This window comes from Lampetra planeri, chromosome 16 (genome assembly GCF_965212315.1).
Source record: "Lampetra planeri chromosome 16, kcLamPlan1.2.h2, whole genome shotgun sequence".
In the NCBI taxonomy this organism is placed as follows: Eukaryota; Metazoa; Chordata; class Hyperoartia; order Petromyzontiformes; family Petromyzontidae; genus Lampetra; species Lampetra planeri.
Window position 1 is genome coordinate 8,958,109 of NC_136122.1, and position 144,179 is coordinate 9,102,287.

The following is a 144,179-nucleotide window of genomic DNA, read 5'->3' on the forward strand; positions in this document are numbered from 1 at the left end:
TGTGTTGATCAGTGCGTCAGTTTTATCAACTTCAGTCTTACTGCTCAAACGAACAGTGGAGGCGGCGTTCGCCTCAATTGGTGGCCAAAGCCAATGGTGACAATTCCACGTTACCATGGCGGGGGCTAGTCTATTCACCACTTTTGAAATCCAACTGATGTCATGATCGTGTCTTGGTTATTCCATTGCTGGGTGAAGGCCTCTTCCAAACTGCTGCCATTTCTCACGAGCTTACCATATCGCAGTGATGGGCAACCTAAACAAAGATCCCCCGTATAGTCTTAACAGATGGTTGGGGCAAGTGTTGTTAGCGAGCACCTATGAAGGCCAGAACAGGGGTGAGTGGCCAGCAACCACGCACGAACGCCTCTCTCCCCCCCGGTGGCGACATTTACACACCACACCAAGTACTCATTTGAGGCCGAGTCAACCTTGGGGAGGCCCACGACCAGTTCAGATATTCGTCGGTGAACTCGGATCGCCGGATCAGTAGCACAGCACGTTAACCACTACACCACCGCTCCCACAGGCCATAGGTTTCCCATCACTGCCATATAGTCGATGTATCATGCACTCGACATTAATGAAAAAATGCATGTACACTAAAAGATTGGAACAAAAAAAACCTTTAGATTTTTTCCAATATTTCAAAAATTAGATTTTTGTTTACGTTTTCTTCTTCCAGGCAAGAGCATTGTAAATATAAATCTGAACTTCTATTATCAAATTAAATAGCAAAAGAATAATAAAACTGCTGAAGGCTGTCGTTGTAAGGCTCATGCTCAAAGTAAACTTAGGTTTCTTTCCAGATGTATTGTAAATAAGAATGATGAATTAGATAGAAGACAATGCCTTAAGGCTGTCGTTGAACGGTCAGCAGTCTGCCAACAGCACTGATGTCTACTTTCCAGAATATTCACTTTCAACCTATCTCCTTTATACAGGGTGGTCCGAAAAGTCTGGACACAAATGGATATTTCCTTTATTTAAACACTGGCATTAAACACTTTCATTGTTTACTCTTTAAGTCAAAATTGTATCTATTATCATAAAACTTTTTTCTTATTCCTTTTCAGATTAAAATTAACAATGGAAATAGAACTGCCAACAAACAAACGAGTTAATTTTTTTTCTATGCTAAAAAAGGCAAGCCGGAAGCTTTACAAAAAATGTCCTAAAATAATTTCAAAAGATAATTCATGCATGCATTAATGTAAATGGAAGTTTAGTTTCAACACTTGTTAAAATAAATGAAATCACCCTTTGTGTCATTTGTAAATTTAAATATAAGTTAGCTGACATTTGGGCCACACTGTATGCACCGGTCACCTACGTTTGGGACCAGTGAGTTTTCTTTTACTGGTAGGAACCTCCTGGTTACACCAGCCCACAGGGGATTATTGTGTCCGTCCGTCCGTCGTGCAGGGAGGGTGGGGCTGGGTGGAGAGAGGCTGGGTGGGGGGTGGGAGGGGTGGGGCTGGGTGGGGAGGGGCTGGTCACCCCGTGGTGCCCTTATAAAACTCAACGTTTAACCTACTCACGCCAGCTTGTGCCCGCCCTCAGTCGGGCATATTTGCGGAATACACCACGCCGCCGTTGACCCTGGCCATTGACTGAGCAACCCAAAGTTTCTACCAGCTCCCTCCACAGGAATGTGTTTTCATTATTTTTTTATTTTCGGCATGAAAAACAAAACATCAAAAGGAAAACACATGTTCCAATGTTGTCAGAGAGGGATCAACGTGCACGTCAAAACATCGATATATCAGAACCGAAACATCGACGTCAACGATTAGAGACGTTTTTTGCACATCTATATAACGAGCTCATATAATCACTCTATCTCCTCGGTACAAGTATTCTTTTATTGATGCATTCCATTCCTTGGTTGCCAATCCCATCATTATTCCTCACCATCTGCAGTGATCCCTTCGAGGGGACATGTCCCGAACAAACCCACTTCCTTTCCTAAACAGCATGAACTCATCTTTAGTTCTTTCGGTAAAGTCACATAGAAAGAAAATAAATTAAATAATAGAATACGACGTTTCGATTGCAACACAAGCAACCGTCATCAGGTAACTTGACTTCAACCTGCGTTCGAATACCAATTGCACCGGGGCACCCAACTCTCTCCACGCAGGCGAAAAAACGCAAACACGACAAGTCAACGCATCGGTCATGTATAACGAAATTTATTTCACGTACAAACATAATGGCACAAATAATATGAACACAACAAATACGGCATTTGTATATATTCAGTTTGAGAAGGCAGTGGGTAAGGACAGCGTAAGAAAGACATGTTAATGTTGAGACAAGCTTTTGGCCTTGATAATAGGACCAATCAATTGCACTGGTCTGTCATGGATGTACACGATTAACTGGATCTCGCAAGAGAGAATTCAATTAGAGTAACAGCACTGTTAGGGTACATTTTTTTGTGTTTTTTTTTTTGAAAGGTTTTTCGTGTGTGTGTGTGTTTTAGTCTCCAGCATTACTGGCTATATACCACGCCACCATATGTAACAAGATACCATACATGGAGCATACTTTTGAAAAAACCAACACCAAACAGCAATACAGACAACCCTTTCCCACACCATTATGGACAACAGAATAGTTTAAACAAGTTACCAAATTAGGTATGGATACATATATATAATTTTTGGTTACCCTTGTGATAAACTTTTTAAATGATCAAAACATTAAAAAAAAAAGAAAATTTCTGCAAGTTTCAGTTATAAACCAAATAATTTATATTACATATTTATATCATCAACCAGGAGTAAAAACTTGTCATCTACCTTTCATAAAACGCACATACATGAAACTCATTCATTGCCAAACGTGTCATCACTGCATTGTTTTCAGAGTATATAATAATGGTAGTGAATACTGCCCCCTGCTGAGCAGTTGTATCATACAGGGTACTGCACTAGGACTCATTAACAATGCAAGGCTTTCTTTCATATTAATCATATTTTGCAAGCCTCCAAACCCAAAGGAATTCAGCACGGCATAAACATTCAACGAGAAAGGTTGAACCCGACATAGAAGTTGGGAAAATAATTCCCTGGCCATAGGGGCGTGTGTATGTGTTCGTGATATATGTAGGAGGGATGTTGCTCCCAACTTTTAAATAAACCGTAAAAAAAAAAGAATCAGAGAATCAGAAAATCAGGCCGAGATACAAAATTTGGCTGATCCGTGGGAATAATAAAACAAAAAATCGGATTTATGCAAAAGTATAACTTTGTGGGAAACGTCACAATGCCACTTCTGCAATTTTTCAAGTGGCTTCAAGTGTGGTAACGTCACTTTTGTTCAATAACCCGATCGTGTAAATGCTCTGAAAATCAGAACATCTGAAATTATCCTCACAAATCTCCCCCAAGAATAGTATATATATATTTTAATCCTAAACTCATCCCTAATATGTACTGTTTGCTACACTTTTGGGTACAACTTTGATTCACAACACACGAGTATGAGAGACAGTACACACACACATACAATGCGCCGTGTGTTCAATACAAAACGCGTCACTGACAGCAACAGGTGGCGTGCGTGGCTAGTCGCTCCCAGGATTTAGAAAGGGCACCGCTAACTTTCGTGAAAGTTGCCACAAAAAGGGGCCATCGCTTATATAGAGAGAGAGAACGTGCCCCCCCCCATCCACTGGCAGAACCCGTGTGTGGGACGCGGGCCAATTGCAACCATTCATTTCATCACGGGTTGTTGTGTGTGTGGCGGGGGGGTACTAAAACAATGTTTCCAAGTGTCACAAAGATCATAGTGTATCCCTTTTTTTCAAGTTCAATTACCAAAATAAAAGCCAGATGCCAGCACACAAAACAAATTGGCACACGAGGGTTTAGTGGAGGGGGCGCGGCCAGATGAACGAAGTGAATGTTACGACCAAATTGGAGCGTACCAATTTGTTATGCAGCCCGAAAAGTGCCAGTTAAAAAAGAAAACGTCTTGTGTTTATTATACATTAATAAACGTGAGCGAGTTTCAGTGTTCTACCAATTCATTTACTTGAATGGATCGCGAGGACCTGATTTAATGTGAACCACAACAAAGACCCAACTACAAAATACCTTGAGGGGTGGGGGAGGGGGGGTCCCTAAAACCCATTCTATCCACAAGTGTACAAACATGTACATACTGACAAGTAAGGGTTTGGGTTACACATCGTGTGAAGCCTTTTTAAATCCTTTATATTAAGTTCGCTTCCTTGCTTGCGTGCTTGCTTGCTTGCTTACGACCGTGCAAATCTTTCGGTCGTTTTTTAACACACTTCCCGTGATCCAATCGAGCTGATATTTTCTACACAGACTCGTTGTGCGTGACAATTAATTTTCGTGAAAAAATTTTTCCAAAAATTTCCACTTTTTAGGAATTTTTTTTTTCATATTTAACTTCAAATACCAATGTGATAAAAATGAAACTCTTACTCAAGAAAAACAGAAATGAATAATAAAATAAAACCGATGCCACGCATATAAAGGATTTATAGTGAAACACTTTGTTTTTACGGGTTAATTTTTTTCTCTCAAAGAAAAATTCAAGGGCAAAAAACAAGTCATGTCGAGATGAACATTGCATACGACGTGTGTGAATATACAGATAGACAATCACACATGCCCTGCGAGGGTTTGAATATTTTACGTTGTCATTCCACCGTCTTCTACAAGAACCCCGACATAATAATTGGGCTCAGAGGAATCTACAGAGTGTAAATAATGACTATTTACCATTGCAGTGACAATGCAGTGTGTTGATCGTGAAACAAAAAAACAACAAAAACACAAATTTCGAGTCTGTTAAGTTAAAGCAAGTCTAGGCAGCCAAAGGGTGGGCCTTATGGTGGGGGAAAGCGCAGCGCTGGGACAACCGTCACGCACAATTATTGTTTTGTCTCAAGCACTGTAATTCAACACGAAAAAAAAAATGTATGTACACAAACCTGCATAAGAATGAGGTAATGTTCCTTACTCATATTTTATATGATACTGAAGTGTACACTCTAAACATACAAAAAGAACACTTTTAGAAAGCCAGAAACCTTTGTATAAATTTCCATTGAGGCACGTGATGTATGATTTTTAGCCACCTCCAAATTTTAAGCCTTTTTTTTTCTTTCATATATTTTTTTTTACTCGCTATTCTTAAAAAAAAAAAATTCTCCCACGTCACTAAGTGTAAGCTCAGTTTTTTTAACCGACGTGTTATTTTAAGATCACTATACAGTAGCTCAGAACCCACCACCAACGAAGCAAGTCACGCGGAGCCGACGGACTTAAACTGACCAAAACTTTAAACCACATGACACTTTTAGTACCGTCCGTGTAAATAAATGTACCTGTTAATTTCAAATCACAGTAACGCGTAAGACGGCACAGAGTGCTTTCTTTCCCCTTTACAGAATCACATTCCACAGACCGACACAACAGTCTTGATTATAGAAACACTTTGCTGGCTGCTGAACTGCACTTGTAAAATGACTAAAAGGCATTTCCCGGTGAACTGTCGTAAACACACATAAATGCAGCCTTTGGATGGATATTTAAATGCTCTGTGTTTTTTTTATATATATAATCTTTCAGTATTATTTTCCCATTTTTTGTTTCTGTTTTCTCCTAGGAATACCCTTGTTTTTGAGTTACAAACCACTTGATATTTTGTACGGACTACAGCATAGGCACCCAATATTAATTTCCAAAAAGAAGGCAGGACACAGTATCAATACACAGTCAAAGTTAATCCAAGGCCCCTGGGAATCTTTGCAATGTTATTGCATCAATTGCAACGTCTAGTAAAATGCAAAGGTGACTTCTTTTTTTAAACAAATAACCACCCTCTTTTACATCAGCGCATCCAAACGGAACTCGTTCCTTGTACCGTGAATAAAATCTTTAAGCACAAGCGTGTGAGGTTCAGTTATGACAAACGGGATATCTAAAACGTATAGATAAATGGGTGGGGGAATTGAGGGCAGAAATAGTTTCGTTAATGTTGTTCAGACCGATTAAATTCCAAATGCCTTCACTTTCACGATGAGCGACACAAAGTGATTTCTTTCACAAAGACAAAAAAAATGTGCAACTAGACTATGTGCAGATATGACGCGATGGTTGACTGAACAACGAGGGGAAAAAAATATGAACTTTCTAAATAAGCCGGAAATGTGAATAAAGCATCGTAGGGGTGCGGGCATATGAGGGGAGGAAGGGGGTTGTTAAATTAAAATGAAACGACGACAAGTACCGATTGGTTTCCTACGACAGCAAAAATATCCAGTCTCTTCTACAAAATACTTTCCAAAAAATATACACTGTTTATAGAAATAAATCTAAGGTGTACCCCAATAGCCACTCTTTTGCAGTATAATAAAATACAAGATGCTTCAACATCTACAATTGTTCTGTATTTTTTTACGACTAAATCACCCATCCCTTAAGCCACCCTTACTTAAGCAGTACCAAACATACCTTAGTAATCCTCTAACCTGTTACTAGAGTGTTGTTGTCACAAGGCTCAAACATGTTTTTAGACGATATCCCAAACAGGGTCTGAGGCACTGGTACTTTACAAGTGATTTTTGTTTTGAAGTTTGTTAATCGATTGTACAGGTTGGCATGGGGCTTAGTCTTTAACCAGCTTGTAGATGTGATGCTGTGCACCGTGCTCACTTGTGGACACCTCAAACACGTACGCCACACACAGCAGCGTCTCCTGCGTATCTCGGTTGGTTACAACCTGCAGTGCGGTCAGAGACGAGGAGAAGAAGAAAAAAAAACACACGCAGAGTTAGAGCATCTGGTCAAAACACAAAACCCTCTTCCCATTGCGATGACGTACGTGTACAAATTTCGATTTAAAGCTTTCGTGACTGCAGGGATTCATCTTCTTGTAAAGTCACGTAGAAGGGAAGTAATATTTTATTAAAGTCACGTAGAAGGGAAGTAATATTTTATTACTTCCCTTCTACGTGACTTTACCGAAAGAACCAAGAAGATGACGTACGTGTACGTTTTTCTTTCTATAAACAGTGTCAATAACTTTATTAGTACCGAGGATCCCACAAAGGACGCACGCGTCGGTGAGCTTGCGGAAGTTTTCCGCCAGCTATCATGGAGCGCTGGTCGTGTCGCTACAGTTCTTTGCGATGAGTATAATGTCTTTAAAAACAATGACCCTATGCCTCTCTAAGTAAAATAATTTTTATAAAATTATTTAGAGAGGCATAGGCGTTCAGAGATCGAATTCAACCGGCAACCGCGAGATTGCAGGCCCGGTGATGCAATTGCAGGATCACAGCATGTGCTCGCTGACCAAACGTATTATAAACATAATTTGCTGATCATAAACTACGTGGCAATGAGTTTGAATGAAAAGTTAGCTAAGCCAGGATTGGTAAAATAAAATAATAGAGCCTCATGTTGAAACAAAGAAGCCCGCGCAGTTGGCAAGTTTTGGGGGCATGGATTATTTATTACGAACAAAATTCGCATTTCAATTAAATGTATAATATATTTAAAAACAATTAGTAAGCCAAAAAAAGCTTGGTTTGAAATTAGCTTTTTGGCACAAATAGACGGAATTACTCGTGTAAAAGCTTTTGGAGAGTCAACAGAGTGAATAGAAAAATACATACTCTTTAGCAAATGTACTGCTCACAAACCAACACACGTTAAAATGTCCATATGTTTTTAATAAATGAACATAGAATGCAGAGAAATGTCTTTTCATTCGTGTAGGTCAGGGGTCGGCAACCAAAATAACAAGAAGAGCCATTTCTTTCCAATTCGGTACAAAATTCAGTATTTCAAGAGCCGCAATGCATCTGAGCACATACTGTACATACGTACATATCGTCAAGAAGCAGCCCGCAAAGAGCCGCATGCGGCTCCGGAGCCGTAGGTTGCCGACCCCTGGTGTAGGTGAAGCAATTTCGTCCACCTCTTCTCAGTACCCCACAGCTCGAAACAATACTTCTTTTTTCTTGCAAAGGATTACCAAGAGCACTACATAAAATTAGTCTAATTTGGAGCCACATTAAAGCATAAACTGAGTTGTAAATAATCGATTCAAGGAGTGGAGAAGCACAACTGCCAAGACTCTGTGTACTCCCGCGGCTCGTAACTCTTAAGGCATCACTTCAAAGCGATGTCTGTGAGAGTGTGTGTGGAATCAAGCGCCGGTGACCAGCACAAATGTTTTATTCCTTTTCGTCCAAGCTGACGATAAAAGGGACTTTTTAAAACCGTGTGGAACGAAGGGCATGGGTTTTAGGCTCTAACCTGAAGCACTGGCTTTGACCGGACCTTCACCTAACCCAGTGGGGTTCTTAACCTGGGGAGCACACACCCACTGGGGGTGCAAGATGCCCTCTCTGGCGGTGCGAGACATGGCCAGATTGTTTTAGAAGGTAAATCATCAAAACACAAATTAAGCACAGGCACGCAAGTACCACTACTTTGTTTCAGCAAACCTTTGTATTAATTAACATTATAAAAAAATTACGATTGAGAACCAAAGGGGTGTAAAGGCTGCAGTAAAAGTTAAGAACCACTGATCTAAGCGATAAGATGTATGGAATATTACTTATCAATAATTTTTGTGCCTGCATGAGACAAATAATTCTTCATTACAATGCACATGTTTTTAACCACGTGATGTACGGTGATGATCTGGTAATTGATGCTCATTTTGAGCAGGAGTTGGACTACTGCTGAACCTGGAGCGTGCCACCAAGAGGTGGCGCATACACAGAGCAGGGCTAGTGTCGGGGCTAGTGAAAGACTCAACGCTGAAGATACCCGAGTTTGATCTTCCACCAAGCGCATGGTACACCCTAAACCGCATCCACTACACAAACCATGGCAGATGCGGATTTACCTGATGCACAAACGAAATATTTTAAACTGTCTAGTGGTGTGCGACTGCGGTCATCCAGGACAGACCGTACAACATAATAACGACGCAATACCCCGATCCACAAATACGAAGGTAGACATTAGAGCGAAACACTCCGCTGTTCCCGACACGGTTGTCTGGCCTCACCACCTGAATGTGAAATTGCAGTCGTTGCTCTGCATCTACATCAGCCACACGAAAGAAGAAGGCGAGTGGTAAGAGAATCGGTATGGCCGTCAGGAAGCGCACCTGCAGGATGGTGAAGTTCTCCAGCACGCTGTTCATCATGTACTTCTCGGGCAGCTGCTTGAGCTTGTGGATGAAGTTGATCATGTACTCGCACATCGGGGAACGGTGGATGCGGTAGACGAAGCGGCCGTTCTCAAACCTCGCGTACTCCGTCTGTGGGGGGGGGGGGGGGGGTGGAGCAGAGCGCTTTCGTGAGGCGAGGCGTCACGTGACCCATGGTAGGATTTTAGCCTTCATTTCATTGTTGTTATGGGCTCATCCACATTGGTAACATTAACAATACATTTAAATCGACTGAACGAAATTTTCACAATGGAGGTTTTTTCTACAGGTGTACTATATGAAGCAATCTACAAAAATAAAACCAGGCATTTACAATCAACAATATAACGGTACATCTCATATGAGTGGAGGGGTGGCACAGTGGTTAGCATGCTGCGCGATGAAATTGATACCGAGTTTGATTCCTGGCCATGGCTAACATCGGTGCCAAGGAGGTATAAAAATCCCACAATTAACTAAAGTGGGTCAGATAACTCGTGGGATAAGACAGTATGATGAACCGTTACTGGACAGAGGTCACATTTTTTACATTAAGCTATCTGATTTTCAGCTTTTCCGAGATTGGCAATGTCACACCCTTTCAAATACATTCTCCAATTATTTAATACGGCTGACCTTTTGACGATGACAATTATTGATTATGACAAAGAAATATGATCACGGATCAAAAAGCTGGCGATACACACCCTGAAGCCGTAAGAAAATATCCGAACGACAGTGCGAGGCCTGGACATAAAAGGACGGTGCTTTTAAATGTGAATGAGTGACGCGTCTGTAAACGACGCGTGCCAGGGCTGCTCTGCACGGAACAGTGATGGGACTGATGCTCAACACCACCCCCCCTCCTGGTTTATTGACTCTCAATCCATGGTACGTGACCCACTCATGACCCGCCTATAGCCAAAGACAATCAAATATTTTAGAGGCACAATTCAGAGCAGCAAGCATTGTCACTGATGCACAGCCTTCTTTGAGCGACTGTGCAGCTGCGGACAGAGTGTTTAATATTCTTAGGTTTTTTCGGTAAAGTCACGTAGCTAAAAAATTAATAAAAGTAACAAAAAAAACCTCACAAAAATAATATTCAGAGCCTACCTTGGCTCCTCCCACCCTCAACCAGTATATATACAAATACTGTTTCTTGCAATTTCTCTCACTTGATACAGCTATCGTGCTGTGATGGTTCCACCTGAAGACGGAAGCTTTTGTTGCCTCCGAAACGTCGTGATTTTTTTACTTTTATTAATTTTAATTTTTTACCTACGTGACTTTACCAAAAAAACCTAAAAATATGAATCCTTGCAGTCACGAAAGCTTCAAATCTAGAGTGTTTAATGTCAAGATTTCAAATATATATATCTGTTTGGGACTGCCCAGTGGTGGGCATGGTTTCAAGTTGGCACTCTATAGAGAGATCGTGGTTCATTTGTCACCATAAGACAACCCGCGTATTTCTTCAGGGCGTTACCAAAGCGCAGTGGCCTACTGTATATCAGACATTTATGGCACCACGACATCAGGTCCAAGTGTGTCCCTGAGTCACACATCTGATCCCCAATTAGCAAAGTACAAGCAGGCTGAACAACACTGTCATAATAACAACACAAAAATAGGCTGATACTACGAGAGTTGCTGTGATTTTTTTTACACAAAATGTAATTTCACTATATTAACAAGATAGCAATATCAGTTTCTCACATGTTAGTAAATGAATTTAAATATCTATTGTTTTTATTGTGATTTGCTGTACTTCTAAAATTATAAAGACCATTCTCAAGTTCTTTAACTGCGGTTCACACAACATAATCCTACCATGAGTATTCTAACAAAACGAACTTTACAATCTGCAATGCTCATAACCCACATGCTGCCAGTTGTGAAAAAATAATAACAAACGACTAAATTGCTCCAACAAACATCTTGCTAAGCACCAATCAAGCAAAGTATTACAACTTTATCTACTCAGTAAATTACGTCATAAATATCGTGTCCGGAATTAAAATATTCACCGAAGGAAAATGAGCAACGACAAGTTGGATAGAACGATATTTAGAAAATGTACGACACGATTATCGTGCATATCGTATCGTACGATGTACAAATCATCGCAGCATCGCCACATCGTGACAACCCGAGCTGTTCTCGTCATTACAGAAAGTGGTGTAGGATTCGAACCCAACATCGTGTTCCTAAGATAAAAGAAGAAAAAAAATTAACCCCTAAAAACAAAGTTTTTCACTATAAATCCTTCATATGCGTGGCATCGGTTTTATTTTATTATTCATTTCTGTTTTTCTTGAGTAAGAATTTCATTTTTATCACATTGGTATTTTAAATTAAATATGACATTTTTTTTTCCTAAAAAGTGGAAAATTTTGGAAAAAAATTTTCATGAAAATAAATTGTCACGCACAACGAGTCTGTGTGCAAAATGTCAGCTCGATTGGATCACGGGAAGTGGGTTAAAAAACGACCGAAAGATTTGCACGGTCGTAAGCGCGCAAGCAAGCAAGCAAGTGAACTTAATATAAAGGATTTAAAAAAAAACATCTCACCTCCACTTTCTCCACGACTTGCTTCCCAAACGAGCACACTTTTGTGGAACACGTGATGGTCATGTTTTCCGCACTCTCGTACTGGCTCGTCACACCGTAGAACGCCCCGGCTTCTTCTTGGATGTTCGTGTTCAAGTCCGCCTGCGCGACCGCAAAAAAAATACACGCACGGGCCAAACGCGCAAGGCCCAGCGGCCAAAGTGAGGCGGCGTTGAATCGATGATTTTTACTGACCATTTCGGCTCCAGCCGACGCGTGAACAAAATAAATCACTTAAAATATTCTCTTTGTACAAACCGAAGGTAACGGACTCTCGCGCGCGATTCGATGCATTTGCGGCAAGTGTCAAAAGAGAACGATAGAAGAATCGATGCATCGCTGCACACCCGATGATTTGCATTTGTCCAAATGAACATTCTGGCACGCACTACTGACATGTATGGATATATTAAAGTCTGGTTAAAAAGCCCTATGTTTCATACCATAAAGCGCTAAACAGTAAAGTAAAAAACAAAGTAAACAAAAATATGTAGATTTTTTTTTACAGTTTCTTACATCCTAACTGACAACTTACGGCAATGTACACACCAAGGGAACCGACGTGAGTTAATCTTTGACGTGTGAATTCAAGAAAGAAACATTTGCGCGCTTATACACATCATCAGTGCAATTGAGCGTGACACATTGACTTCAAGAGAGAAATTTGGGAGCAATTAGGAATGTGAATGCCCGTATCAGCTTTCACTCGGGATTCTCCATTCACATCAAGGTCTTAGCAGGATATTTAATTTGAAGGAAAACTAAAAAATAAAAGTGGTTCATGTTTTCTTGCAGACGAATATCCAATTTCTTCCCAAGATCGTGTGACTTTACATCGGGAGAACGTGGATTTGGGATAAGATGTGGTGCTATTCCCTTATTTTGTGACAAGCCAGTCCATGGAAACTCTTGACAGGTTAAATATTAACACACAAACCAAAACCTCCAACAGGACTATTACTATGACGACTATGTTTGCTTACCTAGGAAAGCCTCCCCTCATCTATAGTTCAGGAAGGTCCTGACAAAGTTTTCACAGTAGGGGGTTGATGGTGCTGTGTGTAATCCCAATTTAGTAATTAGCAGTTAATGTTTCACTATTGGGATGTTTGGCCTATACCAGGGGTTGGCAACCAAAATGACAAGAGCCATTTTTTTCGAATTCGGTAATATAAAAAAACTCAAAATTTCAAGAGCCGCAATGCATGTGGTGAAAACGAGACTGTGGTACTTAATAAAGAACGTCACGAAGCAGTGCTTAAAGAGCCGCACGAGGCTCCGGAGTAGCATGCTGCCAACCCCTGGCCTACACCAACACGTGTGTTTTAATGAGCTCTGCGAGGAAACCAGACAACCCAGAGGAAAACCACACAGTACAGGGGGGGAAGAGAACATACAGACGTAATGCAAAAATGCACTTCAGTCGGTATATCGGGGCCTTCTTGTTATGAGGCACAAGTGCTACCATGTCGCCCATTAAAGCACAAAACCTAAACAACAAAAGCTCACGGCGGCGCGCTACTCAATTTAATTGCGGGCTCCATAACCCCATTTTACCTACCGTAGTTGAAATACAACACAGCAAACATTTGTCGTGAAAAATGTATCAGAACCTGAAACCTAGATCAACAATTAAGACAACTGCAATACAGTATCTGTCAACAGGCTATTTCATCCCCCCAATCTTTCCTCTAAACATGTAAGATTTATTTTTGAAAAGCCACAGCTTACTTTTAAAGCCGAGTCATCTCATTGACAAAAAAACAACCGATACCTCTGTGGCCCGAACATCACTGAAGTGACATTTGCAAACCATTTCATGTAGCGAGCATTTATCTGTGCACCCTTTCGATTACCCTTCTTAATCCTCAAGCCTTTAAAACAGTCTCTCATGTTTCCTTTGACAATTTCACGGTGGAAAGCTCCCTCAGGATGAGCCAACTTTGCCTCTGAAACGCGGCCCAATGTCACCCACTTAGGTCAAACGTCACGCACGAGGCTTTCCAAAACGGGGCTTAAAGCAGATGGCACGACTGCCGTGGCTCCGCCAGCAGGCTCTGGTGTCGCTGCATCATACACTGGGTCTAGTTTAGATAAAGGTGCAGCCCCCGAACTACAAGCTCGTGCCACTGCTGCCAGACGAGCCTTCGGCTAGAGGGGAATCTAGAGAGCCCATCTAGGGGGTATATTGGCCTATTCGCCCATGCCGGCTAGACTATTAGAGAAGGGCTCGGGATGCCGTTGTAGGGTAATGGCTGAGAGACTGGACTTGCAACCTAGAGGTCATCGATTCGATTCGATCTCCCGGCACAGCAGTTGAAACAATGGGCAATGTTCCTGAAATCCATTCCTCTCCTCTGTGCACCGAGCGGTATAAATGGGTTCACCACAGTTGTTCAATCAGCTCGAGATTGTTCCTTTTACAGGTTTTTTTTTATCTCTCTCTTCCACGTTGTCCAGACATCATGGAGAAGAGGTGGGGACAGCCCACACTTCACTGCACCTTCACACACAATCTGCTGCTCTACTAACTGTAGTGGACCCCTTTTATATTCCTGGGCAAGAGAGAGGTAGGGGTTGGGTTGGGGGGGGGGATTTAATAAACTTGCGCCTGATTTTAACCGCCACGTTGTCGAGAGATTGAAGCGGCGAACACAAATCCAGTGCGCTAAACATTACAGCACAGCAGAATTCCCTTCACTGACAAATAGCTTAAGGGATGTGCGTTCTATCACAAGCACAGTTGCGCTGCGTTTGCTCCTCGTATGGCCAATACGTTGATGTGCGCTCAAGTGTCTCGGCCTTTTCGCCAGGCTAGTCTTGCGCTTTTACCATTTTGAGGCCCACTCGTGAGCCCGGTCATTCAAGCAAGTTTACTTAATTCTTTGAAGATGTCCAGCCACATAACTTAAACACCAGCGTGAAAGCATACACCACATCTACTTTCAAAAGGCTGATGCAAAAAAAAGCCCTTCCCCATGACTTTTCTTTATTGACTTTAGAGATAAACATCAAACGGGAGGATGGAGATGTATGTATTAAATGTCGGTTTTACATTTCTTAGGCCAACAGCTCTCAAACGCCATTCCGTTTAAAACAAGCCTGTTCAACAATTTAAACAGATGTTTAAATATACTACATAAGCATAACATAGGCTCTTAACAACCGCAATGCTTCTCCTAGACTATCACTTTTACAAATATGGGCAATACGTACACATTCACAGAGGTAAAAAAATATCAAATTGTACGGCAAATTATGAGTACTGTAGCTTCACCGTGCAAAATGCATGCTGTACCTGAAATATTTTTGGGAAATGAATATAACATGGTTCGAGAAAATAATACAATCTATTATACAAAAAGAAAATGACAAAATCACAATGCTGGTTAACACCACACATACAGCAGAGGTGTAACGATCAATTTATACTAATTAATGTAGATTCTTAAGGTTCATGATAGATGTGCAGAGTTACACGGGAAAGAATCGAAGCTTCTTAATTTATAATCAATTATGTGCTAATGATATGGCAGAAGGTAGAAAGCATTGGCAAGATCTGGCGCCATTACAGGCTCTGGTTACGATGACATATTTATCTTTATCCAAACAATTATACGATTGTGTTGTTTACACTTAAAATGACACGCTTGATTATTATTTAATCGGATCACATCCCTCAATTGTGATAACGCAACACACCTCTGGGAGTGGAATCCAGTGTCCCTGACATGCATCATATTGTGGAAAAGAAGCCAACATGAAACTGCATACAAAATATCATGGGATGTTTTTTTACCAGTATCAAAATATGAAAAATAAGATTAGGTTTCACCCTTTATGGCAATAAAACATGTGTTAAGATGTTCAAACACCAAATAGATATCTTTTGCATGGAATCAAGCATGCATGCAGACCACAAGTACGTGCGTGAGGTTAACGCAGACTTCATTCCGTGCATACAAAACGTTTAAACTTTTTGTCTACCAGCAGATGGCGACATTCGATGTGAATGTAGACCATGCAAGCCTGCCCATTGCAAAGGCAGGAAGGACTGTCCATCATACTCCTATTGAACATTTCATAGCGACGCCAGCTGGCACTGTCAGTTTCTTGCCACGGAAGGCAATCTTCATACAAACTGCAAAAACAAAGATCCCCCATATAGCCCGAATAAACTGTCCCATATAGGCCGAGTAAACTGTTGGGGCAAGTGCTGTTAGCGAGCACCTATTAAAGCCGCGAATGCACACGAGGGGGTTGGGTGGCCAACACCACGCCCGGCCGCCTTTGTCTCCCCAGTGACGATGTTTACACACGGCACTAGATACTCATTTGAGGCCGAGTCGACCTAGGGGAGGCCCAGGACAGGTTCAGATAATTGTCACCGATGTTGGCCGTGAGCATGAATCGAACTCGAGCCGCCGGGTTCGTAGCGCAGCGCGCTGACTGCTACACGACGGCTCCCCACACACACACGTTGTTTGTTAGCCCTGAATGTGAAAATGTTACATTTATATTTTTCGCAATTTTTTGACAATTCAAAACTTTCCGCGTCATATATGAACCAATTGACTTGGAACATTTCGAACAACATATCCACATCCTTGACTACCCTAAACATATACACACAAGGACAAATATCTTTCGCATAGCCATAAAAGCTGTTGAGGGGAGTGCTATAAGCGAGCACCTATTAGGCATGGCACATGAGCAGGATCTGTGATCGGTCTTGGCTTTTCCGAATGCTGGCGTTTACACACGGCACCAGGTACTCATTTAAGGCTGAGTCGACCTAAGGATATCGCTTGCCACCAATGTCAGCCATGGCCAGGAAACCCAGGGACACAGATCGACGCTGGGTTTCCAGCACAGCGAGATAGCCACCGCACGCAGATTCATGTTAAGGCCGGGCTGATGGACAGACAAGGAGGTCCTCCTTTGTGTTCTTGACACTTTTCTTCACAGTAGAAACCAGTCTGTGAGGTATTTCCCAACGTGTGGTAGTAGTTGTGATGATACTAAGGCCAAGCATTTTGGAATAATTTAATCAGCTTCCATTCCATACTTTCACAAAAAAATGTATTCTATTCTATCAGTCGTATGCCTTTTCAGATGTATTTTTAAACGGCAGCATTTGTTTAAACGTGAAAATCCTGAGTTTCCCCGTTTGGGACTCATCAGCAGCCAAGACTTACTATGAAAATACTTCCCATGTTGCCTGCTACAACATGGGAAAAACACCAGTCCGGAGTTTGAGTGTTTTAAATTCATACTGCTAGTTAACATAATACTGGAAGGCCAATAGGGCAGATCACTGGTTAGAGCACATGCGCTTCCCTATAAGCACGGAGTGTAAAGTATTAACCTCTCAGAAAAAAAAAACACAAACTGGCTGTCAGCCCTGTATGGGGAGAAAAATACCTTGCAAGATACACATTAACACTCACCATTCACATCGTACACAACAACTACCAGAAGAGAACAGAGTAACACACAGGTGGTGCAGCAAAGGAAACAAACAGTTAATGAATAGATTTCTAAATTATACGATTTCCTGTGTTTCATAGCAACGGGTGAGACAAACAGTCTGAAGCAATGCTTTGTGGGTGCTGCTAATCTGCACTATTATCCATTTCCTTTGCACTGGGAATGTGTTTATTGTTTATTGTTGGTTTCTGAGAGAGGGGGGGGGGGTGACGCAGGAGAGAGAAAGAGAGGGGGGCATGAGGAGCTGAGAGGGCCTTCCTATCGGCTCGAGGCAGCTGTCAACCAGACTCGCTCAATATTGACTCAAGCCGGGACAAAGAGCAAGGTACAGCAGTGGAGAGGGAGAGTGGTGACCCCCGTTAATTATTCAGGGTTCAGAAGGCAGACCACGAAGCTGCCGCGCTGTAATGGTTAGCACACTGGATTCCTAATCCAGAGGTCGCCGGTTCAACTTTATCTCAGGGCACGGCGGTTGAAGTAATGGGGCGTGCATCTTAAAAATCTCCCCCACCACCACCACCACCTCTGTCCACACCAGCAGTATTTGTAGATCAGTTAGTTGATCAGCAGATCGTGCACGGTGGGGTAAAGTGTGGGTACTCCCACTTCTTTACGCCAAGAGGTCTGGCCGGCATGGAAGAGGACAAAAAAAACCCTAAGGCGCGATCTCTAGAGTTCCCTCTCGTGGAGGCACAGCAGTGCTGTGAGCAAGCAATTGCAGTGCTGCAGCTGAAAACGTGTGGCTGTGTAAGTATGCAATGGGTAATGCAGTAGGCTTGCATGCATTATGAGGTGGTATAAGGACAGGTTAAATGAGGCATAAGGCATTCTTATTATCATGAAAGTCATCTTAAAGTAGAGCAGAGGTGGTGCTGTGTTTGCAAAGGATTTTACAAAGGAAATGCTGAGATTAAACTAACATTTGCAAGCCAGCTAAAACGCGATTGCTCAACTAACCCCGGCCAAAACCCAGTTGGGGCTTTCTGTGCTCGATACAAAATCCCTTACACGTATCTCTCCAAGTAACAATTTTGCAGGACATTATATATCCGCACAATAAAAATAAAATCTTCGAAAAAATAAAAAATAAATCTCGATTTAATAAGATTGTTTTTTGTTGCCCTTTCTGCTGTGAAGGCCAGCGGCTGCCCGAAACATTAGGCGATTATATTCCGTACTTCTCTAGTGCTGAATAGGGCAGCGTTCGTGATGATAGCAGTTTGAGGTTTACTTTTTCTCCCCATACCCTCTTAGAGCCGAGTCGAGACAGTCCACAAATGTTGTAACGAGACAATGCATCCGTGGGGCACCGTAGCTCACGGTAGGCGACGCTGCCAAAGTGCAGTCACAACCACCTCACGTCAACGAATGCTCTGAGCGAACGCCCGTTGGGTTCGTTATGCCTCTACGTTGAACTTCTTTTGCACCGTATGTAGCCAACCGTGCTAATCAGAGGTGCGTTATCGATATTTCTCCAAAAGCGTTTCAGCTGGGCATGCAACTGATTCAGTCCACCACGGGGTTAACAAATGATCACAATCCAGGGTCGCGATTTAATTTAAAAAAGAAATATTTATTTGCTCTTGGTAACGCTTCCTTTGTATTTGTTACTTGTTTTTCTGTATGTCCTGTACAGTTGTGTTCACTCAATCAGTATAAACGAAATAGCGTATTACTTGCATATAATGTGTACATTATATGTCATTCATTCTCGCACACACAAAATTCAAATTGTGTATTGCGAGCGTAACAATCGATTTCAAAGATTGCGGTTTGAAATTTCGGTCTTGGCCAAACAAGGTTTCAAGTAACTTGTGTGCATCAACAAGAGACTTTACCCACCACGGGGATGTGGTTTAGCCAATGGTGTCTTTGTGGGAACGAAATAACCTGTTTTTGCGATGAGCTTGCGGAAACAAATAAGAGCCCGCAGTGAGATGCGGCCAATACAACGTGTGGAAATTATCGCGGTTGGTTGGGTTTACCGTTCACGTGAGCCTATCACGTAGAACATACACAAATCACAAAAAAATATCAATCCTTGCAGGCAAGACTACGCATGCATCATCATCATCGAAAAGAATGAAACGATGGATCGACACGTCGTTAGCCACATGGTCTTAACTGGCCCGTGAATTTTGAGTTGGTGTCCTATCGTGCGAGTGATTGTGCCCGTGGGTAATTGTTAGCGCACTCTGCTACGAACCTGGCGACCTAATTTCGATTCCCACTCGCGGACAGCATCAGTGGCGTATATGTGATTCGGTCATGGACTCAGCATTAAATTAGTATATGATGCAGTGTGTAAACATCAGCACTGAGGTGTTAAGGTTGGCCATGTGTGGTGCTAGCCACACCACCCCCTCATGTGCCGTGCCAGCCTTCAAAGGTGTTCGGTAAAAGCACTTGTCCAAAGCTTCTGTTAAAAGCTACACGAGGGATCTCTGCCTTTGTTGTGTGCGAGCGTCAATAATGAGCGGAGAGCCAGGCGGCTTAAACATAGCAAACTGGCACAGTAGGCAGCACAGGTGGTTCATATGCCAGTCATCTCTTATCAAGCAGTGAAACCATTAACACCTGGGTCTATCCCGTGACCGCCAGTCCGTTTCCATTTGGCAATCCGCGTGGTCTCAACATGCACCTAGCTTGGCACCGGAGTCTGCCCCGTGATCTATGTCCCGCACGACCTCCTGCCAGGGACACCTTTGATACTTCAAGTGGCTTCAATGGGCCTCTAGCTTAGCATCTGCTTTTGTCCAGTGACCTCTGTCTGGCAACTTTCTGCCACCGGAGACCTTCGACAACTCACGTGGCCTGAAAGTGCACCTGGCCTGGCACCTGAGTCCATCTAGTGACCTGCCAGCGAGGACCTTCCATAATACACGTGGCTTCAACGTGGCACCTAGTCTGGCACGAGGCCCTGCGGTGGACGCCACGTCACCCTAATTGGCGAATGGCGGCTCTGGTTGCTTACGCTCGTGCATGTGCGCGCGGCTCACCCAGAACTTTACGAGGAAGAACGCCTCCTGTGGGCCCTTGTCGTACAGCTCTTTGAGGCCACCCTTCTTCTCGGGGAACTTGTCGTAGATCTGGCGAATGTCCACTGCCTCCAGCAGTGGGTCGCTGTACGCTGGGTTCGACTGGCCAATGTGGACAAACAGGTGCTTGTTGAACTGCACGGGCGGAGGGGGGAGGGGGCGGAGGGAGCGATAAGGAATCAACCGTTTAGTGTCGTCCTCACTGTTACATTGCTATAGTCGTATATTATTCCACTGATAGTGTATAGACAGGTGAGAGCTCACATTCATTCAAGGGAGACCTGGGATTAAACATCAAGCAATATACAGCACTGTAAACAATAATATTCCTGCAGTGAAAATAAAGATTCTGATTCTGAATAATATTAATGTACATTTTTAACACGTACACTTTCCGTTCACCATCAAGAGAGAGAGATGATGCAGAGGAGTGGGAAAACACGGATAGGCAGAAAGGCAGCCAACACCGGCACCAACAACTACACACGTGCAATGCCGTGCTATTTTGAAATTGATTTGGCCACCAAGAATAAAGGCGGCTCAAGACAAGTAACCGGTGCAACGTAATAATTCAATAATCTTAGATTAAACTATTTAAAATCAAAACCACTCAAATGGTCAAAGCTTGCACAGCAGTCCGGCCCATTTGCAGAGAAGTGAATTCCGGGTAGGTAGGCAGGGGTTAAAGTTGCTTAGAAAAAAAATTATGCAATGAACTACTCATGTCTGTAAAAAAAACTTATTTTTTTCTAAATACACACGCGATTTAGATTAAAACCCACAAGTAGAATATTTTTATTTTGACCATCAACAAAAAATAACAAAAAATATTTTTTTTCAAGTGTATTTTGCACTTAAATTCTACAAAGCAAAGTGGTGACTGTATATTCCAGGAATATTCTTTACGGGAGGTGAAAAGAGAAAATGAAACACATTAAAGCAGAGTAACAGTACAACATCAATGAACTCTTGCAAAGTATTCATTGCAGGATATAGACTTTCAGTCTTTGCGATTTCTAATGCAGAATTCACAAAAGGCTGAGTGAGCTGCATACATTCCAGCGAGAAAACATGAACTTTGGGTGACCTGTAGCAACAAGCTGCCAACTTTCCCGTTATTTCAAGCTTACGTGACTGCTGTAATGAAGCCCGTGGCATTCTCTTGTCAGGTTCTAAAGTTAGGTGATGAGACAGTGTATATTGAATGCCACCTAATAACAGCCGAAAGTTTTATTACTTTGTGAACAAGGATGCTCATTTTGTGTCGAGCTACTCGGCTAAGAGAGAGGCTGTTACGCAGAGTTCCAACTTTATTGATTCACTGTCTACAAAATGGAAATAACTTTAAGGTTGTTTGTTTAATGTGCCCAGACCTAACTCTGGAGGATTCAACTTTAAAGACCGAGCATCCTAAATAAACACGGTTATGTTTAGCAGTGTATTAGGCAGCGGCCACCTGCTCAGATGAATTGATTTGTCACCTTTTCCTACAGGGCATCTGGCTAAAGTTACAGATCTCGCAGCTTTGTGAAGGCCACTTAATACACACGGTACATGCTGGCCTGTGCCAAGCACATGACTGGAGCAGCTGTGATTTCTAAAGCTGCTTGCATTGCATTGGAAACTGTCAAAGGAGGAATGAATGTGCACGCATACATGTGTAAATATACACAGCATATACACATATGTTATCAAGTATTAGAATCCATCAAATAATGCCCTTTATACATCCATCAAAGACTCCCCCCCTGAGTCTTAAGACTCAGTTTCACGAGGGATTTGCTTTGGGGTTGTTTGAGCAATTCCTTTAACGCGTGGCTTGTGGGAGTAAACTAGAACACCCATAGAAAACACATGCTCACAAGAGCACAACACTGAAATTCTCCACACAGAGATTTTGCCGTAATGCTACCTTGCTGGGCAACTCGCAGCCAAAGCCTACATTAATTCCTGGTAATGCCAGCCGGTAGTATCCCCATCCAATTGCTAACATGACTCAACCCTGCTTAGCTATCGAGCTCTGATGAGGCCGGGCACATTCAGGGTGACTGTAATCATGGGCAATATCATTTGACCCTGTATTATAATAATTTGCAAGAGATGGGCACTTTTCTCCATTCAGGCAAAATCCCACATTGGAAAATTCACACCTAAATTCTAACAAAAAAAGCAAACCTTATGTATGTAGCTATGGTCATCCTGGCCTCTCTCACAACCACAAAAACAATGTCATATAAGTCAGTATACCAAAATTCAGAAAATTTCATCAAACCTCACAAGCTAAGCAAGGATGAGCCTGGATATGTCTAGATGAATGACCACCATGCATAATAAAGCAATTGCAGGTCTACAATGTAGTCAAGAGTGCAGCACAAAACAGTACTTGTTGGACTGTACACTTATGCTCCTCTCCTTCGTCGCCCACAATGACCATCGTGGAAAAGCATGGTCAAATGACCCCCGCAACCCACGATACATGGGGAGGCCCTCATCCAGCAGTGGATTGACAGAAAGGGCTGCACATGTACATGGTTAAATAAAGGACATAATTTAACCTATGCATCGTAGTATTTAGCCTTAACTGTGTGTGACCCATATGATAGAGGTAACCACAGCTTACATGCTGGTGCATGGAAAGGCCATGGCGCAACCCATCCCAAGTGGACCAGCGTCGCTCCTCTATCACGGAACATCCTGCACCATTGTGAGGATTTGGGGACTGGGAATTAGGGGGGGGGGTACGCATGTTGAACTTCTTTCGCACAAAAGGTACCCAACCGTGCTAATCGGAGGTGTGGGGGTGGAAGGACAAGAAACTAAACGCAAAAGCCAGAGCTAAAGAAATGAGTTTGTCAATCTGGATTATTTAAACGTGCAAAGCTCCAGTGGCTTCATAATATCGGAAGGAAGAGCGTTCCAGACGGCCGCGGAAGCGCATCTGAAAGCGCGCAATGCGGTGACCGTCTTTGTTCGATGGCCAGCCATCGCATCTGAGAGTGTGCGGTGGTGGTGATGGGTGGGAGGGAGGTCACTCACCGTGTCTGGGTCTCGCGCCTGCTCCAGGAAGGCGGAGAATTCCACGAGGCGGAGTTTTGACGTCCCGATGGCACGGCCTTGCCACGCGGGGCCCGCACCAGGAGGAGGGTTAAGACCGGCCGCGCTCTCGTATCCTGACAAAGACAGAGATCCACCGTGTGTGTGCGTGGTCTTGAACAGACTGTTGGGGACACAACGGTAACGCCGCTCGACTTTGGATTGCCTCGCGTCATCTCTTTTCTCACGTTGTTATAATCTTGCTCAAGACAAAACAAATACAATTATAAACTCTTTTCTATTGTACCATCAATGTGCTGTTTTTTTCTGGCCATTTGCCATTATTGGCCTTTGGACATGTGTTCTGCATCTGCAGTAAGGCTGGCACAGCCCACAAGGAGGTGGTGGAGTTAGCACCACAGCCAGCCAGTTGCCTTTGTCTCCCCAGTGATGATGTTCACACGTTATACCGGATACTCATATCAAGGCTGAGTTGACATAGGGGAGGTCCAGGACATCGTTTTTTGTGATGTGGAGACACAGAATGGAGTTCTGCATATGTATGTTTTCACCCAAAATGTTTCAAACAATGTAAGAGTTTGTATACATCATTGCTTTTTGCGTTGAAAAGGGCCCCATCGTTTAGATGGAGTGCTCTTTACAATAACATTTGACATCCCAGCTGAACTACAACCCAGAAATCTCATCCTTAAAGAGGACCAATAGGCTGAACTACAAATATAAATGCTTCTTTAAATGTATATATGGAGACAAATAACAAGAGTTATGCTTCTGTGTATATATCGACAGCTTACTAATCTTTACTAAGCAAAGAAATCAGTCAAAACTGACCAGAAAAATTACAGATCACATGCAAAACTATTCATTAAGATCACATACAACTGAATAGTGGTCAATGTAGAGACCACCAAACCACCGATTATGGATAGGATGGTTCTACCATTTACCAAATTCCATCAATCAGATTACAGAAAAGACAAATGAATATCCAATACCATTGTGCCTGGCTTTTGCAAGCTATGAGTGCATTGGGAAACTAATGCACTCATAAGAGCTCTCACATATTAGGCTTTCATAACAATGTTTAAAAAAATATCAAAATAATTTGAGCTTTTGGAACAAACAGCTGTATTGAGATGACATTAAGTATGTCATATACACATCAGCAAAGAGGTTGAAGCAAGGACAGCACTATCCCCAAGGTTATTTCGCAGCCACACGAGAAAATATTTTCGAAATAAAGGATTGGAGATAAATGGTGACAATATTAACCCTCTCAGAATTGCTGATGACATTTATAATAAAAACCAATGGGAATGTGGTAATTAACTACAGGAAATGATTGAAGAACTTAATTTTAAAAGTTTGATGATCAATTGTGCTATTTTCCACCATTCTAGCCTAACTATAAAAGTATTTGATTTTACATTGTCGACTCAGTCAAATTCATATATGCCTGTTACAAGTTAACGATTTCAAATGTCAGCATATTAGCATCATCATCATCCACGATTAATACACGATGTGTTAGTCTTTGGTTATTAACATATTCATACTCTTAGTTCTTTCGGTAAAGTCACGTAGGTAAAATTAATAAAAATAAAACAATAAAAATCACGACGTTTCGGAGGCAACACAAGCTTCCGTTTTCTGGAATCTGAATTTTACCTACGTGACTTTACCGAAAGAACTAAGAGTATGAATCCTTGCAGTCACGAAAGCTTCAAATCTGGAATTATTAACACATGTTCATCTTTGATTATTAATCAATGAAATCTCTTTTCAGCAGTTGCCCAATAAACTAATATTCGACATTGTTTTTTAAATTTCAGCATTTCTTACGTACGCAAAATAAACTGCTACGTGTAGAGAAAACCCACACGCGCAAGACGAAGATGGACAAGATAGCCTAAGTAACCTACCCTCAGTACTGCCTCCTACAAGCATCTGGCTGCATATGCCTATGGGCATCACACAAGCAATCTTTTCATTACACACCAACCATGTTTGGTTGCTTCATTACATACACACACCCACAACCTCAGGAGGTCAACGATGCATCGAATTAACACCGATCACCACGGATTAACGTCACCATTATCACCATCATTTGCCGTGAGCAATCCACTGCCAGATGAAGGCATCCCCAGATCATCACCGTCGCTCGGCAACAGGCGAGACAAAATGTGCTCATTCACTACACCGCTCTAACCAGCACAGTAGAGAATGCTCAAACAAGTTCCAAATAATCAACGGCACACCTACATCATTAATGCACGACCCCTTGCTGCTTATTATTTATACAAACACAGGGAGAGAGAACAAATACATGATTCTTGTTTTTTAAATCCCACAATGATGGCACTGACAACCAGCAAAAGGTGTTGTTTAAACACTGGCTTTATTCCAACGATTGCGGATGGGTGTTTGTAGTCTGCCTCATGATGTGAATCAGGGCTTAGCAGACTTATGTAAACACAATGCCAATTTCATTATCCTATTATTATATTTTGGTAATGGCAAAGGAGGTCTAATGATGTAGATGCTCACCCCGAGCCCTCATTACTTTGATAGTGCATTGTCTTTGAGCTGTACGCCTTTTGGCGTCCTCTGGTCGAGCACCAATTGGGTCGAGGCTCAAAAGAAAGCTGTCCCTGGTGTGGACCAATGAGTTTCAAGGACAATGCATATATTATCAGTGTATTTTTTTGTTGACATTTTGACTGCAAGTAATTGTGGTTAATGCAGACATGATTCCTCGTAAAAAGGTTTCAGTTTTTCTGCCAAAAAAAATGGGAAAAACCCTATTATTACAATGCCAATTACTGTACTTGGTGGACTATAGAGGTTTTTTTTAAAACAAATACATTGACAACAACAACATAACAGCATTATCTTCGATTTATAAGTAGTCGATGGAGTTTGTCCCACTTTGCTGTAAACCCAGCGCAAATATCTATGAAAAGCACATAAGCCCAATGGTCGCTCAAAGAGCTACACCTCAATGCTAAACGAAACAAATTATTTGGTGATACTGCATCGGCAGTGGTGCTCAAGCACAGTCAAAAAAATTAACTCAACAACACCGTCGGTGGCCTTAAAAAGATAAGAAAGAGAAGAAAGTGAATAGGTGAACGTTTCAGGAAACAGCCCTTCCTTCACGGCACATGGCGAGGCTGGAGGGGTAGACTCAATTCTGCAATGTTTCAATGTCATGCAAAGTGGCATGCCACGTGACAATCTGATTTTGGAAACGAAACAGGAGCCCATGCAATGGAATAATACCCATCTATAGTAAAGGCTCCAGTTGTATTTTTGGAACATCAGGTTATGTATTATACTATATAAAAGCAAGAAGGCTGGGGATTTTAATGTCGCAGTGACTAGTCTAAAGTAAGTCGTCTTGTTTTCTTAAAAACGATTAGATTTTTTTTCTATATAACTGGAATCAGCCAGGATCAACTCATCAATGTAATCATGTGGAAATGAACTGGGCAAGTGTTTTGAGTAATTCAAGTACACCTCAAGAATGCTTGCAACCGAAGGAGTGTGGAAGCGCAGGTTGAAAATATGTATTTACCACCGTAACTCATTCATAAGCAAAGCCTCTTGACTGAAGAATATATCCAACGTTCGTGAGAGAAAAAGAAGGGACCGTTCCAGAATTTCGATTTAAAGCTTTCGTGACTGCAGGGATTCATCTTCTTGGTTCTTTCGGTAAAGTCACGTAGAAGGGAAATAAGAAAATGAGAAGAAAAAAATATTATTTTATTATTTTTCTTCTTATTATTTTATTATTTCCCTTCTACGTGACTTTACCGAAAGAACCAAGAATACGTTCCAGAATTGTCAACGTGGTCATGTTTTCCATGATAAGACCATGTACGTTAATGACAGCGACAAGTTTAGTTTCAGCTTGTGTTTGGAGTCATTGTTGACGTTAAGCAGGACAAAAGGGGCATTTGAGATAGCGTCTGACTTTCACACTCTGTTTCTCGTCACACTGCAGAGGCATCTTCTCTCCCCAAATAGTGCCACTTCGGTACACACTCTAAAGCTCAACTGCTCAGGGGAGCCTTTCAGTGCGATTGGTAGCTTAGACTGATTAAATAATTGATTGCTAATGCCTGAGATGAAATGGACATTTGTGGTTCCACAGATGCACATAACTACACGGGCGGGGTTGTATTGTAGCGAGGTCTCCATTGTAAAAAAAAAATTAAATGGAATATGATAGAAACATGATATCCTGAATTATCAGAATCCATTTGAGTATTAAGGGTTTTTTGTTTTCTTTCACAGTGATACACCGTACTGATTGAACATAACCAATAGGTATGCAGTGGTGGACATACAGGAAAGCGTACAGTTGTTTTTGACATGAACACGGGTTGGAACTGAACCCCAAGCTTGGCAAGGCAGTCTTTGTAAATAAATGTTTTTTTAAACAAGTTTGTTAAAAGGAAGTAACCGGCTCTGTCGATTTCTCTGTAAGCCCTGCTGGACAGTTGAGCGCTGAGAGAAGGTTTACATTCGTCTGCTCAAGGTAAGACTCGCACTAAGCCTGAAGGCACTTTCAAAATACCAACCCAACTCGTGCAGTCACGCAACCTCTGAAGCTGTGCACACAAAAAAGCCAATAACCTGCCAAAACGCTATGACTAAGTGCAACAACATGCAAAAAAAACCCCATCTCATACACCAAAACATGACAAACTCGAATACATCAATATTTCTTTACTAAACTGAAACATTTATCAGACATATAAAAAACAAACTAGACAACGGTCCCATTTAAAGCTAGCCCTTATGAAACATTCGACCATATGAGTACTATGTATAGAAATAAAACCAATAAAAGCGTAGACATGTTCTGTCGAAAGACTCGTGTATGTTTCAAGTCGGTGCCTTTTATTCTCTTTATAGTCCATCAGATGCAAAGAATCAAACGTCTCTTTTTTCTCAAGGTGCACATTCCCTGGCAGCCACTCAAAACAATTGTAACGATCCAAACCTCTTGTGTGTGGGGGGGAGAAGTTTTAATGCCACAGAGACAGAGGTACAAGAAACAGTATTCCAGAATTATTAAAATTGTCCAATGTGTATGTTTTTAAGCATTGTATTCCAGAAATTCAAAGAAGTAATTGAATGCCATTTTTGTTCCCAAAATGCGCTTGAACCAAAGCCACATTGTGATGTCAAGTGCAACACTTATGCCGAGAAAAAAAAACGATTACCGGCCACGTGGCCCAGTGAACGAGACGCAAAAGGAGAGTTGTGAGTTCAAATCCTAGACGGGGATTGACTTGGGCCATCATCCCTCCCCCTCTGCGGTCGATAAAATGAATACCACTTTGTGGTGAAATCAACGGTGGTTGTCCCTTGTATAGATTTTCCCCCGCCATAGGAATGTGGAATTTCTGACACTGTCTCAAAGCTGTAAAAACAGGAGATGACCAGCGCATCAATGCTCATTTGAGCAGGAAGTAACTTTGGCTGTTGCCTGTATGACACCAACTGAGTCTACCCAGCCCGGATTTCAGCTCCCCCATGACAAACACGGCGCATGTGTAACACACCTGGAATGGCGGCGACTGCCTGCAGAGGATACGGCTGCTGCACGAAGGGCTTGATGCTGCAAAAGGCGATAAAAGTGCACAATTCATCTTCTTGGTTCTTTCGGTAAAGTCACGTAGAAGGGAAGTAATAAAATAATAAAAATAAAACATATTATGTTTTATTTTTATTATTTTAATAAAACATATTATGTTTTATTTTTATTATTTTATTACTTCCCTTCTACGTGACTTTACCGAAAGAACCAAGAAGATGAATCCCTGCAGTGCACAATTGTTTACAACAGTGCTTCAGTATTTCCACACATCGAAAAGGGCAAAAGGATATTTATATATATAAATATATACACACTGAAAATCCCCGAATTGCATAAGGTACCTTCGGGGCAAGTGCTGCTGGTGAGTAGCTATTAAGGCCTGGATTGGCACATTAGGAGAGTGGGGTGTGTCCGACACCACGCCCAGCCACCTTTGTCTCCCCAGTGTTGATGTTCACACACAGCAGCATCGAGTGCTCGTTTCAAGGCCATAATCGGTTCATGTATCTCACTCGCCACTGCTGTTAGCTGTGGCCAGGAACTTAACTTGGGCTGTTGGTTTTGTAGCGCGAAACATGAACCATTTCGTCATCGCTCCATGCTATATCTAAAAAAAAGACAATTATCCCCCGTATAGCCTTTAAAGACTGTTGGGGCAAGTGCTGTTAGCGAGCACCTATGAAAGCCGGCACGGCACTTGAGGGGGTGGGTGGCCAGCACCAGGCGCCCCCACGTAGTGCAGCGCGCTAACCGCTAGACTACCGCTCCCCATATATATACATACACACACTCGCATACAGTATACACAGACTTTGTAAAAGGTGTATGTGTATATAACGGCATGCTTGAATGCATCTTAGCCATGTGCTGAAAGCTGCATGACCTTATGCTCTTTTGGTTTTTCTTTGTTTGAATGGAATCTTGCTCTGATGCTAACCAATGACAAAAGAGCCAGCCTCGAATGGTACTGCAAGCAGTCGGAATTGTGCACGTCATCAACTCAAGACTTGTCAACAGATGTTGGGGCGAAACACACAAGTCCTACGATATTATACAATTTTGATAAAAGTTTAGCCTCTTAAACTCGCATCTACACTCCCCACCCACCCACCCCCTCAACATTTTAAATGGCAAACAAATCAAAGAATGACATTTATATACTTCTGACATTTTTGAAAATGTCAGCCCGAGCAGATTTTTTTTTACTGTCTTTTTTATTGTTATTTATAATTTAAACAGGTGGAGCGAGTTGTAACAAGCCTCGGGCACCCCTGATAAGTATCAAGTGACCAGAAAATCTGGCTTTTCGGCATTCAGAAGTGAGGATTATTACTTACTCTTGTGAGGAGCCCGGCTGCCCTGGCAGAGCACCTGGCCAGAACTACAAGAAGAGAGAGGAGGAGGAGGGGGGGGGGTTTCAGAGGCTTACGTTAATAACACCAACATCGGCAAAACAAAAAACACACAAAACAAGCGGTATGTACACCAAACGCAAGGGACGTTTGGGGCGTGCATACCTTTCTCATAACGCAAACGCTCAACTTGCCTCTTCACAGGTGCATTGGCGAACAGGTTTGATATTTTTAATGGGAATACAAACACCCCCCCCAGCCCCGTCCAACCAACCAATCAGGCTTTTAGAATAACAAGAGCAACTGCATCAGTAATTTCCATTATTTATCGTTTCGAAATACGTCATATGCCTTAGTGAAGCGTCATTGGTGTGGTGGTGGTTGTTTCTACTATTCTGTACGTTGCAGCAACTTTCAGGAGATCTCCATGATGTTTGTTTCTGGTCGACCCTCGTTGTATTTTGGAGAGATGAGTTTCAGATGTAAAAATACAAGTATTTTTGGAGTTTAGCACAATTTCAGACGTACGTATAACTTCTTTTGCACCGTACGTAGCCAGTCGTGCTATTCGGAGATCTCGTCAGATTTCTGGATTTTCTAGATAGTTTACATGAATGGAATAATTTAACGCCTCTCCACATCACCCAATGCCACGTGACACCACTTTTGGCGGGACAAACAGGGAGTGACAGTTTGCGATGTCATTTCCAATTACAAAAAAATCAGCCCGTTCATAAGAAATATCTTCCCATAATTTTCAGATTTTCCTAGATTAACCCAATCATCAGGAGCACATCTCTCGGAGAATGGCATGGCTCACATTCCATCTCTACCAACCAAACTGAAAAAATAAATTCCATATATCAAGGCCAGGGCCAACAAAAATAGTAAACTATAATCAATTTTTACTTTACCAGGTAAGGCCCACTGAGCTATATAGCTCTTTCTCAGAAGAGATCTGGCCACAAATGATAGCTCAACAAAGTGGCTTATCGCGTGGAAATTGATAGCAGCCAAATACTCTAAAAGCACGTTCCTAAATTCGGAGGGAAAAACCAGAGGACCCAGAGAAAAATCCAAGCGACCACGGGGAGAACATGCAAACTCCAAATAGAGGGTCGGGGGTTGAACCCACGACTTCCTGTATACCAGGAAAGGGAATGAACATCTAGCCACCAGCACTTACTGTAAACTGTACCAGCAAAGTACAGTTTATCTTTGTCATTTAAAAACAATATTTTTATTTCAAGTAATCAATGTTTGTTTTTCTCAACAACAAAATAAACTCCAGCAACACTGACAATTAAAGTATCACGTTCAACTGATGAGGAGCGTCTTTCATTGCTTATAACGAGTTTATTTTGAGTACTTGAAATAAATATCCCTTGTGGATTACATGATCATGAGTGGGTATTAACTTGCGTATGGCAACCCGCGTACAAATGTAACGCAATCTTGCTTTTGACACCGCGCAGTAACGCAACGTTGGTCACTGAAAAACGTGAATGTAACAAAGCCCGACAAAATATTTGTTGTAACTATTAAGTGATTGGCTTTAAAATTACTTACATTTCAATTTTTTATGTGCGGACCACGTTATTTGTTTTTATCAGAATTTGTATCGGTGCATATCTACTAAAGTGTATGTCTAAAACCTCCATAAATACGGCACATCTCACCTATCAGATTCAGCTTTAGCCCTCACCAGAATGTGAAATATGAATACATTTGGATGCAATATTTATGTTTAGACATGTAGCTTAATGCTTTTTCGTGTATATATGATTAAGATTTGAACAATATTTCAAATTTTAACTACATATGAGAGGTAGTGTTGCATTAATTTACATTGCTAACCTCCCAATACATGCATCAAATCGTCTAAGAATGTGCGTTTCTCTTATTAGTAAACGTTATATGAAATGGGTTTGTGACAGCACTAAGAGGCAGCTCCATCAATTCCCTAATCAAGCTGCTACCCTGAATAACAATCCATTGAATCACAGCAGGGGTGGGAGAATCATTACACAACTCGGATCTCACAAAAGCTTCGTAAACTTTACTACAATACAATTTGAATTTACAAAGCTGTCTTTCTATCATGCGGGGCGTGGTTTAGGGGCCGTTGTGGCGTGGTCGCCATCAGGAATGACCTGCAGGGCATGGGTTTTAACTTAAAGGACAGCCACGTCAACTTTACTCTAGAGACGAGTAGGGGGGGGGGGGGACGACCCTTAATTGAGAATTCAGAAAATTATGAGGCGAGCGGAGTTCTGTGTCGACGGCGCTGGGTGGCTTAAGGAGCGGCGAAGCTCATATGCAATTATTCCTCTGCGGGCACAAGGTAATTTTCGGCTCGTGGATAACGAATGTACGTGTGCCGAGTGTTTCTCACCCCGGTTGCTGTCGGGTAGGAAGGCTGCGGCAGAGCCGTGAGCCCCATCACCTTGTTGTGGATTGCGGTGGCTGACACGATCTGTGCCGATGACATGTTGGCAATGCTCTGCATCGCTTTTTCCTTCGTCGTCTGATCCTGGGAATGTCACAAACGCAGGCGTCACTCCACCGTGCCACCTTCAGCGCCTACCGCCGGATAAATTAAGCCTGACACAGGTGCAATGCATTTGGCTGGCTGGCTGGCTGACGGTCAGTTATAGCCTAGTCTCATTACGGCAAAAAACTGGTTGCTTTGTTTGGGTGCAACTTTTTGCAGTCTCTTTGCCATCTACAAAAAGCGCAGGTTTAAATTGGCGATGTCTAAGACTTGGGCACGACACCTTGGACCCGAGGCACGTGCTAGGGCCCACTTGTTGATAGGGTCACTTGTGTCAGCACCAATGTCTGTGAGCGTTCACAGCAGTGGGACGCCGATGGCAGTGGATCACACACAGACAAGCCCGGGCTTGTCACACAGCCGATTGTCAGGCCATTGTACAATGTTGTAATCCATTTCCCCACTATTAATAAAAAAACATGTAATACATAAATCAAGAGATATTCAAATTCCCTGCATTTCCTCGTATCATGCAAAATTCTCCCATTCCACTGCAGACAGTAAAATCCATTATATATCGTGAATGTGGAACAAATGTTGTTATTTATTTATTTAGCGGGGTGAAATCCCGATGTGCTGTAAAGCTCCAGAGTCGTGACATTTTAGGTTCGTAGGCCCGCTGCTTTAACGAGGCCTCCACTGTATGAGCACGGAACTGTTGATATGTTTACACTTCAGAGGAGGCACAAGGACGAAAAGACTATTGAGGGAAAGGCAGAGCAATAGGGGCAACATTTCTGAGATTGTGTTTTCATATTCAGAAAATGTATATCTGAAATTCAAACGACATCAGGATTTCAACTACACGTTTTTTTGTTTACCAGGTAAAGCCCACTGAGCTATGTAGCACTCTTTCAGATGCGACCTGGCTATCACAAATGATAGCTCAACAAAGTGGCTCACGTGGAAATGTTATAGCAGTCAAACTCTCAAAGATTTGGTGACGATCTTTTCAAGTGATAAAGTGACACTTAAGATCCTGTCGCTTGTGTAAACATTTTATAAACACTAAACCTTTTGTCCACATCTTACGTGGACTTTTATGCACACATGTACAGTACTCGTTAGGATGCATTTATTTAGTGAATAAACAGTTCTTATATCATGAAGTTAAACGAGGCAATGGACAAAGATAACACATTTTCATTGAACATTTTTGGTTACGTTAACAAACGGTGCATTCAAGAAAAAAACCACACACCACACGTGAGAAACATATTGACCAATCATAACTCTGACATCCAAAATTATTAAACGCATCACTTATCAGTTGTCATGGCAAACAAAAAAATGAATCAAAAAAATGAATCAAAACATTTGAAAAGTCATATCAGATAATAAGAAAAAAATAACAGCACAAAGCATGGATTACGCAACGACAACAACTTCCACCACAATCACAAACTGGCTCGTCTGCATTCACCTGCAGTCAGGGTCATTCTCACACTGTACATTTGGGCTCAAAACAGGGTCACCGGTTCACACTAAGTGCCAATTTGGCCATTCCCTCATTAGGTTAAACAGATTCAGTGGACCAGAAAGCCAGATAATGCCAATAGGATTAAATGCTTCTGTAAATCTGAAGGCTTGCCCCGGGCATTAGCAGGAATTACGTTAAACATTATTACATTTTACAGTCCAACAATTTTGATCAAGAAAAAAAAAACTGGGAGACAAGGCACGGCCTTAATTGTTTAACACAAAACAAGTTGTGCCACAAAGTGCCTGTGTGCTCGGAGGAGCGCCTTCTGAACTTTAACGGGCGGCACTGTCCCGGGGCCCTTAACAAACCTCCGTTTCAGAGGTTCCACGGGGCACAAAATCAGCATTCACGGGCGGCCACAAAATGATGGAAGCCACCGATTTCTCGCAGTTTGGTGCGAACTGCCACTAAGCAGCTAATATAGTGCGTGTGTGTGCCAGGCGAAGTGAGGGGGGGGTAGGAGGAGCGGCCCTCCTTACAGCCTGACGCTAAGAGGCACGGACAGGGCGGTTTGTGTAACCCCCCCCCCACCCACGGGAGGTCACTGGGGGGCAGTCACATGACATTAAGCGGCTTTAATCAGTAGGCAAAGGTCAGCGTGCCCGTTTGCACTGCCGCCTCCAACTTTGGTAGCGCTAACGGGGCACAAGCGTACGCACTTCATCTTGAACTACTTCGCGTAAAACATCTGCATCGTAACAACAATCGGCAACGGCAAGGAATATTAAAACATGACGGGCTGAAAGTGCAACAGGCAAAATGCAATAGAACCCACGTTAATATTGCCGTATTCGTAATTATACGTTGTGAAGTGTTGTCTTGGAATAGTTTGGCCCACTGGGAGACCTCCCCGCTCGGCACGGGGAGGTTCAGCCACGAGGCATTCAGGAATTCAAGAGGGGGGGGGGGCAATATGGTAATTTTCTACATGTGGTCAAGCTGGATCGCTGTGTTAAATAATTTAATAATGAGTGATTTGCCGAGTATAACCCAATTCTCACCGTCACCACGTGGTCAGCTTGTTAACAGGTTTTCACGACCCAAAGCAAGGCTACTGGAATACAAACCGGCATTCTCTGCCTTCCTGTAATCTCATTTTCACTCGCGTGTATTTTGGCGGCATACGTGTGCGTGCAGCACAAAACCCGCGCGAGGGCAGTTTATTTACTTTGCTATTGCCACGTCACCGTTCAAGAATTTGGGTTGAAATGCCATCCAAGTGACGCGCTTGGCTGTACGTGTGTGGGTTGGAGTTTTTTTTTAATCGTCAAAGCTGGCACAACATTTCACGAGGGTTCCACCACAATGCATTATTGCACAATGGCATTAGCGAGATGTTGGGCATGGCGATACATAAACTTACCATGTTCATTCCCTGGGCACAACAACAGAAGACGTGTTAATGTATCCATCCAGAAGAAGTGAAAAAAAAGAGGAGGATAAAGCCTTTTTATTTCCATCCCTTCACTTACAAAACAATTTCCTGCTACAGGCAAACATTTAGCGACTGCAATTCACAATTAATACTAATAATGAGAAGATGCAAAATACCCATTGTTGTGATAACCAAGAGGAATAAATTAGCTTAGAATATGCGTAATCATTGCTCAATTGCAGGCATGCAGTAGGCTTTTGTCTCGACAACATTGTACATTTAAGAAAACTGAAATGGCTGCTCTTGTTTTAAATACAGCATTGTGTTCACAAGACTGGAGATCTCAGCTTCGTGGGATTATTTTCCCCTAATTAAATATATCACGACTTGATTATCGGTAAGCATGCATAACATTTGAAAAGAAACATAAAAAAAGATCATAAGACAAACAGCAATTATTATACGATAAAAGTTATATGTGTACGTTTGAAATGTTTTAGGAGGCAAAAAAGACGATTTTTTTTTTACTTTATAACTGTACAAGATTGACAAAAAAATGTGTTTTTAGAGTTTAGAAATTGAAAGGAATGAGGATGGTGTCACGGTAAGAGTGAGCTAAGAGTGAGCGGTAAATAGGTCAATTGAAGCTGTTGGTTAATGAAACAGCCAAAGGAAGATTTTAAAAGCCTGCTGCACATACTAGCAGCCAATCAGCCAATCACCCAATGCATGCCATAGCGACCAGCAACTGATTGAATTTAATAAACAAAACATTACCTAGAGCTGCAACAATCACCGTCTTGACTCATTACCAAAGTTATCACTTATCCGCTTTGAATAGTATTGCATCTCCGTGGGATGGTTTTCGTCTCGTACTTACAATCAACCAAATAATATTTGTTTTCAATATTATTACGTTCAAGAAATGTTTTGTAAGTGATCGACAAACCAGTGTCATTTCCTCCCCCTCCCACCCCCTTTTGTTTCGGGAAAGAAATGCAAGACTCCAAAAAAAAGTTGTGTGGGAATGCCCTCGTTTCACGAGGTAAACCATCTCTCTGCGTGGAAGGATCTGACGAGTTTGCTGCTCTCTCTCCCTCCCTCTCTATCTATTTCGCCTCTACAGGGTTAATCAAACAAGCGGCCAAGTCTGCGTTGTTTAGTCTGTAGCCTGAACATGCAAAGCAAATTCATGCCAAAGAAACAGAAGCAGAGATGAACCTCGTGTCTAGCAAAAAGTCTTTGTATCGTGAAAAAATGTCCAGTGAACACTTGGAATTTAGAAGAACACGTTTAAAGCAAATCGCTAAAATAAAAGTTATTATTGCCATATGCTTTTTCATATACATGCATACAATAAACTTGCTTTATGAGCCACAGAACAAAACGGATTGCGTGAGGACCTTCACCAATGTCGGTGAATTAGACGCCGTTTGCACGCCGCTGCCATCAGAGAACAATATAACAGCCCACGCGTACAGATATTACCAACACACACGGGGCTTTACATTAACCAAACGTCCGTGGGCATCAGCTAATAGCGCTGACGTTAAGGAAACAGAAAATCAGTCTCGTGGTAGGAACAGACACACACAACGCGCCTCGCCCCTCCCCCCCTGCTTGGGAAAGGAATGCACCATGTGTTTTTGTTCCAGTTGTTTTGTTTACAGGTTGCCCTCCCGGGTGCAGGTTGTCCTGCAAGGTGTCCAATCTCGCGAGCCAGGCCATAAGAAACTTGCAACCCCTGAGCAGAAGCCCTGCGCCATGCAGCGAGCAGGTGAAGCCAGGCGCAGTTCCAGGGAGAGGTCGGGGACGGGGCAAGGGTAGGGGGGCAAGGAAGTGGCGGAGGAGGGTAGAGGGAAATCCCGAGCAGCCACCAGCAGCGCATACCTTCAGCTTGGCCTGAAACTCGCGAGATTTCCGCCGGGCCAGAACCTGTATGTGACTAGACACCTGCCGGAGAGATGGAGGGAGAGCAGGAAAGAGACAGGACCCTGGAGGTGAGTGCAACCCTGGAATTGCTTAGTGCCGAAAAGACCGAACGCACGTACCTTGATGGAAGTCTGAAACTCGCGCATTTTCTTCCTGGCTAACACTTGTATGTGACTAGATACCTGCAGTGGTAACATGGTGAAAAACAAAGAAACATCCAGCATTTTCTGTCACACACACATGCTCGCGCAGGGCTACATTTCAGGCCTGCCAAAGGGCGAGGTTATTGAACTTTAAAAACAAGTGCACAGATATATTAATTAATTAATTAATTAAGAAAAACACAAACATTGTTATTCACGGGCAAATATAAAACTAGATCTTTATGGCACGTCAGATTTATTAAGCACCACGGTTGAGTTAGGGCAGGGGTCGGCAACCAAAATAACAAGAAGAGCCATTTCTTTCCAATTCGGTACAAAATTCAGTATTTCAAGAGCCGCAATGCATCTGAGTACATACTGTACATACGTACATATTGTCAAGAAGCAGCCCGTAAAGAGCCGCATGCGGCTCCGGAGCCGTAGGTTGCCGACCCCTGAGTTAGGGGCATTTATCCAAAACATAAAGTAAGCAAAATGGCACGTCATGATACAGTCGCTCTCAGCCACGTCCTTAAGTCGTGGGAAGAAATGACATATGCTTTGAGTGTGCTCAAGCTTAAAAAAATATATATGATAAAAAAATGCAATGCAACACCATCAATTTGGAATTCAGCCATTTATCATTTCATTTATCTGTAGAAAGAACAATGCTACCAAATTACATTCTCGATTTGGAACTTTTAATTTGCAGGATCGATCGTTTGAAGGTAAAATGGCCCTTTCAGTCAACTGTTGTGTCCTATGGAATTCTACAAAACAAAAAGCATGACATTTCTAGCAAAAGCATTCATTACAGAGTTTGTTTTTCATCATACTTGAAAAGTCTAATAAGGTGTTGTGTTTATATTCTTTGGGTTTTTCGATAAAGTCACATAGATAGAAAAAATAATAACAATAAAATAATAAAAATGAAAATAAAGTGAATAAAAAACAATAAAAATATCACGACGTTTCGCTCGCAACACAAGCAATCGTCATCTACGTGGCTTTACTGAAAGACCCAAAGAATATGAATTCCTGCAGTCACGAAAGCTTTAAGTCAAGATTTAATGTGTTATGTTGTTCACTATCCCACCGATTAAACTGCAATTCAACGAGGCTTTAATGAACTGAAAACAAAGGCACAAATAAAGGGAAGCCTTCACATCGAAGCAAAAAATTGAAAAAGTGGCATGTCAGGGTACAACAATTCTCATATATAAAGGCAGCGTGGAGGAGTGGAGTGGTTAGTGCGCTCGCCGTGATATCAACCCGACAACTGACTTCGACTTCCAGCCACAGCTAAAACCACTGGCATGTAAGATTCCAACCAACCTGCACTGACCAGCGTGGCGAAATACGGTCGAACAACCCACACAGCGTGGGGAAGTCATTATCCAGCAGTCGACTGATGTAGGGTTGTATATCACTTTGCATAAGAGTGATCACCTCACCCAGAACGCACCGGTCTCAGCAGGGTTGAGCCTGGATAGTGCTTGGATGGGTGAACACTCTTCATAAAAAAACATGTTTATCCGGGCCACTTCAGGGCTAGCGCAGGGCGGTGCAGCAAAACCCATTGTTGCACTATATCTCTATGTGCCCCACTTTCACCAACCCACACTGACCAGGGTGGTGACATATGGTCAAATAAACACTCCCCAAATGTGCACGTTGAGGGGATGCCTTTAACTGGCGGTGGGCTGAAAGTGGGCTCTAATGGTATCTGTATACATTCGGTGATATCCCAATCACTCGTGGCTATTTGGCATGCAGCTTTCACATATTGTCACGGTGGCCAAACCTGACACTGGATCAAGGCACAATGGCTCATTTCCAACTTTGCGCCAAAAAGCTGCTGGTCCCTAACCCAACATACCTGTTTCCTGGTACGAGTCTTTCCCGTGCGCAACTTAATGTAGCGTGCAATCAATTCATTCCGCCCTGCAAGACAAAAAAAAACGACGACAAATGCGTGAGCCACCATAATCACGAGAGAACAAGTTGCTCCATTTCTGTAACATTTCGATTTAAAAACAGAAACCGCCCCCCTCTGCCTCTGTCCTCGTTCACCCGGCAGAATGAATGAGCACTCTGTAATTAGTCGATCGTAGGATCGCGTGTGGTGGTGGTGGTATAAAGTGTCAATGGTCCCATAACCCCTTTTTCCAAGACCTCTGGGTCAGCGTGGAAGAGTCGAACCAAACAACCCTCCCCTCCAGAGGGGCCTCTCTAAAGCTGTCTCCAGTGGAGGCCTTTCTGTCAGTAGTAGCGTGACCAAGCGATAACAGGGCTGCTGCGCCTTTCTTTTCAACTTTTGTCTTTTGGTTTTCTGCGGGAGACTGAAATACTTGATTAAGAATCAGTTCCTGGATCCAGTGGCGACTACAACAAATATTGTGTTTTATCATGGCAGGTGTGGCAAGGTTTTGCTGTAAATTTGGAATTCATCTCTTTGCCAAGGGTACCATATTGGTAACGTCACTCGGGTTATACCGCGTGTGGTCCCACAGTAACATCCGAAGACATTCAGATACCTGAAGAATCTCCCAGGGCACGGAGCGAAACGTCAAGACATCGTGCCAAAGGACGCACGGTACCAGCTCAAAAACACATTGGAAGCTACACAGCACATCCGCGAAAGCCTACACAGTCGTGTGTGTCAATAACGTGCCAAATACATGCAAGCACGTATAATAATGCCATGATTAATCATGGGTCTCAGGATACATTCGACAGCTCAGTTACTGTGAATTAGATTCTACGTTAAGACCGTACATATGCACCACTCGTAATGACACAACAGCAAGTTAACCACTACACAACTATTGCACGAAGCTAAGCAACGTGGACATTGCCATGAACCCTTTTTAAAATTACGACAATGAAAAAGAAAACACCTCCACAATGTTGGTCATACGTTTGATCAAATGCTATATTTCAATTTCAGAGCGACCTTGATATGACAATGAATAATATATGCAGGTCTACGACACAGTAATGCGCTGGAAATATAAAACCTCTCAAATTAATGCTTTACATACCCTATTCACAAAAAAGAACGGGGCTAATGCTTTATTTCATAACGGTGTTCTGTCAGCATTTTGCAAGTCAGTTATATTTAATGACGCTTATTATAGCCGAATGCTGCCATGGTGTAGCGGTTTGCACGCTGGATTTGCAGTCCAGAGTTTTCCCAGTTCGATCGATCTCTGAGCGCAGCAAGTTAAAACAATGGTGGCAGTTTATTAAATACAGGCAGTCCTCTACTTACGATGGAGATGCGTTACGACGACCGCATCGTAAGTCAAAAATATCGTAAGTCCAAGATGGCCTAGCCTACCCAGGAGTCTTAAAGAATGGTGATAATTTAGCAAAACAGAGCAATTTACAGTACCGTACTGTATAAACGATATACTGTATGTATTTATTAATTACAATACTGTATTGCACAGTAAAATGTAAAGTAAAAAAAATAAGGTCAATTCTTAGCCTACCTATATGAACTGCAATTTAATAGAAAGTTTTTTCAGGAAACAATCCTATCTGCTATAAAAACTTTTAACATGCATTGAACTTATCGTATCGTGGTAACCCTAAAATGAAATCGCTAAAGCTACGTATCATACATGCATTGAGCGTATCGTAACGTATCATATTGTGATGTACTCACCGAGATTCGTACGCTGCTGCGTTTGCCTGCCGCGCGAAATTTAAAATATTTAACAATTTTGTCGTATCGCTATCGCCATCGTAAGATCGAAATATCGTAAGTCAGACCATCGTAACTCTGAGACTACCTGTACCCCCCCCACCACAACACCACCTCTGCCCACCCAGCAGCAGACATGGCTACATCAGAGTTAGTCAATCGGCAGATCGTGTGTGGTGGGGGGTATGGTGTGGGTACTCCCATCCCTTCCGATGCATTTGGATAGCGTGGAAGAGTAGACCAATGACCCCCGATTGGGGGGGGGCCTCTCTAGAGCTCCCTCTAGTGGAGGCCCTTTCGCCAGCAGTGGAGTGAGCAAGCAATTTCAGGGCTGCACCTTTACCTTTTGACCGTATTATATCCCAAAACCAAGGAACACGTTTGCATTTGACGATAAATATTTTCGACTCTCCGTAAACATTTCCAAAACGGTACGGACGTGAATGCGGATCCTCAAAATTGCTCCAGTCTTCTGTCATTTCAAAGTAAGTTACTTGTAAAAAAAAAAACACACGGGAGCTTGCATCAAATGGCACTCTCTATCTTGACAGGTGGGCAGTTTTTATTGGAATTATCGTGCCTTTTTTATCCTGACAAATCCCAGAGCAGCAATTTGCCGGCCCTTATCTGAAAGCTCAAGCAAGAGACAGCCATGGCAACCCTTGTGCTAAAAAAAATTGTTCTGGAAGCAATCAGACCGTTATTAAATATATAAAAAGCAACAACGGCAAAAAGAAAAGCCCAACTCGATCAACATTAAGAAAGCGCGCGGCCGATTTAATTCCACAATTGTGCCGGTTGCCTCGCTGAGGACACCCATACAAGGAACTCACTCAGCTGGGTTAAAGTAAGCTGTACACAGTGTTGGTGTGTGTGCACAGCAGACGTATCCATTGAACCCAGTGAGAAAATTAAAGTTGGCACACTTACCGTGCTATACGTTTTGTCCCCGGGACATCTGGCACCTGCCATATTTTAATAGATTATTTAAACAAAGGCACACACCACCGCTACACAATGAACTTCTGTCACTCGCACAGTACTATAGATTTCGGTCCCGGTTTGATATTTGGTGCCTGAAGTATGAAACTATACATTTTACATTGTAAATATTAGGAGTAAAATACAGCCTATCATTTTACTGAGCCAATCCACTGTCGAATCGGCCACGTGGCTTGTGTAACCATACTTCACTCTGCTGGTCAGTGCGGGTTGGTAAATGCAGGGGGGCCAGGACCGGTTGAGATATCAAATCGCCACCAGTGTAAGCCATGGCCAGGATTTGAACTCGGCTAGCTGGGTTCATGGTTCGGAAAGCTAACCAGCTACCCGAATGCTTCATCAATTCGCATTCTAAACATGCGAGCGTGTTGTATTTGCCTTGCAACGGCATAGAGTTTCAGCAGGTAACCTTGAGGCATAACTTATAGAACTTACAGAGAAAGGGCGCTTTCAGTGAGCGCGAGCAAACAACACGGACCACTTTGAAGCTGAAAATGATTCCTTCGGCACACACACACGTGCCTGCCATGATACAGGTGCAAAAAGTCGCCATGGCTACAAGTTTCCTGTGGACTACAATTAGATGTGTGAAAGGCAAGGATCTCGGTCACTTAGAGGCGCTTTGCTACAGCCCGCATCAATCATCACTCTGCCACCACGAGTTTATTACATTTCTCTGAAGCTAACCCTCGGCGATCGATATCGCAATTCCCTTCCCATGGTCTCGGGATGTCGTCTATCGCTTGGCTTGGCCAACGAGACAGATGGGAGGGGAAAGGGAGACAATAATGAGCCCTTTCAGACAAAAGAAGCGTAACGGGGAAAAATGAAGGGAATCCTGCTGTACTAGTAAAAAAAAGCTATGAAGGACATCCATAACTCTCAAGTCGGACTGGATAGTTGTAAGAGGGGTGGGTGACCAAATATACAAAAAAAAAGAATGGATATAAAATCACGTAGCTAAAAATGACATTGCGCTTTAATAAACGCACGCGTACTTTTAAATTTCAGGGCATGGCGTTCCATTAAACTGGGGGGCAGCATTAGCCCAGTGGTTAGCTAAGAATCCGCTAACCCCAATTTGTTTCCTGGCCACGGCTAACGTCGTACACATACCCCGACCTGCATTGCCCAGCGCGGTGATGTATGGACAAACAACCCCGATTATCACCCACGGCATGGTGAGGGCTTTAATCCAGCATTGGATTGACCCAAGGCCGATTAAATCATTAAAGGCCGATTTGTGTCCGACTGCCGCTGCACACCATCGATGACTGGTCAGATGGGGATGGTTTAGTTTTATTTGTATGTGTTTGGACGATTTGTTTATCTATCTTGTACTCTGCACGCCGATCGTGTTTTTGTATTGTTTGTTGTTGTAAAGTTCTTATCAGCCCTGACTGGACATTTGTGAAAAAAGAGCATTATAGCGCATCGGATTCCTCCAGTATAAATAAACATTCTGATTCTGAAAATACAGTCTGGTAGCAGTGTGTAGGAAAGTGCATCCCCGCCGGGACTGTGATTTTCAGAAGTAGCTCTGTGAAAGTCTCTTGGGTAGCCAATCTCCGACACGTGGGGGTCCGCGCTGCTCCATGATATTCCCGAATGTATTTGTTGTCTCCCGACGCGGATGCCAATACGCGGGCCGGAAATGTAATCAGGAACAGGACCAAAAAAATACATATCACAATTTGACTTGAGGTCTTGCAATCCCAACGGATGGTTCTACTTGTGTTTATGTTCAGGTATTGGCCCATTCATGCACATTTGCCAACGAAAAAAAATATTCAGATTCTGAGACCAAGTGAAAACGGACAGTTCTGCAAATCCGTGCTCACGCCAATGCTGACAGAAGAGAAGGGCCTCCGATTGGACGGTGGCAGTGAGCTCTTCGAAGATAATATTTTGGCCGACCCCTCCACGCTGGCCACACACCATTGGAAGAAGTGCGAGCTACGGTAACTTCACTCCGCCACTATTTACAATTTTTTTTTTACCAGGGTAAGGCCCAATTGAGCTGTATAGGTCTTTTTTCAGGAGCGACCTGGCCACAAATGATAATATCCACAAAGTGGCTGATCATGTGGAAATTTATAGCAGCCGAAATGTTTCTAAAATGTGGAGGGAAAAACCGGAGGGCCCGGAGAAAAATCCACACAACCACGGGTTGAACATGCAAACTCCAAATATACAGCAGCAGGCATCAGGGTGGGGATCAAACCCACGTCCTCCTGTATACCAGGCGAGGTTTGTTAACAACTCGCAACCGTGGCTCACCACAAGTGACCCCGCCGATCTGCTACAAGCTGTGGGTTGCACCCGTTCAAACTGCCGTGTTGGACAGAGGAGCAAGGGGAGAGCCTAAGAAATGTGCGTCATTGCTTTAACCTCCTGCATCACAAGATCGAACCAAAACGAACTGGTTGCCCTCCGGATTGTGAGTCCGACGCACTAACCCTTCCACCCACGGCAGCATCCCCACGCGACCGACAAGCGCGCTGGCTATTAATACAGCGCCTGCTAGTTATTAAAAAAAAACCCTCCTTGTGTAGGGACGACACTGGGTTGGAGGGCGGGCGGGCAGGCTAGCGATGGATGGATGGCGTGTCCAGCGCAAGCTCTTGGCATGCGCCGGCGTGCCATTCCTGGCCGATGATCCGCGCGTCTAAAATACGAGAGCACGGACCCGGCTGGCGTGCACGCTGCAGGATCGGAGTGCCGCGCATTCCACGCCCAAACGGGATGCGGCAGCGGCACAGGCAGCGGCAGCAGCAGCAACAACCGCTTGGGTCATCCCCCGATTCAGGCCATTACCACACACCCACGTGCGCCTGCTCCCCTTTTGGAAGAGGGGGGAGCGCGGGGAAAGGCGGCCGGGCAGACAGGGATACACGCTGGGGCAGGAGCTAAACATGTTTTTGTGTTGGTGTCCTCTCGCTTAAAGCCGCTTCTGTGCGTGCGGATAGAAGTCTAAAATACTAAATATGTATCGGGTAGATATGGGCCCGATGCAAAAAACCTTGGCGCACCTCCGCAGCAATCCGTGTGGTTTACATGCAATGGACGAAGATACAGTGCAGCGGTGTTTATTTGAACAATTTCTTGGTAACTAAATACTGTAGCAGCGTTAAAAACTACGCGCCCGTGATCACATCGCACTGATGCAGTTTAACATTTAAAGCATTACATAAATGCTATCAGATTACCACAGGCAACGATTTGAAGAAGAAATCAAACTGGTTTGTGCCCATCACTTGCCAAATCTGTTATGTCTAATGCTCAGACGTTACCATGGCGTTACCGACGTGTACACACATACGAACGCACGTGCATGACATTACAAGGAAATTGCCAGCAATGCTGTAATAAAAAATAACAATTAACATTCAATGTGTTACTCGAAGATTATGTAAAGCAACCCCGTTCCCATCCACGCCACGCGCAACGCAAAAAATCTCGGGGCGGAACAGTTGTGCAATAAACGCTGCTGCGGCAAGCTGCTTGTTGAATGAACAAAGGCCTTCCCCCTGCTTACCACCTGGCTTAAACTTGTTTTTCTCTCCCCTCTTTCCCCCCTCCCTTGCAAGCAAAACCACCAAACTCCCAACTCTTATCCTCCTCCCCACCACCACCACCCCACCCTCCCAATTCTGGCCCCACAGATACAGCAGCCCTGAGCTACACCCCCCCCACTGCCCAACCCCTTCCCAAACCCTTGGTTATTTGGCAGGATCAGAATTTGCCAGCACGTTAAACATTAACCCTGCTGGCTAAGACAGCCAGCCAGCCAGCTGTCACACAGATCAGCCGACGGACGGACCTGGCAGAAACACCCACGTGATTTCATCACTTCCTTGTGTGTGCTCCCCCCCCGACACTTTGGCCACGGGGAGGGCTTGTGTTGGGTGCGGGAGGTGGCGAGTTGGGGCCGGGCGGGCAGGGTGGTGGAGAGTGGCGCGATTTTGGGTGTTGGCAGCGTGGGCGAAAACAAATAAATTACTTGTTACAGCCCTTCATCAAGTTGCTCTTGATTAAGTGCTGTAACAGCAGCAGCAACAACAACAACAACCACCACCACAAAGGGAACTTGCTGATATTAAAATAATAAGAAATTACAATCAAAGGATGATTAAAGTCGAAAATGTTGGCAAATGTCCCCGCGCGGAAATAGAGCGTTTGCCGAATTGTCATGTGTTTTTCTTCAGCCCACTCGGGATTGCTTTTCATTACGGAGCGGAACTGTAACCCAACTTGACCGTAAAAAAAAAGGCGCATTTTTTTTTGGGGTCTTTGTTTCTCGACGTTTCGGGTTTTTGGCCAGCAAGCTTAGATTTCACCCACGTTACATACGAGAATCGAAGTGGTTTTCTTGTCACACGAGCACTGAAGTGGTTTGCTACAAACTCCCGTCCGACGGTGGAAATTCCCCACTTCTGTGGCCTGGGCGAGGCCTCTCCACGGGGCGACAACCACTGCTGCCTTCCCCGCAGAGTGGTATTCACTTTAGCGGCCCAGGAGAAATGATGGGATGAGTCAACCTTTCAACTGGGATTAGAACTCGTAACCTTCCACTTGCTCGCCGCTCGCTCTACTGCCGAGCCACCTGGTTCCGTTTAGCATACCAGCCAGTAAATTCTCCATTATAGATGCTGTACGCATACAGTATCGTGATAACATGAAGCACTGTCCCGCATGATGTGCTATAAATTATTTTCACAAAATCCGAAAATTTCAATAAGGAACAACACTCAATTTCATACCACAATAACCCGCGCGTCAGCTACAAATAAGCGTCAGATTGCAGGCGGCCATCTGCTAATTGGCCCGCGTGTTAAAATTGAGGCCTGCCGTTTATTCCTTATGCGGGGGGGCTATCTGAGCCTAGCAACGACACAAGGAAACAACTGTGGCTGGGAATCATGTGACCTGGTCTGAACAAACAACGCTTTGACTGGCGGAGTCTCTGCCAAGCCATGAAGAGAAGGGCGAGGTAGTAGCCTCCACCGGGGCAAAATCCAGCGCCTGTTTCTCCTTCCCGTCGCAGGAAACGCGGTGCGCAGGTCCACGACTATCCGCATTGCATGCGCAAGCGGTTTGCTAAGTGCCCGCACTATGTTTCTGTTATTTTTTGTTTTGCCACAATGCAAACTTGGTGGGTTGTGTTGCAAGCCTCTCTCTCTCTGCGCTTTACAGTGCAAAGCTGGCTAAACCCGTCACCCACATGGAATTTAAAAAATGGACGGCATTCAAAGTCAACATTTAAAAAAAAAGTTGCTTACCCAAAGTGTCACATGCCGAGAGGTCATTTTTGTGCGCCGTGTGACAATAATCCACGGGGCAGCAAGCTTTGGTGATTTCAAGAGATTGACACACTGCTACATTGCACTGTTCGCTGTACGGTAATTTATTTGGCTAACTCTCGCCGGTCGTGTATAGGGGACCTACGTCCAAATTACACACGAGTCGTGCAGCCTAACACATCGTATTCTTCACATATTAACACAATAATTGCAAAAAATTAACCCATAAAAACAAAGTTTTTCACTATAAATCCTTTATATGCGTGGCATCGGTTTTATTTTATTGTTCATTTCTATTTTTCTTGAGTAAGAGTTTCATTTTTATCACATTGGTATTTTAAATTAAATATGAATTTTTTTTTTTCCTAAAAATGGAAAATTTTGGGAAAAAATTTTCACGAGAATAAATTGTCACGCACAACGAGTCTGTGTGCAAAATGTCAGCTCGATTAGATCACGGGAAGTGGGTTAAAAAACGACCGAAAGATTTGCACGGTCGTAAGCGCGCAAGCAAGCAAGCAAGTGAACTTAATATAAAGGATTTAAAAAAGTTAAAGACACGGCTACAAATGTGGCCCGGGCATTGCAGTAACTTTCGTACGAGACCGCGTGCAGAAAATTCGGGAAGTTCTCAAAAAAGCATTTTTGTTCGAGGGTAATCACCGATCCTCCTGCCGCCTCGACTTGCCGACGATGTAGAATGGGAATGTGACAGCAAATGAAAATCACCAATTCAAATTGTTATTTTGTTATGGTGACTGACATAAGCACGCCCGCTGAAAATTCCTTGATAACATTGTCCCCGCCACACATGTAATTATTTCGGTGGAGACATTCCGAATGCGTGTCGTGTGCGCCCATTTGTAATCGGGTGCCCCCGTAGGGACCAAATGAAAAACAATAACGGAGGGCAGCGCTGCAAAGCACCTTTTCAAAGAAACACATGTTGTTTAATTACGCAAGTGAATAGGCGCAAATGTTCCTTCACTTTTATCTCGCCTGCTGCTGCTGCTGAAAAAAATACGCAGCCTTGCTTTCATCATTTGTATCCACAGCAACAAAGCAAACCTGCCAGAACACGGAAGGCAACGAGCTGCTTTAAAATCAGAGACTTTAAGCCACTTATAATGCTTTTCTGCCGTTACATAAAAATGGCTCTTCAAATCTACCCCATTTTAAAGTGCAAAGTAATCGGATCACGATCCTTTATATATTATACCGGTAATCCCAATGGCATATTTGGTTTGATAATGCCTGGGGGTTGTATAATACCAATATTAAACAGAATCCATCAACACGTTTGAGTTGCTTAGAACATCACTATGCAACAATTACCACTCAATCCCCGAAATCTAATGAGGTACTTGAAAACAAGACCTAGTGGAAGCAATTTAATACGTAGAACAAAACATGCACAACATCAAATGCTGCATAATCCAGTGTGCATTTTCCCAATGCTTAGAACACAGAATTGAGCTTCAAAAGGAACGCATCGATTGGCCGTCCAGCTCAGGATGCGTCCACTCAACATGAAAAGCCACGGCACAACAGATTCCATTCAAGATGGACAGGTCACTGCGAGGGGCGTTTGCGTTTTGTTTTCAACAAAAAAAATGTATTTGTTAAAAATGTGTGCGGCGGAATTGATGCTCGGACATACACAATAACACACACACACGTGCTTGGTTCACCATGGCCAAAAAAATGTTAGGAATGTATACCCCACAGCAAACACGTATATACCCGTGCTGTGAAGATTAAATAATAAAAATAATAATACACATCATTTACAGACTCCAGTCAATCTACTGCTGGATGAAGGCCTGCCCCTATGCTGTGTGTATGGGGAGCCACGGGGGGGGGGGGGGGGTTGTCCTCCCCCATACTTCACCATGGTGGCCAGTGCAGCGGGTTGATGAGGAAGCGGGGAGGGGGAGAGGTGGGGGACCAGGAGTGGTACAGACATCACGTGGCACTGATGTTAGCCGTGGTCGGAAATCAAACTCGCGTCGCTGGGTTTATCGCGTGGTCGGCTAACCACCGTAAACCCACCGTTCCACATATATTATTTTAGTGTACTGCTTGTGAAACAAAACCTCAATGCGAGTAATGGCGCAGCAACAGCTTTCGAGGGAAGTATGAAAGAGCACCCAAGGTTTTATGATGGTTGGCTTATTCATTCATTTGCTTCACGACATCAAATAATCCCTCCACAGCCCCCTGCAATAGGTTGCCAGATGCTGGTAGAGAGTCTTAAAGTGATGGACCAAGTGCGGCAAACACTGGGCAGACGAAGCTCTTTTAACAAGTCTTGCCGAGTGATAGGATTCAAGCACGGCCAGCCATTCAGACGGAACAAAACAGAGGAATCCGATAGAACTTCTGAGAAAGCTAAAGCCACACAGAGATGACACACTGCCTGGCCAGAAAAGTTGATCGGTGATAAAAAAAAATGGCCAATATTCGCACGCTGACATAAATGTGTTATATGATTTGGAGGAGTGCATTTTCATCATCTCGTACCGAACAAGGAATGTCTTCGCCGCCCTAGCAGCACTCGCAGTGGTATTGAGTACATGTTTGAGCAACTCAACGCCAATGCTGATGATCTGTTAAACGATCATATCGACGCGCGCTTTCTGCGTGTCTCGAAATGCCGACAGATGTGCAATATACGTCGACAGACGACGAAGTTATGCCAGCTCAGTGCTTTAGGAGCAATCAAGGCGCGCGACTGCTAGCATCTGCATACCTGGCGCATTCTGGCACACGGAGGGACTCATGCCCGCACACGATTATGCTTTTCAGGTAAACCTGTAACCAGCCTCGGCAACGCCGCAATAGAAAGTTTAATTGGAGGACTCAAGCCCCGTGGTTTGCATTCGCGTTCTTTTCCATGAAGATTACGACAACAATAAAATATATCCCAGCATGCCTTATTGGAAAGGTGCATTGCATTGGTTGCAAGCAGAGCAAAGTGCACTACCGGTTGGTGTGCAAATTTTTTTTTTAAGAGCGACATTTTCAAAAGATAAAACCAACAGCTTTAAGCGCAGCATAGCTATTGTTGCGGCAGTCAGTGAGGCTTTTAACGCTCCACAATGGGCTACTAATTTACTTTTTACTCGCAGTGCAATATTCCATCTTTGCACAATGAATTAAGCTGCACAATCTTTTTCTGTTTGTTTTTTCTGGGCAAAGGAAAAAAGCGCGCATGGGTACGGACCCGCTTTTGTGCTGTAATGCTACCTGCAGAGGTTTCTATAGCAATCCCACCCGGTCTGTTAGCAGCCTGCACGCCGCAGTCATGCAAAATAGAGCACGCGGTGGCTGTGAAGGCTCTGCCTTTCATGAACATGACTTCTTGTGCGCCTATTAAGCAGCCAAAGGCGTATCCATCACTTGCAAATTGCCTTTGACAATGTATTTCACATATGAATAGCCAAGTCGAAATTTGCCGTTAATTTATTTTTCTCTTTCTCACCCCACCCCGCCCGCCCGCCCACTTCCGAAGATACATCTGTAAGGCGATGTTAAATGATGTAGAGTCGCTAAACGACTTGTTGAAAGGAAAGTTTATTTTGAAGGGAAAAATAATATCCCCGGCCCTAATATTTTTTCTATTTTATTTGATTTCTTCCCTCTGCACAAGGGCGGGCGGGAGGGCGGGCGGACGGCCTAAGAAAAAAACAACTCCACACACAAGAAAAAAATCCTCCGTGTCTCTCGTAACGCTGCTGGCATGGGTTGCCGACGATCAATAGCAAGTCGATGCAGGACAATAATCACCTGGCATTGATGTGATAAACGCGTCCGTAGGGAGTCACCGAGCTGCCGCACCTGAGACCAATTAAGATTCACAAACCTGGAGCACCCAATGCGTCTACATGCAGAGACAGCTAATCACTGCCTTCATGTGCATTCATTGATTTAGTCCAAGGCCAGGGGACACGCTGCACGCCTCAATAGAAAAAAATATATTCTCGACAAACCGAGAAGGGGGGGGGGTGAAATTTACTGTCGCTTCAATTACACCATGTAGGTCTCTTGTGGCGAGCAAACTTTTTTCTTGTTTACAATTTAACTAAAAATATGGCTCTGCGCGTCTTATGCACTGCATCCATCCCTCCCCGCCTTTCCTACTCTCCGGCCTCTCCAAAGCGCTATTGTCTATGTTATGCCTTTTAAATGTAATGCATCATGAATGTACTTTTTAAATCCTTTATATTAAGTTTGCGTGCTTGCTTGCGTGCTTGCTTGCTTGCTTAGGACCGTGCAAATCTTTCAGTCGTTTTTTAACCCACTTCCCGTGATCCAATCGAGCTGACATTTTCCACAGACTCGTTGTGCGTGACAATTACTTTTTGTGAAATTTTTTTTCCAAAATTTTACACTGTTTAGGGAAAATGTTTTCAATATTTAATTACCAGTTGCTTAATGCTGGCAGACAATCATCTGACCCATAGGTGGCAGCCATCTCAAGCCAGAGGACGAGAGGACTCGAGCTGCCACGCATATAAAGGATTTAGAGTGAAAAACTTTGTTTTTACGGGTTAAATTTTTTTTAATGCTTGGGCAAGTAGCCCAGAAAAAAGTGAGCAAAATTATTTTTTTAAAGAAAAATTGGTTGTCCAGAAACGGCTCAGATTTCCCAGACTTGGGACAAAAATAAATGAAATGTTGAATCGCTGTAAATATTGCCCATTATTTAATTTCCGCTGCTTTAAAAAAATGCTTTCGTGATTTTTTCGATGTTTAAACTTGCAGTGCAAAGGCCTTTGAAATGCAACAGCGGCTGAAACTGGTAATGTCCCAAGTTCTCCTCTTAAAACGACTTTGGCAGCTTTTGTTTGGACTGTTTAAACATTAAGGTCGGTTGTGTTCAGACTGAAATATAATTTGTCATCTTTCATAACCTTATCTGCAGTGTGCCACCATCTTCACCACACTGCAAACATTACTTACATCTTGGCATCCACCACGTTTCATAAGCACTATTTATATAATAACTGCAGCCAAATGTACACACAGCACATCATTTCTCATCACCATTGTTCATTCATGTCGCCTATGCCAATACATGTCAGTCGTGACCTTGATTCCAAGCTATATCTTTACAACTTAACTAAACATGTAAAACAAGTGCACAATCAGAAACTTAAACCAGACCAAAGGCCAACAAGATTAAGGACACGCAAGCTTTGAATGTTTCAGACACTACTGACACTAATTATCACTTGTGCTTGCGGTCAGCAAAATAAAAAAAATACCAACAAAAAAACTAAATGTTAAAACCCATTTTAGATGCACCTTGAAAAGTTTAACCTATGCCGGTGGTGTGCTTACTCCTTAAACCCGGGTGCCCACGTGTGTGTGTGTTGTGTACATGTGTGTTAGTGTTCCTATGGGACTGGGGAATTTGTGAAGGGGGAGGAAGTAAGAGTGCTTTGCCGCTAATGCCACAGCTCGTGCCACAGCACAGATATTAACGGGGAAGGAGGTGGGAGGGGGGGGGCGTGGAAAGCACCTGCCCTTTGCAAAGATGTCATGCGTGTTGCGGCACAACCTGCGAAGAGACACATTGCGCACGAGCACAGGAAACGTGTAAATGGGTGCAACGCGGGGAATTGGGTGACGGAATCGAAGGCGGAATCAGACCGCGAACAGAGGACACTGGAAACGATCAGACAACACAGGAATACCACGCCTGAAAACGATCAAACGCAACGGGTGCTCATTTTTAAATTGCTTCTGCACTTTATTTGGCGAATAATCCAGCAAAGGCAATTATAAGTATTTGGTTTGCCTGTAAAGCTACGAAAATTATGGGAAAGCGCTGCCCCCCCCCCCCTACTGCCAGACCAGAGATCAGTTGAAGGGGGTCTTTCTGTGGTAATTCTGTGAAATCTACTTCCATGGAAGGGTAGCACTACTCTGCGAGTTCGAAATGGAGTCTGCCTCACGACATATCACAATGGGTGGGAGGGAAAAAGCAACTGTACTGTGAAACTATGTATGTAGAACTGCTTTCGCACAGTACATAGCCAACCGTGCTAATCGGAGATATGGGGAATATAGTGCAAGAGAGTAAAATGGGATGGAGTGGTGGCGCAGTTATTAGTGCACTGCGCTACAAGCCTGGAGACCAGTTTGATTCTCAGCAAGAGATACAATTAGTGGCGAGAGAGATACGGACGAATCCATTCCCCCGTTCACCAACCTGCACTCACCAGCATAGCAAAGTATGGTCAACCAACCACAGAGTCATTGCCAGAGGCTGAGAATAATTATTATGAAGATAATAAAATAATATAGTACGCCTTTTGGCATCCTCTGGTCTAACACCGTTTGAGACTAGGGCTCCAAAGAAAGCTGTCTCTGGTGTGGACCAATCAGTTTCAAAGACAATGGATATGCTATCAGAGTATGTTTTTGTTTGCATTCTGACCACAAGTATTGTGGTTAATGCAGACATGATTCCTTGTAAAAGGTTTCAGTTTGGTGTTTTAACATTTTAACACCTATTCTTGATTCTTTCGGTAAAGTCACGTAGAAGGGAAACAATAAAATAATAAAAATATAAAACAATAAAATTCTCACGACGTTTCGACTGCAACAGAAGCAATCATCATCACACCTGATGATGACTGCAACACAAGCAATCGTCATCAGGTGTGATATTTTATTGTTTTATATTTTTAGTATTTTATTGTTTCCCTTCTACGTGACTTTACAGAAAGAACCAAGAATATGAATCCCTGCAGTCACGAAAGCTTTAAATAAAAATCTTAACACCTGTTTTGTTACCAGAAAAAAGGGGAAAACATATTCTCAATCCAGTATTCCTTACTTAAAGCTACCTAGTCACTGTGTAAAATGTACAAACCTAAAAGTGCATTCCTATATTACTTCAAAAGAAATACTATAATAAGAATAGCAGTTTTATCGACAGCACTAACTTTAAATCCACGTAATTATTTTTTATCAGGCAGAATTCAGGAGATGAACGTCTAGCCAGACCTTAACATTTGAGATCATATCAAGTAATATGTTACACCATATCAAATAGAATATAGACATTTTTAGGTTACGTGACCACCGGCAAAAAAGTGTGGCAGGTCTTACAAAATACGGTACTAATAAAGTATGTTCGCCCTATTTTGCAAGAAATAGTATTAATATGGAGTGGACAGGCATTGTTCCAATCGCACATTCACCATCTGTTGCAAGTGGTCAGCTTTGTAATTTATCACTCGTCTTTTAGTCTTGGCAGATTTTCAAAATAACACATACAGCAAAAAAACAGACTAAACCATTCGAAATCAACGCAAAATTGAAAACATCTGGCAACAACAGTTCTGGAACAGGACCCAACATGCCGTGACATGTATCGACAGACGCAGACTCCGCAAAGTGCCACAGAGCATAGGCAATGGCGATAAAACACAAAACAATTCTGGGTTGATGCAGCGTCTAAATGTGACCACATCCCGAGACAATGTCGGAAAAACAGAGGGCGATCAATGTCTGATTCATGGCATGCAGCCAGCACCGTCAATCCAGCGAATTTCGCTGCATTGCCCCACTCATCAGCAGCCTATAACGACCTGCTTAAATGCGCGTTGGTCGCACATTCCAAACACCGCAACAGGCCCAAAGCTCGCTTAGCTTCCCGAGACCCGACGAACTCGGGCGAGCTGCCGGGCGATTTGTTCGGACGTCGATTCATAACGCGCGCGGCACACGGAAAACAACCGCCACGTCGCACACGTGGCAGCAGCCCGGCGACAAAGAGCGCGATGATATTGTGCACAGCGCTCGCATCCGTGGCTGGCGGCCTGACACCCGACGCCACTGCCGCACACGTTAGCCACCCACGCGCTTAGTTGGCAAAAATCAAAAGCCGCGGTTATTTTCAAAGGCGATCCCACGTCGGAAGAAAACGCGTGAGAAAACGGCGCGTGCGCGCGTGCGTTCAGGGAGTGTGCGCAAAAATATGAGTCTGAAGATCTGCGAGACATTGAATGGCTCCTTTAGTGCTTAACCCCGTTTCTCTGGCCAGAGTTCTCGCCCAGATCTGGTTACTGCCTCTAGGGCTGGTATTACCAGCCATCCAGGCTTTACCAAGCCGCCCTCCACCCGCCCGCCCGCTCTCTTCCTCCTCTCAGATCTGCCCCTGGTGCCTGCAAAGCATTGGCTCCTGGCGGTTCTAAAATCAGCCCAAGTGATCTGCACTAATCTGGTTGTATACTCCGCTCAAAAGCAGAGCCATACAAAGCAGACGCGTTCAATCCCCAGATGCGGGAGTTAAAACAAATTGAAATGAAAGGGGATGGGGGAGCGGGAGGGGGGGGGACGAGGGAAAAATGATGGTGGAGAGGGGATGGGTAGTGGGGGAACGTGGGGGGGTAAACACGATCTACACCTGCACTTCCATTAAAAGCACTCCGGTGACCTTGTCATTTATAAACATAGTACTTATGAAAATATGGCATTTTGATTATTGTAAGCACACATGCTTTTAAAATACGTTTTGATTCAGAGTAACTGCAAACACCACGCTCTAAAAGCCACTTCGATATTCCATACTTTGCAATAGCACAAAGCAATTGGAATGTAAATTAATTTTAAATACTGAATATGGAAATAAAAACACATCACTACTTGGAAATGTAAAGTGCGGACAACATTCTTGAAATTCTTGCAAAAACTATTCCGTGAATGTTCAATCTTTATTTTCAATAAAAATGTATTACTTATACAGATAAAATAAAAAACAACAAAAGCCCTACTGCTACAATTGTTTTAACGTTAGTCAAGAAGTGGCGGCACAGCGGCGGACGAGAGTTTCCATTCTCAGCCACGGGCAACATCGGAACCAGTTCTGGCCTTCTTCAAACAGCATGATGAAGTATGGCCAAACAACCCCCAAGACCGATAGGCCATGGAGAGGCTTTATATCCAGCAGTGCATTGACATAAAGCTGTAAATCATGATAATTGCAACAACGAAGAGGCTCAAGGTTCCTTAATATAAATGCCGAATAGGTGCAAAGACACCAAGAGTGCTAATATGAATGCATTGTACATCATAAATCTGAAGCCAACTACCGTAACCCTAGCCCCCCTCCACCGTGTCATGTGGTCAGCGTAGCGGCATGTGGCACGCATTTTCTGTTGCCTGGGCGCTAGCCGCTGCCGTCACGTCCACCTGTGGGCAGCGAGATCGCTCCACGGATTTAGAAAGATTATGCCATTCATCATCCATCACCTTTGCCCTCGGTCAATCCACTGCTGGATCAAGGTCTACCCCCCCCCAACATCCTTCGCAATCCTGCGATGGAGAAATCCACCCAGCTCTGCACGTGAGCTGGTTTAATCGCTCAACCTCCTTGGTGAACCACCATTTAGATGTGCTCCTGTGCCTTGGCTGCCACTCCCTCATTATTCTTGACCATCGGTCACCATACTTTCCAGGCGACGTGTCCTGCCCAAGCCCACTTTACTTTTATTTTCATAGTTTTAATAATATCATTAACCTGCTTACTTTCTCTCACCCATGTGATGCCTCTGTCACTCAATACAATTCCAAGCATGCATCTCTCCATGCTTCGTCTGTGCACTTTTCAGTTTTTGTTCCATTTTTTTTTACATGTGCCAAATTAATTTCCCATGGGACATCTACTGTATTTCCACGCAAGGGCCCTTAGCACTGAACGTCATCAAGGCGTGCCCGGTAAAACCGAGCTGGTTTGTTTCAAGACATCCTTCCCACATTTGGGTTGTGTTGGAACCAAAAACGAGGATTTGGGTCTCCTCTTGTGCACACAGTCAATAAATCAGGGACGCATTCAACACGAAGGCAATGTACAGGAAGCATTGTGAAGCAGTGAAAGGGAACAGGTGAGAGACCTTGCAAAAGCACGCGTGTCATATAATTCACCGTGAGAAGTCGACCGTACATTAGTCACATAAAACGGCAAACTTTAATGGAAAAGAACTCCCCTGCTGAAAATGACATGGAGTCACTTTCGTTTGTTTGTTTTGTACAGCATGCCTTTAAGGCATGCACACTCCTCCCATGCCACATTCATGAACCAACAAAAATTGTACAATACTCCACGAGCATTGGAGAAAAAGAACATGCTGAGAAAAGAACAAAAGCACGCGTTTTTTTTTGTTCCTACCAATGGGTCCGATAAAAGTGGTGATTTGGCATTTATGTTTCGCACAGTCAAAAAAAACCACTGGTTTAGCTCTCCGTTGCGTTTTTGGGTTGGACCACCATGCGTTGTTTCGGCATCACGTCCGACATTTCACTCTGCGTGCCAGGAGCTTCTCCAGGATATGAAACGTTGAGCACGGTGTTTAACGGCGCGTGATATGACCCGAAAACACATTGGAGAGCTGTAACAGCATCGCCGAAAAGAAACAAAAACCTACGCGAGAGTACAAACACTGGTTTTCGTATGTGAAAGTTTAAAATCAAAATTTTGGGCATATTTTGGCAAAGAGTCTCCAAACAATACGGTCTTGGCAGACTGGACAGGTTTAACTTTGCACAAGCACACATGTATATGCATATGATTATATATATGCTTATAAATAATTAACGTGGATTTGTGCATTTTTCTATCCGATGGAACTTTGCCATTGCTGTATTTCAAATTGCTCCAGTCTCAAATTGGCTTCATATTTGAATACAAAACACACGAGATTTAGCACTTTTTTCTTACACTCAGATCATTTCTGGAGTTCAAATTGAACTGTACATTGTTTAATCGGGATTAATAGCAGCCATAATAGCGTTGCTCCAAGAATAGTGACCAAGAGAAGGCGAGGAATGGAACAACATCCAACAATGCCTCTAACCAAGAAGACGGAACGATGAAATCGGCACATGCGTAAGCAGGCGCTCGGCGCACCGGTGTATCCCGTGAACATGACAGACGGCGACGGGCTTGGAAAAACCTTCATCCGCGCAGTAGATTGATCAAGGCTGACGATGACGGTAAGGTCCGCCAAAAACTTTTCGCGTTTTGCGGGGAAGAAAAAAAAATCGCCCGCACCTGCAGAGGGGGGGGGGTCGTCTCAACGCGTTCGACGTGGCGGCATCACGGAGCGTGGCTAAGAGAAAAAAAAGGAGGCCACGCTCAAGCGCCGCTAGCCATTCGACAGGTGTAGAAGCACGCCAAGTTTACGCAACAGCGTGCCCCCATCATCGCAGGCACAGCCCACGGACCGTGGGGACAGCTGCGTGCGACTGTTTTAGCTAATCTGGGCCCTATCCTCTTACAGAAGGCGGGTGTAACCCAACGCTGCCCGCTTCCAATAGAGTGCTTCCAGCTGCTTTTAGCTACCGGCACTGCCCAAACCGCGTGCAAGATGGATGGCTGTATTTTTACAGCAAGATTTTTTTTTTAAACCACTACCCCGCAAGCCCCCCTCTCTCTCCCATACCCCATCATCCTCTACCCTCCTCCTGGCTCTTTCTTTCCATCGTATGATTCACCAAGTTGACTGACAAAACTAATTTATTACATTGTTACCTTCCTCCATTCATTTGTGAGCTGGCAGACGGCGAGGCAGTCCAAGGACGTTTTCATAGACGGCGAAATGTATTTGTACGCTCGTTTATTGTCATCTTTGAATGCAATTATTTCTTTATTTCAACAAGTTATACAATTGTGGCCAAGAAGCTAAATTATAAAATGTTCATGAGGTGGGGGGGGGGGCAAGCCCCCATCAAAAAAATCTGTCCTGAACTTAAAAATCCAGACACATGCATATAATATATTTAAAATATTCTTGGTTCTTTCGGTAAAGTCATGTAGATAGAAAATGAAACTAAAATAAAAAAAGAAATGTTTATTTGCTTTTCTAATAAAATGCTTTTTTTTTTATTAAAATTGAATTTTATAGCTAGGTGAATTTACCGAAATAACCAAGAAACTTGATTCCTGCAGTCACGAAAGTTTTAAATCGAAATGTAATTTATAAAAGTAAAGGAATTGTTTCTTTTAAAAAAAATATCCCACAAAAATCACGTGTTATAAACGCATTTTTTTTTGTTTACAACGCAGCTTCATTCATATTCTCCCCTAAAAATGTAGTTAGTTGCGGAGAACGCAAACAGTCCATGAGAACGCGGTGCACATTAATTTAGTATAATTCAATCAATCCACTGCGGATCACGAAGCCATGCGCTTAAGTACAATGAGCACAAAGCCAGGTCTTCCGTGTTGAAGGACACAAGCCACACATACGCACAAACATGTTTCAATTGACCCAAACACAACAAAAGATTCTATAATCAATGGAACAATTCAAATATGTGACAGTGACGGCCTTAAGCGGGAGGCCACTGGAAACAGGGCCTCAAAAAAAAGCACGCTCCAGATTCTTCCCCGGCTGTCGTACCCAGGTGCATTCCGGCCCATAATAATCACCACAATGAGTTTTGTTTTTCCAGGCCTGGCCAACTCCGCCTCGGATGACTCCGGCCGAAACCAGATGCTTTATATGTAGTGGGGCTCCTGGGCAGTGATGTCACGCAGCGTCACCGGCATTATCCTGAGAATTAAAATTTCCATTGCAGAGGAGGCTCGGTGACGAACTCGACACCCGACGGTTATCCGGCGGAGACAATGTTGACTACGTAATTGCACCCGAAGTGAAGTAACGCAGGGTACGTAGTTATTTGTAAGGACCCAGGGACATTGTGACACAGTCGGCGGCTGACACTATGCATCCTTATTTGCTGGAAGGCGGTGTGGGGGGAGGGAAAAATCAAGTTTAACTTAATAAGTTCCATCCAAAAACGTGTGCGAGTGTGTGGAAGTGGAGCAAGGCGACGTTTAACCCGCACACGATCCCACACCCCTGCTGCAGCCTCCACAACTAAAAGTTTCTGGTTGTTAAAGCCAGTTGGTGGTGTTGTACGGTGGACGAGAAAACAAAAAACAAATATAAAAGGGAGAAGAAAAAAAAGCTTGCACACACAGGTGTTATGTAAACAAGTTTCTTAATTTATAGACAACACTGGCAGCAACTTAAGAAGGGGACGATTTTTTTTGTTTAGGAGGAAAAGCAGCCACAAAAGATGTGGGAGGGGGGGGGAGTGCAAAAAACAGAGCCATGGGGGGGGGGGCGTGGTCTCGCGGCTTTAAAGCAAAACCAAAATCCCCTTTAGGGTGCACTGACCCTTGGCGCTCCCAACGCTCTCAGCCTGCCTTTGTTATCTCCCAAACGCCCTGTTTCCCAGGCAACACAACACCGAGCGTCAGCACACAAGGTGCAGCAGCAGTGCTTGGGGTGGACGAGGGAGGGTGCTTGCTGGTGGTGGTGGTGAGGAACAGGGGGTGTGGGGGATGGTAGGGACGGCAGAGTCGGGAGGGGGGGTGATGGTGGGGTGGGGGCCCTGGCAAATGGAAGGAGCCAGACAGAAATAAATGAGGCCTGAAGCGGGCATTGTTCGACCTCAGACGGATCCCCCTGGTAACGCCCATTAATCTGCTGTGTTGCACTCACTCCTGCCTCTCTCCCTCCCCTCTCAACTCCCCGAACCCCACAACCACCTTCCACAAAATCCACAACTCAACAGCCTCTCCCAACCGAGCTCCACCCACCCCTTCTTCCCTCACTGCCCCCCTCCCTCCCATCCCCAAAGCCCCCCCCCCTGCCAGCCAGCCCATCGCTTCCTTCCCTTTGAGTCAATGAATGAGGAAGGGGGGGGGGTCCCTCCCTCCCATCCCTCCCATCCCACAACCCAACACCCCCCCCCCTTCACAACAGACGCCTCCAGCTGCCATGGGTGGCTATTCACAAGCCACCACCACTGCTCGCAGCCTCAATGCTGCCCGAGATGCCTCTCATACCTGGCGTGCATTCGCCTTCTGTCGTGGGCTGCTGCGAGGGAGGGTTTTCCTTTTTTTCCTGGACTCTCTTCCCCCCCCCACCACCACTCCTCTCTTCTGGGTCCCACCCTACGAACCGGGAGGCCCCGGCTCCTCATCTCTTGCTCCCCCCACCACCACCACCGCCTCCGCTCCCCAACATCCAAAGAGAGCGACTCAACAGGCTCAAAAGATATCACGTGGACCAGCGGAATGCACAATACAAAGGCTCGCACGCACGTACAATCACTATAGCTACAGCGGGGCTCAGTTGCCTGGGTTATAATTTACTTATTTATTTATCGGCGTGCCTTTTTTTCTCTCTCTCGCTTCCTTTCTGTGTTTTTTTTCTCCCCTTTCCGACGGGAGGTGGACTGGCTAACACTTCCTCGGTGTTCATTAGCAGACGCCACCCCAACTGTGGCAGAAACAAAAGCCGTGGCTCCGCTTCTCGCCTCTTGTTTCCATTCAGCGATGCTCAAGGCAACCTCAAAACCGCAAGCTGTTAACAGTCCATATGCCCTCCTGTGGCAACAAAGCCTTGCAGATGGCAAGCCAGGGTCACAATCCCCTACTTCGCTTTTTGTGTCCTTCTACTAACGTCTCTGGCCATAGCGGTGGAAATGCGTAAGACGGGATATATATATGCGTAAATATGCGTAAATATGCACCGAGACAAAGTTGAATATGTAACACAATGGGAGGGTCGGAGCGAGGTGCCATCTGGGTGGCGGCTATGGAGTTGCTGCGGGGAGGGAGGGGGGCATACATTAAGGTGGGCATGGCATCTCTAAGAAACACCGTGCTTCTTAGAAATGGTAAATGACACACATTCTAAAGATGCCATTATCGAGGGAGGATTAAAACATACAGTATAACATTCTGGTGAAAATATCAAAACACAAACTTCTGAATTAAAAAAAAACACAATGGGAGTTCAAGATTTTTACCTATAAAATGCTGCGATTTTCGTACCAATCCACGTACAACAGCAAGCTAAAACATACTGATGGTTTATTGAACCGTCAATCGAACACGACGATAAAAGTATACTTTAAGCGGATGAAAAAAACACGTTTGATTTGCTGCTCTGCCAAGAACACGGCTGCTTCCTCTTTCGCCTAGAATCTGTTTAATCTCCCGAAAAGCACAAATAACAGAGTGAACGAAGTCTGCCAACTTAGTGCCTTTTGAAGCGAGTGAGGCATTATTGAAAGGGGCCATGACACATAACACGTGTTTAGAATCAATTACATACGCATGAGAGAGGTGGTTCCGATGATGGCAAGTTTAACCACAGATGAAGACATTTTTATTATCGTTGAAAACCCAAGTGCCAGCAGGGACCCCCTTTGTCCTTAGACAAGTTGCAATTATTTTCAGCCATTAGTCACACATGTTAGAGGTCAACAGTATGCAGCATTTGAATTCAAATTCCATATACGTCTGTTAAGGGCACTTAATAGAAAGACGTGCAAACTCCGGCACACGTTTAATAAGACCGCTTACTTTACACAATGCGAACCATTATTACCTGGCAGTTTCGATCAGCATGGCTATGCACCAATCTTTACTGGCCCCGAACAAACATCTGGAGGTCTGGACGGGTGGGAAGGTGGGGTTGTAAGCTCACTGCGTTACAAAACTCAGTGACTCGAGTTTTGATTCCTGACCATGGCCAATGCCAGTGGTGAGTGATATCTGAATGGGTCCTGGGGCAGTCCCATTCACTAACCTGCAGTTATGGTCAACCGACCTCACTTACTCACACCACATGGGAAGGCTTTCCTCGTGGAGTTCATTGAAAAAAAACACAAAGCTGTAAATTATTATGGTTATTGGTAGTACAGTGGTATAAAAAAAGTAATCAGATGATAATAAGAGAGTAATGCTAATGACTAACAACATTTACATTTAACGATGATTGGCAATCATTATTTAAGTGCTTTCGACATCAATTTCAAATGTATTAAATGTGATAGTTGGCGAAAAGGAAAACTTGTTGAATATGTCCGATAATTAAAATATGAGAGATCTATGTTTCGTCCAGATTACGTTAAATTCTCCAAAATGCCGACCAAATTGGACTACAAAGACCAAACAAAAACTGTCTATATCTTTGTTCATTACTAACAAACAAGCAAGGACGCCAGACTGCACAAAGTCATTCAATAGTCGGCCCCTCATGACCCACTGTGTAGGACATCCGATCTTTGCGATGCTTCCTTTTGCCCTTTAATATATCCACGCTGTCGAGGTGGCCAAGATTAAAACTAACATTTATCACTCACTTTTGCCATGTCTGCAGGAGAGCCGGCCAGACACTGGGGGCCCCATCGCCTCGGGCCATACACGGCTGTAATTCATCTTATTCTCACGAGCACATATTTAGTGAGACCGTGCTCTTTTGTGTCCTATTTTTTTTTTACTCCATGCCAAACGTGAAGCGGCTATTATTTTTGTTCCTTGAAATTCCCCATGAAGATTGTAGCGGATAAATGTCAAAGCCTCCCCGCGAAATTGAAGGCGATTCATCATTCCCACTAACTTCATTCGCCCTGCTACGGCATTTATATTGGGTCGTCTCTTCCACAAACTAACAATATGTACCGGTGCAGCCCTTTTGTTAAGCCTCTTGCCATGCGGGTTGTGAGGGTTACACGATCACGCTTCACCACTCTGGTCAGTGCGGGTCAATTAAAGCAGCGAGCATAAATGTGGAAGTATAGATGGGGATACGAGAACCGTGCACGTTGCCCCGCAGACTACAGCCAACCCTGTCGAGCATGGTGGTTCCCTCATCCAAGCACTATTCATCAGGCTCACCCCTTGCTTGGCTTACGCGATCTGATAAGATCGCAGCACATTTAATGGGCGATGTAGGCACTGTGTAATGATACCAACGATCTACGTGAAAAAAGGGTGGCTGTGGTCCATTTCAAATATGAAAAAGGCACGATAAACCATTCGGCATTACAAAAATTGGGGGGGACAAAGGTAAACCGTAAAACGAATTAGACAACCAAAATACAGTGGCACTACTATAGTCAGTCAGTAAAGGTATTAGATCATAAAAATGCCAGAAGCAAGATTCCTCTGTGGGTGAGACAGTGGCATGTCGTATACTTATCACACATTCCTTTAACCTAACGTCATCAACTACTCACATCTCATGGCACTCCACCGCTCCGGACACAAATGGCCAAGCTCAAGTTAAGCATTTTACTTTCCCTGCGATAGCATTTCTGTTTCTCGGAATGCATGACTTAACTTGCAACCCTCCTTTCTGGGTTTGAAGGGCGGGCGGGGGGGGATAAAAGTTGAGTAACCATTTTTTTAACAAACTAACAAAACTTACGTCTAAGGAACGCCTACATCTGTCTGTGTCAACGCGTTTTCATTGGGTCTCCGCACACCAATCCATTCTTTGTAAATCTTTGAGATGACTCAGCCGCTTGCCCTCCCCCCCAGTTCCCTTATCCAACTCACGCTCCCCCCACCTTCGCCGCCTCCTCTGCCTCAAGTCCCACTTCCTTTGCCATCTGTTTTTCACACGCACAGTAGGCCGGTCGGTCAGGCCACATGTACACCATCTTTGAGGCAGGCCTCCGCACATTTCGTGCCGCAGCCCAAAGGCTGCATCTTGCTCGCAAGCGAAATTAAATATAAAAATTCTCAGGGGCAAATGTTTTGTTGTTGTTGTTGCTGCCAGGTTTAATTTTTTTGGTCTTTACTGCCATAGGTCTCGAGTTATCCAAGGCCATGAATCAATATGACATCTAAATAAATCCATTCTACACCTCCTAAAGCAAAGAGTTTATACATTTTTCAAGGGCTTCATGAAAATCACTGAAATTCAGTCATGAAAATCTTAAGCCACCGGCGAGCTTCATTGGCACATATAAATAATATATTTGTAAACGTGACAATCTTGGGGCGTTAATGACAAGATTTTGGAATAAGTCCAACATTTGGCCCCACCAAAAAACAAACACGGATCATTGTATTCGCTCAGAAACCCTTCAGTTTAAGTTAACTGAAACGTTAATTTTGCCAAGTATGAACGTTTGAGCAACAATTACACGCCGTTAAAATATAATTTAGTTTTTCAGCTCATTACCCGATGTATGTTGAACTTCTTTCGCACCGTACGTAGCCAACCATGCTCATCGGAGGAGACAAAGTTAACCCTATAGCTATGCATAAGCAACACATTTCGAATGAAATTGACGATGCCTCTAAAAATGTTTTACTTCAATCTACAATTACACGTTAAAATATACTTTAGTTTTTCAGCTCATTACCCGATGTATGTTGAACTTCTTTCGCACCGTACCTAGCCAACCATGCTCATCGGAGGAGACAAAGTTAACCCTATAGCTATGCATAAGCAACACATTTCGAATGAAATTGACGATGCCTCTAAAAATGTTTTACTTAAATCTAGATTGAAAACTTATTTCTTTAGAACTGCTTTCTGTGTTTCGTTTGTTGTCCTTCCCCCGCACCTCCGATTAGCACGGTTGGTTACGTACGGTGCGAAAGAAGGTCAACGTACATACACACGTTCATTTGATGAGGGGTATCCTGGCAGAAAGCACAAGATAGAATGCAAGATACCCGAAACAAATGGTCTCTCACACAGATTCGGATGGGATTTTTAACTGTGTGGATCCAGGATTTGAGCCACTCAAGAATATCGAAGCCATAATTAAAATTGTGGGTTGCACTGCGGCTCCTGGCAAACGGAACGGAGAGGTGAGGTGGCAAAAATGGGGAGGGGTGTTGGAGCAGGGATGACATCACGGAAGATTAGACTTTTTTGTGCCAGCATTCTTCATTTGCCTAGAAAGCACAAGGACTTTCACATTTTCAACAAAGGCTGAAAGGAATTTAATTATTTTATCAGTGCCATGGCTTTATTATTTGCAAGGTCTTATTTGGCATTGATAGTTTCTGAAACATGCCCTTTTTATATATTTTTTAAGGTCTTTTACACATTACATTTACCATATAATTCACACTATAACATTACCTGCTTTTGCCTTATAGTTAACACTAAACATGAACTGAACATTGCCCATCACGACTTGTGAATTACTTCACAGTAAACTAAATTCTAAATTTCAAATGAGGTTATACGGATTATATATATGCGCAAACAATCTCTCGCTACTGATCCATGGATAAACTGTTTTTGGATATTTTGCTTATCTTCTTGGTTCTTTCGGTAAAGTCACGTAGAATGGAAATAATAAAATAATAAAATAAAACATAATAAAATAATTCTCACGACGTTTCGGCCACAACGCAAGCAGCCATCCTCAGGTGAAGACCAGGTCAGACGCTGTCTCCCCGACAGACCTGGTCTTCACCTGAGGATGGCTGCTTGCGTTGTGGCCGAAACGTCGTGAGAATTATTTTATTATGTTTTATTTTATTATTTCCATTCTACGTGACTTTACCGAAAGAACCAATAAGATGAATCCCTGCAGTCACGAAAGCTTTAAATCGAAATTTATTTTGCTTATGTGCACCTACTACTATGACCAGCCACCACAAATGTGATGTCCTCCTATTGTTTACACTGGTTAACTATAAAAGAGGCAAGCTAAAGGTGCAGCACTGCAATTGCTTGCTCAGGCAACTGCTGGCCAAAGGGTCTGCACTAGACAGCTCTAGGATGCCCTTCTTGAGGGTATTTTAGCCTAATCTTCTCACAACGGCCAAAGATCTTAAACATGCCAATAGACTGACTGTTTTATTATTTCCCTTCTACGTGACTTTACCGAAAGAACCAAGAAGATCTGGTGAACCCATTTATAAGGTGCTGCGGTGGCGAGATGTTAACTACCTCGCCTGGTATGGAGGAGATCATGGGTTTACGATCCCAACCCTGACGCTTGTATTATTTGGAGTTTGAATGTTCTCCCCGTGCTCGCGTGGATTTTTCTCTGGGTTCTCTGATTTTTCCCTCCACATTTAGAAACATGGGTTTTCAGGATTTGGCTGCTATAAATTTCCACATAAGCCAACTTTGTTCAGCTATCATTTGTGACAAAGGTCGCTTCTGAAAGAGAGATCTATGGCTGAGTGGGCCTTACCTGGTGAAATGAAAAGTTTAGTTTAGTTAGTTTAGGCCATAGGTGGAGAAGGGTATTTAATTAAATGTACACCATTGTTTCAACTGCTGCAGTAGGACATTGAATTTAACCAGCGACCTTATGGATTTAACCAGCGACCCATGAAGTCCAGTGTACTAATTGTTATATACTCCGCACAACATCGCTCGTAACGTGTACGGGTATTATTTCTTTCAGGCCAAATCAACCCAGAAGAATCATGGCTATGCATTAATTGCAAATTAACTCGGGTCTCTACAAAGCTAGCATGGTGATGGCTGTGTAGGACATCAACTCTTTGCATATCACATACTGTAGTGCATGCGCACAATCACTACCGACTAACTCACACGTGCAAATATACACAAACACAATAATACTAGAACATGCATTATACCAACACATGAACATTTCTGAATATTTGCAGGGCTGGAAATGAAATCACGTGGCACATTACAGATTATTCATTTGATCTAAAGCGACGCCAAGCTGCAGTCGTGTTTGATGTTAAGGGTCGACATGTATGTGCAAATCAATTAAAGCACCTGACTGTTCAATACATCGTAATGCTCTGAAAGTATTGCATTAAAACCCCCGTTGCTTTTGTGAGCCCACGTGCATAACGGCACTTCACATTACCCGAGCATAGCATGAATCTAACAGAGCCCATAATACGCGGAATATTCAATAACTTTGATCATCGTGCGTGCAGTACTAATCATAAAATAATGGGATATGTTTGTAATCAGTCGTTGAATAGGGAATATTTAAAAAACACTTTTAGCTGCTCATTAATAATACATTTTGGAAGTATCAACTAGATTAAGCCACGAGTGATTTACACCTACACACCACAACTATGGGCTAGTTCTCTCATTGAAACCTGCATGACTTCCATGTGATAAAGAGGGGGAGGGCATGTCAAACTGAACACATACACGTAAATTAAGCGTGCAGACACGTCCGTTTAAATGCAAAGCCACGTGTGGGCACTTTGACTGGACCCTCACTTAAGAAGTGGTGGAAACCTGTAAAGGCAACACTCATCTATATATAACACACACACAAACACAAAGGCCTTCTTAATGCGTGTGCACATAACAAGCGATGTCACCAGACTAATACAGTTGGCATGGCGGTCAGCCCATTGACCCATTTCCAAGGTTATTTTTTGGCTATAAATAAAGCCTTGCGCCGTGATAATATGTGCCGCGGAGAGAGCGCCGATTAATGTTCCACATACCGATTTGTGTTTTGTAAGAAAATAAAAGATCCAAAAGCACAGTTCACAAGAGTGAGGGGGGGGGCATTGTGTAGTGGTGTCATTGGCAGATCTGAAAAAAAATCACCTGCACTCACTAAATTATCAGTCTGTCATCTCCCGCATGCTTTGCTGGGACTAGATGACCCTAACTCGGCTGAGATGGATTCCTGTGGACCGAAATCTGCCACACAGTAAAAAACATACAAATGTCCGCAATGCCTACACATATTACAAACATCAATTGCGTTTATGACAAGAGACACGAGATAGGGGGGAACGGAGGGGATGGCGGGGGGGACAGAACAGTGGGTAGTGCCCTGCGCAATGAACCTGACGATGTTATTCCAAGCAACGGCTAATATCAGTGCCAAATTGATATCTAAAATCGTCCTGGGGCATCCTATACCAATTCGAACTGACCAGGGTGGTTAAGTATGGTCAAACCCCCCCTTCCACTGCCCCCCATACCACTCCCTCCAATGACGGACATGGCATGGGGCTGCTGAAAGTCCCTGGCCAGGAATCAAACTCAGGTCGCCATGACCTACACAGCGTCGGGGAGGCTTTCATCCAGCGGTGGATTAACAATGGGCTACATATATCATCTTCAACATCAGAACATAAATGGCAAGCGCGTGTCATGGTGAAAATGTCATATTCGTTATGAGCAGCAAAGCAATACCTATCATCAAACTGTCAAATTATTAATCTGGCCTAGAAAATATAGGTGTTTTAATATACGCCGTACATAAAACACGATGTAATGATGTATTAAAATGCTTATGACGCATTCTGCTATCGGTAGAGTATCTACCCACACAAAGCTTGAAATTGCCAACCAAGAGCAAATGTAAAAGCAAAACTACTGGACGTCTATCGAAAATGTCCCTTTTCATACGGCTCCGTTTCTAAGTGTGTGTACATAGATTATGCAGAATATATCTGTGCAAGCGTAGTTTGTTTTAAACCTGCACGCAATTTTTTGGAATCGACATGGCAATACAGCTCACTCCCATTGAACAGAAAACAAGTACTCTCGACTTGACCTTTATATCAACGGCCTTGATAGAGCAGCAAATGCTATCCCAGAAGGAGCCATTTTGGTGCTGTTACCCGAAAATTTCACATCGCCAAGAGCTTTCTGAGCAAGATTGCTTCCAGCTCTGGCCTAGTCTTGGCAAAAAGTTAAAGGCGCAGCCCTACAATTGCTTGCTCAACTGCCGACGGAAGAGCCTCGCCAGAAGAGAGCTCTCCAGAGCCCCCAAGGAGGATATATCATGGGGGCAGACTTTCCCACACTAGCCAGACCTTTCAGGAGAGGTCAGAGTACCCACACTGCACCCTACCGCACGCGACCTGCCAATCGACGAACTTTGGAACACTCGGTTACTCTGTAACTGTGGGTGGACAGAGACAAGAGGATTTCACTTTTTCACAACTGCCGCGCCAAACTCAACCGGCGGACCTCTGGATTGCAAGTCGAGCGTGCCCACCGTTGACACCGGGATCCAATGTCCGTCCCACACCCCCCTCCCCCGTCCCCTGCTAACTCTTGGCAAGGCACCTGAAAAGCGGTAGCGCGTGCGCGCGCAGCTCAGCACTCACCATACATCTTGCCCTCGTCGGACAGGATGATTTTCCGTCGTCCGCAGGGAGGGTAGATGGCCAGTGCCTCCTGGAAGCTCTGCTCGATGTCGGGGCTCCACACCCCCTCGGCGTCGTTATCCATCGGCTTGTCCACCGAGTCCGACATGCTGGCAGCGCCGGCGACACCTGCGCGGCCCGATCACCTGGCAGCCTGCGCAGCGGCACGCCAAAGCCGGCGCAGTGTGAGAACGGGAGCAACGTCTCGCCGCGCAAAGGCGACGTCATACCATTTCGGCGGCCAAAAAGCTTTTTTTTGTGTTTCATTTCCGCTGGAAATAAATTGGCCATTGTTCTCTCCTCGCTGTACTGGACAACTATCACAACAAACAAGGAAAGGGCTGGGCCCCCCACGACATCCACACACGAGTTGCTAAAAAGGCGCCCACTTCCCCACCTCCTCGACGCGTTTCGGATCTAATTAACAGATCACGGATGCCGTGCTGCCAGCAACTGTGCCCTTCAACTGGTCGGATGGAGGAGTTGTGGAGTTAGGGATGTGTTTGTTCAAGTTCCTGAAACCAGCTGGTGATCGGTGTGAATGCATTTATTAACATGCATCCTTATGCTCAGAACAATGGCTTGAATTGTGTAATTGTCAGTGTTTTTCCTTTACATTTGTATATGTTGTATATGTTGCATGTAATAGGTTCACGATGTGACCCCTACACCGAGTACGAGTCACCACAATCACAATGCTCAAAATAAGAATCAAATCTTGAGACACGATCCTGACTTTTTCAGTTTTCAGTTTCATGTATTTGGTATAGCCCTGTGAGCCATTCGGCTCTTGAATGGGGTGCAACTGCAACAAACAAAAACATGAACAAGAAAACATCTTAAAGTGACTATGCGCAAACAGAAAAATCCAGGACTTCTGACATTTCATTCCATCGCGAAGGAGGGGATTATCATTACACCCCTTGTTATAAGTAACTTCACATGCCTACTCCATCGTTCCTGACCACACCGCTGTTCCCTATTGTAATTCTTCCTCCTGAAAGGTGGAGTGTGTCCAGTGGCTCAGGCTGTTAATGTGCTCACAAGAGAAACATCTGAACAATCCATTACAACTATCCGATGTGTTTTCAGGATGTACCTGTGTGTTCTTCAGCATGGTTTCTGACATCACCATGTCCTTCAGGAACTCAATACTGTGTATTCAGTTCCAGAAGAAGCTTCCGGCACGTCGAGTGAAACATCGGACATCGTGCCGAACAATACATCGGGGTCCAACCCGAAAACACATGGGGAGAAAGAGCTGTCGAGCACAAACCGCAAAAAAAACCTGACGCAGTAGTATTCCATTACAACGCTCGTGGCAGAGTAATGTTTGTCACTGTGTGGCAGTTGCACCGACACTCTTCATTGTAACGGACAGACTTGCACTCTTCAACATTCGGCTCTGGACGATGATTTCACAGCAAGAAAGGTTCACCAACCACCCCACCCACCACCCCCAAAGATAAAGAGGGGGAACTACGGAAATACGTGAGAAGCAAACATGTGGCCAAGTGAGATTTCCAGTTGATATCCTAAGTGCACATTTGCTTACATGCAACGCAACATGAACACAGGATGTGGAGAACATCCATGAAACAATTAGACTATTATGTTTTTAAGCACATAAAATTATATCCTTTGTTCAGGGCGCACCGCTTCTTAAAACCCAGACTCTCAAGGACAATCCGAAAAAGTAAGCAAACCACCTATTTTGACTCTGTTACGTTCAGCAGAATGCGAAAATCAACAAATACTTCTAAAAAAAATTAATATAGAACAGTGGTTCTTAACCTGGGGTGCACACACCCCCCCTGGGGGTGCAAGATGCCCTTTCTGGGGGTGCAAAATATGCCAGATTTTTTTAGAAGGTAAATCATTGTGTGTCTCTGTGTTATCTCTCTCTGCTTACGTGTCTGTCTATACGTCTCCTGTTCTGTGTTTAATCTCTCTCTTAAATTTAGCAATCTTGGAAGAACGTAATCAACCAGGTAGGGTGTTGACTGTTATGATAGCCGACTATCTGTGTTGTATTACATTATATTTCTAAGTTTACTAGGTTTTGTTTTCTCTTTCATTTGTACCTGATGATTGCTTGTGTTGCAATCGAAACGTCGTATGCTATTATTTAACTTGTTATTTTCTCTTTGTACGTGACTTTACCGAAAGAACCAAAGAGTAATTCCTGCAGTCACGAAAGCGCCAAACCAAGTTTCAAACATTTGTATTCATTAACATTATAAAAAAATACATTGAGAACCAAATGGGTGCAAAGCTGCAGTAAAGGTTAAGAACCACTGATATAGAAACAGATAATTTTCCAACACCGCGCCTGGCACAGTGAGCAGCGGTGTCCCGCACCTCCGATTAGCATGGGTGGCTAAGTACGGTGCGAAAGAAGTTGAACATTGGCGCGTGAGCCATAATCGATTTTAAATTCACACCTGTCGCATGTGACGGCCTCATGCCACCGCTGCAGCCACTGGAAGGCGCTAAGTTCGCAACATTTAAAACATGTAGTTCTCGAGTCAAATAGTGATCTTGAACGGTGGAAATCCACGAGTCACTGGGGTGCGGGGTGGTGAATGGCGAATTGGTACGGACTCAAGATAATTATTTACTTAACGGAGAGTTCAAGCATGCTTACAGTGAAAATTCCAAGTTTAATATCGGCCAAACTGCTGCTTGCACTGTACCATATTTACTGAACACTCGCTATCTAGGTGGCAGTGGCGAGCTCTGGTCAATACAGTAACGTGCAGTGACATGCAAGGCATGCGAGTGCTGTTTATGCGAGCATGTGCGGCAGGGAAGGCGATAAAGTGACATGAACATGAGACAATCGTGGCTTGCTGGTCACGTGGCAACCAGTCAGGTCACAGGTCACCAGTTGTAGGGCACAAGGTCCCATGGCTTGAGAGGGGCCCTGTGATGGGGTGTGGGTTCTCGTGAAAGTGGGGGGGCTTGGGTTTGTGCCGTGTTCAACTCCGTGCGCGTGTGTACACATTATATACAAAGACAAAATTCCCCCGTATAGCTTCAACAGACAGTAGGAGCAAGTGCTGCTACCCGAGTACCTATGAATGCCAGCCTGGCACACGAGGGGGTGAGTGGCTAGCACCATGCTCGGCCTCCTTTGTCTCCCCAGTGGTGATGATTCCACATCGCAGCAGGTACTCATTTGAGGCCGAGTCGACCTAGGGGAGGGCCCAGGACCGATTTAAATAATCGTCACTAATTTAGGCCGTGAGCGGGAATCGAACTCTGGCCGCCGGGTTCGTAGCGCAGCGCGCTAACGTATACAATGTGCTCCCCACATTATATACATACATATACATATAGATATAAACATTTTTTTAAAATTCCTACCCTGAAAATAATGCCATTTTTTTAGCTCGTTCAATGATGATAGTTGCCATTAAATAACAAAAAAAATGCGTATAAGATTTACGACCACACGCACTCACATCGGAAAAGACATGCCAAGGTCAAAAGCCCTTCATCATCAATGATGAACTCTTATTAGGAGCCCATTAGTAAGTCAACAATCTGGCTCACGGCAAGACGTGAGCAAGGCCTATTGGTCTAAACATGAGCGTTTGTGTGAAATCTATTCCAGATGGTGTTGGAATAAATCAACTTGTTGAACAATTGATTCCTATTGTTAAATATACTTTGTATGGACCCCCACCCATGCCGACACAGAAACTAACCAAAGTCTGTCCCATATTTTCTCACATCAATTTGCTCATCAACTCAGGCACGGAAAATGCAATTCTTATCATTATTTTACATTCATAATTGGAAAGCCATTTCACCGTTCAATTTCACTACAGAAAGCACCACACAAGTAGCGTGTAGTTTTATTAGGGCTGTTAGGCAATTTGACTTGAATAATCTTCAGGAGTGTGCTAAATGTCCGTGTGGATGTTTAACCTTTAAAAAATATATCCGGCATCACACACCAGATGCAGCATGCACACATGTTTTGCTATTCCTTTAAAATACGATGCTGTGTGTACACACATTTGTTGTAAAGTGCCGGCAACACGAATCAGACTTGTGAATGCGACCCATTTCAATACATTGTAAGATATAGGTTGTGTGTGCATTAGGACAAGCAGTACTGTGGATAATTATAACGAATTGTCGAACTCACGTATTGATGGAATATTAACTAAAATCAAATATTAAAAAAACTCTTAAAATTCAATATTTTTCGTTAACAATAAAACATTGTTTTGCTCGGTTAAGACGCATTAATCCGAAGCTTAACATATACAGCATTTTAATAAACTGTGAAATACTTCAGAATAAGGCACTTTTAAAATAATACTGGTGTACACTGGATTAAATATATGCTAAGGAACGGAGAAAACATATAAAAACTAATTATGATAAAAGCTTCTAAATTATTTATTGTTAATATTATTTTTAAAAAATAACAAAACTACATTTCTCACGATATTTTCTGACCTTAAAATCTGGTTTTTAACTTTCTACCTTCATGTCACATGCGAGTTCAACTGCTGCCCTGCCTAAAAGTTGCCACCCGGTAAAGAGACAATTAGTTTATGTTTATAATCAACCAGTGGTCTCCGATGTATACTTAACTCTATAAAGAACAATTATTAAACACGCAACATCAATATTTATTACGGCGCTCACTGCAAAGCACTTGCTCCTTCCACAAGGCCAATTTATCACAAGTTAATTACGTTAACAGGGCTCTATAGCCAACAAATATAGAGCTACATATGGGGGGGTAGGGGGGGGAATACCCCCCTTCCTACGCCTCCACCCCCACTCCTAAACTAAAATTGCACCCATTTTAGGATTTCAAACTGAGTCAGAATTTATTATCCCCGTGGGTTAATCTCCAGAGTTATAAACTGCGCCGAGGAAATCCAGTACTGTACACGGACTCGCACATTGAGGGCACACACACACACAGCTGAAGAAGGAGGGGGGGGGGTAAAATGGGGGTAAAAAAAGGGGGTGGGGTAAAATAAAGGGAGAGTAAAAGGGGGGGGGGGAGTAAAAGAAGGGGGGGGGGAGTAAAAGAAGGGGGGGGGAGTAAAAGGGGGTGTAAAAGAAGGGGGGGAGTAAAAGGGGGGGTAAAAGGGGGGGGGAGTAAAAGAAGGGGGGAAGTAAAGGGGAGGAGTAAAGGAAGAGAGGGGGGAGTAAAAAAAGGGGGGGGGGAGTAAAAAAAGGGGGGGGGAGTAAAAAAGGGGGGGGGAGTAAAAGGGGGGGGAGAGTTAAAGGGGGGGGGGGAGTAAAAGAAGGGGGGGGAGTAAAGGGGGGGGGAGTAAAAAAGGGGGGGGGAGTAAAAAAGGGGGGGGGGAGTAAAAGGGGGGGAGTAAAAGGGGGGGGAAGTAAAAGAAGGGGGGGGGAGTAAAATAAGGGGGGGGGGGTGTAAAAAGGGGGGGGGGAGTAAAAGGGGGGGAGTAAAAGGGGGGGAAGTAAAATAAGGGGGGGGGGAGTAAAATAAGGGGGGGGGGAGTAAAAGAAGGGGGGGGGAGTAAAAGAAGGTGGGGGGGGGTGTCTCCACGTGCAGTGACTGCGTGTTCGTTCTGTCTACGCGCGACCCACACACACAATGGGCTATTGACTGCGAGCGAGCGCGGCACGAGGGGGGGGGGAAACAGCTGCTCGCTCTGCTGCGCGAGCCGGGAGTTTTTTTATATTTCTGACAAAAGACTTTTTTTTTGCAGGGCAAGGAAGGGGAGGGGATGGAGGTTGGCGGTAGTAACCGGATAACTTTGCCCCCCCTCCCCTTAGCACCCCCCCCCCGCCACCCCGCTTGATGATCACAACACCCACATTTCAAGTTGAGAATTGTGCAAGTGTGACTTCGTTCACGCCGCCGTTCGTTCGTAAATGGGGGGGGGGGGGGTTTGCGGGAATTTTGACAAATTTCGAAACAAATTAAACATTTTTTTCGATTTAAAGCTTTCGTGACTGCAGGGATTCGTCTTCTTGGTTCTTTCGGTAAAGTCACGTAGAAGGGAAGTAATAAAAGAATAAAAATAAAACATAATAAAATTATTCTCACGACGTTTCGGCCACAACGCAAGTAACCGTCATCAGGTGAAAACCAGGTCTGTCGAGGCGACAGCGTCTGAACTTTACCGAAAGAACCAAGAAGATAAATGAAACATTGTTTTGGAATGAGATTCTCGCTTGCAACGAGGGCAGGAGCGGTGAAGAATGGACACACGAGCAAAAAAAGGGGTTCGTTTATTAATAGCGGCCGGTGAATCATTGGACAACGTTAAAGCTTGCCGCAAAATCGAGGCCAATACCATGGCCAATAGCTTTATGGCTCTCCGATGTGTTTTTTTCAGGTGACATTGCGTTTAGTTTCAGTTCCTGAAGAAGCTCTCAGTAAGCGAAATGAAACCGTCAGACAGAATCCTGTACAGCCACGAGATTTACCATCCCGAGAACACTTGGGAGACAGCTATACACACAGCCACAACCGTGAAAACACAGGCAAAATAGCTTTACCTTTAAGAGAGAAAAAACCCACACTTCAAAGCCATACTGTAAGCGAAATGAACAATGGTAAGAAAACAGGAAATTTGCAAAGCAGGCCTTCTTCCTAACATCAACTCTTAGATTGCTCTACAAAGAAAACGACAGCACTGTATCCTTGGTAAGGGTGGGGGGAAGAAGGCACCCTAACAAGTTGGTGCAATGCCATGGAAAAAAAAGGTCATGTGCAACTAACTATAGCAGGTGACGATTGTGCATTTTTCACCAGCGAAGGCTGTCCATGCGACTGTCTAAAAACTGACCCCCCCTTCCCCACCCCACAGAAACAAAATCTGTGCATTGGCCATGTTGTTTCAAAAACGATTCATCACGGAAACGAGAAAAGCCCGTCAGACAACTTCGTGGGGCCCCCGAGGCTCAGCCAGTGGAAATAACCCCAACAGCAAGAAGGCCGGGTAATACAACCCCACACACTTTTGGCCAAATATGGTCAGGCCGGAGAGAAGACCTTTCTTTCTGCATTACCATTGGCTGCACAGATTTTTTTTTAGCAGACTTTCGGCCTTGTAAAAAAAATTTATACAAGTCCTGCATGTGCCTTACCACACCTCATCATGTTCAAGAGACAAAAAAGCCCACAGAAAATAATAGTCCTTGCAAATAAACACCATGTCACACATTCAACTTTTATTTAGAACCAAGTTGAGATCCCATTTAGGCATAATGTATCTTGTTAAGAGGACATGGCGAAATGCAAGTGGTATTATTCTGATACCAGTTGAGATAATTTACAATTTAGCTTTTTGGCTAATGGCACCTGCACACAATAGCTTGGCTCTTGATAACGGCACGGCTATCTTTAAATCCCACTATCTACAGCACACTGCAACACTGTGATGATTACCTGCATTGTTACCTGATAGGTGCTGTACTCGAAGAATCAACTTCTTGCAAACTGGCCTACTGGTGAGCATCCATGAGATTCATCAGTAACATTTGGCTTTCACTTCCCTCAATATATGTACCAAATAAAAATATGCGTCCAAATCAATGTTAGGATATATTTAAATTCCACACCCAAATATATGTTACATTTTAGGCTAACGGAGCAATGCAAACAAAGAGATATGAAAACCAAAATGATAATAGGTAAGTTGACAATGTTGAAAATGTTGTAATTGTTTCAAACAGAATTGAGACCAATAATTGTGACCATTCTCAAATGACGAGGGAAGTGGGTGAATTGTTTGTTACATGGCCAAGGGAAATGCTGTCCACCATGTCCATGAGCTGCATAGGGCACACTGTACCCATTTAAAAAAAGCAGGTGAGTTAATGTTTAAAGGTGCACTTTGTGCAATACCTCTTCACATATTCAACACACAAAGTAAAGCAAGTGCGGTGGGAAATGCTTATTTAAAGCACGTCTAATATTAGTACCGACGTAAAATAAAGCGTGCAGTCTGCATGCAACGAAAAAGCCTAAGGGGTATTAATAACGCAACTTCACGTGGAATCTAAGCAGCAGGGCGTTGAAGCATATGAAACACTAATTGTGAGTGTATTAATCTTTAATCAAGGAACAGCTAAAACATATGAAAGAACATGGTGATCTTTGTGTTTAAATTGTTAATACACTTTTAATGGCAACAAGTTTCATACATTCAAGGTTAGTTGCAGGATAATTCGTACAATAATTTGCGCTATCAAACCAAATTATTACTGGCTCTGGTATAACTGTGCTCGGCAAACAATTACCCTTTTGCTTGCTCAACAACGACAATTTAAATGAAATACAAACCGGCCAAATTGGGAAGAGTAGTTTGCAAAGTTGTTTCCAAAAAAAAAAAGAGCAAAGTTTAATTTGTCCGCAATGTGACCGGCAACAACAAAAATTCGTGACGGGCTTGAATTTTTACTTTCATCACCCATAACGAAAAAATGCAGTGTCTCCTTGAGAAAATGACAGGCTTTACAGAACTTGACGCAATGGCGATAAGGCATGGTGTGTGTGTGGGGGGGGTATAACCCTATCACGTGGCTTCCGGGGTCATTCAGAAACGTTATTCACACAACACATGAAGAAGCCAACGCTGGAGTGGTGTGTATAGCCATTCAACAGCGAAATCCATTAACGTCACGTCCACCCTTCCTTGCAGTATGAGAATAATATAAACTTCGGCACAAGGTGGTGGTGGGGGGGGGATATAGGAACACACATTCATTTTCTTTCATTCAGAGCAAGGTGACTTGGGAAGGGAAGGGAAAAAAACTCTTTAAGACACATCTGGGATGCTTTTGTGTTTAAAGAGCCTTTTCGTAATTTATATGAGGACGTCCGCTGTGAATATGGAGCGGTGAAATCAACTCGTGTGTAGGAGCCAAATGGATTGCTGCATCGCGAGAGATGGCGAAGGCTTGGGGAGGTTCTCTTCCAAAAAGGTTGATAGATCATAAATGATTAAAACATTAGTTTGGCATAATTAGTCATTAATATCCACCGTAGTTTGGGAATGTCGCCAAAACTGATCGAGCCGTTGCTGAGCCTTTTGCAAACCGAGCACACCAACTTATTAGCTAGATGTATTGACTGCACACGTGATTGTGGGTGAGTTTCAGATACACGTACAAACTTTGCCATTTAAAAAAGACACCGAACCTTTTCCAAACTTGTTTGTAGCCCTGTTTGGTGTGTGTGTTCTTGATTTCTTCTTTAAAACATTTTTTTGCTTAAAGCATTATGTGAAAGGCAGCGTTGGTTTGGCCCTATGCAGCTGTTTGTCTAATGGGAGGAACGAGCCGCTCTCTGAACGGATTAGGAGGGAAAAGTCTCGTACACAGGCGGCTCAGATTGGGAGCAGCTGGAGCCCCCGGCTGACAAGAGCCAACAGGAGGTTCGGAGCACAGAAATGGGAGGGGGGGAGGTGAAAATAAATAACTTGTTCCAAAGAGAAGAAGGCAAGAGGGTGGAAGGATAAGGGTGGTGGCTAAACTGCCTGCCTTTCCTGATAACATGACAATGAGTTGGCTCGACTTTCCAAAGCGGGGAAGTGAAAGAAGCAGTAACGATACAATCTGTGTATAATCATTCTCTACGCCAAAACAAATCAATTTGGTAGGAGAGAAAAGCATCACTACAGACGTTAAAAACCGGACGAAATGTATTCAAGTGTCCCCTGCGTTATGTTATGTTCATTTCATAACGTGAAATTGTGCCTGTCAAAGTGTCATGTTGTCATCGTTTTGTTGAATCTTGCAAAGGTCATTAATTTTTACGCGATACATTTTTCCTAACATTTCTGCGCCATTATGTCAACACACGCGCTGGTTCCCCAATGAAATGTTTCATAGAATATGCTAAGCTACCTTAAAACAAAATGACCCACATATAAGGCTGCACTTATCTCAAGTGACATTTGATATAACGTTGCATGAAACTTACAAAGTGCCCATGAAAGTATGCAGCTTCACTTGCAGTCCATTAAAAGGAGTAAAAAAATACGATAAGAACTGTCATCCAATAAAGCCTTGGGCCCTATTCTGACCTGTAAAATGTAGAAACACAGCCACATATACTGTGTACAGTAGATTTGGGCAAAATTTCAATGACAAATCTCCAGCAAGCCCATGCCATACGAAGGCAAATTTGGACTACCAGGAAATATTCCACGCAGCCTTATATCAAACCCTTTCCTATTGGACATAATGACCTGCCAACATAATTGCCACTTGTTGTGTATGCCATCACAAAGACATTTGGCCGTACTACCTCTAATGTGCAATATGCCTATACCAAGTCGTTTTACCCCCAAAGTCCACCACTGATATACCACGCAGAGGCAAAAGCCATAAAAGCCAGACAGGGCCCGGTTAATGGCTTGGCTGTACAGAAATTAATCTCAACAGTGTAAACAGCAACAGGTGGCCATTGTGCGTAGGGAAACAGATGCTGTGTTAAAAAAAAAGACAGCACATACTGACATGTTTAGCTTCGACAAAATAAACCTTGTAAAAATCCGAGCGGGCAACTGCCGAGAATATGTTTGTCGCGTAAAATAGCACGTGTGTACATTGAAATCCACTTAACAAAGAGGCCCAAGAATGTATGCGTTTAGCTTAGAAGAAAACACTGAATTGCCGGTGATTGTAAACCAATGCTTGCTGTGCCACAAACGATCACACATTTGGATGCAATCACACTACACAAACAACAATGTTGCAATTCATTGTCAACAAATGTATACTTTTACCTTATAATCCACACGCAAATTGATACACTCAGGAAAATCAAGTCGGTTTGCAACAAAGGCGATGTCAACCCCCTTTTTTTTACACAAATTGTCAAATTTCCGAGCGGAAAGTTTTTTTGTTACAATGTTTAAATACACAAGAGGACTTGTTGCATATTGTTTTTCTCTCATTTAAATCACAGACACCCACCATTGCCCAAATATTGTTAAGAAATAAAAAAACCACACACAATTGACCTATTTCTACAAATGCTTAAAATGCATATATATACACAGTACACACACCCTTGATGTATGTGTACATCTGCAGGTTACTTTCCCATTAATGACGGTAAACGGATCACCGAACACTTGAGAAAACGTAATGCTCGAGTGATTTGAATCAAATGTTGGGGAATTGATTACTTCCCCATGCTTAGCCACATCCTCGGTCTAACCAACTTTATAAGGAAGCAATATAGCAAATGTGGCTTCAAAGAGATTGCAAAACACCCCTTAAAAGTCCAACTCAAGGCGGTAATAGAAAGACTCTCTGCCTATCATTGTAACGTGGACAAAGACACAGACGAGCATTGCAAGCACTCAACTCACATCACCATTGATCACACTATGAAATATCGTAGCTACAACCTATCAAGTCCATCGAAATCTTCAAATACGAGTGAATGTAATTGTCAACAAAATTAGGTAATTAATCACGACCCAATAAACAAACGACTTTAAAGTCTGGAGATGATAGTAAGCCACTAGATTGTACTGTATAATAGTGTAATTGCACTTTCGTGGAGCTTGGTAATACGACTACTGTAATATAATCCTACGGCTGCGATAAATGCTACTTTATACAGTTAAATTTTTTGTTGTTATAAATACACAACGTATTTATCACGACTAAAAAAGATATCTAAAAATAACAAATTCCATCCATATAGCTCAAATCAAAACGGATACATCCCAAATCTGTCACTTGCATGTATCGACTCAACACCACCACCACCATCACATCCCATCTGACACAAGGCGCAATTTGTTAACCAAAGTCGCTTTCGAAAAAGTCGATGTTGATGACGATTTAATTAACGACCGAATATGAATTACTGTGAATAATACGGCTCGCACACAAGTCACACAACACACACAAACAACTCGTGAAGACGCCACACACAAACGAAACTCGGCTGGTTTTAAACAAACAAAAAACATCTCCGGGGTTCTGCTGCACATTGTTAACCAAGCCGCTTCTACGCTGGTGATGGGAGAGAGATGGAGAGAAGCTGGCAGAACAGGGCTTTAAAGAAACCAAAAACCAAATGATCATACCCCAACTAACCCTCCACGATTATAAGACGAAAAGAAAGACGTACCCAACCAAACGTGTCCAACTTGTAACCACGAAGACAAACACACGAACGTGGGATTGTAAGACGCGCTCGCAACTTCTTTGCTTTAACAACAACACACAGAGTTCGTCTTATAATCGGTGAGAGATCAACGAAACGCCACGTTACACGCAACTTGCCACCATCATCACCATCATCGGACACCGTACGAGTTGGAACAACAACACTCGATTTCCCTGCTTGATGCTGCACATCAGCCCAGAAGTGGGGCTGTAGAAGAAGCTTTTGAATGAACTAACAAGCCGTAGTAATAGTCTAATAATCCCCGTCCATAAACGTACAATCACAACAACAACAACTCACCATCAATCACATCGGAACACAGGGCGCAAACTCCCCGATGAAACCAACACACACACACCTCGTCGTAGTTCCGACTGCTGGTCACGACATTGTCACCAAAGTGGCATTCGTACAAGACCAGGGGGCTTGGGGAAGACGTGGGGGGGTTTGGTGGTAGTGGTGGGTGGGGGTGGTGGTATAGGAGAGAAAGAGACAGAGAGAGGTTCTTAAGAAACTAACCAAATAACAATAAAAACATAAACACCACACACACAAACACACAAAGCCCAGCGCCTGCCTTTCTTTGTTGAAGCTGCTAGAAGGCCCGCAACATACTTCTCCTTCTCATCTCCCTCCGCTCTCGCGTAAAGTTGTGCAGCTCTGCCATGCCCCAGCACTCGTGGAGTAGTAGTAATAGAAGGGGGGGCACAATGATATAATCTAGCAGTAGAGAAAGAACCCCCCCCCCAAAAAAAACCTTCTCCTTAGTCCCAGTCCAGCGAAGGCGTGACCCCCCTTCTGCTTGCTAAGCTAAGCGAGTTTAACACGTGGCACCACCACGACTCTCTATACACACAACATGCACACACATACACACACATATACACACACACATAACAACTGCATAAGTTACATACCTCGAAGCTCACCCGGCAAAACTATCGCTCAATTTTTCCCGGCTTTCCAAAGTCTCAACAAAATACGAAAACTGATATGTAAATACAGTACTGTATATACTGACATCTTGGTTCACGTTGGACAATCATACGATTGTGTTTGTGTTATAACAGCCGCTCTATTTATGCACCCGTGGTGGTGGTGTTCAGGAGCTTTTGCGCACACATCGAGGGGGGCACCCCTATTGGCAGCTGTCTCTGTGTGGGCCCCCCACGGGGTGACTCCAAACGCACGTGGCCTGCGAACGGGCACGTTTGGGCGGTGATCACCGCTACGTATAATAAATAATGACATTAGAGTGATTTTAATCATATACGTCTTTGCGAGAGTTACCGTACAACACACACACACACCTCCGACTTTTTAGACGGACATAGCCGATTAAACAACGGGGAAAGCTCACAAAGCTCACGTAGATGCGGACTGGTATCGAGATGATATACACAAGCAACTCATACCCATGCGAATGGTGTATCTACTGAGCAAATAAGACGGTAATAGTTCGCACACACACACACATGTACTTGTACCGTAATAGACTAAGGCGCGTTGAAAAGACAAAGGAGATATCTCTACCAGCTAAGCTTCGTCACCTCCTGGTGAAGTTTTGTTGTTAGCGAGCCTCCAACTACAGTACTTACTACTCCACAACACATTCGTACCGGAGTACAACAGCAGGTAATACACACACACAACACACTCACACAAAGTAGCAACATGCTCGACATCAAGAACAGCCACAAAGAAGAACATCCATCCCGCAACAACAGCGCGAAACCCACAACGGCAACTCCCGCTAAGCACGAGAGAGACACACAGAGGACACACACAGAGACACACAGAGAGAGACACACAGAGACAAACACAGAGAGACACACACAGACACAGAGAGACATAGACACACACAGACACACACAGAGAGACACACACACAGACACACACAGAGAGACACACAGAGACACACACAGAGAGACACACAGAGACACACACAGACACACACACAGAGACACACAGACACAGAGACACACACACAGACACACACACAAGAGACACACACAAGACACACAGAGACACACACAAGACACACACAGACACACAGACACACACAAGACACACAGAGACAGACACACACAGACACACAGAGACACACACACAGACACACAGAGACACACACAGAGACACACAGACACATACACACAGAGACACACAGACACAGAGACACACACAGAGACACAGAGACACACACACAGACAGGCACACACAGAGACACACACACAGAGACACACACACAGAGACACAGACACATACACACAGAGACACACAGACACAGAGACACACACAGAGACACACACAGACACACAGAGACGAGAGAGAAACATCGGGCCAAAGAAGCAAAGCGCAACTGGAATTATTATTATTTTTAGAAAAAAATTGAAGTTTTAATCAAAATCGTGCTTTGCTGCCGTTCGAGCCAAACTCCATCGTTCATGTGCCCCCTTTTTTCTCTCTTCTCTCGCTTCTCTCTCCTCTGTTTTTTTCTCTCCCCCCTCCACAACCATCCGGAAGTTCGCCTTTGGAAAAATCCGAAAAATGTCGCCTCTCTCTCTATGAGAGAGAGCAGCGGCGAAGCGGCAGCCAGAACACATCGACAAGCCTCATCTCTCTATCATCTCTCTTCATCTTCCACTTCTTCTCACACACACACATCACACGCTCACTCACTCGCTAGCTAGCAGTCTTCTCAACTCTCGCAAGAGAATCATTCGGTAACAACACGAGGCCACAACAACAACCACCACGCCACTCACTCATCCCTCCTCCAACACCGCCGCCGCCGCCTCTCGCATCGTGAGCGGCTTTGGCTCCACTCACGGGCTCCACTTTACTCACCTTTTGGCTCTTCAATGCGCTGGAACCACGGGGCTTGCACGTGGGGGGTGCCCCCCACCACCAACACCACCACCAATAACACTCTTTTATCTCTCTCGCTCTCTCTCTCTCTTGCCACCAAGAACTGAGCAAAAAAAAATGTGGTGTAGTCAAAGTCAAATTTTAAAAAAAAACAACCCCCCCCCAACAAGCGACCACCAGCACCACTAACAACACCGGCACCGAACTTAAACACCGGAGTAAAAAATGTGTAAGTTAAAACAAAAAAAATTGTTTGGAAGGGCAAAAAAAAAATGTTAATTTGGTTGCTGCTATTGTCTTCCGCTTTTAAATTTTCTGTTTTTATCGTTTTTTTATGGCGAGGGGGTTCTTTTTCTCTCTTTTTTTTGCTGTAAATGATAGAGCGGCGCGAGGAATGCTAGGAATGAGAAAAGGAATGATATGAACGCCGCGACAGCGAGAGAGCGAGACGGAGCGCCCCTGGGCGGAGACAGAGGAGGGGCGAGAGGCGGGACCCGGACTGCGAAACACCCTCCCTCCCATCCACCCATCCCACTCACCCCCCACCCCACTCACCCCCCCCCACTCACCCCACTCACCCCCCCCACTCACCCCACTCATCCACCCCACTCACACCCCCCCTCACTCACACCCCCACTCACCCCACTCACCCCCCCCCCCACTCACCCCACTCACCCCACTCACCCACCCCACTCACCCCCCCCCCCACTCACCCCACTCACCCCCCCACTCACCCCCACTCACCCCACTCACCCCCCCCCACTCACCCCACTCACCCACCCACCCCACTCACCCCACTCACCCACCCACTCACCCCACTCACCCACCCACCCCACTCACCCATCTCACCCGCCCACCCCACTCACCCCACTCACCCCCCCCCCACTCACCCCACTCACCCACCCCACTCACCCCACCCCACTCATCCACCCCACTCACCCACCCCACTCACCCCACTCACTCATCCACCCACCCCACTCATCCACCCCACTCACCCCACCCCACCCACCCCACTCACTCACCCACCCAACCAAACCCACCCCACCCATCCCCCCTTCTCTCTCCACATCCTCCACCCCACCCCACCGTGTCCTCCTCTCTCTCGCCTTGTCATGGCCAGGGTCAGTTGTTGATTGGCCAGCCCTGGTTTTATTTTTATATATATACCTGGCTTGCAGTTACAGTAGTTTACTGGTCTAACTCTTTTAAAGTTGTTGTCATTCTCCCCACACATTTTTTTAATCCAGATTGTTGGGGGGGGGGGGTCGGCGTTTATACCGTGAGTCATTCCGATCTCATCACAGACCGCTGACGTTGTTTGAGTTCGGCCCGCGGAAGTGTATGTCACAGACCTACCCCAGACATACCTTCAAATGACCTCTGGTCCACAAACTCATTGCCGCACATGTATACGTTGTAGTGAGGTATTACGTGTAATCAGGTCATTGAAAGTGTTTTAATTACATTGCCCGTAATCAGATTAAAAAATCGGTTGCTGGTTTTCCGCACATATGAAGTGTATGGCTTTGCAAACAAAATGTATGATACGAGTGGTACTTGCAATCCAGAGGTTGCTGTATCCCTTCCATTTCCCGACGCATCTGGTCAGCGTGAAAGAGTAGACCAAATACAGAGCTCTCTTTAGTAGGCTCTTCCACCAGCAGTGGCATAAACAAACACGCAATTGCAGGTGTGCATCTTAACTTATTCAATGAGAAAGGAGCGCAACTTTCAAACGTAGTTTTCTTTTTAGTACATTCACGCACTGTGCCAATGGATGCATTTGTTTTTCCACATTCGACTGGAAACAGTTAACGTTTCCTGACTTGCGAAACTGGTAATCAATTCTGAAAATGGTTATCGTTTAACAGCCGTAATATGAGAAAAACTCCGTTTCTAAGTCTCCACATATAAATACAAACGTTTTCGTGCAATGGGCCGATGGACTCTAGCACCCGCTCTGCCAAAATAACTATTTTATTGAATTTGGCAAACGTCCCAGTGCAGGAACCTCTTGCGATAAAGTCACGAGACTCAGGCTTTGCTAGATAAGCAAAGAGCATTCGTACAACAAAAGTTAGCAATGAAAATAATAACAGGACTGATTTATACATTTGTGGTTACAAAATGTTTTTACGTTCAACAAAGTCACAGTTATTCGACAAAAATGTTTTCGCAAAGCATAATGAATACAAGTTGATACATAAGATAACAATTCCCCTTATTTCCCCAGAAAAGCCTCACAGAGTCTCAAAATTTTTCTCTGAATGAAATAAAGAAATAAACCACTATTTGTTTCCCAATAATACATATTGCAATCCAGCAGGGCTATGTAGACCCCATATTATCTAGCAGCATTTGTTTAGACAAAGTCTGGATCGCTTTCTATTGAATGCACTTGTGGCTGATGAGAACCCAACGGTCCAAACCAGTGCCAACAATTTTCAACAATTTTTTTCCGAATTGGTTTGGAAGTCTATTGGTGAGGCATAAAAAACATACTTTTATTGTATTTCTTATCTCGACATGAAAATGGAAGTATATTTTTGTTGTCCGAAATGCACCACAAAAACAACAAAAACATTTGCCCGGGCAAAATGCATGAAAACCAAAAATATGCGTTTTTGTACGGTATCTTTCTAGAGGGTCCGGGTAGTGGAATGTTTGGCCAATTCCATTCTTGAGTGGAAATGTCTTTCACACATGATTAAAAGTAGTACTGTATATAAAACATATGACCGTTTTATATTGTTGAATGGATGGATTCTATCCAGTGACAGACATTAACATACTGAAAAACAATACTTTCATCACACTGCCATTAGTGGCTGTTATAGGTAAAACCCATCGTATCGGAAGATACGTTTCCCAAATGAGAGGAATACATTTTTATTTGAATATGATAGAGTGAAAAATCAGCTAATGTGCAGTTACTAGGTGGATTATTATAGGAATGGATCATGAGAGATGGTGGTGGCTTAGGAAGGCTTTCATTCAGCAATGGATTGGCTATAGCTGATGACGTGTTCTTTTTTATTACTCCTGTAATCGCAATCGTTGTTTTTTTACGTCTGTGTGTTTTGTTGTGTGGTTTAATTGCTCCAAAGTGTTTCCTTATTTGTTTGTTTTGCACATTTTGAGTTATGCTTACATTCTACTGTTTGGTTCTCGATTGTGTACCCTGTGTCGTTGTCCTTATACTGCATTTGCTTGGTCTCCACTGCAAGTGGAGTGAATTTCAATATCCTCTCATCTGGTTAAATATATCTTGAATGATCCATCGAAATATCCCATTTGATCTGATTTTATTTTACCCCCATTTTAACGACGTATTTAGCCTGATTGAATACCGTGTTTACCTATAGTGTAGTATCATACTTGATTACAATTACTATTTCAAAAGGTATATGTTTTATTAAGTTGCATTTAAAAATCTACATAGCAATAAATCTAAAATAAAAAAAAGTTTACAACCTTTTGGCAGTCTGGTTCTGCATGAAGGCCTCACCACACTGTCAGTCAGGGGGTTATTTCACCATACTTTATCGTGCTGGTCAGTGTATCTTGAGATGCTCAGGGCCAGTTCAGATATCACTAGCCACTGATCTTAGCCATGGCGGGGAATCAAACTCTATCGCAGGGTTTAGAGCGCAGTGTGCTAACCACCGCTCCACCAAAACAATTTTCTTAAAAATATATAATGATTACGTTTCTTGAATAGAGATTCAAATAATGGTATGTTATACTGTTTCATATACAAATACGTTTCAGAACATGTACCTTATAAGGATATCAAATAATCAGTGCACTGTTGGATGAAGGCCTCACCACACCGTGTCAGACCTGTGGGTAGTTTGACCATGATAAGCCAATCTTAATTTAGGAGCTTTCGTGACTGCAGGAATTATTCTTTGGTTCTTTTCGGTTAAGTCACGTCTAAAAATAAAATAATAAATTAAAATAAAATAACATATTACGACGTTTCGATTGTGTTGCAATCGAAACGTCGTAATATGTTATTTTATTTTAATTTATTATTTCATGATAAGCCACTTTGTTGAGATATTATGTTTGCCAGGTCGCTTCTCAACAAGATCTATACAGTATAGCTCAGCGGGTCTTACATCATAAAATAAAAAAAACATTGTAGTTTCTAGTTTATGTTTCACCATGCTGGCCACTGCTGGTTTGCAACAAGGGTCCTGGACCTGTTCAGATATCACTCCCGACTGATGATAGCTTGCCCGGGAATTGAACTCAGTTGGCTTGGGTTCATAGCGCAGCACTATGCCAATGCTGCCTCCAATTGAATACGAATCACAGTCTAATTCCGGAGACATTAAAATATGTTCAATTGTGGCCTTGGTTTTTTATTCAGGGAAAAATCAATTTGGAAATTATACTTGTGCATCTTTTTTCGACTGTGTCATAAGTTGCATCTGGAATGTTATTGTGAACATTCCTCCCAACAGACTCCCATCCTTAGCCCGATTGATGTAAGTTGCTGTTGAATAAACCCTTAATCAGGCCAGGCAAGAGACATTTGGGGCCCGCGTACTTAATACTGCTTGAGGGGCTCCCATCTCTTCTCGTGTAAATGTTTTAATAAATATCTGGTAATTTTTTGGGGTTCCCCCTGAGCTTAGGATTACAGTAATTGTATCCCTTTCCCCACTTATCATCAAGCCTGTCCCTAATCTGTTTTATTTCCATGAGGTTATGCCATTTTTTTTACTCGAGGTCCCGCAGCATGTATGAAAATCTAGTCCCATTAACCAAGCACTGCCGCGATGTAGTGGGGGTTACAGATTTTTTTGCTGCTGATCCCTAATCATGTGTTCACCATCATCATCATCATCAACCACCACCCCCACCAATAAATCGCACTTCCTGGCTGAAGGCCTCCCGAAGCGTCACCATCCATATATCACAATCCTGCAAATATTGTTTGACTGTCACATTTAAAAGTATATATTTTACAGCTTAAACGAACTTTCCGTCTTGTTTCATCTGCAAGACAAGTGGTTATAATGCTATGCGTTTACAGCCCAACAGAGGGCATGTAGAGGAAAATAAACCAGTGGGTTTCTCCCATCATGCCTTGTGAAGACAACCCCACTAGTAGGGGGGTTAGGGGTGGGTGCGGTGGGAGCTGTGGGTCGGTGGGGGCTGTGGGTCGGTGGGTGGGGGCTGTGGGTCGGTGGGGGCTGTAGGTCGGTGGGGGCTGTGGGTGGGGGCTGTGGGTGGGTGAGGGCTACGGGTGGGGGTTGTGGGCGGTGCCGAGTTAGGGGAGTGGGCGTAGCCTAAAACAAGGTGGGTGGGGGGGAACTCTCTGTGCGCATGCGTGGGGAGTGTCGGACTCAGGGCGCTGAGAACAAGGGGACATGTGGCCTGACAGCAGTGGTCGTGTGTTTTTTTGGTCAGAAGGATATGTTTTAATAAGTATAATTATTATTCAACAAAACATGAGAGAGACAGTTTATACTTTGGCGTGCTATTCATAGACACATCAAATCACGAGCCAGATAATCCAGTACACACCATTGTGTTCGGGATATAATGGTTTCAACTTACAGTATAGTTTTTTTCTACTTTGGAGTAGCACTTTGCACATGTTTTGTAAACCCACGTTTGCCTCTGCTGTTTTGCCCCCCCCCCCTGTGGTGATTCTGCTTGACTTACATTTCACCTCGGCTCTCCCTTGCAAAAAACATCGTTGTGTGTCGTCCTGTGGCTATAAATCAAAGTAAATAAATGTAAAGTGACAATATTGGAGACACTAATAAAATAAACAATGAGGAAATACTGTACTACACCAGGGTTATCACCTGCCCTGACTTTTTCCCAGAATGCCCCCTTTGAGGCAACAATCTTGGCAAATCTGTAAGCCCTCCAGGGACCTTAAACATCCCGGTTTTTTGTCCTTTGCGTAATAATACGCCACTCAAGACAATAGACGTACGTGCAGTCACCCCCTCTTTTGGTCTTGTGATCCCCTCCCCTCCCTCATGTCCCAGTTTTTGTACCTTAGATGTGGCAACTAGAACTGTAGTTACATTTCAGAAAACTTTTCTCAACTTACAGCATGGCTTTATGCCCCTCCGTAACAAGCAAGGATGCATCTGTTTTGCTGTCTTGAACGATTCCTCGAAATCTCTTCACACAGTTGACCCACTGGGATTTCATCCCACGGGGATTTCATCCCACTGTGATTTTTGCACACAGCGTTGGTGTACGGTGCTTTTTCTGCAATATTTTGCTGTCTTTTCTTGGATTTTCTGTTTGCACAAAGTCACATAGTTACTTTAAGGTATTCACGTAGAACGTTTCTACGTGACTTTACCGAAAGAACCAAGAAGATGAATCCCTGCAGTCACTAAAGCTTCAAATCGAAATTTACTTTAAGATGTTTTATTGTTCATGTTTTTGTTTGTTGCGGTTGCACCCGATTCAAGAGCCGAATGGCTCACAGGGCTATACCAAATAAATGAAACTGAAACTGACCATTGCATTCTTTGCACGCGGCTTCTCTCCAATATATTGAGCCTGAAATCCGTGGGCTGGTTGACACATCATTCGAGCAGAAAACAATGCCTTGCGTTCACAACGATTAGGGTGGAAAAGTTCACATTCACTGGCACCTTGTTACGTTGCAGATCTGCCTCGTAAAGATGCATAGCTTCCATTATAATTGGTTTCTCACCTGGCTTTGAATAAAAGATATTATTAATTTAACCACGACTGTTTGATGGCCCTACCCATTGCTGATGCTCACGCCTACGGTTATTTGCGCTTGCTGTGCAGCTGTAATCTCTCTCTCACGTGCCTTGATTTAATCACCATGTCTCCCCTTTGGCGCTTTTCCCCATGCACTGTCCCTCTCTTTACTGCCTTTCAATCACTGTTTTTGTCACGCCTTATTGTCCTTTGTGGTTATATGTCACTGATCCTGTGCACTTGTTTTTATTAAAAGTGTGATGGCTCAGATTATTGCTTAGCCTCCTCTGTAATACGGTACTGTATATAGGACATCTTTGGGGTGGAGCGGTCTGCTCTTTAAACCCAGTCACCTGAGTTTGATTCCTAGACACCCTGGCATATCACGTTTAGCATTGGCCCCTATTGCAAAAATGGGGCACCCTGTCCAATTTTCCCTCTCTTTGAATCCCAGCAACTTGGCCCCTCCAGCCTGCCTGCCTCAGTTGCACCACGTGCACACCTGATACCACCCAGCTGCAGCCACGGCTCTCATCAGTGACGAGTGATCGCTGAACCGGTTTTCTGGGTCTCACCTTCCCCATTCCTTAATGGCCAAGGTAGAGAAGTGTGCCAAAACAATCTGCATGACCGACACAGTCACGGGGAGGCCTTCATTCAGCAGTAGATTGACATGGTGCTGTAAATCCAAATACATAGCCAGGTCAAAATTACATGAAGTTTATTGCTTGCAGCAACCAAATCACAAACGCTCATGTTCGGGCTGGTTGACAGACCATAAGAAAGAAGCGGGGTATATGTAGTGGTAGCACTGCAGATCATTTAGTTGTCAATTTACCGTGGCAATACACAAAGATAATACTTGAACCGTTTTCAATGCCGTAATCATTTCTAAATTGTTGCATTTTTTTATTTGAACATCCTCTTGTGTACATATTAGAATGTTTGATGGGTGAAAGCGATTTTGCTACTAAATCACCTGGAATGTGCAGATCACGGAAGCTAAGCAGGTTGCAGCCTGGCTAGTCCTTGGATGGGTGACCACACGTTGTCTTAGGCAGCGTGGTGAACAGCAGACGGCAGTGCAAACCATTTCTGATCATCTTCTTGGTTCTTTCGGTAAAGTCACGTAGAAGGGAAATAATAAAACATAATCAAATAAAATTCTCACGACGTTTCGGCCACAACACAAGCAGCCGTCCTCAGGTGAAGACAGAGCTGTCTGGAAGACAGCGCTCCAATGAACACCAGTGTTCATTGGATAATTTTATTTTATTATGTTTTATTTTTATTATTTTATTATTTCCCTTCTACGTGACTTCACCGAAAGAACCAAGAAGATGAATCCCTGCAGTCACGGAAGCTTTACATCGAAACATTTCTGATCATTTACCGCTTTGCACCCTTCCCTCTCCCCCAGTCTGGGCTCTCCACCATCATCAACCCCTACTGACCAGCATGGTGAATTGTGGTCCAATAACCCTCAACTCATGGGGGGAGGGACCCTATTGAGAAGCGGATTGACAAAGGGCTGTGAATGTTCGTGTACGGTATTCAACAGACATACCTTGCAGCTCCAACTTCACGTTGAGAGAACAAAAAAATCAACAAAGAATGTTGCTATCTAAGACAAAGCACAAGACAAAGGGACATGATTATAGATCTGCAAAATTCACAATTTGTCTCACGGTCAAGGTAGCTATTTACTATGTGTACGTCTGGGTCATCACGAACTTTTAAAGCAATCAATTGGAATCGTCGCATGTAACATTTTTGAAATGCCAGCGACCGTATTTAACCAGTGAAATGTCATCGAGTCTCATCATTATATATATTCATCGAGGTTCCTGCATTTGATCTCACGAGGTCCAAGTTAAATAGCTCACGAGAATAGGCACAAATAACTAGGGGTGACACTCACTACTGCCATCTCTTGGCCACCTCACAGCTCTGTGCCTGCAACATTTTGACAATGCTGGTGGACCACCCATCCAAGTGGAATTCGGTGAGCGGTACGTTTAAGGAAATTGTCATAGCCAATGGTAATATTCATAAATATTAATAGTACATTGTATCTTACAATGTGTGAAATGTGTTCATATCGTGGCTTATTATTTGTAAAACATTTAATTCGCTTTTATTTACATCCTCCGTTTGGTCAGGTATTTGAGAAACGATGATTTACGCACTGGCTCTGACATATCATGGCACTGAGTTTCAAGCCATGTTTGGATGACCTCTGGAACCAAACATTGTGTCTCTTGTGCCTCCTGAACATACACTATATAGGTTGTTCACCTAGATATTCATCAAAATCATTATTTAAAATACAGTACTGTGTAATAGTATGAACCGTTTTCTTGGTTCCTTCGGTAAAGTCACGTAGAAGGGAAGTAATAAAATAATAAAAATAAAACATATTTTATTATGTTTTTTTTTATTTTATTACTTCCCTTCTACGTGACTTTACCGAAAGAACCAAGAAGATGAATCCCTGCAGTCACGAAAGCTTTAAATCGAAAAAGTATGAACCGTTTTGAAGATACACATGAGGAGAATGCACAAACATGATGTCACGTCTCAATGTTGTGTGCGTGCATTAACAATTGCCCCAGGACCCTCACATCAGAAGCTTTTATTCAACTCACGGGGTAATGCCTGGATAAACACTTTTAAGTAAACTAATGGTTAGCAACGTGCAACTCGGACTTTCACAAGAGCTGGCGCGTATGTCAAGAGGTCAGTATCTCAGCCAACTGCCAACGTGGAAATAGTTCATGGAGTCGCTTGACGTTCGGGCGTATGCATTAAATACTCGGTGTGTCATTGATTAAATTGGGGTTCAGTGCCTCGTGAAAATGGCTGCTTTTTTTACCACGGTTTCCAAGCACAGGGAGAGGCTCAAAGGCACAACATGCCGAGCGACCAGCGACAAACAGCACTAAACTGCTCAGTCATCAAAGCCACATGCCTCTTTTCAAACAAACCCTTACAACTCGGTAGCCCGCACGTTCGGATTCTCGTAAAGTCAGGTAAGTTAGTAAAAAGGGAAGACTTTGAAGATGGCCATTGCACCTGCTTCCTTGTGTACTCATCAAGCCTCTTTTAAATGCAATAAGAGTGGCCTCAGGCTTTTATGACGAGGGCACGGCACGATTCTAAAGCTTAGCTGAGGACACTGCAATTGGCTCACAAATTCATGTTATGGCTTCAGCAGACCTGCGGTGTAAAGGTATACCGTCATCATAATATTTTATGATTTGATATTGTAACTCGTGTGCAGCCTGTCCTCATGCGTGGTCAATCATGGTCAAAAATGTATTGAATGACAGAACCGTAAACATGCCTTACACATTTTGAAATTGCATAGAATGTGATACATAGCTCAGCTTTATAAAGGTGAGACATTTCAATACTTTGTGCGCGTGAGCGAAAGGCATTCGCGAGAAAAACTATTCAGCGATAAAAGACAATGTTTTCTGAAATATTACTTATAAGTGCACACTTTTGTTCTGATATTGAATTGTGTTAAAGCCATAACCCTAATGCACTGCTTTTACATTAGATGGCCCATTTGATTCCACACAATGTATTTGAAAAATAGAACAATATCAATAAGGCCATCCACCTTTACGCATTTTTAAGTGCATGCGAAGCCACCTGCCATACACTTCAACAATGCTAGCAAGCCAGACCTCCTATAGAAACCACTAGCAATGGCAAATGCCTAGAACCGCGGAGCTCTCAAACTCATGGTCACATTCTTCCAGTGTCCATTTCCAACAGACAAATTATTCAATCAAAATGTTAGCTGCATATAGCAACTATTTTTTCCAGTGGCGATGCTGAAGAGTGTTTCTGCAGCTGATAAAAAACGTATTTATCTTCCATCTCAATTTCATTGAATGTGCCTGCAAACTTGGATATTGAGTGTAACATTTGATTCAAATTTTTACATTTGATAACTGACAAAAACTTTCAAATGTTAATACTGCCAGCCAAGTGTGGCCAACACAGTGGGGTGTGGTAATATGTCCAGCAGTGGATATATATAAATGACATTGCAATTGAAATACATATACAACATTCGCCCTGTTATACTGCTTCGTTTGTGTGTTAATCTCCACGTCTTTAAGAAATAACAATCATTATATCTTGTGGGAGGAAAGCAGCAATCCTGGAAAAATCACACAAATACGAGGCGATAATGATATCAATAATAATAATACCAACCAATACACCTTAACTAAAACCTATGAATAAAACTCCCAGGTATAAAAATGGTTAATCAATACAAATTTAGAAATAAACATCAAACAATCGTTACAAAATTAGCTAATTTAGCATTCTTGTTAAATGTTAGTGTGATGCATATATTTGCTGAACTATAAATAGGTGTGTTAAAGCATAACATTTATTCATGTTATAATCGACATTACAGCTGACGTTATATTTAAATTTCCCTTGAAATACAACATTTTGTAATAGGCTCCCTATATCTTTTTTAATCAAATTTTTACCCAGCAGTCAAATTTACTGCAAACGAAAAGTATGATTTTAAGTGTTAAATACTTCTATGCACTGCACATAACAAATATTCGTAAAACCCCACACTAATTTTCCCACCACCATTCTCTCAGCTCTCTCTAGCTATTATAAACATTTAAAAGTCATAAAAATACGCAGAAAAGTACGTGGTATTGCCACATATACACTAATGGAGTTTTATTTTTACCATAAAAGTTAATTACTTAGAGTGTATTTAAATTTTGTATTTCTTTATATACTGGACATTTGAATAAAAAGCCCTTTTTACGTATCATAACATTTCAAGTTTTACGGTGAATAATAGTATTGTGCCAGTCGCATTAGCGCTGCTAAATAAATCAGCCACACACTTTACAACAAAAGAAATGGGACTTTTGCCAGCATTGGAATTACACATGCCAGGCATACTGTACTTTACAAATTGAATCCTTTATCTTAGTTTCGTACGTTTTATGATTTTTTTTTTGTTCAAAAGACGATTTCTTCCGCTTGCACGCTGAGCAATAAATATTTGCTGAGTGTGCAGTCTGGAGGGCAGAGGCTTTGGTTGGTGTCAGAGGTGCATTCTTTGATCATTTGTAAAGTTGCTATTGCACATTTTTGATGGGTAAGGCAATACCTTTTCAGCACTCAACACCAATAGCAAGGATGAGAATAATAAGCATGCTGTACGTGCAGACCAATGATGAGCCTCGTTTCACTGCAGTTCAGCCAAGTTTATGTTTATGTAAAAACCCAAGGAAGAGTCAACGATACATTTTTGCACATACGGTATTATTTATAAAAATGTTCATATAAAAATGGAATTGTTTTAGAATTACAATTAGATAAATTATGGTTACACGTTTTAAGATGTGGTGGGGTAAAGTGTGGGTACTCACACCTCTAGTGCGGAATAGTTATACATATCTTCTTGACGGGCTTATTCATGCCAATGCATTGGCATGCATTGGCATGAATACGCAATTGCAGGGCTGATTCTAAATTGGTTGTGTTTGGGCTAGATTGCGTAGGTATGATGTAATTTAGAGCTATAACCCTCCACCACCCGACACAGCCAAACAAATGAAGTTGTCACGTGGGACAAATGTTAAAATGTATTCGTTTTTTTCTTCTTCAGAAAATTGGTTTGTGTTGCAAATCAAGCAACAACTTGTACTTGACATGACACCTCCACATTTGTGGTCCAAAAGGAACCATTTCTTAATTTTCGATTTAAAGCTTTCGTGACAGCAGGAATTCATCTTCTTGGTTTTTTCGGTAAAGTCACGTAGAAGGGAAGTAATAAAATAATAAAAATAAAACATAATAAAACAATTCTCACGACGTTTCGGCCACAACGCAAGCAGCTGTCTTCTTACCTGAAGACGGCTGCTTGCGTTGTGGCCGAAACGTCTTGAGAATTGTTTTATTATGTTTAATTTTTTTTATTTTATTACTTCCCTTCTACGTGACTTTACCGAAAAAACCAAGAAGACATTTCTTAATTTGTTTATTCAATCTTTATTTCGCTTTGGTAGTAGGATTTTCATTTGCTTAGCATGTCCGTGTGTCTGTGGTTGGGCTTCTTTCGCGCTGTGCGGAGCCAACCGCGTATATGGGATTTGGTCCTTATATATAATGAACGTACAGCTGTTGGCATAAATGACGCTGTATAAACGAACGTGTGTTTAATACTTGCATCAGTACATATTCTACCTGTGGTAACATGCTGACATTTTTTAGACAAACAGCCCAGCATCAAGCATGCGCTGCAGAGTTTAGTGTTTCCATACAGAACACGTGGCTTTTGTTTAGGGTTTTAGGCATGGTGACAAAATAAGGTTATTCATATACGTAACGTCTCTATAATTATATAATGAGTCTGAGGCGCATGAGAAACGCTGTTCTAATATGACAATGATCACACCCCAGCAACAAGAGCGGAATTCAAATGCAAACGGTTGCGTGGGTTATGCACTTTTAAATCGATACAAATACATTTCATCCAACAGTTGATGGACAAACGGCTGTAAACTTTTATGAAGATTAGTCTTTTCGTGGTGAAGTATGTCTTTAAAATGTCAGGCTTACAAAACATTTATAGTTTGGAGTTATGCTGTACCAAGAATGTATGTCTACCATAGGGATGATATAACAATGCATGGGTGCATCGATTAACATTGCATCTTAAGCTTATACAGTAATGCGTACATTCTCATTGCATGTGTAAGAATCCGCGTTTGTCGATTTCTTTAAATTAACACCACCCGTGCAGCTTCTAGAGGAGCTATCAATCACTGAACTGTAATGTAAAACAATATAACGCCTTATCAAATGGAAATTACCATCTCGCAATTGTAATCATTGTTTGACTTACAGGAGTGGTGAACTGCACAACCCTACTTGACCGTCCACAAAGCGACACGATGTGGATTTGGTTCCAATACTTTACAATCGAATCCACATCAACCGTGGATGAAAAGCTGACCGAACGAAATTCGACTTTTTAAAAATCATTTCACATGTGCACTGTTACAATTTGCAGTTTGTAAAATGCATCTAATTTCCTTTTATTATCTATATCAATTTACACCGATTCATATTGAGCCACGCATATGCTTATCTTTGAACTCATCCAGCAGTGAATTGACTAAAGGGCTGTTGCATGTACATGCACACATAATAAACATTAAAAAATACTTCCACCTTATATTACATATGTAATGACAGTAGAGCCTGCATGCGGTGTGAGGGGACGAGTGGCCACGAGAGGTAATGACAGGGGAGTCAGCCGACAATACGAGTGCACGAGTGGCCACGGGAAGTAATTACAGGGGAGTCAGTTGTGAGTGCGAAGGGACTGGTGGCCACGAGAGGTAATAACAGGGGAGTCAGCTGTGAGTGCGAAGAGACCGGTGGCCACGGGAGGTAATGACAGGGAAGTCAGTCGACAATACGAGTGCATGAGTGGCCACGGGAAGTAATGACAGGGGAGTTAGTTGTGAGTGTGAAGGGAGTGGTGGCCACGGGAGGTAATGACAGGGGAGTCAGTTGTGAGTGCGAAGGGACTGGTGGCCACGAGAGGTAATGACAGGGGAGTCAGTTGTGAGTGCGAAGGGACTGGTGGCCACGGGAGGTAATGACAAAGGAGTCAGCTCTGAGTGCGAAGGGACTGGTGGCTACGGAAATGTTCGAGAAGGGAGCGTGGTCAGGTGACGGAAGAGGACGGTGGAGTCTGCTGGTGGAGCGAGCGTCCAGAGTCAGCGAGAAGGATCGAGAAGGGGGCCATGGCCTCGGTTGGTATATAAGGGGGAGATGCGCGGGAGACTCGGGGCTGTTGCAGTGGGGGTCTCCGTCTGATGTCAAGTGAGCGTGTCTTCAATAAAGTGCCATCCACAAGAGAAGTGTGTAAAGTCGTCATTACACGTATATTGTAGTCCGTCAGCCTGTTAGTTATCTGGACCAATGGATTACAGCGGCATTTGTCACAGCAGATAAACTCTGGACTTGTATCAACGCTTTGAGTTTCATCATCAGACTCAGTCTTGTGAAACAAATGTTTGCCTGGGTGAGTGGTTGCCTATTCCAATACACAGTAATACAAACATATATAGGAGGACAATTTGAATGTGGAGTCATCTTTAAGTGTGCTTGTTTTTAAGAGGCAACCACAAATCATTGTTTATATCATCTGGGTCACATTGGTAATAATGCAGCCCAAGCGATTGGGAAAACAAAATTCGTATTACTACATCCACAAGGTGTCTGTTTAGCTTTTAAACAATGGGGGAGCAGAAATAGAGTGGTTTTAAAACACCATACCAAAAAAGAGGCCGACTGGGAAAAAGCCTCAGCTGAAAACTATTCTGCATCATTAATAAACAGCTCAACATCGCTTGCAAGAGCATTATACACATGTGTACTGTAAACGATACACATGTGTAGTGTCAACGATGCACACGAACGACGCATTCACGCAAGCACCCGATGCTCCGTTTTGAAGTTTTAAAATGGCACATCTTTGAATTGTATTATGTTTTGAATTATATCATTGTATTTCTTAATTAAAAGCTTATATCATTTTACATCTGGAAGACTTCATTGAAAAGGACATTTCGTGTGAATTTTCTCTCGTTGTTAAGTTGATGGCCTTGCTGGGTGTTTGGTTCGATGCGGACTTTCACCTGGTTGGGATTGCGGGATCGAGATAAGGCAACACAGAGCTGCTGGCCGTGCGAGAAGACCGCCGTCTGCAGATCGATTCCAACGTAATCGAACGTCTGTCCCTGCGCCTCCGTCGTTCATGCAGGGGGCGCGTAGGTTTGCAGCGCCCCCTGCATGAAAACGACGGAAAGTGCAGCGTTCATCACAGATAAAGTTGTGCGCTTATATTAGTATATATAGGGATATGTGGCCAATAGCTTTCGATTTAAAGCTTTCGTGACTGCAGGGATTCATCTTCTTGGTTCTTTTGGTAAAGTCACGTAGAAGGGAAATCATAATAATTATGTTTTATTTTCATTATTTTATTATTTCTCTTCTACGTGACTTTACCGAAATAACCAGGAAGATGGACAATAGCTGTTACATTGGGTAATTTTTTGCTATGATGGGGGGGGGGGGGTCAGAGAACCTGAAGGAAACCCATGCAGAACAGGGTGAGAACAAACAAACTCCACACAGAAAAGATTGAACCGAGGCATTTTTGCTGTGAGGCACACGTGTTACTCGCTGTGCCAGCGTGCAGCCCACAATATTTAATGACATGTATATTGTTATTTTAGTTTTACTTTTAGGATTCACCACTTTAATTAAAGCAACAAATACCAACAACTCATTATCTATGTGTAATTTGCCTGGGTGACACTGTAGGGAAGTGTGTAGCTTCCAATTTAAGTTTGAGCATTAAAATCTCATGGTGGGGAGGGGGGGGGGTCAACTCGCGCTTTTCGTCCTTTCCAGGCTTGATCAAATAAGTAACCACTTTGTACAAAAGTCAAGTGGAAGGTCCACCATTGGCTCAGAGCTGTAATCATGACGTTAATGCTATCCCAAGTATATTTCAGCAGAGAGCCATATTCATTTAAAAAAATATATTTTCGAAGACGCCATTTCATAACATATTTGTATTTGTATGGTTTTAACCTTCGCAATAGGAAGTGTTATTGGCATCCAAATATATATGTACAAGACAAAAAAATGGATAAAAAAAATTACCACCCATTTCTGCGTCTTGTATTTACGAATTGCATTTTTTTTGCAAAATGGAAGAGACATTGTGAAAGAAAAGTTGTCAGTGTTTTGCTCGGTTTTTGTAAGTTAAAGCCTGTTGCCTGTGGGCATGTAGATATATGTTGTAATGTTACACAACAAATCTTGAACTCTCGCTACGAAAGTCCTTCTATGGCATTACAAAGAATTTACAACCCTCTAATCCAGCAATAGTTAAAATAAATGCGGTTTGCCTGCAGGCAAAACAATTCCATTTTGAAGTCATTAGCCAATTTACGTCAACATTTTCAAAACTGCCCCAATTGCGTTATCGTGCAATATAAATATAACATTAATGCATCTCATCAAGTCACATATTGTCTAGCAATTCGCATTGGCCTAAACAAAACAAATCTCCAATATATACACACACAGACAATGTGCATAATTACAAGGCTGTAATTGCACTCCGACTGCAGGCTTTGATGTCGCTCCGATCGTCGCTCATTAAGCGCATTAGTGTTCCGACACCGCCGGCTTCGGTAATCGCCGTGTTGACGCTGAGCATCACGTCATGTTGGCCCCCCAAGAGATACGCATCTGGTCAGGCATGCGTCGCGATTGATGAGCGAGATAGGATTTTACCTCCACCCCAAGCCCATCAATTTAGCCGCGCCCGCAGCCTCTGCATTCTCCCGCAGAGAAAGACCCTTAACACATTTACTGAATTAACTTTGCTTCCCCCCCCCCTCTCTTACCCCACTGCCCGCCCTCCCGTCGTTCCCAATTGCAACCAAGCTTTAAAACATTGCACTCTTTAACGAGTGCCATAGGTGTCAGGTTTGCAGAAAACCTGACATTTTACAGCAACGCACGGCAGAATGGAGACAAAGAAAACAAAGACAAAGATCCCCGTATAGGCTACAGACTGTAGGGACAAGTGCTGTTAGCCAGCACCTATGAAGGCCGGAACGGTACACGAGGGGGTGGGTGGCCAGCACCACGCCCGACCGCCTTTGTCTACCTAGTGGCGATGGTTACACACCGCAACAGGTACTTATTTGAGGCTGAGTCGACCCAGGGGAGGTCCTGGACCGGTTCAGATAATCGTCACTGGTGTTGACCGTGAGCGGAAATCGAACTCGGACATCGGGGTCATATCGCAGCGCGCTAACCGCTACACTACTGCTCCCCATTGCATTGCAGAAAAGAGACCCCCACCTGTTACACATGCATCACTTAACAATATTGCAATAGAAGATTGATCTATCTATAGTGAGTAGTGTATGTTTTTTTATTAATAAAAAATGGTTAAATATGTGAAATTTCGGAACAATTGGGCAAAACAATTTTTGGGATCGTTGCAAGGATGTGACATCAAGGAATGAATGTCACGTCCGTGCTTTTTTCTGCCAAAGGTACTGTTTGGTGTCTTTTTTTAAACGCGGAATCACTTTTGCTTAGATTATTAAAATATACGAAACAATTACTGTATCATTCATGTAAATTTCTGTCAACATTTAAAACTATGGAAATTATAAAATTCAGTGGATAAACAATGAAAGTTACATATTTTATAAATAGACCAAAATTACCAAAAAATGCAAAATTGGGGCTAAAAATCTGAAAATCCAATATCTAAAATGTGAAATTAAAAAAATGCAATAAAACATTTTAAAAATCAGACAATTTATCCAATTTTTTTGGATGTATCTGATTAGGCGTTATGGTAATGAATTTCCTAAATGGTGCTAATTTTTAATGTATGAGGAGACAGTAAAGCAGCAACTAACGATATGTATCATATAAATGGTGCTCTCAGAAATGGCCCCAATGAAGATGCCTCAAATCCTAATTCTCTTCTCGTACAGTAGTAGCCTTCAGGGTGAAATAATTAAAGGCAGGAAAATCACAAAATTATAAAGAGTAATTTATGTGATACCCTGTGAGATAAGATTGCATGCTTGCTAATTACTAATTAGCCAGGCATATAGGGATTATGGAAATTTATTTCGTAGGCAACGCCTATCTGTTACCCATCGCAAAGTATTTTACTGGTTGTGCACCAGTGAGACTGGGCAGTGTCATTTGCGAAGGTTTAAAAACAACTGTTCCGTTCGAGTAAATAGTAATACTGGTAGGAACCACCTGGTTCCACCAGCTCACAGGGGATTATTGTGTCCGTCCGTCGTGCATCCAAAAATGGGAGGGGTGGGGCTGGGTGGAGAGGGGAGGGTGGGGAGGGGCTGGGTGGGGAGGGTGGAGAGGGGCTGGGTGGGGAGGGTGGGGCTGGGTGGGGCTGGGTGGGGGGTGGGAGGGGTGGGGCTGGGTGGGGAGGGGAGGGTGGGGATGGGCTGGGTGGGGAGGGTGGGGAGGGGCTGGGTGGGGGTGGGCGGGGAGGGGCTGGGTGGAGAGGGTGGGGCTGGGTGGGGAGTGGGAGGGGTGGGGCTGGGTGGGGAGGGGCTGGTCACCCCGTGGTGCCCTTATAAAACTCAACGTTTAACCTACTCACGCTAGCTTGTGCCCGCCCTCACAGTCAGCCATATTTGCGGAATACACCACGCCGCCGTTGACCCTGGCCATTGACCGAGCAACCCAACGTTCCTACCAGCTCCCTCCGCAGGAATGTGTTTGTTACTTCACTGCTGGATGATGAAAGCATTCACGTGCCATATTGGCCATGGGGGTTGTTTGACCTTACTTCACCACGCCCGTCAGTGTGGGTTAGTAAAAGAAGGGGCGATCAAGAACCGGTTCACTTGCGACTGATGTTTTTTTTTACGCAGCACGCTAAACCAAATGTTTCAAGTGTATTTCGATAAACCAGATGAGGACTCTAAGAGATTTAGGAGGAGTCTTATTTGCAACAGTGATCTGGGTCACATCAATGACAAAATCAGCACCAAACAAAACAACGTACAGCAACGAGGTACAGAAATGAGAACAAATATAATACAAAAAAAAACTGTATCGAATGAGGAATTGAAAACTATTAGAAGTCGAAAATTAACTGCACCTATAATTGTAAATAATTGTAGGGCTGTGTTTTCACACTCGAGTGTGTATGACACAGTTATACCATGCTTGTATACACAGTATTATATATAACACAAGTAATGCAATCCATGCACATGATACAATGAGCCAAGAATGTATGTTTGTGTGTAACGCACGTGACGTCACTCTACAAGCCCCCCCCGTAATACATTTTCATGAGCGGGTGGATTTTTACATTCACGCAGAAGGTCGAGCGGAAATATTTTTTTACGCAAATTCGCTTTAAGTTTGACGTTTCTTTATTGAAAGTGAATTTAGTAAATAATTCTACGCAGCAACAAAGTGGATTTGGTATCTTTATTTATTTATTCAGCACTTGAGAAAAAAGGTAAATGTAATTTATGCTTCTACATTATGGTAAAATAGACATTTCTCGGTGATTTTCCAGATATTGTATCGAATTCAATTTTATTTCAAACCCCAGCGACCGAAAGCAGAAGAGAATAAAGTATCAGAGCAGTGAATTTGAACAAATTGAAGGTCAGTTATATACAGCGTGACAGTGACATGAAGTGAAGTGTTTTATGACATAGTTTCGTGCAAGATTCACTGCCATTAAATTTACACAAGATACCATTATACTCTGCTCAATTTTTTCGTAAATATTACAGCTTGCGTCCTAGGACGGGCAAACAAGCTAGTGATACAATAACATCGTCCGAACACTACTTCGCAGTTACGTTTGCACTGCGTTACGGCATTATCCTTTTCGGCGGATTACATTTGAAGAATGTCTCAGTACCGCCGTTATTTAATTTAATTTTCGTGTGTAGACGAGGCAATTGTGGTGAAGACGTGCGCGTGACCCTCCCAAACCGAGGGAACGAAGCATCAACCGCACCCCTCGCGTCACCAACAAAAACCCAGTGATTGGGCCACACTCTCTCTTGACAGTGCCTCCCCCACCCCCTTCTCGAGGAAGAGAGGCCTTTAATAGGGGGACGCAGACTTTGAGGCCATTAGAGACGAAAAAAAGTGATCTTTCTCTGACCATTTGAAAGGCTCGGCACGTCACCAATCTGAGCCTGGCGATACCTAAAAAGGAAAAGGTCACGGTCCTGGCGCCGGTTATTTTTCAGCCAATTTATGAACCGCGGAGTTGCATTTCTTTTTTCTTCTCCAGACTTGTTGTAGGACAAGCTGAAAGACACTCCCGTGCGCAGGTTTGCCGGTTCAAACCGGTGCCTTGCGGCTGCCATTGCAAACCACAAAGCAAAATGTTGCCATTTGAAGTCGGGGACCTTCTTTGCCTGTGCATATTTAGTTGCCCAATGAAGCATAATGCACGCTGTTTATAAATAATGTGCTGTACTGTCCGCACATGTCCGGCCCGTTTGTCAATCCATTGATGTATGAGGGTCTCTAAAACAGCAGTGTGAGGGTTATCTGACTTCATTTCACCATGCTGGTCGCTATGTGTCTGTAATACCCACATGGTGGTCTTTGCATTTTGATCATCCATCCTAGCACTATACAGGCTCAGGCCTGCTTAGCGTCTGAGATCTGATGAGATCGGACACACGAGATGTGAATTTTTTTCATACACGTGTGTGTAAAAAGATATGTGCCTAAGTAAAAATGTATGTCAAATAAATGTCCAACCAGGTAGCTCAGCGGCTTGCAATCGGAAGGTTGTAACTTCACATCCTGGTTAAGGTTGAACCCCATCAACACAACAATACTTCCGGGGTGGGCAGGGGGGCAGCCAACCGTGGTCCAATGGATATACGCGCCCTCACCATAGGAATGGGGAATTTCCACCACTGGCTCAGGGCTGTTATTGGAGATGATCACCACCTCAATGCTAATTCAAGTTGACTTTTCTTTGTGTGTGTGTGTGTGGGAAAAAAAATGTTTCTACTTTTATACAACCACCGTGAGCAGTTTGCCCGTGATGTATTTCAGCAGAACCTCAACAGATGTAATCAGTGTGAGCCACTGGCACGATATAAATGTGAGCTATTCCCTCTAAGTGCTGCGTGCCACCGTTAGAATTTTGTCTCAATTTACGTGCTGCTTTTATAGTCCATGGGCCATGGCAGAAATCGGTACCAACTAAGGTAGCAACAGTTTAGCAGCATCGATTTATTTGCACGGCTAATGAGAGTGAATTATTTGAAAAGCCACTCCGTTCAACCGGTTATCACGAAACTCACTGCTATTGGCCACGTAAAGAAGACTATGGAAGGGCTAAAGTTGTGCCACTCCAGGTTGTACCGGGACGTCAAATATCTCGTCTGGGCCTCACGGACTATGTTGGGCAGTGCTAGAAACAGGATGCTTTTGACTTTGCTGTGCACTTTGCGCTCCCAGTTAATTCGTTTTCTAAATACATTACGCACAACAGCCTATTCAAAAGGGGTCCACTGTGAAATACACGCAATTGATATCACTTCACTGTGGATATTGCTGAGAGTAGTGCTCATATGATGTAATAATTGTGAATTTGTTACATGATGCAGTTTTCACTGTTGTAAAATATAGAATAAATTCCAGCCATTCTCAATCCATCAATGGATGAAGGCCTCCCCGTTCCATATCGGTCATGAGTTTTTGTTTACCATACTTCATCACACTGGTTATATCGGTTTGCTCAATATTGTTACTGTGCAATAATGTCAAGAAGATATATATACATTCATTCATTTTAACCAAATTGCAAATATATATATATCGTAATTTATAAATCATGTATCATAGTATTACACACGTGCCGGCAATTGTCCCAGTCGACCTACCAATTGTCGACTTGTGATCCTGTTATAATGCACTCGAGCATAAATAATAGCACAACAAAATCCTGATTTACTATAGCGTCGCTGTACATTTTGTTCTTGGTATGTGCCTTGTGCTCCGTGTGACATGCATTGTGTTCTTGCATTCAAAGACAAGGGCCACACACAATAGAACCCGGAGTGACATGCAGGTCTTTTTTGTAATGCTGCAACCGTGATATTTGACCTTTTCACCTGGAAAATCAATCGGATGTGAGAAAGTGTCAGGACAGCACAATCGCTGGGCACTTCATCCAGATTGGACAAACAATTCTGGTGGGATTGTGGTGGCAGAGGCTTGATTATTTACCCCATTTACCCTTACAGGGGAAAGTTGTAACCGATTGGTTCCAAATATATAACTATATAATAGCGCATTTGATCAATAACGGGTGGGGAGCCGGTGGGCGAAGTGGTTAGTACACTGCGTTGTGAACACGACCATCTGCGATCGATTCCAAGCTCCGGCTAACATTGGTGGCAGGTGAGATCTGAATCGGTCTTGCCCTCCCCCCCCTCCAATCTCACCTTCACCAACCCACGTTGGCCGGCGTGGTCAAGGATTGCCAAATATAACACACGTGATCAATGCGCTAGAGGAGGCCTTCGCCCAGTTGGCAAATGGCTTAATGTCATTTGCTCAATAAATGAATGGCCGTATCTCTCTTAGCGTATAGGTCTATAAACACATTAACTTATCAGTTGCCGCTTTAGGCACTGTATACATTTTACTGTGTTTAGAATAAGTAAAAGTGTATATTGTATTTTAAATATAAGTAACAAAGTCAACGTGTTGACTGGCATGTAGATCAACGGTGGTAGTCAACATATGGATCGTGATCCACAAATAAGAACCCCCAACAAGAAAATGGCAGTTTTCATTGCGGCTGATGGTAAATAGCAATCCGCCAGAGAAGAATTCATACACGGAAAAGAAATATATCTTCTACCAATAGATGGCGTTAGGACGTTATGTGTCTACTCAGAATCTGAATATTTATTTACACTGGAAGAATCCTCTGAGCTGTAAACCTCTTTTTCACGGATGTCCAGTCGGGGCGGGTAAGAACGTAACAACAACAAAGGATATAAAAAAAACATGATAGGAGTTCAAAGTACAAGAAAGGTAAAGAAATCACCTAAACACATACACATACATCTAAACAGCCCCCCTACCAAAGGCCACTGAGTTATTTAGTTATTTTTCAAAAGCGACCTGGCCACAAATGATCGCTCAACATGGTGGATTATCACATGGACATTTATAGCAGCAAAATAATCTAAATAGTCCAAAAGCATGTTTTTAAATGTGGAGGAAAATTCCACACGACCACGGGCAAAAAGTGCAAACTCAAAATATACAGCAGACGTCAGGGTTGGGATCGAACCCCAGACCTCCTGCATACCAGGCGAGGAAGATAACATCTAACCACCGTGGTACCCCTTAAATAAAGTATATACGTTAACATTGCATCACCAGTGGTAAGGTCGGTCATTGCTTTCTGCTAGATCTTAGAGCCCGGTGACATCCACCGGAAGGCATGAGTGTGTATGGTGTACAGGGTATCCCTCGATTTACGAAAGGGATGCGTTCTTTAAAAAACACACACACGCGTAAAACGGAATTTGGTAAATCGGAATGGCTTTTCCCATTAATTGAAAACGAAAAACTAGGGATGTGTTTCGGACAGTCATTCAAACTCTACTCCCAACAAATATACACCTAAATCACGTTTCATAAAACAAAACGAAAAACACGAATATAAAACGTTTGTATTAATTTAAAAAAATTAACCTTTTCGTGGAAGCTCACCAAAAGACCTGCACGTTGAAATGACTGGGCAAGTTGGTGTGGAGGCGTTCCTGTTGCAAGCACTGCAGGGACACCGCGACTCCATCGCGGATGGACGACGCAGTCTCCCTGGACGAGCTTCTCGTTCGACGATCCCGTGGCGCGTGCCGTTCGTGAAAATTTCGCTCACGCGGAAAATTCGATTTCGTTCATCGAAAAGTGCCCACAATTTGTCAGTTGCGTTCACGCGAAAATGTCGTAAGCCGAACGCTCGCACATCGGGGGACACCTGTAAACCGGTGTGATGTACACGTACAGCCATTCCGTCAATCCGCTGTTGGATGATGTCCTCTCCACGCCGTGCGGTTTGTTGGGGATTTGACATTGACCGTACTTCACGTTGGTCAGTGCGTGTCGGTGGCGCCAGGGATCGTAGACGTTGCAGCATAGAAACGAGAGCGCAGTACAACAGACGCATCGTGCTGCCCTGCCCTCTGCTGCTCACCGCTCGTCACCGCAGCAGCCTAGTCACGACCCGCCAGGCATTTGCTGTCACCCGCTACGAAAGCGCCGGTCCCACGTTCAAGCCTGCTTTCACTTTTAGTTGAGTTGGTCAGAGGCGTGCTCAGTAACGTTGCTCTGTAAATACTAACAGCCGGTGATTTAGGATGATTATGATCGACACGCGGTTCATTCATGCTTCATATAAAATTAAAACCATAAATTGCGATTTAAAGCTTTCGTGACTGCAGGGATTAATCTTCTTGGTTCTTTCGGTAAAGTCACGTAGAAGGGAAATAATAAAATGAAAAATACTTTTATTATTTTATTATTTCCCTTCTACGTGACTTTACCGAAAGAACCAAGAAAATTTTAACCATGTTCAATAATAATAATATAGTGGTGTTATTTATTGGGGTGCTCGATGCATACACGGCGACGGTGTTAATGTTGAGCAACTCCGTTTTGGGATTGTACCCTACAAGGCCACGAGATGTCATCAGAGACTGCAGAGCTCAACATTGCCGATGTTCGCCAGCGTGCTTACGAGTAAATGACTCCTCTGGGTGGGGGCCCTTTTCTTCGCCACCAAAGGGTTTAAGGCCCTTTGTTTTACGGCACGGGTCCACACTTTCAACCGCGCTCTCTCCCGCAAGGTCCCAAAACTCAGCCTCACCGCTCCCTCTTTCACCTCTTCCGTCTCCACTAATCATCGTCCATAGTCAGGGCCGGGTTAAGATTTTGTAGGCCCCTGGGCGACAGGTACTGTGAGGTCCCCCAGAAAATATTTTCAAACGGAAAAGAAAGTAAAAAAAATATATAATTTCATAATATAGGTTTTTGGGTCAGATCGCGTTATTTAGAAATGTGTCGTAACCCTCCACCACCAGACACGGCCAAACAGTAAAAAATGTGTCACGTTTTTCAAAGGACAAACTAATTCACTTTTGTAGCCCACCGGTGTGTTGAAGAGAGAATCAACAGCATTTTAAAATTTGAGTAGGACGTTTCGCTGATAATTACAATCAGCTTCATCGGGCATGAATGGTGAAGCTCTCCTGTTGCTTCCGGTCTTAAATAGAGCAGCAGCAGGGTGACGTCATCATTTAATTCAATCTGGTGCAGTGATTCGAGGCAAAGAGGGGAGAGGGTATTGTAATTATATAGATTGGTAATCATTCAATTCACCATTGGAACTCATTTGCCAGTAGCAAAATATGATAATTGGTTTTTTACCCTTTTATCTGGCAACAATTGTCCTTGAGTTGTGCGCCTTTTGGCGTCATCTGGTCCAACACCATGAGAGACTAGGCTCTAAAGAAAGCTGTCTCGGGTGTGGACCAATCAATTTCAAGGACAGTGCATACATTATCAGAGTTATGTTTTTTGTTTGCATTTCGACTGCAGGTATTGTGGTCAATGCAAACATGACTCCTTGTAAAAAAGGTGTCAGTTTTGTTGCCAGATAAAAGGGTAAAAAAACAATTAATCAATCATTCAATTGTTATTCATTGGTATTTGTTTCCCTTATAAGGAATTGTAATTGTATTTATTTAATAATACGCTTCCATTTTAAAATGTTGTTGCTTCTCTCTTCAACACACCGGTGGGCTAAAGAAGTGAATTATTTTGTCCTTTGAAAAACGTGACATTTTTTACTGTTTGGCCGTGTCGGGTGGTGGAGGGTTACGACACATTTATAAATAACGCGATCTGACCCAAAAACCTATATTATGAATAATATTGGTCGCGAAAGCCTACGTGTTAAATATATAATTTATTTTTACAAAGCTAACAAACATAAAATTCAGCATTCACAAATGAAATCACTTTTCACTTCATCTCTGGAGGCCATCCAGCTGGCGGAGGCGCATGGGCTTGCAGTCCCTAAAGCCCCCGTGCCTTAATCCGGCCATGTCCATAGTACAGTGTTTTTTTAGGTTAGATCGCGTAAATATATACACATGCATCGTTAAAGCCGCCACCATCCGACACAGCCAATTGGTAAGTAAGGTTCGTCACATAAACAGAACATGCCAATTCGTTACTAGCACATCACACCGGTGTGTTAGAGAGCCAAGCCATAATATTTACAATCTGAGTACGACGTTTCGCCAGTAATTTTGATGAAGCCATTTGTAATTATGATGAAGCTAGTTGTAATTACTGGCAAAACGTCGTACTCCGATTGTTAATGTTGTGGCTTGGCTCTCCAACACACCGGTGTTGCTGTACTAGTGACGAATTGGCATGTTCTGTTTCCGTGACAAACCTGACTAATTGACCATTTCTGGTGTTGGCGGGTTTAAACGGCACATTTATATATTTACGCGATCTAACCCAAAACAAAACCTATATTATGCATCCTCTCTTACCCTCACTTGGCCTAACCGTCCCACCTGACACTCACCCAACCCTCCAGCTCTCTCCCCTTTACAACGTTACGGCCTATCCTCTTGCTCCCCGTGCCCTAACCAATCAGAGCGTGGAGTGTTTGCTCCACAGCATTCTTGATTGCTCTGTCCCAGGGATTGTGTGGGAAAATCACTACACAAGCACAACTCTCAATAACAAATGATCGACAACGAAATGTTATAGAAATAAAATCATTTTTGTAGCAATTTGTCCATCCACTGCTGGGTGAAGGCCTTCCCACGCTACATCGGTCAAGAAGTGGGGGGGTGGTTTGATCATACTTCACCACATTTGTTGATGCCAGTTGATGAATGAATTCCAATAATCGTGTAGCTAATACAAATATTTACTGTGATACATTGTACACATCTCGACAGCAGTGAATTATACCATCTAAAAATTATTCCTTGTTTTTAGTTACAGCACACAATCAAATTGCTCTATTATGCACAGCAATTGCTGGCAATTTTAATATGACTCACTGTTCAGACAATGGACCCTGGTAAGTGCAAAACCCATCAGTTGGACCGTAATCTTATTTGAATATTTAGTTCTGGCTCTTGGCTGAAAATATCTGTGGGCACTCCAGCATGTGACTATTATCCAAATTGCTCATGCAGCCTTCATATTTGCATGCATCTGTTCATTCTGTTGCTGTTCCTTGACAAGCGGGCGTCTCATAGATGTGTGGGGTGTTTAGGATGATGAATGAGAAATGGTAACAAAATACAATTTGCGTCCAATCATCGACAGCATCATGCTCTATCAAGAGCCGAATGCCAGACATATTTAATCAGTGGTGGCGGTCGCCCCTCGGCATGAAAAGCAGAAATTATTTTTTGGGCCTCCGCTGTCAAATCAAATCCGAGTGACACGACAGAAGATACGAACAGAAAAAAGAGATGAAGTGAGATGGGGAAAAAAGAGATGCAGATGAGAGACGTATCCAAATGATGCGGACTAAATACAAAGATAGAGTGAGAGGAGAGATACAAACAAGGTGGGGATGAGAGAGATTAATTCGTGTTTCATGTCAATAGCTCTTTGTTTATTATGGTTTAAATTCCAGTTGATATTTTGTTCACCCCGATAATTGTCATGAATCCAGGACCCCTTGAGCTTATTGGGGCCCTAGGCCTTTGCCTATATATGTGGAGTGTACTAATTCAGAGACACTGGTAGGAGGCACTCTCTCTTGTTTATTCCGGCCTTCACAACCATAGGGGATAACTACACACCGGGTCAGGACAGCCAACATGCTTCCAGACCCACAGCTTGAAGAGGCGAAGACCACGACGACGGCAGCATGACGAGTTCCACTCCATATGGCAGCAGCCCCGACTGTGAGTCGGAGCTCGCCTTTTATCCTCCCCAGCGTGGCCAGGCTCCGCCCTCGGCCCGCACCCCTCTGGATCCCCCAGAAGGCTCCATGTTTCGCCCACGTGTCCAACTGGTAGAACGGGCTGCTACCCCCAATCCCATTGTATACCAATCTCCCAGCGCCACGCGCTACGGTGAATCATTCAATGTCACTACATATATGATCCAGTATGTTTTTTTTAAATAGATGTCCCTGCATTTGTCATGGTGTCTACTCATTGGTTATTTTAATATTCTTCATATCGTAATAAATATCAACTATATTGACTGAGATGAAAGATTAAATTGCAAATTAATTGGGAAACCATTGAAGATTTTCACTTAAAGTTGTTGCCTGTAAAGTATGAAACTTTTTTTATTTAATAAAAAAACAGATTAGCAGTTTAAGAATAATGAAAATAAATGTGATTACTTTTTGGTGTAAGTAATTATGACCTAAGATCAATTCCACTATGCTAATGGTTTAAATGGGTTGGCAATGCACGTGTGTTTTTGCAATTACAATGTTGTTAATACTATGGAGTCGCCTGGAATGAAGAGCATGTATTTAAGATAATAAAGGTTTTTGGGTTAGATAACGTTATTTATAAATGTGTCGCAACCCTCCACCACCCGACACGGCCAATCAGTAAAAAATGTGTCACGTTGACGAAAGACAAATTAGTTTACTACTTTAGCCCACCAGTGTGTTGAAGATTGGAGCCACAACATTTAAAATTTGAGTACGACTTTCGTTGTAAATTACATCCAGCATTTATAAATAACGCGATCTAACCCAAAAACCTATCTTATTATGAATAATACTGGTCGCGAAAGCCTACGTGTTAAAATGCATTTAGCATTAAGATATTTAAGTAGCATTGTTCACAGGCCCATGCAAAAACATGCAAGAGAATGACTCTCATTTAACTCCATCCCATTTCATGGATAAATATCCCGGTGTTTCTTATCTGAGGCTACCCATTGGACAGCGGTAGGTCATACATAATATAACATAATATAAGGGCAAGAGTATGGAGAACTAAACCCAAAATACTCCATCAGACAATGGAGGACTTCAGTCGAAGGTTGAAACTCATGAATTCTATGATCCGTGATGTTATCTGTACATTTATTTAACTAATCCACAAAATACTTGTGGATAAGTAGAATATTTATGGCGAAGCCGTTCCGCAATGCGAGATGGGAAAAAAAACTGCATATGATCGCGGATAATAGGAAGTAGGAGCTCAAACAATTGAAGTTTCTGCAGGCCCTACAGGTTTGGCAAATAATAAGAATGGCGGGTAAGAGGAGTTCTATTTTACAACTATGATTACTAAAACAGGACAGGTGATAAAGTGGGATCAGTGTATATTTTTTTAAAACACGATTCTGACAAGTACGAGTGTCTTTGTCATGGTATTGGTCATCTCAGTGACACAAGAGCCATTACTTATAAAAAAAAACATTGCAGTATTATTTTACAGGCCGTGCTATATTTGGCATCTGCACGTGAGAGAATGGCACGCGTGTGGCACTGCACAGATGTCGCTTGCGCCGTCACATCAACCGGCAGCTCTTGGCTTCTGTAAACCCTGACAGATGTAATGACTAAAGTGATAAAAGGTAAAGGTGACGCCCTGCAATTTCTGGCTCACGGAATTGTTGGCGGAAAAGCCTCCACCAGAGGGAGCTCTGAAGAGCCCATCTTAGTTCATATCTTGGCCTACTCTTGCACGCTGTCCAGACGTCTTGGAAGAGGTGAAGATACCGACATATTATCTTATCCTGCCGGTCCACTCACCGGTGAGCCCATTTATACGTTTGGGTACATAGAGGTGGAGTGGCGTGAGACTCAGTGAGGATTTTCCTTTCGAATGCCTTTACAGTATTTCTAATTCCAATGTTAAATTTGTCTTATTTCTGCATTGCTGTACAGACAAGGGGCATTGATTCGATGTTGCCGCTTTATGTGACAAATATGGTTCCTTAAACTCGTGTGTTCAACAGCTATGCGTCTGGTTCATTCGCACCAGGCTTTGGTGGATATCACAGCCTCGAGCACAAGCCAACTGTGATGCTGAAGACGTGATGTACCAGCCACCAGCATCAAATAGAAACGTGTTCAATGTCAAGTGCGCTAAAACCTCAGCCACGTACCGTAATTAAATCTAAATGTCAAAAAATTACAAATAAGGAATAATATGATCAAAATGTCCACAAACTTCGAACGGTGAGCCTAGAGTTAAATTATGTAAAAATAATATGCATGGCTGTGAGTAGTGCGATATATCCATTTATATATTTAATGATACGTTTGGTGAGTTCACTAAATTAATTAAAATTGTATTGGGTTTCTTATTTCATACGTGATTTTAATTATTACATGTTTGTGCGCGTGCCTGGTAGCTTAGTTCTTTCTTTGCGAAGTTGTGGCTGTGTAGAGCTTCAAGTTTTTGCAGACCCCATAAAACAATATCCACAACAATGGAACATTTATTTTATTAACATTAACAATGTTGTGCAACCCTACTGTGTATGTGTTCGCGGTTGTGCCGAATCGCTCTCCAACGTATTCTTGGGTAAGCATAATGATTCATTTTTGTTTTGCACCATGTCCAAATGAGTTCCTGAAAAAGGTCCCTGCAAATGTGTACATAAACATTGGACATCATTTCTGTGGAGACACACGCCGGAGAGCTGATGTCGTACAACTCATGACTCCAATCACTGTCTCAAGGTGTGTCGGACCCCGATATTCCCCAAGTGTTCTCACACCAATCCACATCACCACGTTCACACACTCTCCCTCTTTCAATTCACTTTCTCACTCAAGTTTTCCGTCCTCCCACACAGCTCTTCAAGCGCTAATCAGTTTTTTTTTTCTAAAACTCAGAGGTCTTCTTGCAATTTTGTTTCCACCAGCACTTTAACTCCATAACATTATCCCACGCACCCCTCCTGTCCATCTTTACCAAATGTATAATGCATTCCTGATTTAGTCACATGATTAGTAAATGTAAATAGAACACTGCCTTCCTTTGCTGCTATTTCATTTTTACCAGACTACCGAGATAGCCTTTAAGCAACCTTCACGGTTGAACGTCATTTCTGAGTCATCCTAATCTGTATTCAGGTTTGAGCAGTGTTTAAATTTAGGCGATATGCACCGTTATGCACAAGCAACAGAGGAAAAAAAAAATTTGCACTGCACGAGATCACTTCCTACCAAATTGAGTTGCATTTTTTGAGTTGCGCACCATGTTTAAGCTACATTAAATGCACTATGATACCGTTGTGTAGTATATAATGTATATTATATGCACTAGTATATTTCATGAAAGACGTTACCATCACCTGTCGATGTTTTATGCACAGACTGCCACCGTTGTCAATAGCAATGAAAGACTACGACTATCGGAGTGCGTGTATTTCACTGCTGATCGCACACGAACCTAAATCAGGTTTGACCTGCCCAGTCCAGGAATTGGCATCTGTGTTAGGGTGGCAGGAATTGACGAGTACCGAGATCTGCTCCCGGTACTGTGTGTTTTTGAACTATATTGGAGGACGCTGCACAGTTTTAGGTGGACCTAAACTCCACTTAAAAACACGTCCGGGCTCGGTCTACAGAGGAAGAGGTGGCAACCCTTTTTTCCACCACCACCACCACACCTCTTTTCCAAACCCACCGCATGGACATCTGGAACATCTGTGAAAAAGAGCCTCATTGCTCACCGAATTCCTCCAGTCTAAATACAGATTCTGATCAAGCATGTCTCCCAATTCGTGCCCTGCACCCAGCAAGGAAACCCGAAGCTGCTCCTTTCTCACGGTTTTGAAATCAGCTCACGGGCGAGGCAATACACCAAGGGATGATTTATTAATGCGTGACAATGTCATATCTGCAAGAATGATGCTAGTCCCGTGCGCCTAATGCATATTCTATATAAACTTTTCCGCCTCGCTGACCCGCAGTCATATGAATCAAAATGTATCTTCACATCTTGTAAATGTCCATCAGCCCTATTTCATTCCGCGGCTTTATTTGCTGAGACGTTGCTGAAGGGCCCACCGTAGCTTGCCCAATAACATCTGGGGAGTCGCGACAGCGTTAAACGAGTGGCCTCGCACACCTGCCCAAGTTTTTTGCCCAAGATCGTCCTCACTTTAGCCAAATCTGTATGTTTTTCTCGGACAGCCGCCGTCGCGGTTACTTTCCAGTTGTGCTAACGTGCACCCGGCGAGTTCATCTCAAGCTGGGGCAGACCGTGAGGCCGTTCCAGGAATTATTTTGGTGCGTCACATCCACTTCGCCTCATTTTGTCCTCATAATACTGCAGAAATGTTGAGTCGACCTCTATACGTATTCATCTTCTTGGTTCTTTAATTATTATTTTAATAAAATAATTATTTTTACAATGTTTTATTTTTATTATTTTATTATTTCCCTTCCAAGTCCCTTCTACGTGACTTTACCGAAAGAACCAAGAAGATGAATCCCTGCAGTCACAAAAACTTTAAATCGAAACCTATACGTATTGTTTTGATATATAAACCGGTTCAAAGCAGTATAAAAAATATAGGGCACAGTGATTTGGGATTATGCATAGGTGTACTTTGTACTCAAATCGTAGTGCCTTGTGCAAATAATCCCTTCTATAAAATATCGAGTTGGAAATGAATCCATGAATACGCCACTCAAGACAATGTATTCACATGTTAGGCACAAATTTTGATTTAAAGCTTTCGTGACTGCAGGGATTCATACTCTTAGGTTTTTCGGTAAAGTCGCGTAGGTAAAAAATAAAAATAATAAAAATAATAATAGAAATAACATAATAAATTGTGATTTTTTTTAATACTCTTAGGTTTTTCGTGAGAATTGTATTTTTATTATGTTTTATTTTTTATAATTTTATTATTTCCCTTCTACGTGACTTTACCGAAAGAACCAATAAGAAGAAAAATTGTGATTTCTTCTTTTATTTCTATTATTATTTTTATTATAAGTAATAAATTAAGATTTATTATTTTATTTCTATCATTATTTGTATTATTTTTATTATTTGTTTTTACCTACGTGACTTTACCGAACAAAACCTAAGAGTATGAATCCTTGCAGTCACGAAAGCTTCAAAAATAATAAATTGTGATTTATTATAAAAAACAAAGAGTTTGCACAGTGTTCACGGCCCCCCGTTCGTCGTCGTTTGGAAAGCCGTGATTCTTATAAATGTTAAAATTCTCCACAAACCTCCCGCGGCTCGAAGGACATTTCCATCGTCATTCATGCACATGAGTGGGAATCCAACTCGGGTCGCCGGGTTCGTAGCGCGACGCGCTAACCACTACACTACAATGCGTTACGCGTCCACATGCGCGGGTCACGTGACATATTTAACGTCACAGCTCACTTGCCGTGCAAAAAATATATGCATTATTGAGCCCCCCCCCCCACCAAAAAGTGTATTTTTAAAATGTTTGTATGGTGTACAGTCTGGAAAGTACCCACATGGCAAATTCCAAGTTTGTTGCATGTCGGGAAGTACGCTAAACATTTTGAACAGACACACATATTCACAACTTTGCCTTATATATATGGAGGTTACGGCCTTGGTGTCCAGTGCCACGTGCGTGCAAGTTGGTACACACGTGACCCTACCGATCGACCAACTGTGGTCGCACCCATTCGGATCTGGGCTCGATGGAAACAGCTGCATTATTAATGCATTCGATCGCTTGGTGCGTTTTATTTATTTATCTAAAAATAAAACACGTTCAAAGGTGTTTCGACCACTCACGCTGCTCTCACGGCGGCCTGCAGACGTTCACGGCTCGACGTTGTTGGATGTCGACGTAGAACATAGGGAGAGAAGGTTGCACGTGCACGTCTGTTCTGTGGACAGACGTGCACGTGCCCGTTTAACTCGTAGGCTTAAGAACGTTGCTTGCACAATGCGTGTTGGTTACCCTATGAATACTTCGAGATTTGAAGCTTTCGTGACTGGAAGGATTCATACTCTTAGATTTTTTTCGGTAAAGTCACGTAGGTAAAATAATAATAATAAAATAATAATAAATGAAAATAACTAAATTAATTCACGACGTTTCGGAGGCAACACAAGTCTCCGTCTTCAGGTGGGACCGTCACAGCCAAAATTGACTGTATCAAGGGGGAGACTTGTGTTGCCTCCGAAACGTCGTGATTTAATTGAGTTATTTTCATTTATTATTATTATTTTATTATTATTATTTTACCTACGTGACTTTACCGAAAAAACCTAAGAGTATGTACCCTATGAATAACCCAACCGGTAATGTATACCCATTGTGATTTATATTAATTGATTAACCACGCCTCCCCCTCTGGCCCTCGCACCTGATTGGCTCACAGGTGATGACGTCACATGTACCCCCCTCCGACTATTTAAGAACGGAATAGGAGGAGGATTTCTCCACAACGCTGGCTGTTGCCTGATGAAGTCGGTTGCAATTACTGGCGAAACGTCGTACTTGAATTGTAAACGTTGTAGTTTTATTCTCCAACACACCGGTGTGCTGAACTAGTAACGAATTGCCACGTTCTGTTTACGTGACAAACCTTTACTTATTGGCTGTGTCGGGTGGTGGCGGGTTTAACGGCACATTTATATATTTACAAGATCTAATAAAAAAAAACTCTTAGGGGCCGTTTATAAATGACGTCACGCGATTTTGGACGATTTTTTTGCACCCCCCCCCCCCCAGCTCGTCACACGGCGTCACAAAACGTCAGACCCCCCCTTCAAATATGACGTCACAAAGCTCTGCGCCCCCCCCCCCCCCCAAAATAAAACATGCTTCAAATTGCTTTAAACTACTGTATTGTCATTGTAGTGCGTATTTAATGTGTCGCTGCACTCTGATGTTGTAGGAGAAAACATTTATTAAAAGTTTATTTAATTAAGTAGAACGTGTTATCTATATTTATTTAAAGTTGCGCATTTTGATGTGACGTCATATTTCTCAACCCCCCCCCCTCGTCACACATCGTCACAAATGTCTGACCCCACCCTCCTAGGTGCGTGACGTCATTTATGGACGGCCCCTTATGGAGAGATGAGCATTACGTTGTTTCATCCAGGATGAAGGCGAGAGTGTCTCGTTACTAAAAACAACTACTAGTATTCTAGGTTCTTTTTTTTCTATTTAAGTGACTTTACCGAAAGAACCAAGAATATGAATTCCTGCAGCCACGAACGTTTTTAGTCAAAACAACAACCTGGCACCAAGATGACAATCAGAAACAATGCCAAAGGCGAAATAGACCTCGGCATTTTTTTTTCTAAATATCCCTTGTTTATTTTACATGCTACGTGTCTTGCGAGGGGCAGTGTTTTTTCCTTCTTATTTTGTGTTATCGATGTCGTCTTGTACAGCGTTGTGAGATAATAATTATCTCGTTTTAAGGGCCCCCAGGGTATATGGTGTGTTGGATAGACGTTGATGGGGTAACGGACGCTCCACACATTATTATTTGGTGATGCTGCTGCTGCGGTGGAAGTGGTGCACAAGCAATACACTCAAAACATTAGTCAACAACGCTGTGGCCTTAAAAATAAGAAAAAGTATAGCATTGGCTACGCTCAAGGAAAGTGGCCCTTATTCAAAGCCCGGAGCGAGGCCAGAGAGGTTTGTGCATTGCAATGGCAGCTCACAAACCAACTGATCTGCTGCGTTACATTCTTCAATTCATCTGCAAGGTTATTTGAATTTAATTTCTAAAACGTAAGCGTTGGTTGTCGCTCGTCTTTTGCTCATGCACACGGGGTGTGAGAGCTCGCGCAGAATACGCGATAGACACCATGACTTATGGTACGATCGGCTTGAAGGTTGCTTTATGCTACGTCGTCCCACAGTAAACAAGGTCACGTCACACATTGGTTGGAGATTGAGAGAGCATTGTCAGGAAGGTGGTTCACAGACAGGGGAAGTGTGCACTCTTTCCGTTGCGGTGTGCACGTGTGTTATATGTCCCTTCGTGTGATTCAACCTTTTAATCAACACAATCCTGCGGAGGGAGCTGGTAGGAACGTTGGGTTGCTCGGTCAATGGCCAGGGTCAACGGCGGCGTGGTGTATTCCGCAAATATGCCCGACTGTGAGGGCGGGGCACAAGCCTGCGTGAGTAGGTTTAACGTTGAGTTTTATAAGGGCACCACGGGGTGACCAGCCCCTCCCCACCCAGCCCCACCCTCCCACCCCCCACCTAGCCCCACCCTCCCTACCCAGCCCCTCTCCACCCTCCCCTCCCCACCCAGCCCCTCCCCACCCAGCCCCACCCCTCCCATTTTTGGATGCACGACGGACGGACGGACACAATAATCCTCTGTGGGCTGGTGGAACCAGGTTGTTTCTACCAGTATTAAGTGTTCCAAACCCCTGTCAAAGAAAGTAGCAGACCAAAGCAACTTTGTAGCAGGACACTTTGTTGCTTGCCTGGCCCTTGAAACTGGTGCAGCTCATGACACATTCCGATGGGTGCTTGAGCTAGTTCAATGGATTACACTGTTCAGAACTCAGATCAGCCAGCAGTGACCCGACAACTTGCCACTGGGCCTCAACTAAGGCTGAGATAATGGCACGGAGCTCACGGTGGTGACGGAAATTGCGAATTTAGTCCGCTAAATCTTGACAATGGCTGAAACAAAAACACATTCCATTCAAGGCACTTGCTTTTATTTCCTTAAAAGACTCCATGCTGGCACTATAACACATTACCACAACTTATTCCGTGACTTTCCTAATATTTTTTTGCGGGGTGAGCAGGAGGAGGTTCCCTCACCTCAGCCATGTATTTTATTAAACATTAACGTGCTCAAAGCACAAGCTTAGCCATGAGTAGTGATTCAGGTTTTGTTTGCGATTAACCTATGTAGCATAAAATTTTGGTTTAAAGCTTTCGTGACTGCAGGGATTCATATTATTGGTTCTTTCGGTAAAGTCAATTAGAAGGGAAATAATAAAATAATATAAATATAAAACAATAAAAATTCTCACGATGTTTCGACTGCAACACAAGCAATCATCAGGTGTGAAATCCACAGCTAGAAAATTTGAAAAAATAACTATGTAGCATAACTTATATTATTATCATTATTCTTGTTTAAACGGGAAAGCCTCAGCGAAGTCTCACGATTATTTTCAGAAGGGCCCTGCCAAGTTTTCTGAGTATGGGGGCGATTTTACTGCTGTGTAACTCCAAACGAGCAATTTGGAGGTCAAATATTCAGCATTGGGATATGTGGCCCATGCCAGTTGCGGCGTGTGTTTGGTTCATTTAGCTCTGGGGGGAAACGAGATAACCCGAAGTAAACTCATGCAGAACATTTTGAATTAAAGCTTTCGTGACTGCAGGGATTCATATTCTTGGTTCTTTCGGTAAAGTCACGTAGAAGGGAAATAATATAATAATAAAAATATAAAACAATACAAATTCTCACGTTTCGTGAAATCCACACCTGATGATGATTGCTTGTGTTGCAGTCGAAACGTGGTGAAAATTTTTATTGTTTTATATTTTTATTATTTTATTATTTCCCTTCTACGTGACTTTACCGAAAGAACCAATAATATCATGCAGAACAGCGGGAGAACATTGAAACTCCACGCATAAAGGCGCCCGAGTCTGGAATCCAACCCAGGAAACTTATTTCTGAGGCACACGTGTTATCACTTCGCCAATCTTCCACACTTATCATGACACTTGCGATCTTTTTGAAGTTGTGACGTGCAAAGACACATTATTTTGCCAAAATACGTGACTATCTGTTCCTAAAGGTAGCTTAAGTGCACACAAGGTTATGGAGACTAGTTTGTGGAACTCAATTTATATTGCCAATATTTTGCACATTTCATTTAATCTGTCACCAATAACCAATACTTTTGAATCAATTATTGCACCCTCTGTTAGTTAAGCGCATTTTGCATGAGCAGCATAATTTGCACAAAATGGCAATTGGTTTATTGCCACTGTCTTGCAAATATTTATTGATATTTGAACGATGCACATACACATTCAACTACATCAAATTGTTCACGAATGCCTCGTCATCTCTTCAGAGTTGCTTTTAAAATATAAGCAGAACTTGTTGATGCATAAGATTTACTGAGACACGAAAATAAATTATTCCCGTTAACAAACGTACAGTTCTGAGATATTGAGAGCAATAGTAATGATAATAAGCACAAATCAAAATAAAATGAAAAACCTATTTCGCCAGCTGTTTTGCTATAAAACATACAAAAAAAAACAAGGTTAGTTACTTAATTCTCATATTATCTCACTGTTCCAATGCCAAGTCAAAGACATTAAAATATTTACTCCTTTTTAATGACGGAACGAGATTATAATTTTAAAGAAAGTAATAAAGTCATTACAATTATTCCATAATGCCCAAGGCTACTTATAGGCTTACTTACACACTCACCACATGCTCAGCTTCATATATATATTTTGGAGTTGTAAATGTCTGTGGATTTAAATTAACTCATGTTGACGCATTTTCCTTTGTTAAACTCCGTTTTTTTTCAACCAACATTTACAGAAATAAATATTGTAAGCGAGCAACTTCCATGACCATTTTAATTACATCTCAGAAGTCCTCTGTCAGTGAAATTACTAAAACTGTCACCATCATCGCCAGCCAGCAGAACATTCTACAAAGTGTATTTTTAATGTAAAATGTGATTAAATGTCATTGAAAATACTTAAACGATTTTCCTTCTCTCGGTCCCAGTTGCGATGGGATGCTGCCATGATGTAATGGCTAGCACACCGTACTTGCAAGACAAAGGTCGCTGGTTCGATTCCATTTCCCTGAGTGGCAGTTTAAATAAAGGGCAAAATATTAAACCCCCACCTCCCCCACCACCTCTGTCCACCCAGCAATATAAACGGGCACACCACAGTCAATCAGCATGTCGGATGTGGTGGGGTAAAGTGTGGGTAATCACAACTTTTCAAAAACGTCTATGTGTCACTTGACAACCTCGAAAACAGTGGTTCTCTATCGTAAAACACGTGACATTAAATCCACATGTATAATGTTAATAAACTACATAGGTTTGATGAAACAAAGTATTCGTACTTAGGTGCCCATGCTTAATTTGTGTTTTCAATTAGTGACCTTCTAAAAAAAATCTGGCACCCCCAGAAAGGGCATCTCGCACTCCCAGGAGGTGCGTGTACCCCAGGTTAAGAGCCACTGCTCTCAATATTTTAAATGAGGTGTTCCATCTCAAGGGATTATCCTGGAAAAATCTTGACTTGAAGCTTTCGTGACTGCAGGAATACATATTCTATGGGTCTTTGGGTAAAGCCAACATAATAATAAAAATATCACGACGTTTCGATCGCAACACAAGCAATCGTCCTGGAAAATTATTTATAATAAACAATAAAAAAAGATACTGTCCAACGTGGAAGAGGAGGCATAATACCCTTTCCCAGCAGTCGCATGATAGTGCAGGGCTGCACCCATATCCAAATTGATAGAAATTAGTCTTTTACTAAGGTGCGATGAGAGTTTGTAGCTAAATGAGTACAGTAAGCTGCACACACACGAATGCTGCTGCATGTTTGAAGCCAATTGTAATAGGGTACGTCTCCTTTTAGATAACAGCCATGAAGCTAGGATTTAGCGTAATCAGATTTAAACGGAATGACATGCGTTTGGCAACTCAATGGCTCACATGCATATGGGCGAGCTGCCAAAAGGCCCCCGTGTTTCTTTATATAGTAACGTGTGGCATCTTTCATCTTTTTTTCAAATCCCCAAATCTACCGCACACACATCCCTGCTTATCATTTACATTATGTGTATTCAAATTAAGCCTCATGGTGGCCAGGGCGACAACGGCCGTGCATTGTCTGTGCAGATAACTGCTGCCTCAAAAAATATGAACAAAATTAAAAGCCCCCTTTTTTTCTAATCGGACGTCACGGTCCGCCGTGGGGGAATCAACAAGCAGTTAAACAATTAAACGTTTGCAATTTTCATGGGATGGGTCAAGGGCTTAGTTTGGATAGATAAACCTTTGTAACGGCGGCAATATAAATTTAAGCACACTCCTTCATTCACATTCACTCTGGCCAGTGCGATTGGTTGCACCACTCCACAGCAGATGTTACAAATCCACACACCTTGAAGGCTGATCAATACGCGATATCTGAAAATTCAGTGTGTTTGGGATGCCAGCAAACGGGGGGAGGGGGGGGCGGGAGAAAACGCTTCCATTGAGACAGGCAAATCAGTGTTTCCTATTCTCTTTATTAAAGCAGCGTTATCCACGTGTCAATGAAGAGGGATAGAAGTGTGAATATTTCCGCAGCAGTGAAAGTCACTCCGCGGTACACAGGGGGTCCACGGAGGCAATTTCGTTTGCAAAAATAACGATGCAAGGATGTTCCCGCATCGACGTTATCTGGAAAATGATACCGAGAAGGGAATAAAACATGCGTCGAGAGTGAGTTTACGCAGGTCTAACCACAATGTTCTCATTAGTCACATCACTTTAGTCACAGCACAATAATAAATAATTGCAATCAATTAAGAAAGAAACCTGTATCTTCAAGTTGCAAATTAAAAACTAGCTCGTGCACTTCTGCAAATATTATGGGTTGGAGTTTCTGCTTCAGAACAAATGCAGGCTAAGGGAAACCAGGTCTAAGATTCAATTAAAACCCACAATGTTTGCCCGCATGAACAGGACAAAAAAATGAGTCAGTCTGGATTTTTCCACTGAGATTATGTCAACTGTTTTGTACACTGGGGATTAAGTTTCTAGCGAGAGTTTTCTAGACAATACGTGTACACTTTGCTGGACAAACACAACATTGGCCCGTTGGAAAATCCAGCCCGATTAATTTTCCCATCACAACTGTGTGCTGCAGAGAGTGGGCATCGTTTCAACAACAAAAAATGTGCTTGTTATTTATAAATCTTTCACTCGGAGTGAGTCACAACTCCGCAGGGACACCGAGAGGAAACATGGCCCCACCTCAAGTAACGTAACAGTGCTCCGTGAAACACAGTATACAAGCTCATTATTCATCAAATAATTAACATCGGCAAACACAAACATCTATACACGGTGATTTGTATTTATTTAGTGAAAACGTCACGCGGCTGGTAGCGTATAAAGACTAGTACCAATGCACGTATAAAAGGTAAAAAGTGATTTTTACGAGGGAGGCAAATCGACTGCAGTCATTTCACGTCGATGGAGAGCTTACGTCTCCCTGCGAGCCAAAACAGCTAAACGGCTAACGGCTTCAAGGCGTAACATCCTCCCTAAATTTCCATTCCACAGCAAAAGTGGTGTGTACATCCAGAAGCACAACAGATAACAAATACAAAGGGCAGGCTTCCTGCTGCAGAAAAATAGTTGGACGAAAGCTGGCATTGAAGGAAGCGGCTGCCGGTAAGCCCGCAGACGCTGCCTGCTGACAGTTTATTCCATGCTTCTGAACCCGAGTAAAATTTTCACTTTTTACAAATTTGGCTTGAGAGGAGAACATCTTTGCAAGTTGTGCTTTGCATTTGGTTGCTTCGGGGCGCCTACGGAGTCTGCGCTGTCCACACGCCTATGTTTCTTATGATGACCCAATCCGACTGCTCGCTAAGCACATTGATGCGCAGGCATGTGATTTCGAAAGGGGCCATTTTCAACACGTCTATGGAGTCGAACTGCCCGTCGGCGAACTCCCCGAGTGGCACGTAGTTGCTGCAGTCTCTCCCCGTGGACGTGGGCTTCAGGCCGTCCCCAACGGCCAGCGCGGCGTGACGCAGCACGTCCCCTTTCCTGTCCTCCGTTCCCGTGCGCACCTTGATCCTCTCGATCTTCGCCGCCTTCTTGAAGACGAGCAGGAAGAACTTGCCGGCGCTCGGCGCCTTCCCCCAGAAGTACTCGCCGCCCAGGCCGTAGGCCTTGTACGGGTGGTAGGCCTCGAACACCTCGATGTTGGTCCTGAGGAGGGCGGGCGGGTTGTCGGGCACGTCGGACGGCTCGTCCTCGAAGTCGTCGTCCTTGAGCTTGTTGGCCGTGCCCCGGAAGGACGAGTAGTACCCCATGTGCTGGAACAGCGACGGCTTGAAGCGGATGGCGTCGCCCTGCGCCAGCAGCGTGCGGAAGTGGTTGAGGAGCCAGTCGCACGGCATCTCCTGGTAGAACATGAGCAGGAAGCGGGCGAGGCGGGGCAGGTCGCACGAGCGGTACAGCTTGCCGATGTAGCCCAGCTTGGAGAACTCGAGCGTGGCCCAGGGCTGGCCCTCGAGCGAGGACACGAACTTGCGCACGTAGGTGAGGAAGTTGCGCGAGCACGCCACGTCGTCCTCCAGCATCAGGTAGTTCTCTGACAGGTTGGCGCAGAAGTTGGTGAGGAAGGCGTAGTCGACGTTCTGCTTGGAGCGGAAGGTCACCCTGTCGTCGGGGTCGTCGAAGTTCCTCTTGAGGCCCTGCAGCGGCGGGTAGGTGTGCCGCGGGGCGTGGATGACCACCAGGCGGCCGCGCATGACGTGCTGCGAGAACTTGCGGGCGACGGCGCGCGCCGTGCCCTCGCACCACTCCGCGTCGAAGTCGGCGAGGTGCACGACGATCACCATGTCCGCGAGCTCGTCGTCGCTCGACTGCTCGAAGATCGACTTGAGCGTCTGTAGCAGGTAGTTGCCCCTCGCCCTCTTCACCGACGAGATGCCGATCGTCAGGTACTCTGCGACATCGAATCGAACGAAAAAAGAATTGTCATACTTCCTCGGCAGTGGCACAAAAGCGTAAATAAATCTCGACATATTCGTCAATGACACTGCTCGAGAGAGGAACATTTATATCAATATATGACTTTGCGGGGCATTGGTCTTTCTTCAGGCAATGGCCTTCTTTACTGCAATGAAAAACGGCCATCGCGCAAAAAAGTCACACATATATTTTGAGAATCAATCAATGATTGTTCGCATCGTTTGAGCTGAGTAATACATTGAGGTGCCTTGGTGCAGGAGAATTTACCACCGGCCCGCTCGCAAAGTCCAGCACGAGGACAAAATCAAACGTGAGCAGCAAAGTAGACATTCGACGCATGGTAATTCATATTACCACACTCGGGTTTTAAACTGTCAAACTGCCTCATTCATTTCTTAGTGTGCGGTGATCCTAAAATTCACTCAAGGTAAACAAATACAACATGTTTATATACAATATAAAAAATACATACGGTGTGTTTACGTGGGCCCAGTAAGAACCGCTGACATTGTTTTTAAACTCAGATAAATCTCAAGCGGCGTCAACCACGCTGTAACATTAACCGTCTTACTTTTCTTATTTGAAGGATAACCAGCGAGGTGGTAGTACGTTATGTTCAGAAGGGAGCCGATGTCTGAAAGATTTCTGAAGGACAGTTCATTCTTCTCGGAGTAGAGCTGTTTCAGGAGAACCTCTTTTGCGATTCTTTGCTCTTCATTCTAGAGGGACATGAATAAAAATACACACATTTGTCACCATCATCATTTTATTCTTAAAACTATGAAACTAAACAATTTTCTAAACTATGTTTATGTTTCACCAGGTAAGGGCCACTGAGTTGTATAGCTCTTTTTTTTAAAAGCGACCTGGCCACAAATGATAGCTCAATGAAGTGGCTTATCACGTGGGAATTTAAAGCATCCAAATACTCTAAACGCGTGAAGTTGTTTTTAAATGTGGAGGGGAGAAACCGGAGGACCTGGAGAAAAATCCACGCAGCCACGATATAATATATATTTATATATATATAAAATGTCAGTGTTATATGATTGGGGTGAAAAGCAGCAGGGAGCAAAGAATGGTCAATTGACTTTGCAACAACCCCAATATCTTAAGGTCTAAACTCGGGTCAGGACGAGTCTGAGGGCTATTCTTAAGGTTAATGAAAGAGAAGCCCGGGTTATCGCTGTAATCGGAAGTTTATTTCCTGCTTGAAGGATAGAAGAAAAATCTCATAGCTTTTAAAGCCATTCATGTTGGTTTCACCCAAATCAACAAACCATTGCACGGCACAGTTAGAGGGAATTTAAGGCAGTTAATGGTGTTATTGTTTGGCATGGGCAATCTTTTTATAAAACAATTACATATACTGTATACCCTCTAGTACAAATCATGTGCTATTCATTTGGGCATTCATCATCATCATCAGCTATGATCAATCCACTGCTGGATGAAGAACCCCCGAGTTGATGCTATTTCTTATGATCCTGCAATGTAATAACCCACGTAAAATGACTACTACTACTAATAAAGTAATTTACAGCTCATTGTTAATCCCCAACTAGATGAAGGCCTCGCCATGCTGCGTCAGTAATATAGGGTTGTGAGACCATACTTCACCATGCTGGTCTGTGTGGGTTTAAGGGGGAGTGGCCCACCACTGGTTTGCCGCTGGTGTCAGCTGGGGCTAGGAATCAAACTCAGGTAGAGCCGGTTCGTGGTAAAGTTGCACTAACGACTCTGCTGCCACATTGGCAAGTTAACCTAAGTGCATGACTTCAACAGCCCAGACAGAAGATATTGTTGTGGACAGAGAGTTTTTGAAATTGAGATCCTTAAATAAAAACGAGATATCAGCAACACAAGTTCAAGTTATTTCAAAGGCCAGCATTGTATTGTGAATCAATACATGCAGTCCCCGGGTTACGGAAGGGTTAGGTTCCCCAGAACGATCTGTAACCCGAATTTTCCGTATGTCAGAAACTGAACAAATCCCCCCCCCCCCAAATTGAGATCAAATCCCATAGCCAGATAGAGTTGTGCCTCCCCTACCCGATTACGAGTTCGTTTTCTCTCAGTACTGTATCATGCAAAAGGAAAAGAATTACGTAACGCTACAACAAAACCCCATTTACCTTAATCCTGGTGAAGCGCGGGCTCGGTGAAGGCGGCGTTTTGGTGGAGCGAGGCGTAGGGCTCTGGGTGGTATTCGCCCACAACCTCAGCGCGTTGCACCATTTGATCTTACGTCGATTAACGCAAACAATTTCCGCATATCGAATTTTTTTACATGCTTTATGGGAGAATTTCCGTTAAGTTGGATTTCCCTAAGCACTTTCGCTGTATAATAATAATTAAGGATTCCTATAAAGAATTGAGGATTGCAATATTTGGCGTGTAGAATGTTGAACACTGAGTTCAGAGTAAACAGTTAATTTATCGTCTGCAATATCCAGTCACGGGGTGGAGCAGTGGCACATTAGTTAGCACCAGAGGTGTGGACTCGAGTCATGTGACTTGGACTCGAGTCAGACTCGAGTCATGAATTTGATGACTTGCGACTCGACTTGGACTTGCATAACAATGACTTTGTCCCACCTATGAGATGTGGACTCGAGTCATGTGACTTGGACTCGAGTCAGACTCGAGTCATGAATTTGATGACTTGCGACTCGACTTGGACTTGCATAACAATGACTTTGTCCCACCTCTGGTTAGCACACTGTACTATGAACCTGACCACCTGAGTTTGATTCCTGGCCCCGGCTAACATCAATGGCGAGTGATACCTGAACCAGTCCTGCGATCACTTGCTGTCATGTGCAAACATCAGCACTAGGAAGACAAAGGTGGCTAGGCATTGTTTCTGGGCACACCGCCGTCTCGTTCGGAGAGCCGACCTTAATAGGTGCTCGCGAACAGCACTTGCCTAGAACAGTCTGGTAAGGCTATATGGGCATCTTTGTCTTTGTGGGGGTAGCGTGCTACATTGTATTTGACTATAAATACACGCTGACTATCTATTGCTCAAAGGCTCAAAGCACATGTTAACACACCCGTGGCATGTGCCTTAATATATTTCATTATATAATTAGTTTTTACAATCCCGTAAATCATAATCGGGTTACAATGACCTTGCACGATATTCATTACAAACAATTTCTATTCCATTTCAATGAAGCCAATCATGCAAATTAGATATCTTTTTTTTTCTTTTGAATTCCAAATAGGTCATGAAAACTGTCAAAGTCTTCCTGATGACATGTTCATTAGGGTTTAAGACACATTAAACGGATTACTTTGCCCGCCTTTATCAGCCACCGGTTTTCTTGAATGATTTTACAAAATCCCATTATACCCATGCTGCCGTGGTGTGCAACGGATCACATGCTGGACTTGCCAGCCCAGCGGTCGCCTGTCCACCGAGGGCTACTAAAAGTGGCTTCCACCACAGCAAAGTCGATTAGCAGCAAGTTGTTTGGTGGTGGGGTAAAGTGTGGGTACTCCTACCTCTTCGAAGATGTCTGACCAGTGTGAAAAAGTAGGCCAAATGCTCTCTAGTGGAGGGTGGGGTTGTGGTGGTGCCCTTCGGCCAGCAGTGGCATGACCAAGCAATTGCAGGGGCTGTACCTTTACCTCGTAACATGATGGTATTACAGTGTCTAGAGCAGGCGACTTGCAATTGGTCAGTAACTCAGCCCTTCAGGGTCAATAAAATGAGTACCTACTTTGTGGAAAGTCTGCAGTGATTGTCCTGTGGATTTATTCATTCTCACAAAAGAAATTTGGATTCTTTTTTTTATCACTCGCTCAGGGCTGTAAACTGTAGATGACTTTCTACCTATTTGACATTAAACTTTGAACAGAAACTACTTTGATTTTTTTACTTGACACGGCCTGAGGTAGGTGCTCACATAAATTGTCCACCGATGGGATAGACTGACAAGCCGTAATGAGTCATACTTATAATCGCTACAGTAAGTCACCGACAATTCGTTCCAAATGGGAGTTTCACATAGCCAATAATCAGCCCAGATGCCACCGTGGTGTAACGGTTAGCACAATGGACAAACCACAGGTCTCCGGTTCAATCGCCCAGTGTGGCAGTTCAAAAATGATGGGCTCTGATTCTTAAATCTCCCTGGTCTCTGTTTACCCGGCAGTATAAATCTGTACACCAGCAGTTAGTTGACCGGCAGGTCGCGTGCAGTGGGGTAGAGTGTGGGTATTTCAACCTCGACCAAAATGTCTGGCCAATTTTCGATTTAAAGCTTTCGTGACTGCAGGGATTCATCTTCTTGGTTCTTTCGGTAAAGTCACGTAGAATGAAAATAATAAAATAATAAAAATAAAACATAATAAAATAATTCTCACGACGTTTCAGCCACAATGCAAGCAGCCGTCCTCAGGTGAAGAACAGGTCTTATGGTCGCGGCATCTCTTCAGAAAGGTGAGAGACTCGATTAGCTGAGCCTTCTTATCCCGGAGTTTGTTGAAAGATCTTAAAGTTTTGTGGAATCCCACCCCGTAGTGGCGGTTAAATTTTGATTTAAAGCTTTCGTGACTGCAGGGATTCATCTTCTTGGTTCTTTCGGTGCCGCGACTCTAAGACATGTTCTTCACCTGAGGACGGCTGCTTGCATTGTGGCCGAAACGTCGTGAAAATTATTTTATTATGTTTTTTTTTTATTGTATTATTTCCATTCTACGTGACTTTACCGAAAGAACCAAGAAGATGTCTGGCCAATGTTGACGAGTGGGCTAAATGTCCTCTACAAGGTGCCCTCCAGAGATATCCACGAGTGGAGGCCCTTCTTCAGCAGTGGCAGGAACAAACAATTGCAGGGTTGCACCTTTACAATCCTGCCCACAAGTTTAAACAGATCTCATACGTTCTAGATTTGAAGTTTTCGTGACTGCAATGATTCATACTCTTTGGTTCTTTCGGTAAAGTCACGTAGGTGAAAATAAAAATAAAATAAAATAAAAAAGATCTCATACGGTCATCACAGATTGAACCTATGTCCTTCCTGCGAGCGTGCGCCAGCGAATTGTCCTGACACTAGTTCTCGACAGCCGGTGTTTGAGTATTATTATCATGATCATTAATAGAAATATAATAGCTTTTATTATTTCTTGGTGGCAGTGGCGGCGTACGTGCCGCTCGTTTACAATGAGGCTTCTCATTGCGCCAGTGATGTCGCCTAGTTATTGACGGCGGTTAATTTTGGCCGTGACACCGGGCGCAAGAAGGCTGCTCTCGCGCAGAGAGTTGTGGGAGCTTCAATGTCCACAAGTAATTATGGTGCCGCACAGTTTGATCTCGCGCTCGTAATGCAACATCGGGGGAGCGTCCGTTAGGAGCTTGTGCCTCTGAACTTCGTCTGTGGAGGTGAAACACACAAGTGCTTCCAGATCAGAGCAGGGCCATTAACTGCAAATTATACGTTGATGAAGCCACCGGTGCTCTGTTGCCACCTCGACTCACTTTGTTAAACAATTTGGGAGCATCAGAACGTGCGGCGTTGCCCCGTTAATAAACGCGACTGCAATGAACTTTGACTTGAAGCTTTCGTGACTGCAGGAATTCATGCTCTTTGGGTCTTTCGGTAAAGTCACGTAGATGGAAACAAAATACAAAAAATCACGACGTTTCGATCGCAACGCGAGCAATCGTCCTCAGGTGAAAAAAGACAGCAGGCGAACTGCTGAGGCAGGATAATTTTTTCCAGCTGAAGACGATTGCTTGTGTCGCGATCTAAACGTCGTGATTTTTATACTCTTTGGTTTTGTCGGTAAAGTCACGTAAGTAAAAAATTAAATAAATTAAATGAAAACAACTAAATAAAATCACGACGTTTCGGGCGCAACACAAGCGTCCGTCATCAGGTGGGAAAGCGTGGCATGCTGCTGATCTACGCGACTTTACCGAGCGACCCAAAGAGTATATCGCAATTCATCCTTACACGTGTTTTTCTGCGTCGAGCCACTCGCACGTAATTCATGGCGAGCAGACCGCATCCGAAATGTCTGCCGCTTTATCACAGGCGTGCACAGCACCAACAGCTGCTGGCCTGAGTGACGCTTACATGTTACGATAGGTGAGCACGACATGCGTTCGCAGGATGGTGAACAGACTGATTACGTGACAGTGGCGGGGGGGCTGGAGTCATTCCAAATCAATCGCAATGTGAGAAATGCACTACTTACTCACCTATTGCCTCAATTAAGTGTCAATCAGGGTGGCCGGGCTGTTGTTTTATTCTCCAGCACTACCCTATCAGCGTTGGCAAGTGATCTTCTTTTAAAAGCGGGCACTTATAAATGGGAAGCTGCCGTGGTGTAATGGTTAGCGCACTTGGGCTTGCAATCCAGAGGTCGCCGGCTCGATTTTCCGCCGTGGTTAGTTTAAAGTAATGTGCAAGTTTCTTGAATTTCTGTACACCCGATGCATACACAGCAGTTCGTCGAATTGGTGGGGTAAAGTGTGGGTACTCGCATTTCTTCTAAGACGGTTTGACCAGAGTGGAAGAGTAAGGCCAATTACACTCTCGGGGGATCTATAGAGGAGGCCCTTCCACCAGCAGTGGCATGATCACGACATTTCAGGGCTGCACCTTTAACTAAAAAAAAGTATATATACATGTCAAGACATAGATTAGTGATATAGAAAAAGTTAAATAAAATGAGCTTTCGTGACTGCAGGAATTCATCTTCTTGGTTCTTTCGGTAAAGTCACGTAGAAGGGAAATAATACAATAATAAAAATAAAACATAATAAAATACAATTCTCACGACGTTTTGGCCACAACGCAAGCAGCCGTCCTCAGGTGAAGAACAGGTCTGTCGGAAAGACAGCATCTGAAGCTTGGTGGTGTTCATTCAGACGCTGTCTTTCCGACAGACCTGTTCTTCACCTGAGGACGGCTGCTTGCGTTGTGGCCGAAACGTCATGAGAATTGTATTTTATTATGTTTTATTATTATTGTATTATTTCCCTTCTACGTGACTTTACCGAAAGAACCAAGAAGATATTTGTATTGCTGAATGCAATTCAGATGACTACGCCAATTACTGATAACGCTTATAAATAATAAACCGGTGACATTGATGTGTTTTTAATCAGTTGGTACTTAACCGCAATAACATGGTTTAAAGGCACGGTCAGTAGCGAACAATTTGGATAATTTTTTTAATAGTGCAAAGAAGCGTGGAAATAAAAATTCTTGGAATTGCATTGAGAGAGAAAAAGTAGGCACACATGGATCAAGGAACAAATACAAACCAGAAACATACCATTGACGGTTAAAATAAAAACTAAGCAGGCTTGGGGCAGACTACTGCCGATGGTAAAGAGCAGTGACAGAATGACAGCGAAGGAATGAAATACTTCTGAGTGGACATCCACCAAAACATTACGTCGGCTCGCGTAACGGTGCTCGGCCGATTGATATACCGTAGAGCCGCAGAGAAGTGTCGACGGCTTGGGGAGGAGGCCTTAATCCAGCAGCGGACCGAGATCATGGCTGATGATGACAATGGGAACGATGACATTCAAACGGAAGAGAGAGAGAGAGCAAACCCCCCCCACCCACCAGGAATGTCACACTCACCTCGCCAAACCCCGAGAGCTCCTCGTCGATCAGGAAGAGGAGCAGCAGCGTGGACAGCACACAGGTGACGAGGCCCACTCCGAACTGCGTGCGCACCCGCTTCCGCGAGCAGCGCATGGCCTCCATCTGTCGGGCGCGATCGCCTCCTCCCCGCTCTCCCAAGAGCGGCGCTCACCGCGGGGCGAGCCGTGCTGTCGCAGCGCCGCACATCCTGCCCAACGGAGGTGTCTATGAGCGAGCGGCCGTGTGGAGCGTGGGGTACGCGGAAGAAACATCGGCGCGGCGCGCAGAAAAACAAACCGCCGCCAACAATCGACTGGCTCCGTATTCCTGCCAATGTGGATGGGGAGGCCAAGTGGGTGGTGCAGAAAGAGGAACGTTGTTTTTTTTCAAATGCCAAAAAGCAATGGGGAGGTGCGTAATGTGGTCATTCATCACCAGCTGTTACTCCACCTGTCTGTCAAATGAGCTCTTTTGAGCATAATATCAATTTCGGGGTGAATTACTGGCATTGGTTCGTATATAAAAAAAAATATATATGTGGGGCTGCAAAAACCTCACGGTGAAACTGGTATTGATTGATTTACGTAACAATGATAATTATGATAATAGCGCCAAACCTATGAAGTCATTATGTCGAATGAGATTATCGATTCTGCGTCCTATATTTAAACCGGGTATGAGACCATTTGAGGGTAATGCTCTCATTTGTTAAGAAATAACTTGGACTCAAATCAAGTCGGGAATCTTAACATTATTATTATAGTATTGTTTAAAAATGTTTAGGCTTTTAAACAAATCAATTTATTTCAATTTTGCCTAAAAACTAACCCGGTGCGGTACGTATGTGTGTATGTATGTTGAACTTCTTTCGCACCGTACGTAGCCAACAGTGCTCTTCGGAGGTGCGGAGTGTGTGAACATCAACACTGGGGAGACAAAGGCAGCCGGGAATGATCTCCACACCACTTCCTTGTGTACATTTCCGGCATTTGTGAGTGGCTCACTATAACAGCACTTGCCCCAACAGCCTGTGTAAGCCACACGGGGGGGGGGGAATCTTTGTCTTTGTTTTTGGTAAAATGTAGTGCACGTTTGCACGTGTTACCGTTTGGCACTTGTTTCTTATGAATAAAGCACACTATTTACAATCGTTATTATTTGACAGGATTAAACTGTAATCTGTAATGGCACAAGCATGTTGGGGGCTAAAAAAGCATAAACCCTTGCTTGGTCCACATTTTATATTTACAATTTGTTAAGCCAATGCAGAGTCAACGGCCTATGATTTACTACTAACGAGTGGCCAAAATATTCCCATTTTTCGCATTAATTGGCTCTCTAGGGCCACCTGTGACAAGCCAGAATACCTGAAATCCATCTAATACAGGGAAATCACACTCTGGAGGCTTGCAGCTTACCAATAATAATGGCAGTTTGTCTTATGCCGTGGTGCACACCATACTTATGGGACAGAGTCTGTTATTTGTGAGGGCTATTAGACCAACACAGAAAATTCCTCCCAACGCTGGCAACCGTGTGTGTGCGCGCACGTACGTGCGTGCGTGCTCGCAATAACTATTTGGATTAATACTAAATGCACTTTTGAAATGGGAGGAATAATTCAGCCTCGGCCGTGATTGTTTTAAGAAATGACACCATTACTGTCTTCCGGCAAATTACTTGGGCAAAAAAAAATGTTAATTACATCGAGTGTTTCTGCGTTACAGGTGCGACTGAACGAAACGGCATAGATGCACGCAGGAACGGTTTACAGAGATTTGCTTACACGTACAGCGATTGCATCAACACACGCGTCATGCGTACACATGAAAACAATTTGAAATGCAACAATTTTAAATACTAAACACCCTTGAGAAGCCAAACATTTGTCAGTTTTCGAGGCCTACTATGCCTGCGTGTCCGAAACTAAATATTCTTGGCTGGAGTAAATTCTAAATGTCTTCTAAATTGCACAATTAAAGTGAAGTTTACTATTTGTGCCACAAATCTAGGTCCTCTTGTGCCGCCGGGCAAAACATTTCCCATTAATCGCCTCTCCCCCGAGCTCCTTCCTCTCACAGCTCATCGCAGCCAAAAATAAATCAAGCACGAGGCTCCGAAAGGCGTTGCGTCATAACCGCCACCCCCCCCCCCCTTGAACCAAATTCTTGCTTCTATTCACGGAGTCAAGATGTGCACACTAGGAGGCGGCTCCTCGGGAGCCAGAGCGTTGAGCCGGCAACTGCTGAGGTTCTTGGGTTTGAATCCGGCGTTCTGGATATGGACAAGGCACAAACGACCGTGCGGTCGGGATCGGGGAGGGCCAATTCCTGGGACAGGCATCGCCACGAGTACAGCGACCGAGCAAAAGACCAAAAGACCAGATGGTGGAATTACTGCAAGGGCATGTTTTGGATGTTGTGTTTGTATTGTGCAACAGATGCAGGATCTGGTGGAGCGTCGAGAGCACTGGCAAGGGATGGTTATATCAATGGCTTTCGTCATTGATGATATGTTCATCTTGATTTTGAATGTGGGCTTTGGCCACCTATGAATAAACCGGGTACTCAAGGGGTAGTTAGTCAATGGTCACCCGTGACTGGACAACAACAACCACATCTCATTTTTATATTTAACTTAATATGGTACATTTTCAGCTGTAAGAATAATAATATATACTTGACTTTCTTACGACGATTTTTGTCGCAGGACGTATGGGAAAGCGTGCCCTCTCGTGTATAAAAGGTCACTTGAAAAAGGATTTAGGAATTTTCTATTTGATAAAGTTTTCTCTAACCGCTCTGCAAGAGTTTGAAATGAATAATTATTTTGTATCATCAAGCCGACAGCATAATCGTCATAAAATTAGATTTTCTTTGACACACAGACACACACGATACACCCACACTACTGCGAACACTTCAAAAAAATATATAACCACACTTACATTTAAAAATAACACAACGTCTGTTGTATGTGCATGTGCATTGGTTTGAACTCTTATTCGCGGCTAGCCTGCATATAAAGTGGATCTTTTTCCTTAAATGCTTGCCAGGCAAGGAAGTTCCATTGCAGTGCGGCGCCAATGAGGTTTGCCCCCCCCCCCCCGCCCTTGAATGAAACTGCCGCAAGCCAATGTGTATGCACTGACATGTGTAACGTGCAGTGGGCGATGCAAGATTCTGTAACGAGACGTGGGCTGTGTGAGCACCCAGAGGCTGCTTCTGCACGCGCGATTCTCGCCAATTATTCCAGAGCCGCATCTATGCATGACGTCTCTCAGGGGTTTCAACATTGTCATGCAAAATAATTTTAGAGCCTCCAAGCCTGTCAAGTCGCATAAATTGCAAGCACAGTAAGCATACATCAGTCAGTGTTCATTTGTTTGAATAATACGATTCTCCCACCTGGCTGACACTCCTTCCCCATCAGAAAAGCGAGGACATAGCAAGAATTTTTTTCTCTCCCCCAGAACCCATTTTCACTTCTAGATTTGAAGCTTTCGTGACTGCAAGGATGCATACTCTTAGTTCTTTCGGTAAAGTCACGTAGGTAAAAAAATGAAATTAAAATTGATTAAAATAAAATAAAAAAATAAAATAAAAAATCACGACGTTTCGGAGGCAACACAAGTCTCCGTCATCAGGTGGGACCGTCACAGCCAGATTTGCTGCATCAAGTGAGGCAGGGATTCAAGATGCAAGCTCTTAAATACAAGTTAAGGGGGAGGAGAGGGGGGGGGCTTATCAGAATGTGGTAGCCAATGAATGGAACGTATCGGGAGCGGGGGGGGGCGGGGCTAAAAGAGGGCACGAGGTGCTCGTAGGCGTTGACGTGAGTGATTATGTAATTTTTACGACACCCATTTTTATTTGAAGTCGTGAGTTTTCAAAGTCGAAGCGCGTGCTTTATTAATTATAGTGCACATTTACAATCCGCTCGTTGGATTTGATGTAATTGCTTTCAGTTTGATAACGGCATCGAAAAGTCGTGACGCTGAAGAGTCACTTTATTTTTTTCTATTTACAATCCAATTATTTTCTCTGTAAGTTCTCGAAAAATCATTGTATTATCCGAGTTCTTTTTTTGAGTTCATCCGTTGCATAACATATATAAATGACGGCATAGGTAGAAAAAACAATGCATCACATACTCTTTGCTTCTTTCGGTAAAGTCATGTAGGTATAAAATAAAATAAATCGCGACGTTTCGGGCGCAACACAACCTACATGACTTTGATAATAGTTTTTTTACCCTTTTATCTGGCAACAAAACTGACACCTTTTTTTACAAGGAGTCATGTTTGCATTGACCACAATATCTGCGGTTGAAATTCAAATAAAAAACACAACTCTGATAATGTATGCACTGTCCTTGAAATTGATTGGTCCACACCCGAGCCTAGTCTCTCATGGTGTTGGACCATATGACGCCAAAAGGCACACAACTCAACGTGCCTTTACCGGAAGAACCAAAGAGTATGGATTCCTGCAGTCACGAAAGCTTCAAATCAAGAATGCATCACATATTTGTATTGCTTGCATACGTAGCAACAGACTTTACATACGCATTATAACATAACGTCGGGTTATCGTATGGGATATACGATTTGATTTCCGAAAGCGAAATATTACAATGCCACAATCAGATTTGTTCTCATTCAACGTTACATTATTTAACACGTGTGCGCTTACCGCAGTCGTAAATTAAATCTCGAAGACATTATGCTTACCACGGTGAAAGTGGTAAATAACATACTCGTATGTACTTGAAATCACCGCAGACAAATGTCATGAAAACATTACATTTGGCTGGCGTGCACACCTTACTCTGCCGTGCATCTCAATTGTTCTGAAACTAGTCTCCAAAGAAAGCTGTCTCTGGTGTGGACCAATCAGTTTCAAAGACAATGCATATATTATCAGAGTACGTTTTTTGTTTGCATTCTGACCACAAGTATTGTGGTTAATGCAGACATGATTCCTTGTTAAAGGTTTCAGTTTGGTATCCAGTGAGGCCAGCGTATCATGGTTTTGTTCCAGCTCGGCATGGCCAATGGCCAGTGTAAATCCACTCGCTGGCTCGGCTCGGATGTGGCCAGTGGAAAAGCGGCTATTAGTGTCACCTGGTGTAGTGGCCCCACACGAATTGATCCCTGGATTATTGGTGGCGTTTGCTGCACCGCGTTGAATGCACGAAGTTACAGTGGTTACCAGCATAAGGTGCGGGAAGCAGATGGCTCCTTGGAACGATTTTCTGTGGTGCCACCAGGGGATCTGCCAAGCAAAGAAACAGAGACAATGCAAGATAGCACTGCAAATGCAATGCAGAGAGAATGGTGTTCTTGCACGTAGCGGTCAGAGGTTGCCCTCAAATATAAAGACGCTACGGTGGTCTTTTGAAAACTCCCCTTTTAATCTGCGGCAATAGATCACATCCTTACAAAGCTCACAGTCATCCCTTTCTCCTTGTTTTTTTGCAGGGAGGGATAAAGGTGCTGCCCTCGAATTGCCAGCTCATACCACACTGCTACACTGCTAGAGGGGAATCCAGGGAACGCCTACTCGTCCATGCTGGCTCGACTATCATAGAAGATCTTTGGATGCCGTCGTAGGGTAATGGTTGACAGACTGGACGTGCAATCCAGAGGTCGCCGGCGCGATTCCATCTCCCGGCACGGCAGTTGAAACAATGGCGGGTGTTCGTGTAATCCCCTCCGCCTCTGTGCACCGAGCGGTATGAATGGGTTCACGACAGTTGTTAGATTGGCAGGTCACTTGCAGAGGGGTGAAAGTGTGGGTACTCCCATCTCTTCCTAAATGTCTGGCCAAAAATACGGCACTTAGAAGAACTTCCGAGGGGAGTGTTCCCCGTTGCAAGGCCCAGGGGCCAGAGGTCGCAATCGGGTACCCGATACCCGTACCCTACCCAATACCCGGCTACCTGTACCCGGCTGGGTACGGGTATCCGTTTGCGACCCTGGTGCGGCCGGGTACGGGTAGGCCGTGAGTCACTGCTGAGTAACCGTTTGTCACTCATTTCGGATAGGGTACGGGTACGGAACGGGTACCCGTACCCGGCCGGGTACGGGTACGGGTACCCATTTGCGACCCTGGTGCGGCCGGGTACGGGTACGGGTAAGGAAACAAAACCCGTTTGCGACCTCTGCCGCGGGCCACTGGAGGCCCCTGGTTGGTTTTTAGTGCGGCCCCCGGCAATCCACAAATGTGAAAACACCCCTTGCAGGCGGTGTGGCGGCTCTCGCACTGATGTTTTTTTTATCGGCGAAAGTGGCCGCCCTCGGAAAATGAGTGAAGAGCACCAGAGCTCTGTCTAGCGGAGGCCCTTTTGCTAGCAAAGTGGAGTTTGCAAGCGCTCGCTGCACCTTAACCATTTTACATTCGTAGGTTTCAGCTCTCGAGGCTGCCTCCCGCCCCCTTAGTGAACGCAGTTGCATTCCGGCTGCAGTGGACACACGTGCGGTGAGTTGCCAGTACGTTAAATCACTGTGCACACACAACGTGCACAGGGGACTCGAAAACACTGTGCCTTGAAGCGGAGAGAAAATTTAATGGGATAACGTGACACACATTGCTGGGGCAAACGGCCAGAGCGGTTGTTTAATTACCATCTTTGTAGGTCACCCAGAATCTGTGATCAGCAACTGTCTTGAGAGTGAAATGCATTGCAATCGGCTCATGATACTGCCGCGTAATTATACCGCGAATGGCGACGCAGTTCACGCCGTGGATAAATGGTGCGTGGGACTCATTAATTAAACCGGGGGCGAACGCAGTCGCAGTGAGTACCACATTTTTGTACTACATCAGATACTGACGGGTTGAATCATTCGGAGTTGATGTACAACTGCGCACTGGTGTTTCTACATGTGTGTGTTTGACAGCCCGACACAGAATCAGAATCTGTATTTATCCTCAAGAAATCCGATGAGCTATGAGGATCTTTTTCACAGATGCCCAGTAGCCCAGCACAACAACAACACACGATTGGAGTGCAAAGTATAGGAAAGGTAAGTGAATCGCTTAAAATAAATACGTAAATAGATCAAGTATACAGGCACTAAGTGTAACAGTATATCGTGCAATATTTGGGAGCAAAATTAACTGTGTAGCATTTTACCAAAAACAAAAATTACTCTGAATTTGTTCAAAGAGAGAGAGAGAGGATTCATTCAGAGGTACTAATCCAATGCATCAGATTATTGATGCCATTTTTAAAAATAGGTAAGAATTACCTTGCAAATGAGATGTTCCATCTCAAGGGATTATCCAGTTAAACATATGAATACAAAAAAACAGCTTATCACGTGTACATATTTCGTCAAAATTGGTCAAAACAAATTATTATTCCACTTCGGCAGGCATAATAAATGCAAATATTTGACGTGAAATTAAGGATGAATTGCATCTAACTCTACTTGACTGGCCAAACCACCTGCTAATTCAGAAAAAAAAACAGGTCTATCTGTAAGAACGTCACATTGATATTCATCTAGTGATCCCACCCAATAAAAAACAATCCACCTACCCTGGCTTCTGGCAACTGTATTGCGGGAGGCACGATGGCAAGCCGTT

At 43.5% G+C, this 144,179-nt stretch overlaps 2 protein-coding genes across 8 annotated transcripts in view; both read right to left on the reverse strand.

Annotated features, from left to right (window-relative positions):
- Positions 1-2,179: 2,179 nt before the first annotated feature.
- On the reverse strand, positions 2,180-86,253 carry LOC144723004 (transcriptional enhancer factor TEF-1-like). Of its 6 annotated transcripts, none has more exons than XM_078601499.1 (12): positions 85,809-86,253; positions 70,772-70,964; positions 39,749-39,813; positions 37,685-37,747; positions 32,778-32,915; positions 30,368-30,411; positions 28,996-29,051; positions 23,399-23,532; positions 20,324-20,497; positions 11,796-11,936; positions 9,178-9,330; positions 2,180-6,768 (listed from the first exon to the last, which is right to left on the reverse strand). In XM_078601499.1, exons 2-12 carry the CDS (start codon positions 70,917-70,919, stop codon positions 6,655-6,657), a joined length of 1,230 nt encoding a protein of 409 aa, XP_078457625.1. In that variant the 5' UTR covers positions 70,920-70,964; positions 85,809-86,253; the 3' UTR covers positions 2,180-6,654. The 6 variants fall into 6 exon arrangements, with proteins under 6 accessions (XP_078457625.1, XP_078457620.1, XP_078457624.1 ...); XM_078601494.1 differs by lacking the exon at positions 37,685-37,747 and adding an exon at positions 37,846-37,908 and having other exon boundaries at positions 85,809-86,252; XM_078601498.1 differs by lacking the exons at positions 37,685-37,747; positions 85,809-86,253 and adding exons at positions 37,846-37,908; positions 85,727-85,744.
- Positions 86,254-126,481: 40,228 nt separating this feature from the next.
- Positions 126,482-144,179, reverse strand: part of LOC144723005 (alpha-1,3-mannosyl-glycoprotein 4-beta-N-acetylglucosaminyltransferase C-like) — a 58,472-nt gene continuing 40,774 nt past the window's right edge. The window contains exons 3-6 of one of the 2 annotated variants that reach the window (XM_078601501.1): positions 141,798-141,860; positions 136,582-136,792; positions 129,540-129,687; positions 126,482-128,942 (exon numbers count right to left, since the gene is read on the reverse strand). In XM_078601501.1, the coding sequence (XP_078457627.1) occupies positions 127,792-128,942; positions 129,540-129,687; positions 136,582-136,707 (1,425 nt within the window). In that variant the 5' untranslated portion in view covers positions 136,708-136,792; positions 141,798-141,860 and the 3' untranslated portion in view covers positions 126,482-127,791. The remainder of the gene's footprint in view (positions 128,943-129,539; positions 129,688-136,581; positions 136,793-141,797; positions 141,861-144,179) is intronic. The other variant, XM_078601502.1, reaches the window with a different exon arrangement.

Bases quoted from the DNA above. Each gene is read 5' to 3' on its own strand.
- LOC144723004 (XM_078601499.1), bottom strand. From the start codon at position 70,919: ATGTCGGACTCGGTGGACAAGCCGATGGATAACGACGCCGAGGGGGTG. The intron at 39,814-70,771 runs GTGAGTGCTGAG...TTTGTCTTGCAG, and splicing joins CGACGAGGGCAAGATGTATG to GGCGGAATGAATTGATTGCA. The intron at 20,498-23,398 runs GTGAGTGACCTC...CCGCCCGTGCAG, and splicing joins AGGCGCGAGACCCAGACACG to TTCAACAAGCACCTGTTTGT.